Source organism: Rhinolophus hipposideros, assembly GCF_964194185.1.
Source record: "Rhinolophus hipposideros genome assembly, chromosome: 8".
Lineage (NCBI taxonomy): Eukaryota > Metazoa > Chordata > Mammalia > Chiroptera > Rhinolophidae > Rhinolophus > Rhinolophus hipposideros.
This window is the reverse complement of record NC_138054.1, coordinates 25,610,017-25,735,370: the sequence shown is the minus strand read 5'-3', so window position 1 is coordinate 25,735,370 and position 125,354 is coordinate 25,610,017. Positions and strand designations below refer to the sequence as shown.

General features: G+C 36.4%; 1 protein-coding gene and 1 pseudogene across 9 annotated transcripts; one reads left to right on the top strand and one right to left on the bottom strand.

Annotated features, from left to right (window-relative positions):
- Nucleotides 1–62,526: 62,526 nt before the first annotated feature.
- MTF2 (metal response element binding transcription factor 2) lies at nucleotides 62,527–123,934 on the top strand. 8 transcript variants are annotated; one of them, XM_081055984.1, is made up of 17 exons: nucleotides 62,530–62,648; nucleotides 62,750–62,779; nucleotides 97,464–97,480; nucleotides 97,561–97,662; nucleotides 97,778–97,859; nucleotides 101,461–101,556; nucleotides 101,796–101,896; nucleotides 102,288–102,436; nucleotides 104,622–104,717; nucleotides 105,890–105,958; nucleotides 107,291–107,414; nucleotides 114,420–114,487; nucleotides 115,958–116,128; nucleotides 119,420–119,525; nucleotides 119,640–119,692; nucleotides 119,809–119,913; nucleotides 121,526–123,934. In XM_081055984.1, the coding sequence occupies exons 6-17, from the start codon at nucleotides 101,481–101,483 to the stop codon at nucleotides 121,881–121,883; spliced, it is 1,476 nt and encodes a 491-aa protein (XP_080912110.1). In that variant the 5' UTR covers nucleotides 62,530–62,648; nucleotides 62,750–62,779; nucleotides 97,464–97,480; nucleotides 97,561–97,662; nucleotides 97,778–97,859; nucleotides 101,461–101,480; the 3' UTR covers nucleotides 121,884–123,934. The 8 variants fall into 8 exon arrangements, with proteins under 8 accessions (XP_080912109.1, XP_080912107.1, XP_080912110.1 ...); XM_081055985.1 differs by having other exon boundaries at nucleotides 62,604–62,636; XM_081055986.1 differs by lacking the exons at nucleotides 62,530–62,648; nucleotides 62,750–62,779 and adding exons at nucleotides 91,527–91,582; nucleotides 92,130–92,163.
- LOC308500744 (enhancer of rudimentary homolog) lies at nucleotides 103,495–103,809 on the bottom strand (annotated as a pseudogene). The gene has a single exon. The product of its transcript is annotated as an enhancer of rudimentary homolog (transcript).
- Nucleotides 123,935–125,354: the final 1,420 nt, after the last annotated feature.

Here is a 125,354-nt window from a genome sequence, read left to right as displayed (position 1 = left end):
GTCCAGGTACTCTGTTCCGAGGTCTGTCCTTTGGGAAAATTTTTCCCTCTTTACTCTCTTTCAAGACCCTCTCTGAATGTGGCTATCATGCAGTCATCCATTTTTAGCTTATGTGCACTTAATGAACTGTCTATAAATGAACGCTGGGTTTTTTCCTCCACTTTAGCTGGTCATAGGCCATGAGGCCATTCACAAGGCCATGAATACAGGCCACAAAGGGAAACTAATGGAACTGTGATGGGTAATACGATGGTTTGAGCTATTTGTTCATACAGCTTACCGGTGCCCTCTGGCCCTGCTTGCACTTGATCCTGTATATACCATTTTGATCTGGTAAAGGATTGCTAGTAGGACCATCCTACTTTTTGACTTGGTGCAGTTGACAGAACATAGCTTATAATGGAAAATTTTGGACGCATAAGTCATTTGATGTTCCATAGTCAAGAATTCTGCCTCTACCAGAGTAGCTTGCCAAAAACTGTTTTCCAAGTGATATGTAATTCTCTGCTGTAGATGACATGACCTTTCTCCAAAAATCACAGGGGCCAGCCTTGTGATTCTCCCACTGGTGTTCGCCATAGGCCCTTAGTGCATTGTTTGCCATCACTGACACCTCCAACACCATAGGACGTGCTGGATCACATGACCCAAGTGGCAGGGTTGATTGCACCATATTTTGGACCTGCTGGAGAGACCTTTCCTGCTCCAAGCCCCCTCAGAGCTGACAGTCTTCTATGTCACCCCGTATATGGGCAGGAACAATGTTTCTAAGTGTGTAGTATGTTACCTCCAGAACCCAAAGAGACTTCCAGGCTCTGTGCTTCTTTCTTTATGATGTGTTTGAAAGATGCTGCAATTTGTATTCCACATTGGATAGGCTATTCTGACAAGCCTCTGGGTACTGGACTCCTAAAAACCACACTGTAGTGGCTGATCTATGAATCTTCATGGAGTGTTTCCATCCAGCTCTGGACTGCATGTGTCTTACCAATGCATCCATGTACCTCTTTACCTGACCACACGATACCCAATATGAAGTGAGTTGCCCATCTTAACTGGCACCAAATTACAAGTTTGGTGAAGCAAGCATTCCATCACCAAGGGGAAATAGCACGTATAAAATCAGGTTTAAGTAACGAACCCAAGTATGTTGCATGAGCAGGTGTGTCTCACTCACTGTATCTCTATTCCTTTTACACTCACTTTACACCTATATCCTTATGAGAAGTTCCCTATCACCAATTGACAAAGGAAAAAGAAATTCAAGGCTGGATTACAGATGGCTCTCCATGATATGATATTATCAGTCAAAATCGAACAGCTATGGGAGTCCAATTTAGGTGTGTCCTGAAAAAACAGTGAGGAATAGAAATCTCCCAGTGGGCATACCTTTGATCAGTACATGTTATGGTCCATTTGCCAACTGATCTAAAAAATGAACTAAAGAAATGAACTAAAAGGCAAATCTGTATAAATTCAAGGGCAAGGATAAGGGTTTGGTCACATGCTCAGAAACTTGGAAGAAAAAGCAGAACACAAGAGGATTGGTAGCTGGAGGTTTAGGGAAGATGTCTGTGAATGAATATCTTAGAATAATCCCAGAATGTGAGTATATGTGTGTCCTTTGTGAATGCCCATCAAATAACCTTCAGTAGTAGTTATGTTCTGAATAATTCGGTGAACAAAATTACCCATTTTGGGACTCTCAGATTCTTTCCCCAAACACTTCAGTACTTGCACAATAGGATCATGGAAATATTAATTGTGTCAGGGATGGAGATTATTCATGGACTTAATGTGGAGTTCCCTTCAACAAGCTGATCTGGCTACTACCACTGCTCAGGCTTAAGCTGGCCTTGAACCCTCAATTCTGTTCTACACTCAGCAGGAAAACACTGCCACCTGGTGGCTGATTGATTACATTGTCCCCCTTTCTAGTACTACATATTACAGAGGAATAGCAATTTGGTAATTTGTCCTCATCAGGATAGAAATTTATTATGGACAGTCTATCTTTCTTGCCCATCATTATCTTCCAGAAATATTATACGTACTTATTTAATGCCTTATTCATCAGCATGGTATACCATGCAATATTGCTTCTAATTTAAGGCCCTTATTTTACAGCTTAAAAAAAAAAAAAAGTAAGGCTGTGTTTTTGGATTCGCTGGTCTTAACATGTATCCCATCCCCAGAAATTCGAAGCAAAGTAGTGTGATTCAAGGTACTCTGTTCAAAATTAATGACTGAGTAATGTGAATGGGGCCTACTTCTTAAGAAATGGGGTAGCTGGTATGAGGTGGGCAAGCAGGACCTGGACTTTTAGCTGGGCTCAGGGTAGATCTCGCCTGCACTATAAGGATGGAAAAGCCATAGAACCCAGAAAGAAGAGATGCAGAAGGCCATCTGGTTCTTTTCACCAGGGCTTTCAGGGGGCTCATGTTCAGAGTGTCATGGTAGCGTTTAGGGCTGCTCTCAGCAGGGGAGCACATAGGACTATTTTTAAACCTTGACGGGTCCATGGGAAAGAATAACTCAACCTAGAAACCGAGATGCTCATGCAAATGAGACCTTAATTTTTCTGGAGGAATGGAGATGTATTTAGGGGAGAGACGTAAGGAGCAAGGGACTTGACAGTTATAATATCTCCTCAACTGCCTACCGCTGTCCTCCTTTCTTCTAGAATCTATACCTCCACTCCCTCATTCACCGTTAGTATTGCCTAATAAAGAAGTAAGATTACTGGACAAAAAAATCCCCTACAGAATAGGCAGGAAAGTAAGCCTCAGTTGTTACTGACATGACAGTGAAATCTTTCCTGCATTTCCTCTTCAGTACCATGACACAGCAAATATTTTAGTGAGTGGTGCCCAAATCCAGGGCTTGGTTTCAGGCCATTCCTAAGAGCACAGGCTCAAATTGGGCAGGCCGGTGTCTTCTGCCATTATTTGGAACAGGCCAGTTCTGACTCCTTCCTTAGCTCTGTGGTATTCTGGGAGGGTAGACTGGCTGCCTAGAGAATTACACGGGAGTTAAAATCAGTTCAAGTGGAATGAAAGCCTGAGGCAAACCAAAACTGATGACCCTTTATGAGGCAATCATAGATAGATCCAGATTTTGCATAATTTTGTTGCCCCTGCTGCATCAGGAGCTGGATAGACCTGTGCGTTTTTTCATTTGGTCAGCCACGTCTTATGACCCAGGAGTAGGGTCGGGATAGGGGGCTGGGAAGAGCCCTGGGATTGCATGGGAGGGAGGAGGTTCATATTGCCCTCCTTATTCCAAATCCCAGACACTCTGGAAGAATCCAGATGCGTATAGGATACCTGCAAGCTTGGCCTGGTGACTCCTAGGTCCTGTGCCTGGAATAATATCTTTGCAAAGAGACCTAGAGGGATGCCAGGCTGTCAAGGGGCCTCTTTTACAGCATGTACTTCCCGGCTGTCCCCAGGCGCTCACCCTCCAGCAGTTCTGTCCATATATCATGGGGTTATTTCCACAGCTTAAATCACTGCTTGTTTTCCTAAGTCAGGAGTCATTTATAATAGCCACTTATTTTCTTTAATGCCGGTGCCTTAATCATTCTTATTACTTATTACTTTGCCTGGGTTTCTCTTCACTTCCTGGTTTATACTCTATGAAACAGCTTTCTTAACCATATTTAGTCTGGTTTATTATCTATTGTTTTTCTTTTATCGCACTTATTGCTTGAAAGAAAATGATTATTTCTTTAGAGGCACAATACACCAAATTCTTTTTTTCGCCTTTTTAGAATTCTTTTTGCTTTTAAGAAAGAAAATTTTTAATGGATTGATTTCATCAGGCAGTTTTAATTCTGTTTACTATTTATAAGCATAGGAACTGATTAATATTCAGAATTCTTCTTTTGCTATCCAATTCCCTTTCTAAAAATTAGGGCAGGATCATTTGCCAAGCAAAAAAAGAAAAAGAAAACAAAAGACCTACTGCAAAAAAAAAAAAAAAAATCACTACTAAGATTTGACTGAAATATTCCGAGAGTAATGAATAATGCCATTGACACGTGCAGACACCACTGCTTTTCTTGTGATTCTTAATTTTAGGATTGAGACTAGGAGACTCATCTGTTGCCAGAAAATTTAGTTGTTAGATTGCTCATATGCCCAGAGAATCCCACTTCTCTTCTTGGTGGGATATAAACAGAACTTTAGACACCCATAAAAAACCATAGCTTCTTCCCTCACTTTTTTTTCCTACTGGATGGGATGGAAAGAAAAATTAAAAAGTATCTATCTGCCAGATAGATACTATGCTACTTGTTTTGCATATGAAGTCTCAAATAATACTCACAATGACCCATTGCTCATATTTGACAAATAAGAAAATTTAAGCTCAGAGTAGTTAGGTAACTTAACCAAGATTGTACAGCTGGTTAGTTGGCAGTGTGAGATCCAAACTCAGATCTCCCTAAGGCCTGGGCTAGTTGATGAGATCCATTGCTCAGAAAAAGATAAGGCAATAGATTTTATCCACATGCCCACAAATACTAGAGGCCAATGCAAAGCAAGGAATTATTAATTATAAACCATGCCAACAGAAGTTAGGGTGATGTAGATTTCAGACGTCACATTAGAACGTAAGAGTGTGGAGATGGGTTTGTAACAGGCTAGAAAGGAGTGTGTGGGCAGAGAATGAGGATAAACCTAGAGGACATTATGAAGTGAATAAGCCAAACAGAGAAAGACAAGTACTGTATTATCTCACTTTTATGTGGAATCTGAAAAAAAAGAAAGACAGAAAGTTGAACTCATAGAAGCAGAGAGTAGAACGCAGAACAGTGGTTACCAGGGGCTGGGGCAGGGGTGGGAATGGGAAGATGCTGGTCAAAGGACATAAATTTAATAGTTATACAGCACAAATAAGTCTGGAGATCTAATGTACAGTCATGATGACTGTACTTAATAATATCTCACTGAACACTGGAAATATGCTAGGAGCATATATTCCAGGAGTACTCATTATACAAAAATATGGTAACTATGTGTATGTGAGGAGATGGTAAATTAACTAGTTTGACTGTAGTAATCATTTTACTATGTATATCAAATAATCATGTTGTACACCTTAAATACATACATTTTTATTAAAAATTTTAAAAATTATTTGCTTTGAAACTTTTCAAAATTAACTGTTAAAAGAAAAATATGTTATATTTAATGAGTTATAAATTTAAAATTTCTAAATGCATAAAAAGAATGGCACTAACATATTAGCACTAAAATGAATACATCAAATCTGTGCTTCTCAGGAATTTGACAACCATGGAGCCCATTTCTCTATTTCTTCCTCTACTTCTTCATTCTCCTGTCTTTCTCTAGCATCTCTTACATTTAAGTGACTATATGAGTAGTTTAGAACTGGATTATTTAAATTCATTTTTATTTTTGTTAAATACAATTTTCTGTTCCCTAGTCTTAATTTTTAAAACTAAAGGAAAATTAAGCTTCCTTTAGTTTCTAAGGCTTTTAATTGGCACTTTTTGTTGTTGTTGAACGTTGATAGTCAAAGTATTCAGAAACCACGCTTTCCCAAGTTCTTTGTATAATCTTCCCTTCCCCCTCCCCTTGCTGTTGTTCTCTTCCTTCTCCAGGGGAGAACTGTTACAGGTAGGACTGTGGTGGCAGAGACAGAGCTGCAGGAGGAAGAGTGAGGGAGAGAAAGGATAGCTTTCTACTTTCTTTGTATGCGTCTCACAACCTTCTATTGACCATTCTAAATTACTAATCTCAGGCTGAAGTTCTACCCCAAGACAATATTTGATATTCAATTTTCTAAGTGGAGAAAAAAATACGCTTCATTTCTCTTAACTTGGAGATAAATATTCTACTTAAGAAAACAGATCGACATTTATACTGACTTGAAAATGCTGTGACATTTTCGGAATTTGCTGGGCTCAAATAGCTTTCTGGAGCTCGGAAACCAAAGAACCTGCCAGATGACATTTTTACTTAACGGAGAGAAGAGGTATAGAAGAGATGTGAATTTGGATTCACAGCTTAATGTCTGGCTTAGAAGTTAAACCTCTCTGGCTGAGAATGTGCTTTCTTGCTCCTGTTTTTGGTATAATGCCAAGGGAACTGTCAGACCACAAATAATCATTGTTAACTTGCAGTAGAAACCAGAGCCATTAAGACAAATATTAAGAACCTGTTTCAGAATCATAACATTTTAGAGGGCAAAGAAATAAGACACCTGGCTAACCTTTTTTACAAAGTCACAGATGGAAAATGTGCTGACCAGCTGAATTTTAAGCAAGAATGATGACTTTTCCATGATTTGTCATGGATTTTAAAACGACAATGTGCTTAGAAAAACAAATTTACTGTAACTTGGGCAATAGGAAAAACAAAGACAGAAAGCTGGAGTATCTCAGATTCAGGATGCAGCAAAATAATTTTGTTATCTGGCCTGGATTCCCTGGTTCTGATGCGTTTAAGCTCCAACGAGTTGCTCAGGTTTCAGAAAACAACCCACACTTGGGCGGAATGCAAACTGAATTACTTTGAACTTCACTATAAAGCTCTTTACTGCTCAAACTGTATTTTAGAAGATCTTGGTAAAAGACTGGCAAAAGCTGCAGATTCCCAAAGGTTATTTTAATCAGAATGTACAACTAAATATCCTGAGTAATAGATAAGGATGAGTGGAGGGACTTCCTCCAACAGTTGAGAACATTTTACTTCTTCCATTTTTGTTTCCCAGTTAAAATCTTTGAAATCCTATTTCCATGCAGGCTGAGAGGTGAGAATTTGAATTGTTAATTTGATTGGCTGAGTTCCAGCACAGAACTGTTTGTCCCTCCAGGTCTACTCTCCATGCTTTAACTTACTCAATATCCAGAAGCTGACCTGAATAGACCACAGAGTTTCCGAGCCCTCTGGCTTCTGGTAGGGGTTGACCAATAGGGAACCCAGGTAGTAGACTGAAGAAAGTGAGTTAGGGTGACTTTCTACTCCCTTGGCTTCCTCCCTTGACCAAGGATTATAGGTCAAGGTGAACCGCCAGATGACTTCCTCCTTCTAGGTTCTGGTAACTACTATCTCCCCTTATTACATCTAACTGGGGCGTAGGTATAGCCTTTGTGATTCCCCTACACCTTGCCCACATCTTTATAAGCAACCCTTTGTAAATAAGCTCACTTAGAAGTGTTCTAAGTAAGCCATCTGTTTCCTGCTAATCATTCTGTAAGCCTTGTCACAGTCCTCTAAGTACATTCTAAGGTACTAATAGGATAAGAAGCTGGGGACTAACTAGGTGCTCCTTGGAATCTAATACAATGTCCCAACCCTTTGCTGAACCCCATCTACCAATGTCTATTGTGCAGTGCCCAATCTCTTGGCCTCTCCCACACTCCTGCTCCCCCAACCTGCCAATCTCCATGTCATCTACCTCCTTCTATGCCCATTGCCACCTCCGTGGTGCATATCACCACCTCACACGGTCTTTCAGCAGCCCACCCATTAGTCCTCTCTACTCCCTCTTGCTCCCTCTTATTCACTTCCAATATTGAATCAAATACTTTTTCTAAACTATGAATCTGATCATTAGATGATGGTCACATAAAGGATGCTTAATAAATAGATGTTAAATGAGGGAATGAGTGACATTCCCTAAGGCTTACTATCCCTCTACGGCTTCCTAGTGCTTTTAGGCTAAAACTCAACTGTCTTACAAGGCGTATATAGCTGAGAAGACCCCACAAGATCTGACTCCCATCTCACGTAAAGGCTCTTCTTTCCCATCTCACATAATGGCTCTTCTTTCTCTGCTCCTGTCACTCTGGCCTCTGTTTAGTTCCTAGAGTGAGCTGTGCTCTTCTTGGCCTCAAAGCCTTCCCACCTGCATGACCTGTGCTAGAAATATTTCTTCTCCTCTCCCACTTCACTCATCCTTCCAGTCCCAGCTTGAATGTCATTCGTTCAAAGAAGCTTTACCTGACAGCTCTCATGCCCCCAGATCACACCAAGCTGCTTTATTCATCTCTTTTATAGCATGAAGCCCAATTACAATTAATTATTGGTGTAAACAGTCAATGTCTGGGTCATCTAAATATCTCTCTATCTTGTCTGCTATCACCATGGTCTTGGCCAGCAGCATTGCTTGCCTAGGTGGTTGAAATAACCACCCGACTGGTTTCCAGACTTCCACTCTAGCCACCTCTCCATGTTCATTCTCCATGTGGCTGCCAGGATGATCTTTTAAAAACATAAATGGGCCATGTCGCTTCCACCATACTGAGAATAAAATCCTAGCTCTGTACCCCCGCCTGTTGCACCCGCCTCATCTGCTGTCTGATCTCTCTCTCCATCTTCATCTCCAAGGACACTCTGCTTCACACATTCTGGCCTCCCTTCTGTTCCTCCAGCCCTAGTGTTTTCTCCTTCTTTCTTATTTTAAGTTTTCTTTCTGAAATTTCTAATGCAATTGAATAGTTTATGGGGAGTTCATGGGCTACCATACAGACACTCTTGGTTTTGTTTCCCCAATACCCAATCTCCTATTCTTTGGGTGATTGCGGAGCCTCTTCCACTCCAGTCCTAATACTGCCTCCCCACTACCCTAGCAGGCATGGGACCCAAATCTGATGAATTCAGTCTCCCATTTGCTGGTGCTTAATTATGTATATTGTTAGACGCTGTCACCTGGAGAGAAAATAGACCAAGTCTTAAATTAATCAATATGTAAGTAAGGATTTCTTAAACATATCAAATGCATTTATTTATTTAACAAACATTTATTGAGCCCTTTTGATGCTGTCTGTCTATTGCGCTAGGAACTAAGGAAATGTACAACAATGAACAAAGCAGACATAAATCCTTGCCCTGGACAATTCTGTAACTCAGACACTATCAGCCATGTGATTGCTAAAATTCTGAGTGCTGAAAAAGGATGCAGAGCATTTACTGGAACCAGCAAAGACTTTTATGATCAAATCAGTTTTACATAGATTTTTGTGGATTCTAAGGCTAATTTACTCTACAAAACATATTAAAAATGCAAGATATTAATAGAAAAAGACATTAAAATTCTGTTCTTTCAAAGAACTGAATCACTTTGCTGCTTAAAGATAATATGTAATCAGTTCTGAATCTAAAATGACTCTGGAAAGTAGAGACCTGCTACAAGGTCAAACATCTCTCCTCTTCACTGAGTTTCAGAACATCAGCACTGTATTAAAAAGAAAATGGTCTAAAACAAACAACAACAAAAAGATAAATCCTAGGCGTAGGAATTCAAAGTGCAAGAATGTGAATTTGGCATTATGGAGAAAAGGGGTTAAGCTATTCCATCAGTTTATTTCAGTAAAAGCCTCTGAGCAATAGTTTAATTCTTCCATTTTTATAATTCATTCTGTTTTTATATTATGTTTTATTCAGTGAGGGTGAGCTGAAAAATAAAAAGAGAATAAATAAATGATAGGCTACATTCCTACCACTCAAAATCATGACTTCCAGTCTTTTTTTATGTTCATACTATTTAAAAAATATTTTTCTCTGTCTCTCAGTCTCTGTCCCTGTCTCTCTCTAATACGCATATTCTTTTTAAAAAGAAGTATACATATTCAAAATATTTTTAATTGGAACGTTAAACTAATGCTAAAGCCCCTTTTGAATATTATCCCTCTTGGTTCCCAGAGGTAACCACTATTTTGAATTTGATGAGTATCATTCGGTGTATACTGGGGGTGCCAAAAAATGTATACACCTGACTTGTGTTCATCTTTTGTGATTGGTATATAGTATTACAATTTTAATACAGTTTTTTTCCTTTCTTAAAATGTGTATACATTTTCCCTCCGTACATAACTAAAAGTGAATCAACCAGAGTATTTCATAACCTGGTCAAAGCTAGGTCAAATCACAAGCCAGGTGAACTAGCATCCATTCTCAGTATTTTTGGGCTTGGAGCTTAGGGGGAAAATTCAGTCCTTATCTACTGGCAAAGCTGTGAGAGCTGAGAATGGGGAGCTGACAGCCCTGCTCAGTGTTATGGAGGCAGCTATGCTGGGAGGATGAAGCCTCATGCTGAGAGAAGCAAAGAGGTGAGAAAGACAGTGATATTGCATCGCCTGGTTTCAGATATCCTTGAATTCCAGCTACATCCCTTCTGCAGGCTGCTAATAAATTCCCGTTTATTTAATCCAGTTGTGGTCAGTTTCTGTTAAGATAAGAAGAATTCCAATGTAAATGTCTTCCCCCACATTGCTCTAACTTCTAAAATGATGCTCTCCCCAACACCTACTTCCTAAATAAATTCCTCACCAAAGTGCTAGGAGAAAGTAATCTGATTTGCTACTGAAAGCAATTCACGTTGAGATATGGACAGTTCAAAAGCTTCTCTGTGTTGATAATGGGGGAAGCTATGTGTGGGGAGGAGGGGGGTAAGAGAAATCATTGTATAAGAAATCATTGAATTTTGCTGTGAACCTAAGATCACTCTAAAAATGAAAATATAGTCTGTTTAAAAAAAAGAAATAAAAGCTTCCCTTGAGGAGGCTTAAGAGAGAAACTTTTTATGTCCATGCAATTCTACTCCTGGATGTATAACTAAGAGAATTGAAAAACTATGTCCACACCAAAACACGTCCTCAAACGTTCATGGCAGCATTATTCAGAATAGTAAAAAAACGGAAACAAGTCAAATGTCCATCTACTGATGAATGGATTAAAAAAAAATTGATATATCCATACACTGGAGTATTATTTGGTCATAAAAAGGAATGAAATACTGATAAAAATTATAACATGGATGGACCTTAAAAACAGAATGCTAACTGAAAGAAACCAGTCATCCAAGACCATATATGGTCTGATTCCATTTCTATGAAATGTCCAAAATAAGCAAAGCCATAGTAACTTGAAGCAGATGAAGGTCTGGCGGAGAGGAAATAGACAGGAGCTGCCAATGGGCTTAAGGGGTCTTTATAAGGCAATGTGAAAATGTTCTGGAATTAGACAGCAGCATTGGTTACACAACCTTGTAAATATACTAAAAAGCCCTTGAATTGTACATTTTTTGACTGGTGGATTTTATGGTATGTGAATTATACCTGAATTTCTTTTAGAAGACGGAGCTGTTTGTTGACTTTCCTGGTAGGATTTAAGGGGAGGTATTTTTCAGCAGGGGTGGCTTCCTTCCAGTACCCTCTTCTGTGTGCTCATGCCCTCATCACACCCGTTAGCAAACCAGAGCCACAAGAATAACATGGTCTAGCCTTCCACACAGGTTCTAATGCTTGCGTCAGACTTAGGATTCTTCAAGCACTTCCTTCAAACGCTAAAATTAAACAGAGCCCATCTTTTTCAATCACAGGGAAAAACTTAATGGATATATTTTTATCAATGTTAAGATTTTTCTCCCATAATTTACCTTAAAATTATGGTGACACTTCTGCTTATCTATAAGTAAGTGCTAGTGTAATGCTTGGCATACCCAGATAAAACTGAGTCTCATTAAGGCAGAATACTGGAAGTGGTAAAGACCTATTTGGCAAACCTCAATTTTGACAGTATAGACAGAGCTGCCATTAGACAGGTGAAGTTTGTCTTCAGAGCCTTCCATCTTCTCTTTCTGCTTTTTTCCCTTATGAGCTCAATGCTTTCACACACACCCTTCATCTTAGGAATCTGAGATCCTTATCAATTGGTGACTCATCCTTGAAAGGAGTTTATTTAATTACCCCAACTTAAAACTTTAGTCCATAAAAATATTCACACAAGTACATAAAGACACACGTATAGGAATGTTCATTGTATCATTTTAATAATAGTTTGCAATCAGAAATAACCTAGATAATTGCTAATGGGAGAAATATTGCACATGAATTAAATAAACAAACAGAAACTCTCTGTGGAGGATTCATATTGCAGAACGAACTCAGGAAGAAGCCCCCTCCTAAACTGAAGTCTAACTGGTTAGTTATGGGAGGGAGTTAGGATTTGGGTAGTGATGGGGAACTACATGGAGGCTGATGAAATACAAGCTGATTCGGCATCCTGAGCTTTTGCTCATGCTTTACCTTTGCCTGGAATACCCCCCACCTCCTCCCACACTCATATCTGACCTTTGAAGGGATTAGGAACAACTTTCAACATCATGTTGCTCAAATGCCACTTCTTGATACACATCTCTTAACCGCTCAGCCAAGGGCTCTGTGGTCTCATTCATTTTTTCTTTTCTTTTCAATTTTTATAGACTTTATTTTTTAGATCAGTTTTAGGTTCACAGAAAAAAATTGAGTGGAAAGTACAAGGAATACCCATAAACTTCCTGCTCCTACGTATCCACAGCCTCCCCCACTGTCATTACCAACATTTCACACCAGAGTGGTACATTTGTTACAAATGATGAATATACATTGATACATCATTACCGCCCAAAGTTCATAACGTACATTAAGATTCCCTCCTGTTATTGTACAGTCTATGGGTTTGGACAAATGTATAATGACCTGTAGCCACCACTAAAGTATCATACAGAGTATTTTCATTACCCTAATATTTCTCTGTGCTCTATCTATGTAACCCTCCCTTCCCCAGAACTGGCAACCATTGATCTTTTTACTCTCTCCATAGTTTTACCTTTTCCAGAATGTCATATAGTTGGAGTTGTACAATATATTGTCTTTTATTTTTCCTCTTTTATTATTATTTTATATTAATTTTAGGTGTACAGCATAATGGTTAGACATATATAATTTAAGAAGTGATCCACCTAACTAATGTAGTCCCCACCTGACACTATACGTAGTTATTACCATATTATTGACTAGATTCCTTGTACTTTACATCCCCACGACTATTTTGCAACTACCGATTTGTACTTCTTAATCCCTTCACCTTTTTCACCCTTCCACCAAACCCCCTCCCATTTATCACCTTGATAAATCTAGTACCCCCCTGACACCATACATAGTTATTACAGTATTAATGACTATTCCTTATGCTACACCCTACATCCCCATGACTACTGTGTAACAACCAACTAGTACTTAATCCATTCCCCCTTTTCACTCATCTCCAGTCCCCCTCCTATTTGGCAACCATCAAAATGTTGTCTTATCTATGAGTTTGTTTCTCTTTTGTTTGTTTATTTTGTTCTCTAGATTCCACATGTAAGTGCAATCACAATACATCTGTCTTTCTCTGTCTGACATACTCCACTCAGCACAATACTGTCCAGGTCCATCCATGTTGTTGCGGATGTCAAGAACCCATTTCCTTCCATAGTTGCAATATATATCCATGTATATCCAATATTCCATCGTATATATGTACCACCTCCTCTTTATCCATTCATCCACCGATGGACACCCAACCTGTCTCCACATCTTGGCTGTTGTAAACAATGCTACATATGTAGCATATGTTGTATACAATGAACATATAGATGCACATGTCCCCTCAAAATAGCTTTTTGGGTTTCTTCAGATAAATACCCAGAAGTGGGATTACTGGGTCCTTCTTTGTCTCTTGTCATAGCCTTTGTTTCAAAGTCTATTTTGGCTGGCATAAACATTGTTACCCCAGCTTTTGTTTGTTTGTTTGTTTCCATTTTCATGAAATATATTTTTCCATCCTTTTACTTTCAGTCTATGTGTGTCTTTCAGTCTGAAGCGAGTCTCTTGTGGGAAGTATATGTACAGGTTTTGTTTTCTTATCATTCAGCCACCCTATGTCTTTTGATTGGAGCATTTAATCCATTTACATTAAAAGTGAAGGTTAATACATATGTGATTATTGCCATTTTATTATTCATATTTTTAATTTTTTTGTGTGTGTGTTAAAGAAGTCCCTCTAAGAGTCCTTGTAATACTTACTGGTTTGGTGGTGATGAACTCCTTTCACTTTTACTTGTCTGGGAAGCTTTTTATCTGTCCTTTGATTGTAAATGATAGCTTTGCTGGATAATGTAATCTTGGTTGTAGGTCCTTGCTTTTCATCATTTTGAATATTTTGTGTCAATCCCTTCCGGCCTGCAAAGTTTCTGTTGAGAAATCAGCTGACAATCTTATGTGTGCTCCTTTGTAAGTAACTAATTGCCTTTCTCTTGCTACTTTCAGGATTCTCTCTTTGTCTTTAACCTTTGACATTCTAATTATAATGTGTCTTGGTGTGGGCCTGTTTGTATTCCTCTTGTTTGGGACTCTGTGCTTTCTGGACTTGTGTGTCTATTTCCTTCACCAGGTTAGGAAAGTTTTCAGTCATAATTTCTTCAAATAGGTTCTTAATTCCTTGTTTTCTCTCTTCTCCTTCAGGTACCCCTATGATGTGAATGTTGATATGCCTGATGTCCTAGAGACCCCTTAAACTACCCTCATTTTTTTTTCGTTCTTTATTTTTTTTTTGCTGTTATGATTGGGTGTTTTCTGCTACTTTGTCTTACAAATTGCTGATTTGATCCTCTGCTTCATCTTCTGGTGATTCGTTCTAGTGCATTCTTCATTTCAGTTATTGTATCCTTCATTTCTGACTCGTTCTGTTTAATGGTTTCTATGTGCTTTTTTATGATTGCTACCTCTTTGTTGAAGTTCTCAATAAGTTCCTTGAGCATTCTTATAACTATTGTTTTGAACTCTGTACCTGCTAGGTTGCTTGCCTCCATTTCATTTTGTTATTTTTCTGGGGGTTTCTCCTGTTCTTTCATTTGGCATGTATTTCTTTGTTTCCTCATTTTACCTGTTTCTCTGTGTTTGTTTCTATGTATTAGGTAGGTAGGGCTGCTATGTCTCCCAGTTTTGCTGGGTGGCCTTCTGTAGTACATGCCCTGGCACAGTGGCACAGTCTCCCTGGTCACCTGCAGCTGATGTTCCAGGAGTGTCCCTTATGTGAGTTGTGTGTGCCTTCCTATTATAATTGAGCCTTGATAACTCTTGGTACATCAGAGGGTGGGATTGAGCCTCAGGTTGACTGGCTGTGGTGTTTGGCCTTGTCCACAGTTTATGGGATGCTGTGTGGGGTCTTTCCACACAGAGTGGGATTCACTCCAGTGTGCTTTGATGTTGGCTGAGATTGCACTTTGGGTGTGCCATTTGTGGAGCTAATTGGGTGGTGCTCTGTTGTGGTCTGAAGCCAATCTCCAAATATGTTGGTTCTGGGACCTCTTGTGAGGGGCTTCAGTGCAGGCCCAGGTCACTCACTGCCTGTGACTGGCCGGGAACTACCTGGTAGGAGCTACAAAGTGATCCCCAGTTGGTTGCTGCCTTTGCAGAACCTGGAGGCATGTGGCAGAGACTACGCTGTGAACCTAGGACAGCTTCCACCAGTATCAGGCCTGAGATATCTCTGCAAAAAGCCAGGATACTCTGAGGCCTGCTGCCACCTGCCAGCTCCCATAAGTTTCAGTTGCTGATAGAGCCCCCAGCAGTCCATGAATTGGGTAAATTGTGTTCTCAGGGAGTCACTAGGGTGGAGCAAACAGAGCTCACCAGACCAATTCAGAATCAGGTTTGGACATGGGTGTTAGGCGAGGGCTCAACACAGGAAAGGTGGCAACCACCTATCGGCTGCACAGGAGAAAGACCTTACACAGGGAAAATGGCCACTGTCCCTCCAGTCCTTGCTCAGAAGCCACACAACTCAGTATCTCCCTGTATGTTTGGATGTCCCCTGAGTCACTGTCTTGCAGCTGGAGCTGAGGGTGAGTGCCTGTGAATGAGTGAATGTATGAATTTGTCCTCTTTAAGAGGATACCTGTGTTTCCCACAGCTTTCTGTCCCACCAGAATGGTCAGAATCTTCACTGTTTTTCACAGCCAGGGATGCCTCTTCCCAGCACTAGTATTCTGGGTTGGGGAACCTAGTGTGGGGCTGGGGTCCCTTGTTCCTCCAGGAGGGAAATTCTGTGTCCGAGATAGCCCTCCAGATTCTCAGCCACCACATGCAGGTGTAGGGCTGGCCGTTTTGCATCTCCGCCCCTTCTATTTGTCTCCATGTGGCTTCTTTATGTCCGTAGTTATAAAACTTCTGTTCAGCTAGACGTCAGGTGGTTCTCCAGGTTGATTGCCCTATAATTTAGTTATAATTTTAATGTGTTCACGTGAGGAGACAAGCACAGTGCTTATCTACTCTGCCATCTTGGATCCTTCTAGTCTCATTTATTTTTGAATCTCGATCATTCAGCAGATTGTCTGGCAAATAGCAGAAGTGCAATAACTATTTTTTTAAAACAAAATAATGTATGACTGAACCTATTGATTCCAACAAAATTGATTATTCAATTCCCTATGTATCCATAACACTTTGTTTATGTCTCTTTTATGGCATATGACTTTCTACCTTGTATTGTAATTTATTTGTGAGAATATATACTTCCCCGCTGAAATGAATGCCTGCTGTGGGCAGGTACCACATAACACCAAGCATAGTGCTTTGCGTATAATAAGCATTCAATTAATATTTAATGCAGTTGGGCAAAAAAGTTTTTTGAAAAACAAAGTAATTATTATGATCTAATTAACATGAGAAACAAATGTATGTATGCTAACATAGATGCAGAAATATAAATAGGATGTTATTTCCACAATATTGTCATCTTAGAGCCAACAGAGATAGTCTGAGGCTAAGTAAACTGACTTATTATGCACATAGTACCTAGCAGCCAGAGTAGCTCAGTCGATTTGCTCTTCCTCCCTCTTTACCTCAGGCTTCCCCTCCAGCTGATGATAAATTTGACTTTCACACTGTAAGGAAAACTGGCACCTGGAAAAAGTCAGAGTGTTACTTCAGTTCAAACAGCAAGTCAACTGGAGACTCAAGAATAGATCTACCCTCTCTGGCATAGATACAGCCACTCTGGCATGAATCTGCTGCATAAGCTCTGGCTTTGGGAATGTGGAGACAATTCCCCACATTTATTATGTGCATGACATACATCAAAGGAGAAGCTGCTTTTCAATTTCATTAGGAGGCGGTTTCTCTATCTGAGTTCTTAGGACCCCAATATGAATAAGGAGATATGTAAAACATATGTATATATATGTTTTACATCCCATACTCTCCTTTATGACTTATGAGCATGTCACAGTCTCAGCCTTAGGTAAAACACAATCATCTTTTTGTTGTGGGAGGAACTTTGAGGTATAAGCTATTTAATATTCCAGGAGCAATTTGCAGGTACTCACGCTTAGTCACAAAGTCTGCTTAATGATGCTGAACATGAAAGTCTGGATCGTCTATTTTCAAGCTGTTATCCAGACTGGCTAAATGATCCATATTAGCTCTGGCCTGAACTCCAAGAGAAGTTGGAGTTTAGGATCAAATCTGTATAGCTGTAGTCAAGTAAACTAGGGTTTCTTCCAGCAGAATTGACATTCCGGGAGAGAGAATTCTTTGTTATGAGGATTGTTCTGTGCATGGTAGGATTTTTAGCAGCTCCCATGGCCTCTACACAATGGATGCCCACAGCACCACCCCTCCCCAAACCAGTTGTGACAGGTGACAACCAAAAATGTGTCCAGATATTGCCAATGTCCCCTGAGGAGCAAAATTGCCTCCAGTTGAGAACCTCTGACATAGACCCTGAGCTACGTGCTATTTATCCTCCAGGCCAGAGATAGATGTTCCCAAACTCCTGTTACCTCCAGGTCCGACAGACGGAGTCACATCTCCTTTCACTGAGCCATAGCTTGGACTCTTTCTCTCTTATTTGTCTGGCATTGCTAGTCTCCTGGTCGCTTGAGCTCCTTGATCTCATTTCCCTCTGACCTTGGGATGACTTCACTGTTTTCCTGTTTCTGCCCCTGAACTTCTGGGCCAACAAAAATAATGTACACTGCAGTATTTGCAACGTGTATTCAATAAACTTTTATTACTATGTATTCTGCTCTGGTGATATGCTAGGCTATACTAGAGATTTTAGAATTTATTGATTAGAATTATCTTCAATTTTAAGTGACAGTGGCTTGAATAGGATAAAAGTTTATTCCACATAAAAGTCCGGAGTGAGGCAGGCCAGAGCTAGTGGGTGAGTTTGTTCCATGAAATTGCTCTGCCAGGCCTGCCCTCTCTCCTAAGATCACTTTATGGTCCAAGACAGCTGCCCACCCCTAGTTATCAGATAAACCCATCAAACGAAGAATAAAACTAAATTAAGGAAGTTTCCTGAAGACTGCTATGTAACACTATGTTTACATATAATTTGTCTGAACTTAGTTACTGGGCCACACCTATCTCACCTATCTGTAAGGCAGGCTGAGGAAATGTGCTCTTTATTCTGAGTGGCCATGTGACCCATTTAAAAACTTGGGGGGTGTAGTACTGTGAATATTGGAGGACAACTGGAAGCCTCTGCTGCATGGAAGATACAAGGACACTTGAAACACACACCTACCCTTAGGCTGCTTCAGTCTAGTAGCAGAATTTGGTTGTATACACAACTACCTCTGGTTTAACTTGACTAAAATAACTTTTGGCCTAAAGGGAACGGTATGACTACAATGCTGATAAAATTATAAGGAGGATAAACCAAATACTAACCAAATGTGGATAAGGACATATGTTTATATTTGTACAATTGTACAAATATAATTCCTTAGATCTTGAAATTTTATTCTACAACGAATTTGAGTTTAGTTTTTGGAAAAGTTTATATCTTAGGAAATGAGTACAGGAAACTTGATTTCCAGTATTTGAAATGTTGGAAATAATAATGATAGGTCACTTGGTTGGTTCCCTTTTCGTCGTCTAATAGTGGGTGTCAACTTAACCACTGTTTTATTTTTAACTATGTGATATATCACTCAGTATACATTCCCTGGCGGATTACATTGGCTGAAATATGAAAAAGATCTGTAGTGTCAATAGGGTTGCCAAATCTTCATCAAAGATGATCTCAAACTGGTAATATGTTTCTCAGTACAAATTGACATGTCATTTTCCAGTGCCAAAAATCATGATGATCAGGGAGAGTTGGAACCAAGGCAGCTCTTACTCTGCCAGTTTCCACGTTTTTATAGCTCTTTGCCCTAGAGAACTCTTTCAGAACAGTGCTGTTCTGATGGCCTCCATGGAGGGTTGGCCCAATCTCAAGGACTTGCCACATATTAAAGAGTCAACGTGAGGAGAAAAGTTTAGTTCTGAGTAGGAAGCAGGCAGTCTAAATGCAGATGAACAGATTTGCGTTGACTTTCTTTAGGAAACTTACATAGAACGAGTCAAGAGAAAGCTGACCTCATTTTGCTACATTCATGAAAGAAAGCTTGGTGTCCTCTAATTCTGATCCCAGTTCCTTTCTGGAATCATTGTTCATTTCTGGAATTGTTTGGATAAAGATAGAATCCTAGCAGTAAAGAGGAAAATGAGGTGCTCTTGAGGCCTGGTTCCTGGATAAGACAGAGGAGGTGGCCGCTCCCATGGGTGCAGCAATTGGTAATGTGATGGCTTTTTTAAACCGTGGGGTCTAGAGAAGAGGAGATGGAATGAGGAAGGGCTGAAGTTGGCAGCTACAGCTAGACATCAAAGGGCAGCTTTCCATTATATGTATAAGGCCACATCGCTTCAGTCACCCACACACAGTTGAAGCAATCACTATTAGTAGTATCAACTTTCAACAGGAAGAATGATGGCGTCCTTCTATATCTTTGAATATACGTGTGTCATACACATACAGTCGAGTTCTGTGAGGGAAAAATATGTGTAAAGTTCATAGCACTGTAGGTGCTCAAAAAGTGAGAGCTTTTGTCAATGTTATTATCCAAGTGAAGGGATACCACAAAGACTCTTCCTCCTGACCTGCAAATCCAGCTCTGAGGCCATGAATGCAGATGAGAAAAATGTTATCTAGACCTGAGGCAGTGTCTCTCACCCTCTTGCAATATTTGTTGGCAGGTTCATTTTCACCAATCATCTTCCTTCTCCCTTCTCACCCTCAAATGCCTACTTTTTCTTCAAGACCCAAGACAAATGCCAGCTTTCCTCTGTACCTACACCTCATCACATTCCCAAATAGTTATCCACTTTCTCCGATGGGTGCCCACAGCACTTTACTTATACATGTAATATAGTTCTTATCATGCTGTGATTTATTTATGTGCCACCAACTCCAGTGACAGTGAACTCTATGATAAGGATGACTTCTTCTTTATCTCTGCATTTTCAATTATTAAAGTATTGCCTGACTGGATAAATTGTACATGTATTCAATGAATATTATTCATAGATAAAAAGAAATGAGCTATCAAGTCAGGAAAAGACATGGAAAAATCTTAAATGTATATTGCTAAACAAAATAAGCCAGTCTGAGATGCTTATACCCTGTATGACTTCAATTATGTGACATTCTAGAGAAGGCAAAACCATAGAGACAATAAAAATAGTGGTTGCCAGGGCTTCAGGGGGAGGGGTGGGGAGGTGAAGTACAAGTGACATTTAGACAGGTAAAACTATTCTGTATAATATCTTAATGGTGGATATGTGACGTTATGCATTTATCAAAACCTATAGAACTATACAACACAAAGAGTGAAACTTAGTGTATGAAAATTAAAATAAAGTCATTTAGAAGATCAGAGAATTCCGGAAAGGACAAGCAGACTGTGACAAGAGAATCTAACTGTATTAAAAATTTATGAGACAACTTCACTGACGGAGGAAAAATGTGCTGATCTTAAGTAAAATTGGAAATCAGTGGAATCTGTAAGACTGAAGGCAAAAGAAATCGCATAAAAGAACTCTAGTTGATAAAGTTGTCTCACTTGGGGTTTTGGCTTACCAATTCCAGTACAGCTATATGTGTGTACTGGCACTGAACGCTTGAGTAAATGAATGGCAGATGGAGGGAACTGAGTGAGAATTTACAGATAAGCAAGGGGAGGAGGCTAGAATGATTCATTTAGTGATGAATTAGCATTGAAGACATCAGTAAGAACTCATGTTTACCTTTATATAGATATGTATGCTTACATATAGAAATATTTATCAATAATGTGTATATATACCAAATAATATGCACCCACATATTTTTTTTATCTGTTAACCCAAAAGTTGTAAAACAAATGACACCCCTAGTACAAAAACACCTGGCACCCAGATCTTGGTTGCTAATGTTCTCCAATAAAAGGAACTAGGGCTTTTTGGAGAAATGGCTGATTATAGGACTACGGCAGGAAATGTATAGGATGAGCCTGGAGCATCTTGTAGTGCCAGAAAGTAAGAATGTGATTTAGGAAAAAAAATCACATTGATAGGAGTATGACAAAGGAAAAAGTGGAATAATTTGAGCAAATAATAATAATAATAATAATGATGATGTAATTTTTAATAATAACCCAAAGTATAAAATAAATATCCATGAGTCAATACTGATATAAACAAATCATTGAATAAATTAATAGAGGAAAAGAGACAAATTTTCATGCAGAAGAATTTAAAATGATTTATATAAATACTCTGCCCTCAAGGAGAGGGAGCATAAATCGCTTCTCCTTAAGTGTGGACCGTAAATAGTGACTTCCCTCCAAAAATTATAGAAAGGGAGGAAATAGAATAACCTTACATGGGAAAAACCTGCCAAAAATTACATCAGCCAGGTGATCAAGGTCAACATCAACAGTCATAAATCATGATGATAGTATATGATGTGATCAAAATGGCACTTTGCCTTTGTGATCTTCCTCCCCCAAATCCCATAACCGTCATCTAATCAAGAGAAAAACATTGAATTCCAATTGAGGGACATTCTACAAAATACTTGATCAGCACTCCTCAAAACTGTCAAGGTCATCAAAACCAAGGAAAGTCTGAAAAACTGTCACAGTCAGGAGGAGCCTAGGAGACGTGAAAACTGAATGTAATGTGGTATCCTGGATGAGATCTTAGAATAGTAAAAGGACATTAGGTAAAAACTAAGGAAATCTGAATAAACTATGAAATTTAGTTAATAATAATGTATCAATATTTACTCATAGATTGTAATCAATGTACAGTGTTAATGTAAGATGGGTAATAATAGGAGAAGCTGGGTGCAGGATACATGGGAATTCTAGGTACTATCTTCTCGATGTTTCCATAAATCTAAAATCATTCTAACCTGACCAAAGAAAATATAAAGATGGCAATTAAACATATGAAAAGATGCTCCACATCATATTTCATCAGAGAATTGCAAATTAAAACAACAATGACATACCACTGCCTACCTATAAGAATGGCCCAAATCCACAACACTGACATCACCAAATGCTGACAAGGACGTGGAGCAACAGGAACTGTCATTGCTGGTGGGAATCAAAATGGTACAGCCACTTTGGAAGAGAGTTCGGAAGTTTTCTTACAAAAATAAACATACTCTTACATGGTTTTGCAATCACAGTCCTTGGTATTTGCCTAAAGGAGTTAAAACATATGTCCACACAAAAACATGCACACAGGCATGTATAGCAGTTTTATTCATAATTCACAAAACTTAGAAGTAACCAAGATGTCCTTCAACAGGTGATGGATTTTTAAAATGTGGTACATTCAGACAATGAAATAATATTCAGGGCTAAAAAGAAATGGACTGTCAAGCCATGAAAAGACATGGAAGAACCTTAAATGCATCTTACTAAGTGAAAGTAGCCAATCTAAAAAGATGCATATTGTATGATTCCAACTTTATGACATTCTGGAAAAGGCAAAACTATGGAAGCAATCAAAAGATGAGTGGTTGCAGGGGTTTGGGGGAGGGTAGAAGTGAATAGGTGGAACATAGAGGATTTGGGGGGCAGCGAAAATACTCTGTAAGATACTGTGGTGATGAATACGACTCATTATACATTTGTCCAAACTCATAGAATGTACAACACCAAGAGTGAACCGTAACACAAACTACGAACTTTGGGTGTGTCAAGAGGTTCATCAGTTGTAACAAATGTTCTATCTGGTAGGGGATATTGACAGTGTAGGAGGCTATGAGGTATATGGGAAATCTCTGTACCTTCTCTTCAGTTTTGCTGTGAACTTAAAATTGCTCTAAAGAAAAGTCTTAATGAAATAAATAGATAAATAGTCTATTTTTAAAAATCTCCTGGCAGATAATTATTTATTATTATAGAACCTGAAGTCCAGAGAAGATAGTTTCCTAAGTTAGCAAAAATATATATTGTCAGTATAACCTAAAGATAAGGATGATATTTATTGTGATTTGTTCTAATTTATTTAGCAAACATTTATACTGTGCTTACTATGAGATAGACATTATTCTAATGTCTTTTCTGTTAATCCTCACAACAATATCATGAAGAGGATGTTATTATTATTCCCATTTTACAGACGGGGAACTGAGATATGGAAGGATAAAGCGACACTTGCCCAGGCTCAAACAACCGGTAAATGGCAAAGCTGGTGTTTGGATTGAGGCAGTCTAGCTCCAGAAATTATGTGGCCTGTATAGTTCAAGGAAAACTTTGAAAAATAGTTTTGAATTCAAGTTTTCTCCGTTGTTTTTGGCTTCAAAAGTTGTTGGAGAGCAGTAAACGCACACAATACTATTATGACTGGCCACGAGGGGGCATCAAAACTCTTACAAACCTGCCAGATGACTAATATTTTAAAAGGCGCAAAGGACCTAGTTTTTATTTGCACTGCTTTTAACCTGTTTCCATTTGCTAGCCCACGGAACTTTGTGAGATGTTTAAGTCTCACAAAGTTTATCTCTTGTCTTTTTTTCTTTATTATCTACAGCCTATAAATTTTCCGTACTGTACAATTTAACACTTCATTGTATGCTGTTTTGTTTTCAAGTTGTTTCATTTATTCGTCTTGTGCCCATAACTAAGATGCAAGCTCCTTGTCAGTAGGGAACACAGCTTATATTTAAAATATATCAAGGTCCGACAATTAAGTTCACGAACTTATTGCCATAATGTTGCTAATCTTTTTTTTTTATATCAGAGTGGTTATTCATCATGAATTTGTACCAACTGGACAAACACTTAACCAAGTTTATTATTTGCAAGTTCTGAAAAGGCTGCGTGAGAAAGTTAGACAACCTGAACTTTTTGCCAACAATTCATGGCTCTTGCATCATGATAATGCACCAGCTCACACGGCACTGTCTGTGAGGGAGTTTTTAGCCAGTAAACAAATAACTATTGGAACACTCTCCCTACTCACCTGATCTGGTCCCCAATGACTTCTTTCTTTACCTGAAGATAAAGGAAATATTGAAAGGAAGACATGTTGATGACATTCAGGACGTCAAGGGTAATACGACAGCTCTGATGGCCATCCCAGAAAAAGAGTTCCAAAATGGCTTTGAAGGGTGGAGGAGGCACTGGCGCCAGTGCACAGCTTCCGGAGGAGGAATCATTCAAAGGTGAGCGCAGTGATATACAGCAATGAGGTGTGTGGCACTTTCTCTAGCATGAGTTCCTGAACTTAATTGTCTGACCTCATACTGTTTTAGAAAATCGTATAGCACCTGGCACACTGTTAGGTACTTTATAAACACTTGCTAATCAGTTTGAGTGCATAAGTACTTTAATTTACATAACATATGCATTCTTGAGGCCAACTTTAAAATTCAGTAGAGGATCTAGACATTTAAGGGAATCCAATAGTGAATCATTTTAAATTAAGTCAAAAATCACGCTGTAAATTAGCCTCATGCAAATCTCTGTTTTTGTAGATGGTTTGGCTTAAAGCAGAAAGCATTTGGGTATCATTGGTTGAACAAATCCATTTCTGTATCTTGTGCAAGGTTCAAACAAGGCTTATTTATATTCTGCCCTTTCTCTTTGCTGCAGTTGATGGCAACAAACTGGGGGGCAAGGGAGGCTGGGTGGTCAAGATGCTGCCCAAGGAGGCAAGGACCTGCCCTCGATCACTCACTATTAGGACAAAGCACTTGAACTTCCTGGGGCTTCCTGGCCTCATCCATAAAACAATGAAGTTGATTGAGATGAGCTCTTTCAAAATAAACATTCAATTTCTTAGGTAAGAGGGTGGGGAGACAGAAAACACCTTCACTGGCTCTCCCGTCAGACTATGACTTACAGCACCTGTATTCATAACTTCAGTTAGATGCCATTGTCACTGGACCAGTTTGTAATGATATAGTCATTGTCCACAAAGTAAAGGGAGGTACCATCCTTGTGATCCAGTTTCAAAAAGGATGTTAAGAGACGGGTAGAAGAGCTGGTAGTGAACTTCATTTTTACTTCTTTCCAAGAAAGCATTCCAAGATGTTATTTTTTTCTAATAAATAATTATAAACATTAAAAAAGTGTAAGATTATTCAGACATTTCATTTTTTCTACCAAGGGACACTCAGGTCTATCATAGGTAAAGAGGTTTGGGGACCATTTGGGAGGGGTTTATGAGCTGTAAAATGAGTGCACTGAGAGCAATTAAGCATTTAAATTAGAGCGATGTGTAAATTTAACAGCTGGTAAGTGTTGTCAATTGCAAGCTACTGACCACCTGCTTGGCATAATCTGCATACAAACTGAAAAAAATAGATTTAATAGTAGACAGTAGAATCTGGATTTGGCAATTTGGAGCATAAATTCAGATTACACATACACCTGGAGTATTGTTAAGATTAATCTAGAAGTACAGCATCTCCTCTAGGAATGCTTGACTGGACAAAGATTCGTTAGGCTATTCAAAATGTGCTTAAATTACTATTTAATTACTCTCACAGTTAATAGCTTGGGATTGTTTCAAGAGAATCTGACCTTGAAGACTGATGTCTATCTCATAGTCATTTTTTGGTGCTAAAAAGACCGGATGTAATGAAGACTTAGAAGCTTCTATTTATACATATAGTATTTATAAAATTTATTAAAACAATGTTTTTCACATGTTCCCAGGATCCTCCCTTAGGACTTGCCAAAGGGAAAAAGAGGGAGTTCTTGAGACACTGGTCTTCCAGCCTTCTATCATTCAGCAACTTCTCGGTTAAATATATGTTTTAAATCCTTTGTAATAAAGCATCAATGATTGTTGAAGGGGAAAAGATCAAGGGTTTACTCTTCTTTTTCACATCAAAATAAACTCATCCTAGATCTGTTGCTCTTTTTTTTAAGGTAGCAGGTTTGGTAATTTCTGATAAACCAGGAGACAGTAATCACATAAAGGAAGCCCACTTTTTGTATTAAGTGGAAAATGGAAAGTTTGAAAAGTTTGAAGGATTTTTTCGGGCTGCTATCATTTGTTTTGATTCCTTTCTTAACATTCTTACATTTGTCTTAGAGTAGATGAGATCCAGAAACATACGCTGAGTTCTTTAGGCATTCATACGCTAATTCAACAAATATATATTGAGTGCTCACTATGTGCCCGGAATAGTTTCAGAAGTTAATGATACAAAGGTGAGTAAGGCTGTTCCTGGCCATTGAGGAACCCCCATGGTCAAGGAGGGAGACAGAAACACAGAAACAACCACAACATAATAATCATAACCTCAGTATTTTGAACATCTATTCAATGTCAGGCACTTCACTAGGTGATCTATGTACATCATTTAATCCAGCCACCAACCCTAAGAAACTGGTATTCATCTTCCCATTTGCAGATGGAGATTGAGGCTTAGCGAGTTACCTTGCCATTCTCTCACTCTCCTTTGTACATTTCATTCTTCTGCTGGACGTTTTCTACCTGCCTGCACCTAATTCCTGTTTGTCCTTCAAAAAGCCTTCCCTGACCCAGGGAATGGTCAGCGCCTTGCCCGGTGCTCCCTGTGCATATCTCTGGCAGTCCACTTGTCTTTCTAAATTTTAATTTACTGTTTGTCTGAATCCTCAACTAAGTTGCATTAGGACTGACTTTCTTTCAGCATGAGCACAGCTTTGTCCTCTTTGGATTCCTGGAACATGGCTCAGTGTGCTTTATGTAATTCATACTCAATAAAAGCTATTTGACTGAATGAAGCGTGGCAGAGTGAGGATTGAACCCTATCTGTATCTGCCTGGCTCCAAAGCCCTGGCCTTTTCACACTGTTCATTTGCTTCCCAATCTCTTGAGATAAGTGCAATTGTAGAAATGTACGCAAAATATGGGAGCACAGAGTAGAGAAAGTCACGGCAGGGTTCACAGAGGCGACATGTACACTGGGTTTTGAAGAACGTGTAGTAATTTATCAAGCAGAGAAAGGAGCAAAAGCATCCCAGCTGGAGAAACAGTTCACACAATGGCATGAGAGAGCAAGGTGCATTTGATTTATGAAGAGTGGTGAGTAATTCCATATTAATAAAGCATAGGCTGGAGGGGGTGAATGATAGTAGATGGAACAGGAAGGCTAGGGTGCACCAGAATGAGAGGGACCTTGTATGTCATTCTAAGTAAAAAATTTTGCCACTGATAGTTTTTAAACAGAGAAGGTCCCACTTGAGAGAGGAGCTAGAGTTAGAATACTTGGGGATAAGACCTAATTTTGTCACTAACTATGTGATTTTCGGGATTCCCGTGTCTTCAGTTTCCTACTTGAAAATTATAACACCCTCCCAAACACCTCACAGAATTGTTACGAGATTCAATTAAGATATGTAACCTACAGTGCTTTGTAAACAGTCAGGTTAACCACTGCAGGCATACTTCATTTTATTGTGCTTCACTTTGTTGCGCTTCACAGATGTTGAGTTTTTCACAAATTGATGGCAGGACCCTCCACCAGCAAAAAGATTACAACCCACTTTATTGCGATACACATTTTGTTGCAGCGGTGTAGAACCAAACCCAAGGTATGCCTGTATAAATGTTAGTTATTATAAACTTAGCACATGAATTACTTTGTTAGAACTACCATGACAAATACTTCAGACTGGGTAGCTTAAATAACAGAAATTTATTTTCTCACAGTTCTAGAAGCTGGAAGTCCCTGATCAAGGTGTTGGCAGGATTGATTTCCTTCTGAAGCCTCTCTCCTTGGCTTGTAGATGGCTGTCTTTTCCCTTGTAGTCTTTTCTCTGTGCATGTCTGTGTTTTAATCTCTGTTTATAAGGACACCAGTCACATTGGATTACAGCTACCCTAATGACCTCATTTTACCTTAATTACTTTTTTAAAGGCCCTATGTTCAAGTGCAGTCACATTCTGAGGTACTAGGGGTTAGGACTTCAACATATGAATTTTGCAGGTGACACAATTCAGCCATAGCAGCATATAAGACAAGCAAAAGGTAATAACTCCAAAATGTCTACTTACGTAATGCCAAATGAAGAATGGAAAACTTACGTTATTTTCAGACCACACCATTCCAACCAGAAATGGAGTCATGGACCTATATCCACACCTTCTTCCCTATGAAATGGGTCCCTAGGTCAGGGGCTATGTTCAGTGGAATTTCATGTCTTTGGATCAAGTTTCCCACAGCCCCCAGAAAATAGTGCTGGCTGTGGCTCTGCAAGCAGGAAAAGCAGACCTACAGCTGGAATTAGTATCTATGCGTTCCAAGGATGAACCACTGGCTCTTCTAGGATGGAAGGGACCCTCCAGCTGATCTTTCTAAGGATTAGTTCCACATGAGGACCCTGGTGTTGCTGTACGTTGCTGACGTTTGTACATCCAGAGGCAGTAATTGCTAGACTAGCCCAGGAAGTCAAAGTCCGTGCTTTTGAGCCAGTATATAACCTCCATTTCTGCCAAGATAGCCAGTTTGTTCATGTACCCATCATCATGCCTGTTCCAGGGTGACAATGGCAATGGCTGGCTAACTGAGACATTTTGTCTAGTTCGTTCAACATTTCTGTGGTAGATACTTTTGGCATGCATTAACACATGACATGAAAGTCTTCACTCTCGGTGCCGACTCTCTATGTCCTCTCACATGTCTATGTTTCTTGTCTCCAGTCTTCCAATCCTTTTCTTTCCATGCCTCTGACCCGATGGTCAGACCATTGGCCACTGCCAAGAGTCCGTATATATTCTTACCTCAGACCATGTCTCCTTCCACACCCAGGGCAGGCAGAGTGAATTACCTGTCTGGTGAATTCTGAAGAAGATGAGCGTGCTCCTTTCCTGTGTCTCTGCCTGCGAGTGTGTGGGTCAGTCTGTCCAGTTCTGCGACTAAACTACCTCCTTCGAGCTAGCGTTTATCAGTAATTAAGGTACTGTTTTGATCTCCAACTGCCGGACTCCTCCATCTTTCTCTTAATTACTTCCAAGCTCTGGAAATGTTACTGATTTTGCAACTGAAACCTGAACATAGAGTATCAAAGCTGGGGCTTTGGCAAACAAACAGGCAATGTGTCCCTACTCCAGAGAAGCAGGCATTTCCCTGGGTTCAGGGAATTACAGAGATATTCGATGTCATGGTGAACACAGAAGCTGAAGCAGCTTGAAAGAACATTACTCCTTGACAGAAATCCGTGAGTGACAACCAAGTCTAGATGACCCAGAGGTAGGTGTGGTCTGGTTGTTTCATCTTCTTAGCCCACTGCAGTTGCTCCTTTTTAGAAGCTGATGCGATGAGAACCAAAACCAGGCTTCTGCAGAAACCCGGATTCTCAGAACTCATAGTTTGTTTGGAATATATCATGGAGAGAATTTTGGAAGAATTAGAGTAAAAATGTTTTTTCTAATTCTTGCTGAAAGCACATATTTTTCTTTATATGCATTTTTGTTGATCGTGACAGAAAGATTCTTTCCATATGTTCAATTCTACACAAATATTAATTGCCTGCTGCATTTGAGATGTTTATTATGAGATGTGTGTGTGTGTGTGTGTTGTGAAAGAAAAAAAATAAGCAATTCTCATGTTTCTTACAAGTATTTCTTTAGTGACTACATGCCAGTATAGGATAAGCAAGTTTTTTTCTTTTCAAAGCAATGTTGAAATACCTTTGCTCAAACTGGTGAATTATTAGGAAGGAAAAGTTCACATATAAGTGTGGGAACTAGAGCACTTAATTTCACCTCAAAAGATAAGTGTCTTGTGTTTTTGTTCTAAGTAAATGGAACAGAATATATTTGATGTTCACTCTCTTAATTCCCACAGTACCAACAGTTGCCCCACACCTGCCATTCTCGTGGCCACACCTGGGGCATCACAAAACTGAAAACCGATGTGTGGGCTCCTAGAAAGCAGAAGTAAGTGTCAGATTCAATCAGAGAGGCAATGGAAACATCATAGGGTGAAGCCTGTGTTTAACCACAAGGTGACAAATTTGATCAAGTGATGCTGAAGACAAAGAGAAGCCATTGAGAGTAGCCAGGAAAGGAAGAGATGCAGAAGGAGAAAAGAGATGGAGATAAGAGATAGGAGAGCAGATATAGATCAATTCAGTGTACTTTGGGTAGGTGGTGTCTTTTGAGTTTTGGACTGCTTTGAGCGAGCCCAATGTCACTATTATTTCTTTCACCTCCTTGCACTGCCCAACATTGGACACCTGTAATGTGGCAGTGAAAAGCCTGGGCTTTGGAGGCAGGAAACCTGGTGTAAGGTCCAACTCCATTATTTGTCGCTGTGTGATCATTAACTGCTCTGACTTTTAGTTTCTTTACGTGTAAAATAGAAGTAATAAGGGATTCTTTCTTGTAGAAAGGTGTGGTGATGAGTACATGAGATAATAGATTATAGAGTTCTTAGCCCAATACCTGGCACTTAGTGAGTCTCAGTAAAAGTTATCAGTATAATTAACCTGGGTCAGTGGATAGTGCTCAGAGCTCTGGAGAGAGCGACAGGTGTGTGGAAGTGTCTGGTTACTCCCCACCTTCACCAAAGCCTTTCTATTTTTATCTATTTTATATATTTGTCTTCTGTGAAGATTTTGAGTGAAGTTATACTTTAAAAAAAACCCTTCCAAACCATGATCTAAATCACTGATATAAATCTTGAATTAGACAAGTCCAAGAACTTGACAAGCACTTTACTAGAAGTAGAAAAGTCCCAGGGCACTTTACTAGAAAATTCCCTCCAGACTGGTAGGGAACCCTTTGGGTACAATGTCCCATCAACCTTGAAGACACTTGTAATGCCATCAGCCTATTACATTTTAACATCTTATCCATAAGGAAACAATGGGAAATTTTTGCCTTGCTCTAATCAAGAAACATTGCAACCATAGCATTTCTTTGCTCTATCCGTCTGGTTGATGAAAAAGAAAAAGAAAAAAAATTATCTCTCCTTGGCTTCGTGTTTCCAATGCAGTTTCCCGGTTCACAGATGATCAATGCTGGCAATGATCATTTATAGGTTCTTAGATTCGCCACATAGTGTTACTTCTTTTAGAAAGAGAATCTTTTAGATAAAGCTTGGGTTAATATCAACCATGACAAAGTTGTACCCTGGATATAGAGCCCAATACTTTGGAAATTCATATAAGTCAAATAAAGGGAATGGTGAGTAGGTATAGGAAAAGCTTTGATTTCTACAATATTATGTCAATGAAATTTAACTGATTTTTTTTTAATCTCTTTTTGGCATTAGTTATATAGTAACATGGTTTTCTTCAAGAAGTAAAACTAGATGCATTATCATTTCTGTAAGGTTAGATTGGTGCGTCTTAAGGATACACTGAGTATTCTTTAATGTAGAAGGTCCCAGGTGGGCTCTCAGATTGTTCTATGCTTGAGCAATGTCATATAAATTGGTCTGGGATTATATTTCCCAGGCCTCCACCTCTTTTTACCAAATGGTAGTATATCATCCATCTGTACAAGGTTAAACTCTACACTTGCATTCAGGCAGTTTTTAAAAGAGCATTATGTTTTGACAGAGAACTTTGACAAAAAGGCCAAAAAAGTGAATTTTATAAACTTAGAAGGGCGGTGGTCTGGAAAAATAAATAAATTCATTACATTTATTTAACAATGATGAAAACAAGGTTTTTCTTTTAAGGTAAAAATATGTTTTTGATGATATATCACAGAGAGAGGTTTAGAAATCTTAGTCTAAAAACTAAGTAAATAAAATCTTTACTTAGAATATATTTGGTCAGAGAATAGGATATATTGATAATCAAACACCACATGTACATTATAAATACGATATTCTGGGAATTAAATCTTCAAAGCACTGAAATATTATGTTATTAAAATAAAATTGAATGTAATGTCAGCATTTTAAAATTTGAATTACTACATGAATCCCAGGGTCATATATGAAACCCCATAATCATTATATAGTACTGGGCTAAAAAGGAAAATGTCAGTTAACAGCTTTTTCTTACTAGCAGAATAATGGATAATAGAATTTACTGCATTCAGTAATGCATCCAGCAGCCCATCACCCCAGCTTAAACTGCTTTTTTTCCAAACTAGCTTCTTACATCTCATTCTACCTTCAGTAAATATTTTTGATTTCCTATTACTGTAATAGTTAACAAAATAACAAGTGTTCTATGCTTTAGCTACATGAACCCTGATGCAAGTATTTTTCTGGTTCAATAGTAAGCAGTATAAATAATTTACTATTTGAACATTTCTCTTAGGCAATCTGTATAAGTGATCTTTATTTAACCCATCAAATTAGCTGTGGATAAAAAGCTATTTAAAATTTGCCATTGAGCATCTGCAGTTATCATTTGCATGCTATCTTTCTGCTTGTTTATTCTGAGAGGGTTGAGAGGCTGATGACCTTTTCCTCAGATCCCTCCTGGTTTATCTGACGCACCTCCAGACAGAAGCATGCCCTCGATGGGTGTCCCAACCAACCACAACTATGCTCCCCTGAGGCTCCAACTGCTCAACGCCTCCCCTGTTGCCTCATTCAACCACAGCCCCGCTTGGTGGTAAAAAAGTTTTGAGCAAACTATTCCCCACTTAGACTTGTGCCTAGGTATCCAAACGATGATGGAATGTATTTTCACTGAACTTTTCTTTAAACTGAATCTAGAATTGTTGAGCAAAATGTAATCCACTCTTTCAGCTTTCAGCTTTTTTAGGTCAGAACAGTAGAAGGGAAAGATGAAAACATTCAATTGACGTCTGAGAATCTGAAGAATAAAACGTAATGTGCTCAAAATCACTCAGTTGGAAAAAAGATTAGAACTTGCAATCTCCTGTCCTCAGATGCTTATTCAAAGGTGTGTCTAAAATCACTTAGAAAAGGAATATTTCAATCAATGTTGGCTTCATGGGCATACAATCTGAGCAGCCACACAGGACCCACCCTCAAAAGTGCCCTACACTTTTGGTTCACTGCTCTGCTGTCTCCATCTTGAAATTCTTAAAAATTTTATCTTTGAATGTATATTTTGTAAGTGAAGTCTGATGGGAAAATGAAGCCTGCACTTCAGCAGAGGAGCTATGCTCTCTCTGTCCTTTTTTTTCTGTCAAATTTGCATGCAACCCTCCAGATTTGCCCCAGAAACATAGGATTCCAGTGTAGATCCAGAATACCTGATAATTCAGTATGATTCAAAGCAAGTACATGGTAAGCATGCAACATCCAAAACTAAGTGGGTCCCTGACAGCCCTGAGAGGCCATGTTTTCCATTAAATAAAATTTTTAAATTTAAACATTCACCATATTGTTTGATCACACCTCGTATGAGCTACAATACATGAATTGTATGATTTTGGTAATTCTACATGGGTTAAATGCTCTTATATTTGCATTTAAAACTGACATTGCACAATAGAAAGATGAACATTAAAATTCATGCTAATAATTTAAAATTTTTCTTTACTTAGAATGACATTAAATATCCAATAAAAACACCATCGCAAGTCCAAAAGGCGACCTCAGAAGAAAGGAAAAAACTTTATATTTCAGTGTCTTTTTTTAAAAAACAGCTTTATTAAGATACAGTTCACATACCATACAATTCACTCATTAGCAGTGTACATTTAGTGGTTTTCAGTATTTTCACGGATAGGTGCAACCATGACCACAGTCAATTTTAGAACACTTTCATCACCTCAAAAAGAAACGCCTCCTCTCACCCCTGCATGTCTCTGTCCCCTGTCCAGTCCTAGGCAACCACTGATCTGCTTTCCATCTCTATAGATTTCCCTATTGTGGATATTTCATATGAATGGAATCATATGATACGTGGTCTTCTTTTTTTTGTGACAGGTTTCTTTTATTTAGCATATTGCTTCCAAAGTTCATTTACGTTTTAGCATGTATCAGTACCTCATAACATTTTATGGCCAAATAGCATTCCATTTATGGCCAAATAATATACCACTTTTGTTCATCCATTTATTTGTTGATTGACATTTGAATTGCTTCCACTTTTTGGCTATTATGAATCATGTTGCCAGAAACATTATCTTTTAGTACTTATTATGGCAATTTTTTCTTGCCTTTTGAGCAAGGAAACCTGTATTTTCATTCTCTCTCCCCCACCCCCTACTTACCCCCACTGGGCTCTGCAAATTATGTTACTAGCTCTGGTTTCAATTTACTTAATTCAAAAAAACTTTTTAGATGTCTACTCTGCCCACGGTATTATAGTTTTTGCCCTTAAGTGGTCTACAGTGTGGTAAGCAAGTATAAATCAGATACATTTCATACTTGGATCATTAATTTCAATGAAATTGAGACATTAAAAAATGTACTTAGCACTAAAACACTTAAATACATCAAGTACAGTTAGACCTAGACAGGGAGTTTTCCTCTAAAGAGTGTGCTCCAACTTCTGGGATCAGCACTGGTCAATTTCTCGAGCAATCTGACTCCCTGAGGGCTGATAACAGAGTGCCTTTTCTTTCAAATAAGCAGAAAACAGTAGACGTGCTGATAAGGACCAGGGAAACCCAGCCTCTGAAGCTGTCAGGTGCCTCTGTCCATTGAAGACAGGGGAGAAAGGATTTAATTTTTGGTAAAAGCCATTATAGTGACTTTATTCAATTTTGTCTTTCTTTTCTGACTACTGTTTGCCACTAAAATAAATCACAGTTGACTGGTAAATAGTCCAAATGAAAAGAAGCCAAAGACATCAGTCTGAATCAAAAATTAGCTCTGTGACTTAAGAGTAAGGACAAGCCTGAAAGCTCTTTTAATACTTCAGAGTTGAAAAGAACGGATAGAAATTGTGGAAAGATGGTCTTCAGGACACTCTTGAATAATGTTCCTGGATTCCCTGCCATTGTAGACGTGGGAAAGGAAAAAAATCTTATGAGAAAGAAACATATAACAAACAATCCACACTGGTGTTCTTAAAAATTCTTTTATAGGTATATGTAGACTAACTCATATGGAAAAGCATAGGCAAAAAAGTGGGCGAAATAATCACTTCCTCAAAGGATTGATATGAGGGTAATAGAAGTATTGCATGTATAGGGCCCAGCACATAGAACATAATCAATAAATGATAAGTATTACATTTATGATGTCTTGGGGATGGCCCAGGAAGATTTCTCTAAGAAACTCTGTAGAACCTAAATTGGATACTATGGGAAGGGGAGATTTTATATAGGCAATGAAAGAGCAAAACTGTTATTATCATCATAAGAAATGATGTGAGCAATATAAAAAATAAAAAAGGCAATTTTATAAACCAATTCTTCTGTACTTCCTCTCTGTACTCCCATAACAATATGTATGTATGATATTTTTTAAGGTCTAATTTCCTCACTCCTTGAAAGCAAGAAATATATCATTGATGGCTGTTGCTATATTCTCAGTACCTGACAATGTCTGGGGCACAGCAGGCACTCAAAGGTGATGCTGAATGAATAGAGAAATAAACAGAGCTCAGGATCAGCTGCAAGATTAATCAGTTGTGGATTTTGTGGGATAACAGCAATTTATCTTTTTCTCTCCTATGAGGTAGATATTTTTATTTGAGCCACAACCAAAGGGTGGTTTTACATCCTTGGCAACATAAAGGCAACAGCTTGCTTCTTTTCTGGCTTAAAACTTTAAAGAGTAAAGTATCTTCAAAAGGAAGTTACAAACTATTAGGAAAATATAACTTTATAACTTCCGCAACTAGTTATTAATAGATTCTAGAGCAGATTTCAGAGAAATTCTTCACAGTGGCACAAGATCCTAAGTTAAAAGCAAGTTCAATCTACCTTCTAACACTTTATCTTTTTTAACACTTTCTATAAGAAAATTAATTTATATGAGAACTGTTGTTATAACACTAAATGACCTTTTGGCTTTCTCTTTCTATAGCTTCACTATATCTCTGAATACAGTCTTGGTGAAAATTATAGCTATATTTTTTATGCAGCTGAAAACTTAAGTTATCTAAAATAATACTTTTAAAAAGTGTTATGGGGGGCGGGTTATCACTTTGTGAAAGTTGTAAATGTCTAACTATTACATTGCTTTGTACACCTGAGACTAATAAAAAAAGGTGTTACGGATAATGGAGCTACAGGCTCCCCTCTGCCTCTTCCTTGTAGTAATCAAAGCAGCAACTTCCTTTTATCTCTTGTTTCCCTATTTTTATTATCCAATCACTTTTTCATGTCAGGACATTGAAACCTCCTCATTATTTGTACAGCTGCATGGTATTCCACTTATGGATGTACCATTGTTTATTTAACCAGTTCTCTATAGATCGGTGGTTTTCAACAAGGAAGTGGGAGACATTTTGTCCCATCCTACCTCCAATCCCAACACCAGAAGACATTTGTCAATGTCTGCAGTCTTTTTAGTTTTGGGGAAAGAATGCTATTGGCATCTGGTGAGTAGAGGGCAGTGAATACTGCTAAACATCCTACAATGCACAGGAACCCAACAACAAAGAATTTATCTGGTCCAAATTGTCAACTACTGCTGAGAGGGAGAGACTCTGCTGTAGATGGACACTTGGGCTATTTTTAATCTTGGCTAGTACAAACAATTCTTCAACAAAAAACTTTGTAAATTTGTCATTTTGTATAAATGCCACAGTGTTTTTAGGATGATTTACCAGAATTGAGATCGCTGGGTCAAAGAACAAATGCAACTGAAATGCCTTCTAAATTCCCTTCAAAGAGTTAGGGTTTGTTTTTTACTCTCAACAGTTTATTTATTTCCATAATCTCAGCGATAGAGTATTCACACTTTTGCTTTTTAGCAAATCTGAAAGGTACAGGATGTTATTTCAGTTAGTTTTAATTTGCAATTATCTTATGATAACATGTTTTTATATGTTTAAGAGCCATTTGAGTTTTGTCTTCTTTTGCTTGAGAGTGAGATTCAGACTTGTCTAAATAGTATTGGATGGGGCTTTCAGAGGAAGGCATTTGGACAACTCCTTCCTCGACAGTATCGTGCAAGAAACCCCTGGGTGGGGGGAATGTAGAGCAGGAGGACTTTGTTCTCTTATCTGGGAGAGTCAAAGCTCCTATTGTAATTGAACTATGAAGATGGGAAAATCACCAAAGATTCATGATTTATGACTCTTCCAGTTGTTGGGTTCTTCCAACTAAGGACCTATTCTCCTTGATAATGGAATTTGTAGAGTTCCACGAGAATGTAAAAATCCATGAAGACAGTAACTCTGGTGTTTTTATTCATTGATGTATCTCCAAAATCTAGAACAGAGCTTGGTACATAGTAAGTGCTCAATAAACAATCGTTGGAGTGAATGGGTAACCTGAAAATTGTATGATAGGGATATGGTAATGGAAATGGACAGAAAAGAACAGGAAAGAAGCTAGAAAAAAAATTCATATTTGTTGACTGGGACTGGGTGTCAAGAGAAAGGAAGGAGTAAATAAGACTTGGTGGATTAGCAAGCTGGTGCGTTTGGGAATCATGGCCCCAGTGACATAAGTAGGGAAGTCAGAAGAGTGTCTGGTTAGAGGAGTTAGTTTGTGGGCATGTTAAGTTAGAGGAAATGACAGGATATGTAAATGGAAACGCTCAAAAGGCAGAGTTGGAGGTGTTGACTTGGAAGACATTAGTTAAGAGAGTTGATATTTTACTAGTGCATGAGATCTTTGAAGGACAGAACATTGAAAGAAATGTTTGCTAGGGGGAAATTAATTTCTAAAACTTTTTTGAGAAATAGGTGAGCTCAACCTATTAATAAAATAAGTCTTTGTTCCACCAGTTATCCTTAATTCCCTATATTTTCAAGTTCTCTCTCTCTGTTGGCACCTCTCTCTCAATCAGTAAATGTGCTCATTACCTACAGTACTAATAATACCCTCTCTTACTTCCCTGGTGACCTGGCTATCTCTTCTTCAAGCCCACAGGTCTCACTTCTCCAAGGTATCAAAAGTTTTTGGAAACCTAAAGGAGGTGGTGGTATTTTTAAACCTTTTATTATGAAAAATTTTAAATACATACGAAAGTAGAGAGAATAAAGAATCTCGCTCACTGAGATGCAATTATGGTCTACTCATGAACAATCTTTGAAATCCATAGCCCCCTGATTGCCCTTATTTCTTAGGAGCAAATCCCAAACTTCGTATGATTTCATCTATAAATACTTCGATGTATATGTCTAAAATACATAGACGTTTTAAAAAACATAACCACAGAGTTATCTCCATGAGTTATCTCCATGATATTATTTAATGTATTCTTCTGTCCTCTCTATTTCCTGTAAATCGGTAGCTTAGATTTGATTAGATTTAGGTTGGGTTTCTTTGTTTTTTTGAAAGACTACTTCATGTATGGTGGCACTTACATCAAAAGATACGCAATGCCTGGTGATCTTTTTGTAATGTTAGCAGCCACTGATAATCAAGGCCTACAATCATTAATTCATTATGGGTTGTAAAATGATGATATTCTAATTCTATCTGTCCTGCATTACTAGCAAGAATGCTTTTGTAATGAGAAATTTTCCCTCACTAATTGTTTTATTTGGTAGCGTTTACATAGGAAAAGCAGGATAAAAGCTTGATTCCCACCCCCCATTGTTTATAGGTTTTCAACAAATTTGTTGGTTCCTTAGAATTCTCTAAATGTGATTAGTTTTTTCCTAATTATTATAAATTCATAGAATTAAAGTTTATATACTTTTTAACTCATTGCAATTGTTTTCTTTATTAATAACGTATTAATACTTAAACTATTCCATCTTTGGCCAGCTGGCTTCTGAATTCTTTTGACATAACCCCAGTGGTCTTTGATTACTTTTTTGCTTTCTGGCATTACAAAACATTCCAAGCTTTTCTTTTATATTTTCTGCCTTAGATGGAATCAGCCATTTCTCCTAGCATCCTTGACTTCTTATATTGGGAAATGTTACATAAAGCCTACAAACTGGGCACTAGAATAGGGTGGCTCATTATTTCTGGTTTGTCATTGTTTATAGACCATTTCAGAGGGCAGAGATAGGAAATACCGATTTAAAGATAAAATACATTATGAGTTCATATTGATTGATATAGGCAATTCAAATTCAGCACTGCAGGGTTTGTCTTCTTTTACATTTATGTTTCCTTTCTCCCATGGCAAAAATGCCAGTTCTCAATGATGCCAATGTAATTGCTTATTTGCTTTAACCCACAATAATCTCAGGATAACAACAACGCCTCCAACAAGAAAGTTTAAGGGCTTTTATTGTTTTGCTTTTGCAAGTCTTTTTCCTTAGAGTATATCCCAGTAGGAATGTACAGTCAAATTACTGTGTTTTAAAGTCACTTGGAATAGTTCCTATCTGTGTGATTATGCCACCAACCGAATATGTGTGTAAGTTTGTTTCCTTCTGCTTTCAATTTTTAGAGATTTAAAACTTTCATTTTGTTTTATAATCACATTAACTATTTACATAATTTTGGAGTCTAAATTAAAAAAAAAAGCAAGGTATAATTAAACACATCTTTTATCCCTGTCTCCTCTGCTCTACTCCTTCTTTTTCCTCACAAATAACCCTTTTTTAAATTGCATGATTATTCCATTTTTTAAAATATATAGGTAAATGTATATATACATTCATTTTTTTCCTATTCCTAATTCGATAAATGGTGGCATACCAAAACACTTTTCTCCCTCTTGCTTTTTTTTATTTACAGAATATCCGGGTGATCACGTGATTCTAATATATAAAGATGTTTCTCATTACTTTCTACAGCTTTATAATTCTGCAGTTTGTTAATGTATCACAACTTATTCAACTATTACCCTATTGATGGATTAGTGGTTCTTTTCCAGTCTTTTGATAATATGAAGAATGTAATTATGAATACCTTCATGCAAACATTTTTTCTTATTTTTGCCAGTGTATGTTTGGGACAGATTCCTAGAAGTGGGATTTCTGAGTCAAATACACATGTAATTTTGCCAGATATTGAAAATTTCCCTGCCATTAACCATTCTAGCATTTTGCATTCCTACAAGGAATATATGAAAGTGTCCATTTCCAAATAGCCTCACCAAAAGAGTGTTGTCAAACTTTTGAATTTTTGCCAATCTTACAGGTGAGAAATCATACCTCACTGTTGTTTTGACTTACATTGTTCTTCTTATTAGTGAGATTGTGTTCAATCTCTTTTCATCTGGTTGAGAGGCATTTGCATTTTTGTGTGAACTCTCTGTCCATATCTCTAATTCAATTTTTGTATGGGATTTTGGTCTTTTATATTTTATTTTATTTTATTAATTATTTATTTATTTAAAAGATTTTGGGGGGGGGAAGAAGAACAGGACTTTATTGGGGGAACAGTGTGTACTTCCAGGACTTTTTTTTTTCCAAGTCAAGTTGTTGTCCTTTCAGTCTTAGTTGTGGAGGGCGCAGCTCAGCTCCAGGTCCAGTTGCTGTTGCTAGTTACAGGGAGCACAGCCCACCATCCCTTCCAGGAGTCAAACCGGCAATCTTGTGGTTGAGAGGATGCACTCCAACCAACTGAGCCATCTGGAAGGCAGCTCAGCTCAAGGTGCCGTGTTCAATCTTAGGTGCAGGGGGCGGAGCCCACCATCCCTTGCGGGACTTCAGGAATTGAACTGGCAACCTTGTGGTTGAGAGCCCACTGGCCCATGTGGGAATCGAACCGGCAGCCTTCGGAGTTAGGAGCAGGGGGCTCTAACCGCCTGAGCCACCCGGCCGGCTCCTGGTCTTTTATATTTTAGAAGCTTTCTGTATACTAGGGATATTAATCCTTTCTCTAAGATAAATCTTACAAAAATTTTCCCAGTGTGGATTTTTTCTTTTTGTTTTCCTTATTCTGTTTTTTAATCTTTTTCCTTGCTTCTGGATAGAAAAGTTTTCTCCGCTCCCAGGTTATAGAGAAGTTTACTAATTTCCTCTTTTTACATTAAAAACTCCAATCTTATTAGAATTTATCCTGGTATGTGGTATAAGAAATCAGTCCAATTGTATCTTTTTCCATATGATTGGTTACTTATTCCATCATTTTTTATTTGAAAATCCACTTTTCACTCACTGATTCAGAGTGCTATCTTTATCAATTACTGAATTTCCTTATAATTTGGATCTATTTCTGGGCTTTCTATCTTATTTCATTTGTCCGTCTCCCTATTTGTGGGCCAATACCTCACTGTTTTAGTTATGGAAGCTTTATATATGCTCTTATATCTAATAGAGCAATCCCTCTTTCTCTTTGCTTTTCTTTCTTAGTTTTTTTTGCTGGTTATTCTTGTTTGTTCTTCCAAATGAATATTATAATCAATGTCTAGTTCTAGTTAAAAAAAAAAGAGCCTACGGTATTTTTATTGGGATTGAATTAAGTTTATTTAATAACTTAGAGAGAGTTGACATTTTTATGATGTCATGTTTTTGTATCCGAAAACATGGTATGTCTTTCTATTTGTTCAAGTCTACTTTTGAATCTTTTAATAGTATTTTATAGTTTATATAAGTTGTGGACATTTCTTGTTCATACCTAGGTATTTTCTTTTTTTTTCTTTGTAAATGGGATCTTCTATTATAACTTCTAAGTGGTTGTTGTTTATATACAAAAAAGCTAGTGATTTCTGTATGCTAATTTTATGACCTGAAATTTTACTAAATTCTTTTATTGTTTGTAGTAATTTTTCCATTGGAGAGTAACATTTTCAAACTTGTCGCACTAACATAAACACATAGTTCTGCTATCAAGAAATAAAAAGAAAATTGTCTTCTGTATGGAAAATTCAATATTCCATACAAATGAGCACTGAACCTCCTTTATTTTTCAGACTACTTCCATTTGGGAGCGAACCAGTTTAGGGTAAGAAGAGAAAGTAGGAGAGGAGGGAAGAGACTAGAGCCATTTATCTGGTTTGAGTCTACTCTGGAAGATTCTAGAAATTTTCACATCTCTGTTATTCCTTGATGTTCCCCATGTGGACCTCAGCTTCCGAACAAAACAGAACAAAACAAAACAAAACAAAACAAAACAAAACAAAAAAACCCCAATGGCAGTTTGGAGGATGAAAGCATTGCCTGGCCTATGTCCATTTTCACAATAGTAACAGATTAAAAAGAAATTTTAAGTTTCCCATGCCCTTGCTCCTGAGGTACAAACTTTCCTTTGCCTGCCTGTGTTTCTAAACTTGTATTCCTCTATTCCTAACACAAACTCTTTGTTCTCGTAAGACTGGCCTACTCACTTTTCACTGTACAACACTTCCTTTAGAAGTGTCCTCCTTGACTGTCATCTATCACCTCACATTTTTATCTTGTTGGAAGTAGAGCCCCCATACACTAACTTCACTCTCCTCTTTTTCTGTGCAAACTTAAGGGCTCTTCCACCTCAGAATTTTGTTCCCTCTTCTATTACTTGTATTTAACTTGTATCACAATTGTTTATTTACATTTTCCTTCACTGAGCTGTGAGGATAAGATTCATAAAGGCTTTTTTATTTCTACATCTCCACCACCTAGCACAGTGCCTGGCATATAATAAGCACTAAATTAACCTTTATTAGAGGAAGAGAGAAGGAAGAGAGATTTTTGTTTGCTCCTGATCACATTCTGCATGTTCCCCAGTCTGTATCTGTTGCTAATCTGAGAGCTAACTGCGCCAGCCGTCCTCTATCAACATCTCTTTGCATTTGAAGTAATTGGTTTTCTACTCAATGTTAGGACATTTTCCATCTCCACCTCAAATATGCTAATTAACTCTAACCGTTAAAAGGTATATATTCTTCTAAATTAATAAATATACTAGGCTATCCCTGTAGTATGTTCAGTTTTATTTGTGTGTGGTAGTGACCAGAAACTCAGGGTGTGATGAAAGTCCTATTCTTCAAAACAAACAAACAAACAAACAAACAAACAAACAAACAAACAAACAAAAAACACCCAACATGTTCTGATATCCATACTTCTCTGGTGTTTTTTATGATTATTTGATGTCTCACATAAGACTGTGGCTCTCTTGGGCCGGCCTGGTGGCTCAGGCGGTTAGAGCTCCATGCTCCTAACTCCGAAGGCTGCTGGTTCGATTCCCACATGGGCCAGTGGGCTCTCAAGATTGAACATGGCACCTTGAACTGAGCTGCCTCCCAGATGGCTCAGTTGGTTGGAGCGCATCCTCTCAACCACAAGGTTGTCAGTTCGATTCCTTGACTTCCGCAAGGGTTGGTGGGCAGCGCCCCCTGCAACTAGATAACGGCAACTGGACCTAGAGCTGAGTTGCGCCCTCCACAACTAAGATTGAAAGGACAACAAGTTGACTTGGAAAAAAGGCCTGGAAGTACACACTGTTCCCCAATAAAGTCCTGTTCCCCTTCCGCAATAAAACCTTAAAAAAAAAAGACTGTGGCTCTCATGCCCAGTGAAGTACTCATATTGCGTTATCCAGATACCCTTCTCATGAAAAATTCTAGAGAAACACTAATGAAATTTTAATCACCAATTTTACCTTTTTGAGAATATTTGAGACTCAATTTCTTTTGAAGGTTTTTAAAAAATTATATTCCCGGCCTTTGTTCATTTTAACAGGCTTTTGTAATTCTCTAAATTTAGCATATTTTAGGTTGGATTCTTCTTGATGACTTAGCAAGAAATACACTTTCAACGCTAAAAGTCTACTAACATTAAATTGTAAAATTTAATTAATACTTCAGGAATGTTTCTTGCAGACAATTAATCCCATCAATGTTTCAACTCAGTTCAGCAAGTATCTTGTGAAAAGTAATATAGTAAGTCAGAGTTTTTCTCAAAGCCTGATTATCACAGATTGAAGTATGTGTTATCTTTTATGTTCCTAGTACATGCTTGGTAACAGAGCAATGCAAAGTTGAGTAATACTTATTTCCTAGCTCCTATTATAAGCCAAGCTTCTTGGTGTGTTTGTTTTTTAAAGCCCCAGTTGTCATTATAAGTAAATGTTGAATTAATGTGAAGGTTGAGTCAGGAGTGGCTTCTCAAAACTAATGACATTTGCTGTAAGCTTTAAAGGATGAATAAGATATAGAAAGATGAGGTGGAGGGCAAGAGCACTCCAGGCAAAGGGAACAGCATGAAAAGAGGCAGAACACTAAGTAAAAACATGGCATACTCATCTGAAGTTCCTAAATTAGTAAGTGGAAGTGGGTAGAAAATGGTAGACATAGAGCCAAGATGGAAACACAGAGAGGGTGGGTATTTATAGTGGATGAGTGGATGAAATAAGTGATAGGTGATAAGTAACAGTTGAAGGCATGGAAGTGGATGAACCAGTTTAGAAAGAGCAGACTAAAAAATTAAAAGGAAAAGGACTGAGGAAGAAGTGTCCTGGTTATTATTTAAGGGCTCAGTAGAGAAAGAGGAATCAGTAAACATGTAGATGGAAAATCCATTAGAAGAGGATTGAGGTTTGAATATTCATATTTTATTTATTTTAAAAATTAATGGAGTTTATTTTTTAGAGCAGTTTAAGGTTTGAGTAGAAGGTACAGAGAGTTCCCATGAATTCCCTCCCCCCACCTTAGTATCTTGCACTGGTGGGGTCCATGTGTTAAAATTGAGGAACCAATATTGATACATTATTATTTACTAAAGTCCAAAGTTTACATTAGGGTTCAATCTTTGGGTTGTACAATTCTATGGGATTTTTATTGTGCTTTTCTATGTCCTTCCTAACTTTAAAGATTCATCTTGATGAGTTTATTCATCTCTTATTGTTCTTTATAGTGATATTTTAAAAATTAGTCATATTTAAAAACATTTTTGAAGTCAATGGATGTTTCGTTGAGAATGGTAATTATAGATCTATCCCCTCTGTCTTCAATTTTGGTTTCATGAACTTATTTGTCATTAGCCTGCAAAATAGGTACTAGAAAATAAAAAATTCACATATATATTTAGTCACACTTCCAGTATTTTTTACTTCCAATTTAAATATGAACCACGGATGTCACATTTCTTTCTTCCTTTTAAAAGAAGTAGTTTATGGGAATATGTACACTAAAATATTAATGGTGTTTAGCTCCAAATGGATTAAGAGTGATTTTTATTTTATATTTTATACTTTTTTATATTTTTCTAGAAATAACATCATTACTTTGTAATTAGAAAAAATATCTGCAGAGACAGGTATTGACTTATACAATTATTTTTCTTTTTGTGAAAATACAGAAGAAAAATCCAGGAAATCTAGGAAAACATAGAGGAAAAAATGTTATATATTACAATGAAAATATGTTATATGTTAAGAAAGGAACCGTTTTATAGAAGTCCTTAGAAATAAAAAGAAAATTAAGGCCAAAGCAAAAGTCATGTCATTGGCTTAAAAGCATTTTATTCCCAAGGATACACAATCTATTAAACAGTGGGACTATTGTCCATGAGAATACCAAATATTTGGAATGGATAGAAGCCTCCAGCTGTAAACTGATGGACTTTTGTGGTCTAAAAGCAGTTGAGAGTTTCTACCTTTAAGAAACCATTTCTCATGTTACAGCTATTGAGATTGTGAAAAATGTATAGAAAGATTAAGTTTCACTCTCTTTATTTGCACGGCTTGTTGAAAGTAGGTTAATACTATGGGAATTCTTATTACATTCACAACTCTGATTATGTACTTATGTTATTTATACATCTAGAGTTTAGCTGATCACTCTTGCCACCATCTGTAAATGGATAATTTTTACCCTAAGAGCTATTGGTTCCGACGTATTGTTTTGACATTAAACACTACAGTTGATTCAAACAGAAGTAAATGCCACAACAGTTGGTGCTCTGAAAGAAAATTCAGCCCAATAATTTTCACATGATTGTGAAATCTAATATACTCATCACCCACACTGAGTCCACTATATAGTCCAAGTGAAAGCTTGGGAAAGTAAGAATGAGATCTGAGTAGGAAATTATCATCATTCACTTGACAAAATATCCTCCGTAAAAGGAACTGAGACTAAATAATTCAATTTAAGAAAGTTAAACAGACTTAGAGTTCCCAGAATTTATCAACTATGGCTGGTGACTGATATTTATGACCTCCCTTTCCATTTCTATTCTGTTTCTTTTTAATCATGATATAGTATAACTTGTTTAAAATTTTTTCAAGAACTGAGGATAAAAAGCAAAACTAAACAATTTAAAAGCAAAACTTCTTGGGACTATAGATGCAACCTGAAAAATATGAGCATAAAATATAGGAAATCTTTATAATGTTTTTAGAAATTTTAATAGCAGCCAAGGTATAATATGTATCAAACAATCAAATTCCAGCCACAAAAGATGGTTTGAAAACTCATTTAAAAAAATTATACCACTTTCCACCAATTTAAAAAAAAGAGAAAAGAGAAAGCATGTGGATTATACAAGAGGATTATTTTTAGACATAACTGATGTTATTTATTCATGTTTTATGTGTTTCTAAATATCATTACAATTGAAGTTTTATGTTGAGTAGTTTAATCAAAACCTATCTAAAGTTGGAGAGAGAAAATATTTTGATAAATTGCTATATTGATTAATTCCCAATCTTAGTTATAATATATACTGACCTGACTCTAATATGATCTGAAACTATTAGGTTGATATTATTGTAATTATCTAATTCTGAATGCTCATACACATAGGGTTGATATGTCTGTAGGTCATCCAGGAAGTTTGACCTGTCCTAACAACAACAACAAAATGAAATAGTGGGAATTTTGAATTGTTAAGGAACCCAGTAAGAGTGGGAAGAGGAATTTATATTCCTTGAATACAATTATATATCAGACATCACGTTAGGCATTTTACCTGGGTTTCCTACTGAATGTTTCCAATAGATGAAGAAAGTAAGACTTAAAGGGGGGAAATGATATGTACATGACACACCTCTTCTTTGTGATGAAAACCCCAACTCATGATAAATTAAAGGAAACTGTTGTTAAGATAGTGAGGTTGGGCAAAAACATGTCGGATAAGTTTCAGAACGAACAAATGCAAAGTGACATTTATTTAAAATATATTTAGAGAATAATGGTAAGTCATTTTTCATTACTCCTTTAAGATAGTAATCCTCAAACTGTTATGGCCAACAAAACAATACAATTAGGCAAAAGTTAAATGGAAAACTAAATTGAAAACACTGTCCTACCCTTGAACAAACTACGATATATCCACATCTAAAATATTCTGCCCTATTCTCTGTATTTCATCTCTAGAAATAAATAATGAAATTAAAAAAAAGGCCCAGAAGAAATTGACTGACTTGTTTAAGGGAAAGAGGCACTTAACGTTTTTTAGACTAAAAATACAGATTCTTCCATCCTCAGATCACTTTTTTGAAATGCTGGTCTAGACTCTGGAGAACGATGGCAAAGAGTAACATGATCACTCAGCTCCTATCCAATCATTCATGTAACAAACATTAGACACTGTACATATACTAGAAGTCAAAGATGACAAGGGTATCGTTTAGATACCTCCTGTCTAGACATCCCTACGATCTTACTCTAACCTAACCTGGAATATAAACACACATCTGTGCCAGGTTCAACTTGTCATCTTGGGCTTGGAATACCAGTTCCTTATTTGTACACTGGTTTTCCTCAACTCCCATCCTACCCCAACCCTGTTCCTAGATCATCCTCCTGTCCCTTAGAAGAAGGCTGGTTATGAAAGTTTATTGTCCCCATTTCTCACTCCAGCTGGCTTGGGTTTTATTGGGAAAAAAGTGTGATCTGTGTCAAACCCTAGGACCAAAAGCTCTGTACCAACTGCAAAATCTTGAAGAAATGAGAGTGACAAAACCTATCATTGTCCCTAGCCTTTGTTTTTTATGTAGAGTAAGATATTTTATTTATTTATTTCATTATTTTTTTTAAAGATTTTATTGGGGAAGGAGAACAGGATTTTATTGAGGAACAGTGTGTACACTTCCAGGACTTTTTTCCAAGTCAAGTTGTTGTTCTTTCAGTCTTAGTTGTGGAGAGCGCAGCTCAGCTCCAGGTCCAGTTGCCGTTGCTAGTTGCTGGGGGCGCAGCCCACCATCCCTTGCAGGACTAGAGGAATTGAACTGGCAACCTTGTGGTTGAGAGCCTACTGGCCCATGTGGGAATTGAACCAGCAACCTTCAGAGTTAGGAGCATGGAGCTCTAACCGCCTGAGCCACCGGGCCGGCCCCTAGGGTAAGATATTTTAATTAGGCCTTAATGCAGACAAGACAGCACGTGAAGACGATAAATCTACAGTGAGATTTCTAAAATATTTGTTTGATAAAATATGGTCAATTTAATGAATATTAACTCAGTTAATGTTAACAAGCCCTTAATGGGAAATACATGGGTTCTTAAATAAGACATTAATCTAGTAACTACATTTGAAGTGGAGATCAGAGCTAGCCAAGCGGTAGCAGAAAACTCCAGAGGGTTGGGCCCCTCCTTCCCAAGGTCAGCTCTGCATTGGGCACTAGAAAAGAATGATAACATAGACACCATGCATTTTTTAAACTCTAGGTTAGATTACCCACTGAGCCAGAGTCCTTGGTATGTCTATCTTTTCATCTCTGTAGTTATAATAACCTATTTTCTGGCCTTGGATTACTTCTCATACATCTGCCCCTACGAGGTACCTGAGCTTTTGCAAAAGGCAGAGGGTTTGTCACAGATTGGGAAGCAGACCCTGAGATGGAAATTAGCATGCAGAAAGTTTATTTTGGTGTCTCTTGAAATCATCACCCATGGGGTAAGGGAAGAAAGGAAGACTGGGCAGAATGAAAATTTGGCTGCGATGTAACCACATGATCTCAGCTGACTCCATGGGAAGCTCTGAAGTTAGGATGACCCTTCAGAGTTGTCTCCAGTTGAAGTAAGGTGGCCTGATGGCTAATGATGTTGAGCATCTTTTGATGTACTTTTTGCCATTTGGCGATACTTCTTTGGAGAAATTTCTATTCAGAGCCTTTGCCCATTTTTAATTAGGTTATTTGTCTTTTTGAGTTGTAAGAGTTCTTTAATATCCTGGATAAAATTCCTTATCAGATATATGAATTTCTCCCATTCTACAGGTGTTCTTTTCACTTTCTTGATAGTATCCTTTGAAGTAAAAATTTTATTTCATTTTGATGTAGTCCAATTTACCAATTTTTTCTTTGCTTGTGCTATTGGTGTCATATCTAAGAAACCATTGTCTAATCCAAGGTCAAAGGCATGTTTTCTTCTAAGAGTTTTATAGTTTTAGCTCTTACATTTAAGTCTTTGGTTAATTCTGAGTAATTTTTTTGCAAGTATGATGTACAAGTAACAATTCAACATGGACGACAGTGTGTACACTGTAACACTTGACTCAAACCCAGAGCAATCCAGTGAGATCCTCTAAAGGCTTAAAGTAAAGAGACAGGTTCTTTATCAGAATTCCTGGTTGTGTGTACTAGCAAGAAAAGCCGGCACACAAACACTGCAGCTCTTAGCAAGTTGCCATATGCCATCCAATATCCTGAATACAGTCTGCAAAAATCTAAGGTCCTCCACGCAGCATAACATCCTCCGGGACAGGAGGACCTACATACACCACCTGCCTATGTCAAAAGAAGGTCTTTTATGCACAAGGGATGATAATGCCTGCTCCCGAATGTTTGCACAGGCAGGTGGTGACAAGTCTGCCCCTAAGGCTCCAGGTATGTAAATCAGTGCATGGAAACCAGGGGAAAGAAATGGAGAAAGTTTTAAAGAGATTAGGTCAGATTTCACATTAAATTGATCAAATTTATTAGCGGTAACCTTTAACTTTTTAAAGTTTTGAAAGCAGAAGAGTTGAAAAGAAGTATTTGAAGATTTAAATTGATGTATGTGCAGGAAGAAGTGTGTTTGACAGTGTCTCGTCCAAACCTCAGATGAAGAAACTACTGATTTCAAGGTTGGGTGGTTGTGTCTAAGTGAGCTTTAGGCTGAAATAAACGGTAAAATTTAAAGCCAACTGAATATCTTAAAGATCTGGGACATGGGTGTGAGTCAGCTGGAAGAATAAAGACAAAAGAATTAGCTATTAAAGCTTAATGAATTAAATTAGTCTACACTGGTCAAATTTAAGTTGCTCTACCACTGTAGTCTGCCTACTTTTACATTGTTTGTACCCTAAGATTTCCTTATAGGGGAACAAAGTAGTTTTACTGTATAATCAACCAATCAAACATGATGTGCTAAGCAGTGATAACTGAAAAGGTTTAAGTCTTAAGTAAAATACAGGAAATTTCCCATATCTTCTTAGTGAAAAATGAATATGTATGAGCAACAACATTCACTGATTTACTCATGCAACAAAAATGTATTAATCATCTACGTGACAGGACATTCTTCTGGGCACTAGGGATATCAAAATGAACAAAACATCTTGACTCTCATGGAGTTTATATTCTAGTGTGGAAAACAGGTAATAAAAATATGTCTTCATGTGGTGATAAGTGCTATGAAGCAAATAAGAGAGCAGAGTGACTGAGAGGTTCTGTTCGATGCAGGACCATCAGAGAAGGTGGCAATTTCTCTGTTAATATTAACAATATTAATTAATACTGTCCAATAGAATTGTCAACATCAAGTACCTTTTTGGTGCCTATCAGAATAACAGCAATATCTGAGTACTTCTAGTGCCAGGCGTTATTTATCTTATTCTTCCAACAGATACGAGGTAGGTACAGCATTATTTTTAATGTACAGTAGATGAAACTGAGCCTTCGAGAGGCTGACTGCTTCAATTATCTATTGCTATGTAACAAAACATCTCAAAATATACTGGCCTAAAACAACAACTTCTTTACTCATAATTCTTCGATTTAGTCAGGGCTTGGTGGAGACAGTTCTTCAGCTCTGCACATCATGTCAGCTGGAGTGGCTGCACTGGAGCTGAAGTACGTACTTCCAAGTGGCCTCACTACCATGGTTGGTAAGTTGGCGCTGACTGTCACCTGGGTACTCAGCTGGAGTGTTGGCAAGGGGCCTCAACTTGCCATGGTTTCTCCAAAGAGCAAGGTTGGGCTTCTCACAGCTTGGTGGTCTCGGGGTACTTAGATGTCCTAAATGGCCACTGGCTTTCCCCAGAGCACAGACATAGGAGCTGCCAGGGCTTTTTGATACCTGGGCTCAGAAGTCCCGGAATGTGGCTTTTGCCACATTATATTAGTTAAAACTCACACAGCCGGCTCAGATTCAAGTGGAGAGACTCTATCAGGGCACGTAGACCAGCGGGCATGGTTCATAGGGAACCACCGCGTAATTGACTACCACAGTCTACCCTTCAGCCTCTAATAATTTATGTTCATTCTACATGCAAAATTATACTCACATATCCCAACACCTCCAAAAGTCTACTACATTTTTACATTGGCTCAAAATCTAGGATCTACCCGAATCATAAACTCGTGGTATCATCACCTGCTCATAGGCTGAGGCCAGAATCTCTCCTTCGTTCTCCTCCCATTTCAATCCAGCAACCTATATCATTGATTTTACTTCATAAACATCTCCCCAAATCCTAACCCTAACTCTAACCCTCATCAGCCCACTTTTTTCCATTTCTACCTCCTCGAGTCTAAATGATCATAATCTCTATCCGGGCTACTGTAAAAATCCCTATGTGGTCCCCATCATTTTCTCTTGCTCTTCCTCTAATTCAGTGATTTTCAACTAGGGGTGATTTTTGCCCCTCGGGACACTTGTCAATGTCTGGAGGCTTCTGTTGTTTCAAGTCAGTGGATGAGTACTGCATCCAGTGTGGAGATGTCAGGCATGCCGCTTCCCACAACAAAGAATTATTCACCCCAAATGTTGAGGAGTGCTGAGGCGGAGAAACCCTGCAATCTTTTCTCCACCAAATAGCCAGAAAAAATCTTTTTCAAATGCATCATGTTAACACCCTGCTGAAAATCCTTCAAAGTCTTCCTACTGATGTCAGGTAATGGGAACTTCTTTTTATGGCCCATGGATCCTCTATAGCATAGCTCCAACTAGCCCCTCTAGCCTCTGCTTGTGCACTCTCCTGTTTGCTTTCTGTGCTCCAGCTGCACAGTTGTGTACACGTTGCACCTCTCGACAGGACTTCACTTACTCTTGGTCTATAATGCTCTCCCTTTTAACACCCACCACCCTCACCCTAACTCTACCAGAGGAACCAGTGGGTGGGGTTGAGGTGGGAGCAGGCAGCTGGTCAAATCCAGAAGCTCCACGTTGATGGTTCAGAAGTGTTGAGTGAGGCTACTAAATATACCTGTCTGCCATCCACTCTTTATACAGACTCAGTTTTAAAGGCATAATGTGACCTGGGGAGAGGTGCAGCTGAATGGAGCAGTGAGGAGGGAGCCTGGCTCCTCAATGTGACCTGGGGAGAGGTGCAGCTGAATGGAGCAGTGAGGAGGGAGCCCTGAGAGGCCGGGACTAGGCACTGCATGCCTCTGTGGCTCCAGGGCTTCTCATACCTGCTAGGTGTGAACACAGTGATCCCGCCAAAAGTGGGTATTCCCTGCGCTTCAGTCAACACCACATGGTCTTCCAACCATAGGCCTGGCTGCCTTAAGAGGGAGAATGACCTTTAACTTGGCTATTGAGGACTGTACCTTAAGAGAGGAAAGGCGCTCGGCTGGTGGAGGCCGTGGCTACGTGCATCCTGGCCTCCGTGAGCCCAGGCGGCACCTGCTCCATCATGCAGCTGGTGGGGATGCTCCCACTCTCTGAGTCCTGTTTGGGGATGGGGCCCCAATACCGTGACGTGATCGGCAAACAGCCTGCAGCAAGGGTAGAAAGAGGTCTGTAGCCTCACTCTTGGTTATGCTTTGTGACTCACTCTCCGTGGCGGACATTTTCAGTCAAAAATAAAAGGGGGCGAATCTCTGTGAAAAAGCAAGCAAACAAATAAAACCACACACCAAGTTAATGCCTAGTCATCTTTGAGATCAGAGTTCTAATATATCTTCCTTAGGGATGACGTCCCTAACCCTCCAGACTATAAGTTCTCATAGCCTTATGAAGCTTTTATTCACAGCAGTGTGTAGTTAGGCACTTATTTGTGTCACTATTTCATTAGTGTGAACACCCTTACACACTGCACTGTAAATGCCAAGAGGGCCAGTAATCCCAGTTGCTAGTGCAATGAATGGCTGACACACAAGGTGTGCAAGTAGGTTCGCGAACTTGTTGCAATGATGTTGCTAACCTTTTTTGATATCAGAGGGATAATTCATTATGAATTGGTACCAACTGGACAAACAGTTAATGAAGTTTACTGTTTGGAAGTGCTGAAAAGGCTACATGAAAAAGTTAGATGACTTGAACTTTTCACCAATAATTCATGGCTTTTACATCATGACAATGCACCAGTTCACACAGCACTGTCTGTGAGGGAGTTTACAGCCAGTAAACAAATCACTGTATGGGAACACCCTCCCTACTAACCTGATCTGGCCCCCAATGACTTCCTTCTTCATCTGAAGATAAAGAAAATATTGAAAGGAAGACATTTTGATGACATTCAGGACATCAAGGATAATACGACGACAGCTCTGATGGCCATTCCAGAAAAAGAGTTCCAAAATTGCTTTGAAGGGTGGACTAGGCACTGGCATAGCTTCCCAAGGGGAGTCCTTCAAAGGTGAATGTGTGATATTCAGCAGAGGTATGTAGCACTTTTTCTAGGATGAGATCACAACTTAATTGTCAGACCTCATATAACAGACACTCAATAGTATTTTTATTGACAGATTTTAATTTTTAGAAGTTTTAGTTTTGCGGAAAAATTGAGCAGATAGTACAGTTACCATATCATTCCTGTTTCCCTCCTCCACATCTCCCAGTTTCCCCTACTCTGCTTTAGTGTGGTACATTTGTTAGTGTGATACATTTGTTATGATTAATGAACCAATATTGAAACATTATTATTAAATGAAACCCATAGTTTACATTAAGATTCATTCTTTGTGTTGTATGGTTGTGTGAGTTTTAACAAATGTACTATGTCATAATCCACCATTATTGTATCATACAGAATAGTTTCCCCACCTTAAAAATCCCCTGTGCTCATCCTATTTAGTCCTCCCTCTCTCTTCCCTAGGACCTGGCAACTACTGATCTTTTCTTGTCTCTATAGTTTTTCCTTTTCCAGAATGTCATATTGTTGAACTCATGCAGTATGTAGCCATTTCAGACTAGCTTTTTTCACTTCGCAGTATGCATTTAAATTTCCTCCATGTCTTTTCATGGCTTCATAGCTCATTTTTAAATCATTGAAAAATATTCCATTATATGGATGTACCACAGTTTGTCCATTCACCTCCTGAAGGACATATTGGTTCCTTCTAGCGTTGCTACAAGCATATATAACATATATAAATATTCATGTATAATTTTTTGTGTTCACATTAATTTGAGTAAATATCTAAAAGTGTAATTTCTAGATCATATGTTAAGACTATGCTTAGCTTTGCTGGACTCTTTTCCAAAGTGTCTGTACCATTCTCCATCAATGATGAGAGCTCCTGTTGCTCTACACGGTCAGGTGTACCAGCATTTTGTATTGTCAGTATTTTGGATTTTAGCCATTCTAATATATTTGTTTTAATTTTCAATTCCCTAATAACATAGGATATCGAGCATCTTTTCATATGCTTCATTTGCCATCTATATATATTCTTTGGTGAGGTGTCTACTCAAGTCTTTTGCACATTTTTAACCAGGTTGTCTGTTTTCTTATTGTTGAGCCTTAAGAGTTCTTTGTGTATTTTGGATATAAGTCCTTTACCAGATACGTGTTTTGCAAATATTTTCCTTGGCTTTCTTTTCATTCTTTTAATAGTGTCTTTCACACAGCAAAGTTGTTTTTCATAAAGTTCAACTTATCAATTTTCTAATTTACAAAGAATGGCTTTGGTGTTGTATCTAAAAATAAACTGTCAACCAACTCATACAGATTTTCTCCTGTGTTATGTTCTGGAAGTTTATCGTTTTGCATTTTACATTTATGTTTACATTCAATAGTATTTGTTAAATAAATTAATGAAGGCTAATGGTAATAGAAATGAAACAGATGTGTTTGGGTGGGAAGCAAATCACTGGCTCTATAGACTTTAAAGGCATCAGCATTAACTGTTAAAGCCTGTTGGGAACTCATCCAGAGAATTAAGTTGCCAGTTAAGACATAGTTGAGACAGCCAACCGATCAGCAGAGCAGGATTCAGGGTTGACTAAGGGCAAATAGGTCAGAAGAGAGACTGGGATCTGGTTTACTGATCAGAATTTCAGAAAGTCAATCCAGTACCCTGGAGAGCTCCCCAAAGAGCCCACGTTTTGGTAGCTTGGCAGCTTTCAAATGCCTCTAGCTGACAGCATCTAACTTTTCTCATGGGTTACAGGACCAGAAACCTATATCACTGCACTGCATGAGTTTTAAATAACTTTTTAAATTTTATAAGATTAGGAAAATTAAGAAATGGAGAGGAACACAGAAAAGAAAAAAAAACACCACTTAGCCCAGAGATGATGATTAAGTACTTTCATTATTAACTGACGATGGTGAAACAAGACCATAAATACACACTATTTACTTATGCCTATCTTCCTTTGTCAGCAATAGTTCAATTACTCCAGTTTAATGTGTAAATTTTGTGAAATTAACGTCGAATACCTAAGACTATGCAATTAAATATATTCTACTTCTGTTCTAATTGCTATTTGTGCCAAGCCCTTGTCCCTGACATACAGGAGAGAGCACAGGAAGAGCACTAGTGAAGCAAACTGGATTGGAGTACCAAGGCTTGGGTTTTAACACCAGCTCTGTCCTTTCTTGACGTCCAGATGCATTTCTAGCTGCCTACTAGACATACTCATTTTACTACTCTATGGGCACCTTAAATGCAACTTACTGAAAACTTATTTCATAGTTTTATGCTCAAATTGTTCCACATCTTTTTTCTATGTTGGTTAATTTCAACACCAGCCACCTCTAACCTTTTTAAAAATGAATCAGGGAAGAAAGAAACAGGGAAGAAGAAACAAAGAAACACAGTCAACAGCTCTCATTTCACTAAAGCCCCGAACTTCAAAGATTCTTAAATTAATCACTTTCACCTATGTCTTCTAAGGACTGCCAAATTTTGTTGGTATCTCCTTCTGTCTCTGGAGTCTCTTTCCTCCTTGTTCAGGCTTTCACCAACTGGACAGTTACAGTGGCCTCTTTACTTGCAGACCACTATAATTTCCACACCACTATAAGAAAGATATTTCTAAAGGATGGATTTAATTTCCACACCACTATAAGAAAGATATTTCTAAAGGATGGATTTATTTTAAAGTCTCTGATGGTTGTCCTTTTTCTATATAGAATAGTGGTTAAAGAGTGGTCTCCAGAGTCAAACAAAACTGAATTAAAATCTGCACTTCCTGTTGTATGATTGTGGACTACTTTCTTATCTTTTTTGTACCTCAGTTACTCTATTTGTAAAATTGGAATTAATAGTATCTTCTTCATAAGTTTGTTTGAAAGATTCAATAAAATGACATGTAAAGTACTTTTCACAAAGCTTGGCAGAGGGCAAACGTTCAATGAATGTTACTGTTATTATTACTACTACTATTATTGTTATTACTGAAATTCAAACTTCAAAGTATTTTGGCAGCCCAGAACAGCAACCCCTTCTTTGGGGAAACACCTTCTCTCTAACTTCCATTATGTGCACCTTGTGGTAGAAGCTAATAAGACTCCACTTCTTTGGCTACACGGATGGGCATTGATCCAATTTTTGTTGAACATAATATCTCATCTTCTTGCTTATAATATCTGGTCCAGGAGAGGCATGTGACCCAAGCCTACCCCATCAGACTATTTCCCTGGGACTTATTTACTTGGCTAGAACTCTAAGGGTGGGAAGTGGGATTGAGGGAAGGAGGTAGAGGAGAAAAATTCCCTTTTCTTAATTACTAGTTCCTATAGTAAAAGGGAACTTTGCTGAAAGCCATGTTTCTCACTAAATAGAGAAGGCCATACACAGAAGGAGAGAATAAAAACACCAGAGAGGGTGGCCGGATGGCTCAGTCTGTTAGAGGGAAAGCTCTTAACAACAAGGTTGCTGGTTCAATTCCTGCATGGGATGGTGGGCTGTGCCCCCGGCAACTAAAGACTGAAAACAGCAATTGGACTTGGAGCTGAGCTGTGTCCTCAACTAGATTGAAGGACAACAACTTGGAGCAGATGGGCCCTGGAGAAACACACTGTTCCCCAATATTCCCCAACAAACAAATGAGAGAGAGAGAGAGAGAGAGAGAGAGAGAGAGAGAGAGAGAGAGAGAGAGAGAGAGGAGAGAAAGAGAGAAACACCAAGGTAAGAGTTCCTGCCCTTCCAATGTTGCAGTTCAGGTTGCAATCGTGACCTTTGCAATCAAAAAAAGTGTTACTGATACCATTTGTCATATGAGGTCTCTCACAGTAAGACTCAACCATCTTTCTGTGCTTGTTTCTAATCTTCACACCAGGTTCCACTAAATCTGTTTTCATTCCTAGTACATGACACCCTTTCACACCTCTATACATTTGTATTGTATTTTAGTGACTTGTTAATGTCACTGTTTCCAGACTGTAAGTCCTCCAGCCTGCTTTGTGGATATGGCTTACTAACGCTTGTATCTTCTCCTGAGCAATGTATAGCACAGTTTTTCACATATAGAACATATTTAACATTGTTAAATGAATGAATATCCATTTTAAAATTTATTTATATAAGGGCTGCTCTCTGGTGGAGATGTGTTTTCAGGAATAGAGATATACACAAGAGTACTTCTTTATAGAAGTGCGTATAGAGGAGTAACTTCAAGGAGTTTGCAGTTCAATCGGGGATATCAGACATATAATACTTGCTGTGAGGGAAAAATAAAACACTTTTACACATATTATTTCATTTAGTCTGTATGATAAAACTTTAATGTGGATGTGCTTATCCTCCCCATAGAGCCCACCCCATTGAGCCCACAAAGCTCAGGCTGTGAGAGTTGAGGAAACTTGTCCAAGATCACTGGGCTTATAAAGACAAAGGCTGGCCAGCAACTGAGGTTCTCTGTCCTGCAGGGCTCCTGCTTCTATTACACAGCCTCTCATTTCCTGCTACGTCTCTTGTCCACATCTTCGAATGCTCCGTGGACAAATCAGCTGTGTGACGCAGATTTTTTTTTAATTTGGGGAATGTTGGGGAACAGTGTGTTTCTCTCCAGGGCCCATAAGCTCCAAGTCGTTGTCCTTCAATCTAGTTGTGGAGGGTACAGCTCAACTCCAAGTCCAGTCGCCGTTTTCAATCTTAGTTGCAGGGGGCACAGCCCACCATCCTATGGGGGAATTGAACCGGCAACCTTGTTGTTGAGAGCTCGCACTCTAACCAACTGAGCCATCCAGACATGCTCATTGTCTTCATTCTAGTGGAGGGCACAGCTCATGGGCCCATGTGGGAATCGAACCTGCAACCCTGTTGTTCAGAGCTCGCGCTCTAACCAACTAAGCCGTCTGGCAGCCCCCTATCTTTCCCACCATTGGATTATTCATTCTCTTTCTCTCTCTCTCTCATTTCCCCCTCCCACCACCACCAAATGTTGGTGATTTCATCTTCAAAAGCTTGTGTCATGAGCAGGGTATGTGGAGGTGGAAATTGGAACTCAGCTCTTATGACTTAGTTGAATGATTTGTTTTGACTGCACCCACACTTTTCATTTATTCACCTTACATTTCTGACTGCCAAGACAGCACAAACATCACCTGATGGCAGCACATGGAAATTCTTCTGGGGTTGGTGTAGGGAGATGATTTCACAAGCCTGAGAAGGTGCATGGGCTGCGGGATCCCAGCTCTCGGGAAGTTGTGCACATTGTAGGAGGCTGCTGAGTGCACTTTGGAAGTAGGAAGGAAAACTGCTTTATAATGCATGGTCTCTACTGATGAAGCTTAACATTCTGCCAGCTGATGAAGGAAAAATTTATAGGGCCCATAGACACTTTCACAAAGCAAATAAGAAAGGGTAAATTTGGAAACGATAGGCAACAAATTAATAATGGGCACACTATATTTTAAGGTGTAGTTATACAAGAAGTCCAAATTTGCTATATATACTTTTTACAGCAAATAACTGAGTTTAAAAGTAGTGTCCACATTATATATGGATCTTAAGTTTTGGACAAAAAGGAAAGAAGTTTTATTTTTTATTTTATTTTTTTAAATAGAAAGGAGTTTTGGAGGTGGCCAGTTAGCTCAGTTGGTTAGAGCATGGTGCTAATAACACCAAACTTGCTGGTTTGATCCCCGCATGGGCCACTCTGAGCTATGCCCTCTTTTAAAAAAAAAGAAGAAAAAAAAAAAAAAGAAGGAAAGGAATTTTAACAAATCCTTTTGATTATTATGAAAACATTCATTTTTTTGATGTTTCAGATCTAGTTCCCTTCTCAGACCAATGAAAGCAAACTCTATAAATACACAGAATGTCTTTCTTTGAACTCTCTGACTTCTCTGATAATTTGCGTTTCTATCTCTGCACAATGAACATTAAAGGTCTTCTAGTCCTTTTCCACAAGATAGTAATACTAATAATTGGGAGCTTGTAGATTTATACATACAGTATTTTTTAACATCCCCTGTGACTTTTCAATGATAAAATTTGAGAATTACCTAATGTTTTGAATATTCTGCTCAAATTTTTATATTTTTCACTTTTGGTTCTGATCATGGAAGACATTTCAATGCTACTTCTGACTTCTGTTACACAGTAACATATCTAGATTACAGTAGTCAGAGTAGACTAAAATATGCTGGGTAGCAAACAAGTCCAAATTGCAGTGGCTTAACACAACAGAAGCTTATTTCTCCAAGTAAATATCCACATGCAAAAAGATGAATATAGACCCATATCTCACAGTGTACCCCCAAATGAACTCAAAATCATAGACTTAAATGTAAGAGCTAAACCTACAAAACTTCTAGAAGAAAACATAATAGAAAATCTGTGATCTTGGGTGAAGCAAAGAATTCTTAGATGTAAGATCAAAATCATGTGGCATTTAAAAAAATTGGATTTCATCAAAATTAAAAAATTTTGGACTTCAAAAGTATTGGGCTGTTATTTATAAAAGCCAAAGATTGGCAACAATCCAAATACTACGCATCAACTGGTGAATAGATCAACGAAATATGGTCCATTTATACAACAGAGCAATTTAAAGGAAAGAACTATTGACACATGGTACAAAATGGATGAACCTCAAAAATATTGTGCCGGTTGAAAGAAGCCAGACCAAAACACTATATATTATATGAATCCATTTATATGAAATGTCCAGAAAAGGCAAAACTATAGAGATAGCAAATTGTCTGGCGTTGGGAGTAGGAATAGGATTGACTGAAAATGGACATAATGACTATTTTGGAGGTGGTGAAATGATCTGAAACTGGATTGTGGTGATGGCTGCACAACTCTCATCTGGCTTAGTGTCACTTAGGGACCCAAAATGACAGATGTTTTATCTCAACACATGCTTCCATGATCACCACAGTAGGGGGAGGGGAATGTGTGTCTACCTCTTAAAGATTTTCCTACCCCTCCCATTTTATTGGTAAAAAGCAAGTTGCAGGGCCATGCCAACTTTCAAGGATGCAAGAGTGTGTAATTTGTGTCTTTGAGTTACTTTGATTTGCACTTGAGGGACTTATGACATTTGTTTCTTCTTAAAGTCCTAATCCTTTGCATGTTGCTTAGTTAGAAATTTCTAAGACCACAGTAACAGTCATTCTTTGTATATTACTGTGACTTTCTCAGTGCCCTTGATTCCCTGAGCACCTGGTTTCCTTAAATGATTGCAATTTTGCATGCATGTTTACATAGAAAAACAAGCTTTTTTTTCCCCAAAGGCATCATTCACTTTTCTAATGTTTAAGGTATTAGAATACTTTTGAGTGGCTACAGAGGCCAACATCATACCAGTAAATAGAATTATAGGAAGGCAGATTGTACATCTACATAAGGGAGAGTTTTCTAATTACTAGGGTTTCTGAAATTTAAACAACTGCCTCTGAGCTATTGAACCATTGAAGATGCTAAAGTTGAGGCTTGATGATCACTTGAGAGAAACGTGGAGAACAGACCAATGTTCTCCAAAACTGATGTTCTATGATTAGGCTTAGCTGCATAGCAAATATACCTGTTTGTATAACAACTGCATCTATTTGGGGACTGCATCTACTTTTTTTAAGTCAAAACTCAAAACTCTCAACCCAAAGTGTAAAGGGCATTGAAGACGAATTTATGAAAAACTGTTACAAAAGAAATTCAGACAAAGTGAAACTTGACAGGTAGCAGATAGGTCGAGGCTGCAGTAAGCAGACAAGAGTTAGAATTTTATGAGGGCTATTAGGAGAAGCAAAGGAGTAAAAGGGTATGACTAAAATATTAATATTTAATGGTGTGGATAAAAATATTTATTTGCCAAATCCTGAGATCAGAGGCTGAGGAACCCCTTCTGAAATATGAGCAAAGTGAGATTAGGCCACAAGAAATACTTTTTGCAGAGAGAGAGAAAAAGTATGGTATTAATTATCCCTTTGTTGTAATAGGAGACAAAAACATAAAATAATTAAACAAATATTATGACAAAGTTATAAACAAAGGTATCACACGTAGCTACTAACAGGCGCTGGGTTGTATCTACGTATAATTCAGAGAGACAGCATGCACCCTCAGTTTGTCACTTGAGACCCCCGTCGGCAGCAGCATAGTGGCAGGCTTAGGGTCAGGCCAGCCCTAGTATGAGAAAGTTCTCCATTCCTAAACTAAGCCACTTTGCACGCTCTTCTTCTCCGGTTTCATGACAATTAAGAAGGATCTGTAAAGCAGATAAACCTTTCATCGTCAGGGGAAAAGAAAGTCCGAACATCTTCTATAGAAGCAGCTCCTGATTAGAAGGAATTTGGGGCCGGACCATAACCGGCGAACAAATTTCGTTCTGACATCCAAGGTCTCCTGTCCGCGGAAGGAAATTGAAGAGCAGGCCTCAGGGTGAAGACAGAAGAAACGTACTTTATCTAAGGTATTCTCCAAGGAAATCGGCACGGCAAGATGTGGCGAGCAACACCCTATTTCTCCGGAGAAGAAAGTGGAGAGTTAGACACGGCGCTTTCCTTTATAGCAGAAACAGCTGTACCCCGGCCGACGGCCGGGAGCGCAGCGCTCACTATTGTGTTAGCACCGGCGGCGGAAGGACTCAGTGCCGCCGTAACGTTAAAGAGTCCTTCTTTGTTCAGCCCCGGCCCGGGACGCAGGGCGCGGTGTCCTTCCGCGCTCGCCGCAGAGTCCCCGCCCCCTCGCGGCCCTGGAGAGCTGCCATTCGGCCCCGGAGTCGCTCCGCGCTCCCAGAATGCACCGCCAGTCCGCGGGAAACCAAAATGGCGAAGGGCTGTAGCGAAGTGGGCTGTGTTTAAGGCCGGTGTAAGAACGTTCAGTCTTACCCCCAACCCTCGTCCCCTGGACCTCGGTTTGTGCGTGTGTATGTGCGGGGTGTCCGGTGGGGCGGGTGCCCAGTAAGTGCTGGACTCGCAGGGGAAGCGCCCACGGGGACGTGATTGGTTGTTTTTTTCCTGTATGAAGCGGTTGGCACCACTGAAGTGACCGAATGAGGTGAGAGACCTTCGCCTGGGAACCAGGCTCTTCCGGAGGAGCTGGGGGGGTGGGGAGGAAGAAAGGAAGCAAGTATAAAAGGGAAAGATGGAGGCTCGAGGTGGGGGGGGTGGAGGCTGTGGTGTGTGTATGTTGAAAAGAATGGATGGAAAAGAGTAGTCAGTTGGGTGTTGGAGAAAATAGGGACTCAAGGAGGGAGCTGGGCGTTGGGGAAGTCGGCTGGAGGAACAAGATGAAACGTTTAGGCGGGGAAGCTGTGTTTGGAGGGGCAGGAAGGAACCTGGGGGCGGGAGACGGTTGGAGGGGCAGGATGAACCTGGTGATGAAGGAGCCGTTGGGAAATACGGACCGAAGGAGATGTGGGGTGCAAAGTGAAGGGATTGCCTGGGACCTTAGGGGGCGCAAAGGGAAGGAGCAGCTTGGAACGGAAGGTGATGGAATTGTGTGGAATTGGGAGCATGGGGGTAGAGTGGAAGGGCACGATGGAGTACGAGGATAAGGGGAACACTGAGTGGAGCCTGGTAGCAAACCCCGAAAGCTTAAAGGGAAGAAGTGGAAGAGAAAGTGTGAGGTGGGGGAGAGGCACCCTACATTTAGAGCGCACTAAAAATCTGAGTCAGTTGTTCTGTTTAATTACATTAAGTCATATCCCTCGGTTAGAGATTTGTATTCTTGTGTTCATTTTTACAACTGAGTTAATTACGGTTTAAGAAATTTCAACTAATTTGCCAAGATTTCTTAACATATTTTGATTATGCCAGAACTCTTAACTCTGACAGTGTTTTACAATCTGGTGTCCTTGGTTGCTAGAATTTTTCTTTGGAAGCAACTAGAGGGAACAGATGGATTTATGGGGGTGCTTTGACGAGCAGTAAGGGTTTGTGAACAATGGGAAAAGGGATATGGAATGTTAGTCTATATTTTAAGCATTTAACTTTAAAGGTAGAACCCATGGACTAATTCAAATACGAAAACTAAGGTAGGCCTATGTATAACATAAGAAAGCATGTGGAGTCAGTACAGAATTAGAAATATGTAAATAGTGCCTGATTTAATTTGACTCCAGATGCTCCCGTAGTAGTAACTTTCTCCTTTAGATTGATTCCATGTGACCCTCCTGTGTACCTTGCCTGCAGGCTGGTTTCAATTTCCATGTTTTCATTCTCTTGAGAATTCCTTTTTTGGCAGTGGATTGCCAACACAGTGAATTTAAATATATTTAATGTGGATAAAGTAAAATGAACTCAAATTCTAAAGTGACCTTTTCAAAGGTTTGAAAATACTTTAAATGGAGCCATTTTAGGTGCCCAGTAGTTTTGGCAAGGAAAGAGTTCATTTTCAATTTCTTAACATAGAGCATTCTGTTCTTGATATTTGGAATGTTATTCACACTCCAAGCATTCGCAGTGATAGCTTGAGAGGGAATAGTAGGTGAAAATTTTTGTTTCTGTCTTTTTAGGTTCCTAAATGTAAAAATGTATAATTCACATTTTAAATTTGCTCACCTTCAGTTTTTTTAAAGTACTAAAAATATTCTAAAATATTTGAATTAGGAGTGCACCTGTTTCCTGATACTGCATATTCATGTTAATAGGCATTAACAGAAATCTATACCTGTCAAATTGAAAGTGTACACAATTTTTGAACTAGAAGTATAGAAATCATCTGGTTAAACTTTTATTCTAGATAAACACAATATATTTAATCATCCTTTTAATTATGCCTGTTGCTTCAGAGCTCAGTTTTGGAGAGGGATTTTATTCTATGTATTTTGCTATGGGTGCTTTGATGTCGTGGATTATAAATACACCTTTTCATTAGATCTTTGAAAGGATAATTTGCTCTATTTATATTTCATCATAATCTTTACATCTGACATTAGGAAACTGGTGATACTCTATTTTAACACATGGAGAAATTTGCCTCTGAGGAGTTGCCATGGCCAACATCTAGAGTAGCTTGGTGGTTCTGAAAGTAAAATTCAGCCACTTTTTAAGTTAGTAAACTTAAAATGAATTATATTCCTTGGTTAATATTTTCATGCTTCATTTCCTCTGTTTTTCGGGATTTGTTTATTGATACAGTATAACAACCCCAAATTGGAATGTGGAAATTTCCCTTTGGATATTTTTTATGTATTAGGGTAGTGCTGCCCAACGGAACTTTTGTACCAATGGCGGTAATCTATATCTGCTCTACTCAGTATGCAGGCCAATAGCCACATATGGATGTTGAACACTGACCGAGAACTAAATGTATAATTTAATTAAATTAAAACTAAAATTTGAATGGCCATATGTAACTAGTGGCTGCTGTATTGGACAGCATAATATTAAGGGTTATTGCATCCATTTATTAGGAATTGTCACATCACTAACCATGGAAATCCAGGAACCCAAGGGTAAGGAACTGTCTTAGAATTAAGGGAATTTAAATTCTTTTTGTCCATTTTCAAGATGAAGTAGTCTTCATTTTTGCCACATATCATGTCTTCTGTCATCTCTCTGTTTTCATATAACATTGCTGAAGAATATTGAAAGTAGTACCTTCTGTGGGCTTTTTAAGATAGAAGAATGTTTCCTTTGTTGAAAGACAGCAAAAGTGGATGTTAGTTTACTTTATTTTTTTTAAAAAGTTACTTTTTTAAATAATAAAAGTTATTAAGGAAAATCAAATATATACAAAGTGAACAGAAATAGTATAATGAACTTTTTTGTATACATGCCCGTTTCATATATCTCTAACCAATGATATGCGTTACCCTCACGGCTGATAATGTTGAGCATCTTTTCCATGCAGTCATTGACCTTTTGTATACCTTTGGAGAACTGTCTATTCGTGTCCTTTGCCCATGTAAAAAAAATTGTATTTATCTTTTTATTGTTGAGTTGTAGGCAATTCTTTCTTTATATATTTTGGATACAAGTCCCTTATCAGATATGTGATTTGCAGTTCTCCCGTTCTGTGGGTTGTCTTTTCACTTGGTGATGTCCTTTGAAGCACAAAAGGTTTTAATCTTGATGTGGTTCAATTTATCCCCTTTTTTTGGCGTGTGCTTTGATGTCATAGCTAAGAAAATGTTGTCTAATTCCAGCACAGTTTTGACTAATGGATATACCTGTGCATCTCATACCCTTATCATATATGAGATGTATATAGAGTATTTCTCTTTTCCCAGAAAGCTCACGTATAGCCGTTCTCAGCCATTTCCCTTCCCAACTACTGTTTTGATATTTTTCGCTTTAGATTAATTTTGTTTAGAACTTCATATAAATGGAATCCTACAATATGCATATCAGTTAAATATTTTTAAAATTTTGCTTCATAAAGCTAAAACTGAAGGCTTAGCTTGAAAATCCCATTCTGTAAGGGATATTGTAGTAGTGGCTTAAGAATCTTAAATCATGTTATGGTAGTCTTGACCAACACTTCGTGTAATATAAAGTTGTTTTTTAATGGTTTTAGAAGATAGCTTTTGTATTTTGAGTGGGTAAAACTGAGTCAGGACCTAATGAGTATGTGCTTCCAAATGTTGCCTAATATGAGGATTTGAAAATTGGGAACAGGGCAGTGTGAGGGATCCTTGTGATGATGGAAATATTGGTATCTTCACTATATTGAGATAAATATTTTGGTTGTCATGTTATTCTATAGTTTTCAAAGATAGTACCATTTCCGGAAATTGGGTAAAAGTTACACAGAATCTATTAAACATTTCTTAAAACTACATGTGAACCTACAGTTATCTCAAACTAAAACATTTGTTCAATTAAAAAGTAAGTATTAGGAAAACAAAATAGACCAAAGCAGGCATATCCAAGAACAGGTCGAATTTGTTTGATTTCAGTCAGCCAGGTGCCAGAACAAACTAAAGATGAGTTTTTGTCTTTCTCTACCCTTCTATTGAAGTTTATATTGCAGAAAAAGCTCCCACAACTTTTTTGGTCATGGGAGGAATGTAAGACACAGTTGTCTTGTGGAAAGTACTCAATATATACTCAGAAGATTGGGTCAGTGTTTAATCTGCTACCTCAGCAGCAGCTTTAGGTTTTTTTTGTGTGTGTGTGTTTTAAACCTATAAAATGGAGATGTTACCCACCTGTCTTATTGCTGGGAGGACAAAGAAGGAAAATACAGGAGAAAGCACTTTATAAACTTGAGGTGCAATATAATTGTATAGTGAAAATCTTGAAAATCATTTCCCAGAATAGTTATTACATAGAACAAGAGAGCAGTGTATACCTATGATGAAGCCTATCCACGAAAAACTGCCCAGATGATGAGTATGTCGAATAGTGGGTAGTTTATTTTGCCCTATTCATAATTATGATTTCAAACATGTTAATTAAACTACCATGTACCTTGTTGCATATAATACATTTAGAAGTGTTACTTAACCAAATGTACATGTTTTAAAAACCATATTTAGTTAAAGTCTGAAAAATACTAGCCCTTGGTATTTTGGGATGTTTTATAAATTGCTGACCAACCTTACAGAGTTCTAATTGACATTAAATAAGTACCAGAATCACCGCTTGAAATAAAAAATAAAATAAAGTAAAAAAACCAAAGCAAACAAGACCAGTTACTTAGAACTCATACCCTAGAGATTCAAACTCAAGGTTTGGTATGGGTTTTTGTATATTTTTGTGTTTTATAATTTTTCTCACTTTATTTTGTTTTGCAGCCAGAGTTAAGAAGTACTAGATTTTGTTTGAGGGTCAGGATTAGAAACTCACAATTCTTACTAAAACATTACTAAGCTGTACAAAGGACAGACTAATAATAGACATGTTTTTCATACTTGAAATAAAAAAGAAAAATATTTTTGTACTGTTTCCATCACACTCACTTAAAATCTTTAAAATTGGTGTTAATAAAGTACTTGTAGTTAATGGAACTTTGTAGCCTGGGAAACTTGTGGACTGTTAAATGTTTCATGAAATTGCATTTAGTTGTTACAAGATAAAGAATTCTCCTTTCAGCAGAGGCTAGGGATATTATACGCAGGGATTGTTTTCATTAGCTAGGAAGTAAATGACCTTCCATGTACTTTATTTTCTATTTTTTTAATTTTAATTTTTTTCAATTACACTTGACATTCAATATTATGTTAGTTTCAGGAGTACAGCATGGTGGTTAGACATTTATATAACTTACAAAGTGATTCCCTTGATAAGTTTAGCACCCACTTGGCGCCATATATAGTTATTAAATATTATTGACTATATTTCCTATGCTGTACTTTACTTTTCCTTGACTATTTTGTAAGTGCCAATTTGTGCTTATTAATCCCTTCACCTTTTTCACCCAGCCTCCGAACCTTCCTCCATCTGTCAACCATCAGTTTGTTATCTGAGTCTTTTTCTGTTTTGTTTGTTCATTTGATTTGTTTTTTAGATTCCACATATAAGCGAAATCATATGGTATTTGTCTTTCTCTGTCTGACTTATTTCACTTAGTGTAATGTTTTTTAGGTCCATCGATGTTGTCCCAAATGGTAAGATTTCATTCTTTTTATGGCCAAGTAATACTCCATTGTATACAGGTACCACACCTTCTTTATCCAGTTGTTATTGATGGGCACTTTTGAATTAGTGTTTTGAATTTCTTTGGATAAATACCTAGAAGTGGAATTGCTGGGTTATAAGGTAGTTCTATTTTTAATTATTTGAGGAGTTTCCATACTGTTTTCCATAGTGTCTGCACCAATTTGCAATCCCACCCACAGTTTCTCCACATCCTCGCCAACACTTGTTTGTTGATTTGATGGCCATTCTGACAGGTGTGAGTTGGTAGCTCATTGTGGTTTTAATTTGCACTTCTCTCCATGTACTTCCTAAAACTAAAATAAGATTTTAGATTATAATGAAAACAGTGGGCCCTATTTTTCCTTTAGGTTAGGTTGGGGGTAAAGAATCCTTCCCAAAGTCAAAGTTCCTCCTGAGTGTCCTTTTTTCTGTTTTTCTCTAGGTCTTAGAGAGTCTTTTCCACTTTTGGCAGTTGTCTAAATCCATTACTTAGATTTTTCTTTCTCAAAAACAGGCTGAAGAATATGATGTTATTCTCAGTTGTTTTGTTTTAAGAGTTTTATTCCTGCTCATAAGAGAGGAACAAACAAAAGTGGTTATTTGCAAAGATTGAAAATAATTTAGAACATTCTTATAGTATTTGTTAGTGCAGTGATTCTCAAACTTTTTGGTCTCAGGACCAGTATGTACTCTTAATTATTGAATACTCTAAGAACTTTTTATGTAGGTTATTTTTATCAACATTTACTGTGTTAGAAATTAAAACAGGAAGTTTAAAAACAAGAGTACATATGTGTACCTACCATTAGTCTTCAGAGCGAAATCATCACATGTTTATTTAGTCTCTGGAAAATTCCACTCTACACTCGTGGGAGAAGGAGAGTGAAAAAGGCAAATACCTCAGTATTATTTTGAAACTAGCTGTGACCTTGTAGACCTTGTAGGTCCCCAGAGACCATACCTTGAGACCTGCTAATCGAATCTATTTCTGTAGGGAGTTAGGATGGTTTTATGCAATCCAGGGTGTTTAGCATTCCTGGCCTCTTTTTAAGCATATTTTTTGCCTCTTTATAGAAAAAAATGTGAGGCTTTCAGATATGAACTGTCCACTTCCTATCTTCACATCTACCAACTTAACTATAAATGCACCCTTCCTCGTATCAGAAGAAAGGTACCTTCTGTGATACAAGGCTAGTCTTTTTCCCTTATATCAGGGGTGTCCAAACTTTTTTCAACGTTTTTTACCAAGGGCCATATGCGGTAAAATACACAAACAGCTGGGCCACTCTCTCGAGGTGAAGTACGTATTGCCTCACCTGGTTTATTTAAGTAAACTAAATATATTTTTGGAATTTGCTGCGGGCCAATTAACAGTGGATCATGGGCCGCAGTTTGGACCCCCCTGCTCTAGATGTATGTAGTCTTCTCCTTTTTAAGTAGCCATGCTCCTTGAAAAAATGATTTCAACTTCTTCAGCTCTCAAAGTATTAGTAATAAAAATTATTATTTTTCTATACATTCACTCATTTTAGAAAATTTAAATAGTAGAAAAACTTTAAAAGGATTTTATATCCCTCAGACAGCTACCAAAAATGCTTTTGTCTTGTCTCATTGTCTTACTTCTAAGCATGTTTTTTCATTTCATTACACACTGTAAAATTTCCTTAATTGGAATAATGCATGTATTTTGACTAAAAATATCAAAGTACGGAAAGGCGAGCAGTTTAAAGTGAAAAGCTACAATACAGTCTTTGGGCCTTCCTGAGTCCTGCTTTGAGAGGAAATCACTTTAATTTTTAAGTGTTATATTTCTTTGGTTATTACCTCCATCATGCTACATAATACTTTTCCACTACCATTTGATTCATTTCAACTTGAGACATCCTGCTGTATAAAGGCCTTCTTGCTGTAATACAAGATTCAGTTCATTTATGCCATACATCTCATCCCCTTTCCAGTTTTGGGGTTTTCTATTGGTTAGTTCAGTAACTTTAAACTTAAATCTTTTTTCTTGTTCCATCAACTCTAGACTTTATTTCTCCCCTTTGTAAGGTGAGTGTTTAAATTAAAGTCCCTGCCTTTACTTGGTTTCTCTTCCTCCTTCCACCTCTCAATTTTTGTCATCTTTACTGTGCTTTTGTATTTTTAAATTTGATAACATTTAATCTGTTCTTAACCATAATTACCTGTGCTCTTTTATAGGCTGATTGTAAACGTTAAAAAGTGATAAACATCTTTTCTGTTATTTTGACTAAGTAACCCTTCTCTGCAGAACCTTATAGTACTGGGATTGCAGTTCCTTTCTTAAAACATTTTTTCCCCTAAAATTTCTAACTTTTTCATATTTTCTCTGCTTTCTCTTATCTGTCAAGTTTTTCTAGTGTCTTATATGCTGTGTAGTTTGTAAAATCCTTTTTCCTCAAACACCTCTCTATGGGGACCCTCTTTCCTTTCATCTTAATCCAGATTGGTTGCTGTCTAGGTCTTTTTCATGGCTGCCATTCTGGGACTGCCTGTGTTGCTTTTTGGGTTGGAAGCACTGATTCTTGCATCCCATGTTTTTTCTTTCTTGGGTGATACTTTCTTATTTTGCTAGAGCCAAATCCTCAAGTTTCGGCTTAAGATCTTATAATTTAGTTTATGTGGCTTCATTTAAAAAAAATTAGTTTGGTTGATATAGGTTGCTAGTTTGAACATTATTTTTCTTCATAATTTTGTGGTATTGCTCCCTTGTCTTCTACAATCTAGTGTTGCTCTTTAGAGTCTAATTCTAAGTCTGATTCTCATTCCTGTGTAGGTAACTTAATTTTACTCGTTGGGTGCTTATGGGGTCTTCTGTGTTTAGTATTGTGCAATTTCATATGAATTTAGGATTTTTAAAAATCAGTACTTCAAAAGTCTCCTTTTGAAGATTCCTGTCTCCTTTCAGCCTGTCTCCTTTTCTTTCATTACTATTTTACAAATAATTTTTCCTCACATCTGTTAGAATGGCTGTTATCAAAAAGACAAATAACAAATGTTAGTGAGGATGTGGAGAAAAGAGTACCCTTGCACACTGTTGGTGGGCTTGTAAATTGGTGCAGCTACTATGGAAAACAATAAAGAGTTTCCTCAAAAAATTAAAAATAGAACTGCGTATCACCTAGCAATTCCACTTCCTGGATAGTTAACCAAAGAAAGCGAAAACACTCGAAAAGATATATACACTTCTGTTTATTGCAGCGTTATTTATAATAGTCAAGATATGGAAGTGATTCATAAGAAGCCAACTTTTAATAGGGTAGTATTTCTTAAAGTAATATGCCTTGGTGTCCATTGATGGATAAATGGATAAAGAAAATGTATGTGTATGTGTACAGTGGAATATTATTCAGCCATAAAAAAGAACAAATTCTTTCCATTTATGATAACATGGATGAACCTTGAGGGAATTATAATAAGAAATATAATGAGAAAGAAGTCAGAGAAAGACAGATACTATATAATTTCATTTATATGTGGAATCTAAAACAACAGCAAAGACCGAGCTCACAGATAACAGAAAACAGATTGGTGATTGCCAGAGGTTGGAGGCGAGGTGCTGGCAAAATGGGTGAAGTGGGTCAAAAAGGTACAAACTTCCAGTTTAAAATAAATAAGTCACAGGGATGTAATGTATAGCATGGTGACTAATTAATGCTTATTGCATATTTGAAAGTTGCTAAGACCAAATCTTAGAAGTTCTCGTCACACTTTTTTTGTTAGTTGAACACTCATTTTTCTTCCTTCCCTCCCAGTTGCTGGTCATACTAATGATGGTTTAGATGTAGAGGAAGCAACCAATTCTTGAGATGCTGCTCAAAAATGGTGGCATCTCAGTAACATGGGGAAGTAGATTTAAAAATCATTTCTTCCCCACCCTCAACAAAGGGGAGGAGGGAAGGAAAGGACTAATGCTGTAGTGAGTTGCTGTGATTGGGGTTTTCAGGAGCATTGGGCCAAGGTTGAAAAAAAATAAAAGATTGAGAAATACTTGTTTATGAGTTCCAAGCATGACAAATAAAGCCCTTTGTGGTCTGTTGCTAGACAACCTCATCTCTCAGGAATAATGAGAGATAATGAATTAATTGTGATTGGGTTGTTGGGAAGTGGGAATGAGGATTGTCTGAGAAAGGTTAGTTTGAGAAAGCATTTTATATTTTAAAGTGTTTTAGACTTTCTTTTTACTGTTGTGTTTCCTAAACGTAAGTAATTTAGTTGCCAACATTCTTTCTTGCCATATCTGAGTATTGTCTTTATTATTTATTTAACATTTTCTTTATATTAACTTTAACTCATTTAGCTTTCAGGAATAACCATCAATTTAGTATTAAACGTATTTTTAATACACATTAAAATAATTACATAAAATGAAAAATGTCATCTGCCAAGGTACTTGTTACAGCTCTCAGAGAAACACTTATATTTCATCAAATATAGGATGCCATCAATTGCAAGATGTACCATTATTTGATGTATCACCAAGAAAGAAAAAGCCCTGCCAATCAAGCTGGAACACAATGCTTATCATGTAACATTTTCATTTTATGCTGATTAAAAGACAGCTTTTATGCATCATTCTTGTAGCAACACAAAAAGGAAAGTATAAGTGAAGTACATTGGATTAAGGTATTCCTAGAACATTTTCCTGTTGGCTTCTTATGAATCACTTAAAAAAAATAACAGCTTTAATGAGATATTTCATATGCCATTATAATTCACCCTTTTAAAGTATACAATTCTGTGGGTTTAAAAAAAATTATAGTTTGTAATCATCAGCATTATCTAAGTTTAGAACATTTTGTAACCCCTAAAAGCATCCCGGTACTAATAAGTATTCACTTTCCACTCCTCTTCCCCATCTAGTCCTTGACAACCACTAATCCGCTTTCTGTGTTTATATTTTGCCTATCCCGGACATTTCATATAAATGGAATTAAACAGTTTGTGTTGTGGCCTTTGTGTGTAGCTTCTTTCATTTAGCATAATGTTTTCAAGGTACATCCATGTTGTAGCATTTTTCTGTACTTCATTCCTATTTATGGCCAAAATATATTTCATTGTATGGATATCCTGCATTATTAATCAGTTAATGGACAGTTCTTTCCACTTTTTGGCTATTATAAATAATGCTGCTATGAACGTTCGTGTATAGGGTCTGTGTGGACATGTATTTCCATTTCTCTTGGGTACGTAAGATTGGAATTGCTGGGTCAGATGATACCTGTATTTAACATCTTGAGGAGCTGCCAAACTTCCAAAGAGCCGGTACCCTTTACAGTGTCAGCAATGATGAGGATTTCAGTTTCTCCACATCCTTGCCAGTACTTGGGCCTTTTTTATTATAACCATCCTAGTGGGTGTACAGTGGTATCTCATTGTGGTTTTGATTTGCATTACCTCATGGCTGATGATACTGAGCATCTTTTCCATGCAGTCATTGACCTTTTGTATATCTTTGGAGAACTGCCTATTCATGTCCGTTGCCCATGTAAAAAAATTGAATTATTTACATTTTTATTGTTGAGTTGTAAACATTCTTTCTTTATATGTTTTGGATACAAGTCCCTTATCAGATGTATGATTTGCAGTTATTTTCTCCCGTTCTGTGGGTTGTCTTTTCACTTGGTGATGTCCTTTGAAGCACAAAAGTTTTTAATTTTGATGAAGTTCAATTTATCCCTTTTTCTGTTTTTGCTTGTGCTTTGATATCATAGCTAAGAAAAACATTGCCTAATACAATGTCACAAAGATTTACTCCTATGCTTTTAAAAAATTACGTGGGGCCAGATGGGTGGCTCAGTTGATTAGAGTGTGAACTCTGGGTAATAGGGTTGCCTCCGAAACTAGAATGAAGACAACGAGCTGCCACTGAGCTGCCACTGAGTTCCCAGGCGGCTGGATGGCTCGGTTGGAGTGCGTGCCCTGAACCACAAGGTTGCTGGTTCGACTCCTGCAAGGGATGGTGGGCTGCGCCCCCCTGCAACTAAGATTGAATAACTGCAACTGCACTTGGAGCTGATGGGTCCTGGGAAAAACACACTGTTCCCCAATAAAGTCCTGGAAATACACACTGTTTCCCAATAAAGTCCTGTTCTCCCTTCCCCAATAAAATCTTAAAAAAACAAAAATCAAACAAAAAAATGTAGTTTTAGCTCTTACATTTAGTCTGTGATCTGTTCTTAGTTAATTTGTGCATATGGTATGAGGTAGGTGTCCATCTTCATTCTTTTACATGTGAACACCATTTTCCTAGAACCATTTGTTAAAGACTCTTCTTTCTGACTGAATTGTTTTGAAAATCTTTTCAAAGAACAATTGATCATAAATGTAAGGGTTTGATTCTGGATTCTCAGTTTTATTCCATTTATATATGTGTCCTTATGTCTGCATCATAACGTCTTGATTGCTACTGCTTGGTGTTAAATTTCGAAATTGGAAGTGAGTCCTCTGATTTTGTTTTTTTCAATATTTGGATGTTCTGGGTTCCTTGCTTTTCTATATGAATTTTAGGATCAGTCTGTAAATTTCTGCAAAAAAGTCAGCTAAGATTTTGATAGATACAGCATTGAATCTGTAGACTGATTTGGAAAATATTGCCATTTGATGTTAGCAAGCATATGACATCTTGTAGGTCTCATTTAATTTCCTTTTCTGATGTTGTTTTCATTGGATAAGTCTTGTGCCTTTTTGTTGAATTTATTCCTAAGTATTTTGTACTTTTTGGTGCAATTACAAGTGGAATTTTTTCTTAATTTCATTTTCAGAATGTTCATTGCTAGTATATAGAAATATAATTGATTTTTGTATGTGAATCTTGTATTCTGCAGCCTTGCTGAACTGGTTTATTAGTTATAATTGTCCGTGTGTGTGCACATGTGTCTGTGGGGGGGGATTCTGAATCACTTTTTGAGTTTTGTAGCATATTTTCCCTCACAGTACCAATTTTTGTGCCGTCTTGAGTGTTGGTGATAGTATTTCTTAAACTAACCTATATAAGAATTAAAATATACAACTGGTGCTGGGCTCTATAGCTGGTTTATAGTTAACTATAGCAGATCTACTGTAGATTCTTTAGAAAACCAGCTAAACATATCCGATTTACTCTGTACCCTACCTTCTCCCACCACCGTTTGGTTTCTGGAGGGATAAAAGATGCTGTAGTAATTTCTTTTAATGTTTTCTCCCCAGTGGGGAGAAACGGCTGCTGACCCCCATTTTCTGTATTTTGATGCCGATGCTCTTAGGGTATGTGTGTGCATTAGTATTCAGGACGGCTTTGCTACTGCTGCCTGGCCAGTTAGTGATTACCAGGTACTGTGAGTTGTGGCACAGATGTACATTTCAGGAAGTGAAAATGTGAAAATTACGTGTCCTTTAGTTAATGACTTCTCTAGGCACTAGGACCCATTAGAGTTCTTTAAATAAAGGAGTGAGTAAAACAGGTTTTCCTTACTGCAAATTGAAAGTGCATTAAAGAAGCGATGGGGTTGGTGGCAGGAAGATCAATTAGGAGTCTATGGTAATAGCGCAGGCAAGTCAGGTAGTGGTCATAGGAGATCCTTGAGAGGTGATCTGTAAGGAAGAATCAGCAGGATTTGGTGAGTGGAGGGTGAGAGAAGAGGGAAGAATCAAGGATAACACATTTCTAGCTTGAGAGATGATCAGGTGGTAATGGCATTTATTGAGATTCAGAATACTGGAAGAAGGAGAAATTGGAAGAAAATGTCAGTTTTGTTAAGTTAAAGGTGCTGGGGAAGAATCCAGGTTGGATGTTTCATGGACAATTGGAAATAAGGTCTGAGGCTTATGAAATAGAATGGGCTGGAGATAAGAGATTTAAAGATTGTCAACAGATAAAAATTAGGTGAAACGTTAGGACAACATGACTACTTAGGACAAGCACAGCATGTATAACAGGAGGCCCTAGGCAACTCCAACATTTAAAGAGTTGGCAGAGGAGGAAAAATCAGTACAGGAGAGATGGGAGGAGTCACTCATGGGTGATGGGATCTCAGAAACCAAGGGAGGTGAGTTTCAAGAACTCGGTCGTGATCAATCAGTTATTCAAAGATTGGGCACAGGGAACATTGAAGTTAGAGCGTTGTTTGGTATTTGGTCATTTGGAGGTCTTTGCTTTTGTTAACAGTAATCAGGACAGTCAACTTCCCACAGATTAAGTGGAATGTGCTTTTTCAAGTTTATTGGTGAAAACAGAAAATAGAGAAATAATTTATGAGGACTTCCATTTTTGTTTTAAATTTGGTTTTGGTTGTGGCAGATTTGCAACAACGAGAATTGGAGATTTAAAATAAAGGAGATAATAGATAATGTAAAAATTCTTAATGTGAGATCTTAGATTCTCTGCTACTGGAGAGAAGAGCCGTGGTTTTCTTAGAGAAATGAATTACATATGTGCTTTTGTGGATACGTTTAGGGAAAAAGGGGTGGGAGAAAGTTGAGGAATTTCATATCAGTAGCTTCTGTTTTCTGTGATATATAACCCAACCTTGCGAGTGAAGGAGTTGAGTGCCCCAACAGACCTTCCACCAAGTTCCTCTTTCTGAAGGTGTGTACATGGCAGAAATGATTATAATATTTTTTAAAGTTCTTTTCTTTATTCATTATTTTGCACATGTTTAGTTATAGCACCTAAGTTTTTTGAAATATACATAATTATCAGTTTTCTCCTGATTTTTTTAAAAATAAATTTTATTGGGGAATATTGGGGAACACTTGTGTTTCTCCAGGGCCCATCAGCTCCAAGTCGTTGTCCTTCAGTCTAGTTGTGGAGGGCGCAGCTCAACTCCAAGTCCAGTCACTGTTTTCAGTCTTTAGTTGCAGGGGGCGCAGCCCACCATCCCATGCGGGAATTGAACCGGCAACCTGTTGTTAAGAGCTCGTGCTCCAACCAACTGAGCCATCCTGCCGCCCCTCTGGAAGCTCAGCGGCAGCTCATTGTCTTCAGTCTAGTTGTGGAGGGTGCAGCTCACTGGCCCATCTCGGGATTGAACTCGCAACCCTGTTGTTCAGAGCTTGTGCTCTAACCAACTGAGCCAGCCGGCTGCCCCAATTTTCTCCTGATTTTAAGTTCCTTGAGGAGACTAGGTCTTAATCATCTAACTTTCAGCTCTTTGAGGAGTGTCTGGTACATGTACCACTTTACTATTCCTGCTTTTTTTTTTTTTTTTTTTTTAGAATTACAGTTTATAATATTAGGATGCTTTGATCATATAGAAACAAAGCCAATTTTCAATGAGAAGAGAAAGCATCATTTCTTCCTGTCCTCACATTAGTTTAAGGTTTTTTTATGGGTACTTGAATACCTCTATTAACAGTCTGTGCCTTTTTGATAGTAGTGAATTAACATTCATTAATCATGAATTAACATCAACAAATATCTGTTGGTTGCCTATCTTGAACAAAGTACTGTACTTTGGTTCTGTATGCTACTTACTTGTTCATTTACTTGTTCAATAAATATTGAAGACCTATGTGGGTTATAGTCTTAGACGCTAGAGATACGTTGTCGAACAACATTGACATTTTCACTGCCCTTGTGGAAAATGCAGTATTTTGGAGGAGGGATGCATACACACACACACACACACACACACACAAACATACACACGCGCAAAACAAACATGCAGCATCAGCTATGTAATTTTTTGCTAAAACTGTTTAACTTGACTTTAATTATGAGGAAACAATAAGACAAATTCAGTATGTGTAACATGCTGCCAAGATAGCTGATTTCAAAAAATGTCTAGTATTTAACCAAAAAGAGTACTGTTGAGATTGAAGGAGAGAAAAGAGACATGACAAATGCAAACTGCAAACTTTGGATCCTAGGTTTTGAAAAAAGCTTTAAAGAACATTTTTATATCAAACTGGAGAATTTGGACTGTGTATCAGATGATAATATTAAATTTGCTGGGTATGATAATTAATGGTTTTGTGGCTGTATAGGAGAAGGTTGCTTGTTTTAAGGGGATATATCTGATATTGACAGGTGAAAATCATCATGTCTGCAACTTTCTAATGAGCCAGCAAAAAATGTGCGTGGGGGGAGAGGGAAAGAGAAATGTGAAATATAAATCGGTAAATCTAAGTGAAGAGTATACTGATTATTACATTCTTTTGATTTTATTGGGCAATTTTCAAAAAAAAAGAATTGAGGAAAGAAGAAATGTATAGATTATGGTAAGTTCTTTAAAGAACAAGAGTTTTCTGGTAGAGAATATTGTAGAGTACAACTAGAATTACTTAATTTGGTAGGATTACTTAAAAGAGTCAGCTATGCAAAGAATGGAGAAGTGGGGAGGGCAGTTTTGGCAGGACGTACAATATGTATGAATGTCTTGGGTGGGAAAGATCTTTGTTTTTGAAGAATTGAAAGGAGGCCTGTATGGCTAGATCTTGAGACACAAAGATGTAATACTTCTATGGGAGGACAAAACTAACGTGATTTGTAGCAGTTTCAGCCTAATAAATATTTCAATATTCTAGTTGGTGTTTGAACTATTTATAAAGTTCTTTTGTATTTGTGACAACGCTACACACACCCAATAAAGCAAATGGATGAATTAAAAAAGTGTTTTTGTATTTATCTGTATGAGACTCTTAAATGCAGGCAGAGCTTTGAAAAAGTAGAGTTTTTTTATAGGGTCAAAATCGGGCAACCAGCTATTTCTATCTCAGGAAACTCAGCAACCCAGTTGAATCATCTCTAGAAATGCATTTCATCGCTGATAGACTTAAATTAGGCCTATAAAAGTCTTGTGGCTAAATATACTAGGGACAAGAGGCTTTTATAGTGGAAACGAATGACTTGACTTCACCACTTGTTAAATCTGGGATGTAACACAGTATTCCTTGACTTTCTTTAGAACTTTAAGGAAGTGATTTTACTTCTGAGCTACAGATTTATTTGTTAAAGGGAATAGTAAGTAGTCTCCCCTTCCTATTCTATGGCATTGTTATTAGAAGAAAATGAGATGTGCATGTTCTTGAGAAAGTTAAAGACTATAGTAAGGTGAAGGAATTTTTCAAGCCCGTTTAAATCTGCCTGCTCTACTACCCATGATCCAGTTCATACTTTTCTTTGAGGAATTAGAACTTAACTGTAGGGTAGTGTGGGGCTTGCAAGGATACTTCAGTTCTGTAGTTTCTTCTTTCTTGGTCTTAGAACCAAATTCTGCAGGATTTTAATGAAAATTCTGAACTTTCCATTCAGTTCATTTTTGCCTGAATTGTTAGTGAGTTTCATTTATGTATTATAATCAACCTTACCAGTTCTGGACTTGAACATGAATGTGTATACTTAAAGTTAACTATGGTTTTTATGTATATTATTAGCTTTATTGGTTTTGGTGTTTTAAATCTGTAGTTACCTGAGATCTATTGCATATGCAAAATAACTAATCATCTTACAACTAATAAGTCATCAGGGATCTCCAAACTGATATCGTTAGCTGGTATTAAAATGTTATTGTGGAGACATTCTGTTTTCCATTTGCTCAAATAGTTAAGATGACTGGATATTGTGATGAAAAGGCTTAACCAATTGTCATTTAAAAAAGTCTTATATAGTCTTGAAATGTCATGCTATCTAAATTTTTGGTATTTCTTTGCCATTCTGAAAATACTTGATCTGTTATATTTAATGGTGTTATTTACAATTTTTTCAAAGGTTCGATTTTTCATAGTTTATAAAAATGTTCTGTAAAACTGATATTTTATCCTAAATTTTCAGTTATTTAAACATGTTTTCTGTAATTTCATGGAACGAACCAAAGCCAAACTCACTGAAATTACAGACACCTCTGTCATTGCTTGACCTGCTAGGTGGCTAAGCTATTTTTAATTCTAAAGGGCTTAGGCTGAACCTGAGGTGTGGGGGTGGAGAATTTGGTTCTGCTTTTAGTTTCAATCTTAAAGTTAAAGGTAAAATTAAGTACAATTTTAGAAGAGTTTTTGGCTTTTTAATTATACATTTAAATACATGAACAAATACATGTGCAGTAGAATATATGCATTCATAGGATAGTGATATTTGCTTGATAGATGGAGGATTTCTTTACTGGTATGTGTATTGGTAAGTACAGGCTTTCACTAATTTATTCAGGAAATAATTATGAAGTACCTACTTTGTACAGACACTGAAGAGTTTTAGAGATTAGTGATGAGCAGAATATTTTCTTTTAATTGTAATTTGAAATGCAAATTCCATTTGTTTACATGGAGATATTTAGGTAATAAATTTCTAGAAAATTGTTTGATTCTGCTTTTAATATGTTTTACACAGAAGATTCAGAATTAATCATCAGTGTATGAAAGTAAGAGAGTAACTTTGTTAGAATATGAATATTTATGGGTAGGTTGTTTTTTTTCTCTAGTTTCAACAATTTTTCCATCCATGTAACCAGTAGCTTGTATTAATGCTCAAATTTTTCCTATGCCAAAACCTTCTTTGACCTTGAACTAAGCTTTTAGAAAGAGTGAGCTAAACTCAACCTGTTAGTCTTATTTTCTAAACCCCATGTGGTTGGTCTGACATTTGAACCCAGTGGTCATATGTTACTTTGGGATCGTTAACTTCAATAAGCAATTTTTATAACTCATTTTACCTAACTTACTAAGTATATCTGATATACTACTTTCTCCTTTGTTTTGTCTTTTCTTGTTTTTTATGATACTCTTCTTTCTGCGTTGTCTTTATCTTTCTGTACTGACTTCTTTCCTAAGAGGATTCTTTTGCTCATCATTCAAATAAGAATTTTCCAAAGATTCCCAGATTTGACTTGCACAAACCATTAACTATTTTTGGTGGGATGGGGATAGTATGTTGACCTAGGTTTGCCACCTTTTTATTTTGGGAAGTAAGTGTTAAAAACTGCCACTTATCAAAGAAAAGATGTTTAAAATCTAAGAATGTACGAAGGATATGTCCTCAAAATATGGAATGGTCTGTTGATTAAATAAAACTCAATACATTGTCCTTGCTTTTCTTACTTTGTACTGGTCTGTGGACTCAATTACATTTGAGAATGACTGCCTTAAAAACAATAGTTTCTCAAACTGATTCAAGGGGAGGGAGCGGATAGTTCTTGTGGTCTAATGTTAGGGAAAAATTAGAAAGTGTGTTTTAATCTACTAAAGTCTCAAAGGTAGTCGTTTTGTGAAAAAGCTCCCAGTTTAAAACTGCTCCCAGTTTACTTTAGGTATTAGAACCACTTTTTCACATAGCAGCTATTAATATTTTGTAGAACTGTTATTCCAGAAGATACCCTTTGGGAAACACTGCTATGGATTTTGATGTTACCAAGGGTTTGTCTTTACTTTTTTTCCCCTATCTTTTAAAAGTGAATTTTTAATATTTATCAAGGTCAAAATAGTTATAACATTAAGAAAAAACTTTTAGCTAAAAGATGCAGTGTTTTAATCTGTTCCCTCCATCCCTCTTAGAGGCAACTACTTTTAACTCTTAGCTATTTTTTTTCTTTCATATTTCTGAATAAAACATTACTGTGTCTTGATTCATCAACTTGAGACATTTTTTTCTTATAATGTTAGGTGAGGAATTTCTCCCAGGAGGCTCTTCTCTCTTTCTTACAATATACTCATATAAAAATTTCAAATCCTGTTTCCCTTTGTCTGATTATATAAAAATTTACATGTGAACCACATAGAATATGATAATGGCAAAGTAATTGTGAAGGTTAAATGAATTAATATTAAAAAATGAATTAATGCAATATGCAAAATGCTTTGAACAGTGTCGAATATTTGTAAGCTTTTTTTTAGCTGTTATTTCCAGCATTACATTTATTTCTTATATAATTAGGTTTAAAAACTGACTCATTAAAAAATAAAATTTGCTTAGTTTTCTTTGAGCATTGACATCTTCACACTTTCCCGTTTTGTAAAATGTCTTGCATGGTAGTTTTTCACACTGTCAATTTGTCATCTGATTTATCAGTTACATTGGTTTGGTTTTTGTTTTTGTTTTGTTTATTTTTAATAGGGATACTGTCCTGGAACCCTTCTAGAGTACTTTTCCAATTTGGACATGTTGCTGTCTTGATTTACTGCACAGCTGTTGTTTTGGAGGTTGCTTTCACAATTCCCTTTGCGTTTCTGCTGTGTTGACTCCCTTGCATTCCACGTCTGCCTTTTATTTTGTTTGCTCCCTTTTTTTTGGTGTCTTCTAATCAGACCCAAAGGAAGTGTGCTTGGGTGATAAATCTTCATAGCCTTTATATGCCTGAAAATGTACTTATTTTACCCTCAGTCTTGACTGATAATTTGGCTGGTTTTAAAGTAGGTTTTCACTCAACTTATTTTTTGCTCAGAATTTTAAATGGATAGTTCTGTCTTCTAACTTCTGATACTGCTGTAACAATGTCATTATTGTTCTCAGTCCTTTATAAGTTGCCTTTTTCTTTCTTTCTAACCATATCTTTATCCTGATTTCGTTGGCACTGGTCTTTTTTATTCAACTTGCTGGACAGTTGGCCTTTACAAACTGACAACTTCTGTTCTTTAGTTCTGGAATGTTTTCTTCTACTTTTTAAAAAGATTTTCTCCTTTTTTCTGTTTACTCTTTATGTACTTTTACGAGTTACATGTTATATTTTTTAGATTGATTGTGTGCTTTTCTTACCTGTTCTTTATTTATCTTTGATTTGTATTCTATTGATTTTTATTTTGGCTGTAATTTTATTTTATTTTGTTTTAATTTATTGGGGTGACAATTGTTAGTAAAATTACATAGATTTCAGGTGTACAATTCTGTATTACATCATCTATAAATCCCATTGTGTGTTCACCACCCAGAGTCAGTTCTCCTTCCATCACCGTATATTTGATCCCCCTTACCCTCATCTCCCACTCCCCACCCCCTTACCCTCTGGTTACCACTAAACTATTGTCTGTGTCTATGAGTTTTTGTTTCTCATTTGTTTGTCTTGTTCTTTTGTTGTTTTTGGTTTATATACCACATCAGTGAAATCATATGGTTCTGTTTCTTTTTCTGTCTGACTTATTTCACTTAGCATTATACTCAAGATCCATCCATGTTGTCACAAATGTTCCTATATCATCTTTTCTTACAGCCGAATAGTATTCCATTGTGTATATGTACCACAATTTCTTTATCCATTCATCTATCGAAGGACATTTTGGTTGTTTCCATGTCTTGGCCACCGTAAACAAAGCTGCAATGAACATTGGAGCACATGTGTCTTTATGTATAAATGTTTTCAGATTTTTTGGGTAGATACCCAGGAGAGGGATTGCTGGGTCATATGGTAATTCTATTCATAATTTTTTGAGGAACCTCCACACTGCCATCCATAGCGGCTGCACCAGTCTGCATTCCCACCAACAGTGTATGAGGGTTCCTTTTTCTCCACAGCCTCTCCAACACTTGTTACTATGTGTCTTGTTGATGAAAGCCATTCTGACTGGGGTGAGGTGATATCTCATTGTGGTTTTCATTTGCATTTCTCCTATGATTATTGATGTTGAGCATTTTTTCATATGTCTATTTACCATTTGTATGTCCTCTTTGGAGAAATGTCTCTTCAGGTCCTCAACCCTTTTTAATTGGGTTGTTTGTTTTTTTGTTGTTGAGTTTCATGAGTTCCTTGTATATTTTGGATATTAGCCCCTTTTGGAGGCACTGTTTGCAAAAAACTTCTCCCGTTCAGTTGGTTGCCTCTTTATTTTGTCGATGGTTTCTTATGCTGTGCAGAAGCTTTTAAGTTTCATATAATCCCATTCATTTATTTTAGCTTTTACTTCCATTGCCTTTGGAGTCAAATTCATAAAATGCTCTTTGAACCCAAGGTCCATCAGTTTAGTACCTATGTTTTCTTCTATGCAGTTTATTGTGTCAGGTTTTATGCTTAAGTCTTTGATCCATTTTGAATTAATTTTGGTACACGGTGACAGATAGCAGTCTAGTTTCATTCTTTTTTGCACGTGGCTATCCAATTCTGCCAGCACCATTTATTGAAGAGGCTGTCTTTCCTCCATTGCATGTTTTTAGCTTTTTTGTCAAAAATCATCTGTCTATATTTATGTGGTTTTATTTCTGGGTTCTAAATTCTATTCCATTGGTCTATGTGTCTGTTTTTCTGCCAATACCATGCTGTTTTGATTACTGTAGCCCTGTAGTACAAGCTAAAGTCAGGGAGTGTGATACCTCCAGTATTGTTCTTTTTTTTTAAATATTGCTTTGGCTATTCGGGGTCTTTTGTGGTTCCAAACAAATCTGATGATTTTTTGTTCTATTTCTTTAAAAAATGCCATTGGGATTTTGATGGGGATTGCATTAAATCTGTATATGGCTTTGGGTAATATGGCCATTTTAACTATGTTGATTCTTCCAATCCATGAGCACGGAATGTCTTTCCATTTCTTTGTGTCTTCTTCAATTTCTTTCAAAAATGTCTTATAGTTTTCAGCATATAGGTCCTTCACAGCCTTGGTTAAGTTTATTCCTAGGAATTTTATTCTTTTTGCTGCAATTGCAAAAGGAATTGTTTTTTATTTCTTTTTCTGAGATTTAATTGTTAGTATATAGGAATGCAATGGAGTTTTGTACGTTGATTTTGTAGCCGGCAACTTTATTGTATTCATTGATTGTTTCTACTAGCTTTTCAGTGGAGTCTTTAGGGTTTTCTATATATAGCATCATGTCATCTGCAAAGAGTAACGATTTAACTTCTTCATTCCCAATTTGGATGCCTTTTATTTCTTTCTCTTGACTGATTGCTCTTGCAAGGACTTCCAACACTGTGTTGAAAAGCAGAGGTGATAGGGGACAGCCCTGTCGTGTTCCTGAATGTAGAGCAAAGGGCTTCAGTTTTTCACCGTTAATTACTATATTAGCTGAGGGTTTTGTCATATATGGCCTTTAAAATGTTAAGGTATTTTCCTTCTATACCTATTTTATTAAGTGTTTTAATCATAAATGGATGTTGTATCTTGTCAAATGCTTTTTCTGCATCAGTTGATATAATCATATGATTTTTGTCCTTTATTTTGTTTATGTGATGTATCACATTGATGGATTTGCAGATATTGAACCATCCTTGTGCCCCGGGATGTGTAATTTTATTTCTTAGTACTTATTCTCTTGTATAGTATCTTCATGGATGCGACATTTTCTCAGATTTCTGAGGGTATCACAGTTTTTTAAGCAGACCTTTTTAAGGGTAAGACAAACCACAGACATGGGCTGCATAAAATAAATTTATAGGTTAATACATTATTATAAGATTAAAGCCTTTATAACCAACCCAGTCAAGAGATAGAGCATTGCCAGCTAATCCAGAAACCCAAATTTCAACCCTTCTGTCCCCCCAAAGGTAATCCTGACTTTTATGGTGATTACTTTTTTCCTTATAATCTTATACAACTGTACTGTACATCTTAAAGATTACAGTTTAATTTTGCCAATTTTAAAGCATGTTTTAAATCTTTTTCACTTACGGATTTCTGCTTGCATCTTACCTTTTTTTGTGTGTGTATGCAGTTTTTGTGTGGAAGAAAGCAGGTCAAATAGGTCATTTGAATATGGTAGATTTCTTAGCCTGGGTTTTGCTGATTACACCCCCATTGTGCAGTTGAACATTATTTCTCTGCATTTTCTGTAAATTGGTGGCTGGCTAGATCTACAGGCTTATCAGATTCAGCGTTGCTTTTTTGGCAAGGCTACTTCATAGATATGGTGTGTTCTCAAGAAACATACAACGTCTGGTTGTTTCTCTTGTGCTGTTAGGAGCCACCGATGCTCAATGCATAGATCCATTTATTCATTAGGTGTTAAAAAATGATTTTAAACATTCGTTTCTTTTTCATTTATTGTCTTGAGTATAATTATATAAAGAAAACTTACCCTGTTTTCAGTAGGCACTTCACCTATTCCTCTCTCTGCACCTTATATTTCCCTTGATTCAGTTCTTTAAAAGAGTAACTTTCCATCTTCAGATGGAAATGTGCCTTGGCAGTCCAACTGTCTTTCTCTACAGATTTCTACTTATTACTCCATTCTTCGTGCCCCACCTGACCTCTCTGCCTTTTGAGTTCGGCACCACCAGTGCTTCAGTCTTTGGGGGATCTGTGGGACAAATGGATTTGTTTCTTACTGTTTTTCTGCTGTCCACGTACGTTTAATCGCCTCCCTCATTTTATCCTTGTTTATTATTCTTTCATCTGTTTTTTATTTTCAGATATTGTGATTTGGAGTTTTACACGTACTGTAGAATGATTGAAGATTGTGCGTGTTTAAATTCTTTTTGTCCTGGTTTTAGAGTGAGAAGGAGTACAGAAATCTGTGCTATTTTAACACAGTAAAATCTTCTTCATCCCATTTCTCTTCTCATTTCTGTTCAAGCTCCAAATACAATCAACATTTTCGTGGCCTCCAGACCTTTACCTGATTTTCTTTCTGAGGTGTGCATCTTTTCAGTTGCTTCCAGATTTCCTGATTAATCTTCTCCCAGATGTTTGCCAGTTTAATCAGTGTTTTCAAAGGACCAATTTTGGGTGCTCTCTGTTACATATACATTTTCTTGCAATAACTTTTTTTTAAATTTTTACTCTCCATGGGCTTATTTTTCTTTTTTCCCTTCTTCAACATGAGATAGAACTTGATTAACTTGTAGTCTTTCTTCTCCCATCCAGGGTCTGTGCTCCACTTTTTACTAATTGAAAGCTTATTCCCACTTATGAAATAAAAATGACAGCTACAACTTTCCTCAGTTGAATTACTGTGTGACTCCACATCTACAAATGTACTTTTGAAAAATTGGGGCATAATTGACATATAACATAGTATTCGTTTCAGATGTACAGCATCAAATTAATTCTTAATTCTGTTTTAGTAAGTATTTCTTAACATAAGAGAAACGCCATGATTATTAAAAAAAAAAAAAACTTGAGAAATGTAAAGTCTGTGAATTAGGTTGCTCAAAGCCCTACTGCTCAAAGCCCTACTGTAACTTCTTCATGGCCCTAATTCAGGTTTTTCTTTTTCATAGATTATCACAGACTTATTAGTTTCTGTTATTTCTCTCTTTTGCATAACATTTATTTGCTTGTTTGTTTATTCATTCAGCTAGCATTGACAGTCTATTGTGTACTAAGTAAGGGGGTATGTAGCAGTGCACTAGACTGAGAGGCAGGGTGTCTGCTTTGAGCTTTTACACCTTGGGCCTTTTTCATTTGTCCAGTGTTATCCTTGCCATTTTCTCTCTGTTGTCAATTGAGCTTCAAGTCCATATACTGAAATTTTGTTCTTAGAAAAGTGTGTGTTGGCTTGGGATTTTTGTGCCTTTGCATATGTTCCCTCAGCTTATTAAGCTGTCTCTAAAGTTAGTCTGGGAAACCACTGCTCATCCTTCAGGTTAAAAGCTGAGTGTTCATGAAGTCTTGACTGACCCTGCGTCTTGCTCCTGGATAGGTTAGAAATTATTTTCTTTTTGTATTTACTTATAGGAATTTTCTAACATACAGTTTTTATCAGCAGCATGGGTATTTATTTCCCCGCTTAGGCTGTAGTTTCTTCGTGTTATGTATTTATCCATCGGTATTTATTTCTCTTTAACACCCAGCATAGCACCTGGCACATAGCAGACATTCAATAAATACTTGTTGGATGGTGATAGCCATAGTTTAAATAAAATCATCACATTTTTCTTAACTTTTGTTGGACCCTTATTCAAAATGGCTCAGATAATGGACTTTTTGTTTGGCTAAAATGTTGTGGTTAATTAAAAATTATATTTATTTTGAGATACTAGTTTTCAACTGGAAGCAGTTAACAGCTTGGGAGACAAAAGTGTATACTTTAGTTTTTATAGTAAGGCAGCAGTTTTGCACATACACCATTATAAATGGAAATTAGGATTCCAAGTCAGCCAGTCTGTAATTTGTAATATAACTTATTTGCAGTGTTCCAAATACTTATCCACTATAATGGTTTCAAAATTTAACCTTGTGCTCTAATGAATGCATTTCTTCTCAGTGTTGCCCAGATTTGGGAATAAGGTATCTGCTGATTCTGAGCCACTAATAGTCACCCTGACTAGGGGTCCCAGCAAGGTGAGAGAATAACACCTACAGATGGTAATAGTGAGATGTTTCTATCTTGAACTGCTACACACCTATCCGTACGCAGTTGTCTGGCCCCTCAGGTAAAGAATGTGGAGGGGCTTCATACATGGATAAGTTCCCAAAGAAAGACCTTCATATTGGCCTTTGGAGGTCTACAGCCTAAGTGTTGCCTTCCCACCTAATCACTTGAAGGCAGAGCTCACCACTCTCCAAGTCCTGCGTCACATACAAAGAGGCCTCATGCAAATTCTTATAACCTCAATTTCAGATATCAGTGGATAGCTAAGGAACACTACACGGTTGAGGAAAGCCTGGTACATGAAATGAGAGCCCAAGATAAACAGAAGAAATGATCCCTAAAGAAATAGATAACAGAAAAGGTTTACTGAGAGCTGAACTAGTATGATTGCAAGAAAACTTTCCGTCTAGACACATCCTTATGAAATTTGAAGACATCAAGGATAAAGAAGGATAAAGGAAGATCCTAAAAACTTCCTGATGGGAAAAAAATGCAGTAACCTACCAAGGAGGAAAAATAAGTGGCATCAGCTTTTTCAACATCAGTGCCAAGTGCTGATTGTATTATAGGGATATCATCAAACTTCTGAGGGAAAATTATTTTTAATATAAAATTCTATATCCAGGAAACTAGCAGTCAGCTGTGAGGGTAGGATTGAAATAGTTTTACGTACATAAAGGCTCAGAATACTTACGTGCACACTTCCTTTTATTGCACACCACTGTTCCCGCAAAAGAATATGTGACCCAGAGTACAGAGGGGTAAGGGCAGCTTGAAAGATGACAAGGCACGGAGGGTAATCAGTCCAGACTGGTATAGGAACATGGAGAGCGCTAGAAGCAAGAATTACATGTGGAAAAAAGAAAGGTTTGAAATTCTTGACAGATTGAAACAAGGAGGCAATAAAGGGATACATTAATTCTGGGAAAAATAAAAAGTGAATAAGAGAAGATGTTAAATAAGGTTTTGCCATTAATCATATTGCAGTGATTAATATTTACAGTTTTAAGTAAAGTATTGATTTAATGAAAATAGTCCAATAAGATTTGTTAAGAGGATGGAAGTTGGTTGGTGATTAATATTTTTTATAATGTCATATCTAAAATTGATCAGTTAAGGAAGAGAAATAGAGAAATGTAAGCACATTACTTAGAAATATGGCAGTAACTGCCAGAAGAAACAGCTGAAATTGTTAAAACATCAGCTTTTGGAGATGTGAGAAGGGATGGGTTGGAAACTATTGCATTTCATTTTAATCTTCTCTATATTACTTGATTTTATAAAAGTATGCATTATATTTTTATTATTTCTAAAACTAACAATTACAGGAGAGCCAGCCATTAAGCTGCCTGCTTTATGCTTTCTATCCTCTAGGTCTGACCCTGGTTCCCTTTGATGCTCTACTTTCAAGGAAACCTCAACCAAAAAGAAGGCAGCCAGGCTCAGGCTTCATTGTACTATACCTGCCTCAAGAGACAAAAGAGAATTTCTTCCTTGTAGCTTTAATGCAGGGCCAAGCTTCAGTAGATCGCCTCTGCTTCCCTTGTAGCTGCGCCTTACTTTGCCCCTGGTTGGCCTCGTGAATTTGATCATGTTAAAGTCCCCACCAAAAGTGGCACCGTTGTTGAGTTACGTTATATCCTTCACGTGTGATTCCTCCACAAGTGCTACTTTTCCCATGAAAGGGAAGAATTTGTGGGAAAGAGCCTGGGAAAGATGGCAGCTTTTGCTTTTTAAGAAATGAGATCGGTCAGGACCTGAGCTGCTTGGTTTAGGATCGCAGCAGAATAGGTGGTTTTCTTCCCTTTCTCTCAGCACTGCTGGTCTTGTCTTGCTGTTGCATAGTCTTTTGACTTTGCGGATTGGGGGTGAGTCAGAGGACCGGGAGCGCTCCAGTGGGAGGTGGTATTGCGTAGGAGGGCTAAGTTTTCCTTTCTTTACTCCCTTTGCTGCCAAATGGTATTTTGTGGGCTCAAAAGTAGTGGCGGGGGTACATAGACGTGGTTGTGGTGGCTCTCATGGCTGATTGGGGATATCAGAGAAGTTGAGGGAAATTCTCAACAGCACAGGAGAGGGATGAAAATTCCTTCTGGGAGGAGGGTTCTCTGTTGGGGAATTAAATTAACTGCTGGTAATTTATTGACTATTGTGTTCCTTCTACATTCTGGGCACTGTGCTAGGTACTGGTAAAGTAATGGTAAACAAAATGCGAGAGTCTTCTCCCTCCCCCCTTATCTAAAGACAAGTACATAACTGGAACACAGTGTGAGAAGTATAATCAATGGGAGAACTACAGCAAACCAAGAGAGCATATAACCTAAACTTGGCGGATGGACTTGAATCAGGAAAGGAGACTATGAAGGAAAGTCTAAGAAGTTGAGTCTTTCTTACCAAATTCTTGGGCTCTGAAGATAGGGACCTTGACTGTCTTGAAGGAAGTATAATTAACCTGAAAGTGGGTCGAATTTCTTGATATTTCTTCTACCACTTACTGAGAAAGTATATTAAGTATGTCAGATTCTTAACCCATATTTTTTAATATTTGCCCGGTAGTTGTCCTCAGATTGTCTCATACACATGAAATAAACTGCTCGTGGTCTCACCAGGAATATTCAGGTAGTTTCCTCATTAGTTGGGGCAATAAATTGGGAAATGTGGGGAAGAAAAAAGCCACACTATTTGAATTAAGCATCCAGTTCCCAAGTTCTTGAGTCAGGGTTTTATTTTTTGTGGGAGCCGTAAACCGAGAAGGAAGAAGTGGCGTGAACCCACTTAGTTTCAAGGGAGGAGACTGCTTGGTCCAGGCATTCTCTTTCAAGGTGGATGTCAGTAGTATTGTAGTAGCATATCAGAAGTATTGATGAAACAATACTTCTCTAATAATAATAGCTTTATGGATAGAAATAGTCTGTATATGTGTGTTGTCAAACAGGAAAAGCAAATAGCAAGTGGGGACAGTAGTAGTAGTGACTGTCCTGGAAATAGAACGTTCTGTTCCGCTGCTCCTGCTGCTCTGTCACCTGTATTGTGTGCTGGGAGGAGCGCATGTACTGAGTCAGATCTTAGTAACACTGGAAAAGTGTACATCATCCCGAGTCTGTGACCAGGGTATGTCGTTTTCCTGCTTTTATTTTCCAATCATCTTAATATACCTACTTGAACATATTTAATATACGTCCTGCATGTGTGTGTGTCCTTGTATAATATATGGTGTTATATATGAATGTTTTCAGTTTGCGTAATTGATTATTGTGCTGTAAATTTTTTTCTGCTGTTTTCATTGATTCATTTATAAAATCTTTCCATTTTGAATGTATGCTCCACTTTCAAGGTCACAACAGTATATACTACATTGTATAGTTAGATTTCGGGTTTTGCATTTTACTCTTCTGTCTTTAATCCATCAGGAGTTCGTGTGTGTGTGTGTGTGTGTGTGTGTGTGTGTGTGTGTGTGTTGTGAATTAGGGGTACAGTTTCTTCTCCATTTAAGGTGAGCCAGTTTTCTGAATACTATTTAATAAATAACAGACATTCTTTCTGTACATATTTGTGGTATCACTTTCATCATTTTTCAACTTCCCATAAATGAATATGGTTTGGAGATACATATTCTGTTACATTGGTTTTATTATCTATTCCTTTTTCTCTGCAACAGTTTTTCTCTGGAATATGTCACAGTGTGTGGTAGGGTAAGTCTTCTCTTTGTTCTTCCTTTTAAAAGTTGACTTCATTGTTATATGATCTTGCAGTTTTTCTTACTTAATTTTATAAAATATTTCACCTCAAAAAATCCTCCTGGAATTAATTGGAATTGTATTGATCTTATATGCTAAAGATAATCTGCCAAATACATTGAAATGTAACTTGCATCAACTCCATTGGGGTAAGTGAGACTATTTAGATGTTCTTAACATCCTATAAAATGCAAAGGTATGGACTGGAGGTTTAATGGGTGTTGGGAAGAGCAGGAAGCATCTTATATAACCCAACAGCAGAGGTAGGGAATACATCTATGAAAAAAGCTGTTTCTCTAATAATAGAGAGATAGATAGAAGTGTGTGTGTGTGTGTGTGTGTGTGGTGTCAAATAGCAATAAGGTAATACTCCCTGTTTTTGAAGGTGTGGGCCATCAAGTGCTATTCTTATAGTGTCAGAGTGGTAATTGCTATCTTTTGGGGATTAATTTGACAATATCACATTAAAGTGTATACATAAGATGGTTTGGGGGGAGATGGGGTGTTTAATTGAAACAGTATTGGCCATAAGATGATAATTGAAACTGGATGGTGAATACCTGATGGTTCATTATGTTTGTTTTGTCTATTTATGTATGTGTTTGTAATTTTTAACAATAAAAAGGGAAAATGTACATATTCTTTGATACAGTAGTTACTGGTATTTTTATGAATTTATCCTATATAGTAATTGTAACATTTAAAAACGAAATATAAAAGGATGAAACTATATTATTGTTTGTAATAGTAAAACATTGGAAATGTCCTAAATGTTCTGTAGTTGGGTAATAGTTGGAAAGTAGCATAGCAGTTGATGATAAGAATATTTTATGTACTTTTATTTTATACTTACACAGATGGATATTACATTGTCAAAGACATTTTATATGAGAAAAGTTGTAGAACAGTATATAATCTATATTTTGTTAAAACATTTGTATGAATTATATCAATATACGTAGTATATACATAAGAAAAATCAGAAGATTTACAGTTTTATTTTGTGTGAGGAGGTAGCATGGGGAATCTTCACCTTTGACTATTTCTATATTATTTATTTTACCATCTGCATGTTTACTTTTGCAATCAGAAAGGAAATAAATTCTAAAATTAATTTGGCTTCTAATAAAGGTCACATTCTAGAGAAGAGGGAAGTAATCAGTGACATTCATGGGGGAACACAGTCTTACAGGGGAGATGTACCACGTTTATCCTGCTTATGTTTTGAGTTGTGGTATTGCGGGTCGTTTACCCTTTGCTTTGTTTTCTGTAAAGTTTATTTGGGCAGAGAAATTTTAAAAGGGGATAGTTTCACAAATATCTTTATTAATGCAGTTTTATATTTGATTTTTGTTCTTCATGTTAATATGGATAAAGAATTGGCGTGTATTTGCCTTAGAATGTGAATTAGAATCTATTGTTTACTCAGAGCAAAACTGAAATTATTCGTGCAGTTATTTTTAGAAGAAATTTAACTCGTTAAGCATAGAGTTTTCTTGCATTAAACTTGAACTTTATAAATTTCATATAACCTTTCTGCCTTTTATATACCATGCTGTATGCAGAGTATTGAGGGTACATCTGTGCATAAACGTAAGACACATTTCCTGTTTTTGGTGGAGTGTTGGGTTGGGGAAGGGTGGTATGTGTAGCAATGGGCTGAAGACTAAATGCGGGAGATTGTAGGTGTAGAGACAGTTAAGTGTGTAACTTTGCCCCGGAAGTTTGGCTGTGAATGGGAGGAAAGAAGTAGGAACACAAGGAATCGGGAATTTTAGTTCTCTTTTCCCTACAAATTCTTGAAAAATTTTAAGCATAGTTGAAAGATACCAGTAGAAAGATTTATTGAAGGCTGGTTCTGGTCTATAATTGCATAACCTTCGTCAAGTTATTTAATCTGTTGCCTTACCGTTACAGTTTTTTTAATATGTAAAAAGGGATCTGTGAAGTGATCGTCTATAAAAATGTCTCTATTGCTTTGTTCTGAGTTAAATTATCTTTGTTCCCCTGCAGTATTATCACCCACAGTAAATGGCTCTTAATAGGGGCTTAAAAATGATTTGTGAAGGAGTAAATATGCAGAATGCTCGTGTAGTAGAGTTGAGCATGTAGTACGCATTCAGTAACTGTCCCCAGTGGTTTGGCTGTAAATAGAGGGAAAACATAAGGAGTTGGTGGTGGAAGGGGGCATAAGGCGTCGAGGGTAACTTAATAGATTGTGTATCATTGAAACACAACACACCAGAAGTATTAGGAGAAACAGGGCAAAAACACTAGGAGATGTAGAGGTAAGAAAATGTTTGAGATCTTATAATGTAAGGACATGTTGCACAATGGGAGTAATCCAGTGGAGAGTAACATGGAGACAGACCTTGCCATCATGAAAAAAGAGAATTTATTGAAGCAATAGTAGAGCATATGAGACTGTCTGGGAATGTTTGCAATTTTGATTTTTGTACATCTTCGTTCTAGCATTGGAACAGTCTAGGTCCCATTAGTCACCCTGATATTCTATTGAGGTCATTTCTCACCCATAATTATGTTGCTCAGGCTTTGGTTAGTTTCTTCAACTTAAGGGAAAGAAAAATCCCTCAAGTGACCACTGGATTTATAGCTTTTTAGAAAGTTGCTTGCTGATAGTCATTTTTGTACCATGAGTTTGAAGGCATTAAATTGTTTCAGTGTCTGGAGAAAGAAGGTTCTCAGCCTGGTATTGAGCATTTCTGCTGATAAAATTCATTATAGTGATTCATCCTCCATTTTTACTTATCTCTAGCAGTCATCAGACTTTTAAACCTTTTAGCCCCTCTAATCATATATGTAAAGTTGCATTTTCCTCACAGCTGACTATGGCAATAATATATGGCAATGTATGTTCCTTTATTTAGATCATTGGTTCCCAGATTTTTTCAGGGTGTCTGCAAGGTGAAAACTATTTTCATGATAATACTGTTACTTGCCTTTACCACTGTGTTGGCATTTGTACAGATGGTGTGAAAACAATGTTTGGTCAAATTGCTTGTGCCTTAGCCTGAAACAAGGCAGTGGCATCAAACTGTAACTAGTATTCTTTGTTGTTGAGCACTCACAGTAAAAACACACGCATGCACACACACACACAGAAATCTTACTTCACTTAACCTTCTTGACGAAACAGTAAACATTATTTTCACTAAAACTTAACCTCGAGTTTAGGTTTTTAGTATGTGTGATGAAATGAGAAGTATACATAAAGTATGTATTATGTCATTGTTTGAGTTGCTAGCTGAACTGGCAGCTTTTATATGGAACACCATTTTTACTTTGAAACAATGATTAACTTGGATCTATGGCAGATATTTTTTGAAGTGACATACTCACTTCACTTATATTTACTTATTTACCATTTTTGGTTTTCTTTATTTGTTCCCATGGGTTGGAGTTAACCATCTGGTGTCATTTTAATACAATTTAGTTCCCACTACCTCTTTTGTACTGATATTCTCAAATATATTACATTTCTATATGTTAATAGGCCTAACAATACAATTACATACGTATTGTTTTATATACTTACATTAGAGGAAATAAGCATATATACTGTATTTTATAATTAATTACCTTTGTCAGTGTTCTTTGTTTTCTTGTGTGTGTGTATTTGAATTTTCACCTTGGTTTACTTTCAATCTTAAGAACTTCATTTAGTACTTCTTATAAGGTTTTCTGCTAGCAACAAATTCTCTTAGTTTTTGTTTATCTGGGAGTATCTTTATTTCACTTTCATTTTTGAGACAGTTCTACTGGATATAAGTTTCTTGGTTGACAGTTTTCTTTCTTTCAGCGTTTTCAATTATATCATCTCACTGCCTTCTGGCCTTCATTGTTTCCGATGAGAAGTTAATGTTATAGGATTTCCTTGTACGTGATGAATAATTTTCTTGCTGCTTTCAAGATTTTTGTCTTCTTCTTTTAGCGTTTTTAGTATTGTGTGTCTGGGTATAGATATCTTTGAAGTTTCCTAGTTGGAGTTTGTTGATCTTCGATGTATAGATTACTGTTTTTTAGTAAATTTTGGAAATTTGGGGAGATACCAGGTATCATTAAAATGTTTATTTTTCAAACTGAGGCTCTGTATCCTTTAAACATTAACTCCTACGCCGCCCTCCTTTCAGCCCCTGGCAACCATCATTCTACTCTCTGTGTCTCTGAATTTGACTACTCTAGTTTTATCATATAAGTGGAATCATACAATGTTTGTCCTTTTTATCCAGCTTATTTATGTCTTCACATTTCATCCATGTTGTACCTTCTGACATAATTTTCCAGAATTTGTATATTCTTAGGTATTGAAATAGGTATTCCCAGTTCGTAGGTATTGAAGCATTTTTTTCCTTTCCCACTTGTTTTATTTTTGCTTAACTTTTATGCTATTTTTGAATCATTGTTTGTCTAGTTTTACATATTTTTGTTTAATTAGTAAAAAAAATTAAGAAAGCAAAACAAAACAAACACTGCTTTGTTATCTTTAAGAAAGTTGATGGTATTCTATGCTGTTTATGGAATAACTAATATATGTTATAATATTTTTAGAGTGTGTAATTTTGGGGTCATTGTTTAAAAAAGTAAAATGATCTTATATTTCTCATTTGAATATGATTTTGTGAAATTAGTGTTTCTCAATTTTAATTTTAAGCTCCCTCAGTGCATATTTAAGAGACTGTGATACATTACCATCAATAAACAAGTCTTAATTCAGTAGTGATTCTCTGTAGGGAGGTCATGACTACCCTTCCCATGAGTTGAATATACCCAATTACCCCAAAGTCACTGGTTATTTTTAACTACATGTGGCATAATCATTTTTGTTCTTTATCAAGTGCTTATGAAATTGTGCCATGCGACTTTTTAGTTTCATAAACTTTTATGAGTTGTTAGCTAAACCCAGGTATGAGATTCAAGGCATTCTTTGCTTTTGACTATTGACTGCTTACTTCAACTTACTGTTGCTCTTAGTAAGTTAACTTGGAGTGGTTGCTGAGTCTCGACCTCTCCTAAGATAGTTACTGATTGAATATTGAGAACGTCTCTCATTTTGCTTTCAAACTTCTTTGTTTCTGCACAGTATTTGTGATTTTGAGTTATTTGTCATATTTTCCCTCAATTTAAGGTTTTTAATAAATCAACAATTTTAATTAACGTGAAATATATCGTTGGTATAAAATAAGCTCTACAAGTATGTTAATCTTGTATATGTTTATCTTTTATTTCCTAACCAGAGACTCTACAGGGGCAGGTAATTCACTGGTCCACAAGCGGTCTCCTTTACGTCGAAACCAAAAGACCCCAACATCCTTGACCAAGCTGTCTTTACAGGATGGACATAAAGTCAAAAAGCCAGCATGTAAATTTGAAGAGGGTCAGGATGTCCTAGCTAGATGGTCAGATGGCTTGTTTTATCTTGGAACTATCAAAAAGGCAAGTTACCTTAATATGTCTTTTGCTGTTTTTACAGTAAACTTTTCATCTTGAATTTAAATTAACTTCATGTTTTTTATTTAAAAGAAATCACAAGTATTCCTCTGTATTTCAGATAAACATATTGAAACAGAGCTGCTTCATCATATTTGAAGACAGTTCTAAATCCTGGGTTCTCTGGAAGGACATTCAAACAGGCAGGTGCTACTATTTCTCTTGAACATGATTTATATTAAAATTTGATTTTTTTTTTTTTTAGAATGTCGTTTTTGAGTGTTTTCTGTTCAACAGGGTATTAAGATAACTCAGAATCACTTGAGGAGAGGCTGAAAAATCAGCATTCCCTTCATAGTCTTCAGGGAGTTATGATTTATATTAAAGATCATAAAAGAACAAGAATCACTCTGTTAGGGTAGAGGTAGACCAGAAGACAGAAGCGTCACTGAAGCACTCCTGTAAACTAAACTGTTGTTAGGACCTTCTAGGAATTGAGAAGACAATTTTTAGTCACTTTGGGCTTCATCTTAACTACTACTTATATTAGTACAGAGTAATGTAGAGAGTTAGTAGGTTTTGAAAACATACTGTTTGTCAGATGTTTTGGAGAATTAGGACATATTAAACAGGCTTAGAGTACTAGAAATATTTGTTAATATGAATGGTTTGAAATTACTATTTAATTTTTTTTATGTTCATGTGGGAAAATGAGGCTGTATTGGGGTGCATGTAAAAATGAGTACAGATATGCTTTGGTTTGGTTGTAGGTATGTTTCTGTAATGCTTTTCATTTTTGCAAGCTGTAATTGCTGTATGCCCTTTGAATATGCTAAATAAAAATGTTTTTCCAGGTATCTCTTTCATGGAAATTGCTTTATTTATTAAAGGTATAAATACTAAAAATCTTGAATATTTTAACTGCACTCTAAAGCACCACTTTTGGTTTTCCTTTTACTGGGTTAATAGACCTGTACTAAGACTGGTGTTTTATATTTCCTCTTGTAGAAAGGAGATGTAAACTCTCTTTCCCTAAAGGGTGGATATCTCTCTAAAGTATTTAACAATTGGATTTTATATTTGAATTCCAAGTGTAACATTATGATAGGTTCCTGCTGTGTTGTATGTTTTGCATCTGAAATTGATGGGTCAGTGAGAAAAGGGATAGGATATCTTCGACAGTGGTGAGATCGAGCTGGTCTTATTACACTGCATACAGAATTATTCCTTTGCCAGTCTGTAAACATGAGTTTCTCTGTGGTGGGACTGAAACATGTTAGTGCTGCTTTTGTTCCCCTTCTATTAGCTATGTGTTCCTTTCAACCTTTGTACCTTTTCAGGGTTCCTGTGGATTAAATATAGGTCTCTCTGTCTTTTGTCTCCTCCTTTCCCCTGTCCCTCCCTACCTCCCTTTCAGAAAGAAGGGAGAAAACTAATGGTGCATATGGTTAGAAAGTTGTCATTAAAGTGAGGGTCCTGTCCAACTTGTGCCCCACCCTGTTTATCAGTTTAGCGGTCTGGTGGTTCTTTTCTCACTGGCTGCTTTTACCATCCTTAGAATTACAAAGGATTGCTCTTTGGCCATTTAACTCTTTGTAACATCCAGAAAGTAGGACACATGTAACTTGGATCTTGCTATAGAATGAGCACGTGAACCTGAAAACAGCATTATGAAGGATTTACTGTGGAGTGTAGCTTTAGTAGTTTTCTTCCTGTAAGAAACTTGCTAATAATAGATATTATCAAAATAATTTAATAAATTAGAATAATTTCACTCATCTAATAAGGAGTCCTTTGAAAAGTTTACATAAATAAAGAAAAATGTATTGTGTTAGTAATCAAAGAAATGTGCACGGCAGGGAAATAATATGATAAAACCATTACATGAATTTAAAAGGATTTTTAATCTTAACACCTAATACTAGTTATGGTTTCTGTGGACATGATACACTGCTGATGGCAGTATAAATTTATGTTTTGGATATTACTTTGGCAGCTGCATTAAATGCATAAAAACGTTTTATACTCTTTATACAGCAGACTCACTTCTAGCAGTGATTCAAAAGAAGTAATTCAAATGTAGAAAAGCGAGATGAAAAAAATTTACTGTAGCTTTATTATAACAACAACAAAAATTTTGGTATATCGAAGCTGAAATGGCTAAAACTTTATAGTCAGTTGGATTTAGAGTTAGGAAAATGATAGAATGCCACTGAGCTACACAGGAAATTCCTGTAAAGTTTATGTACTTGGATTTCACAAGTAAAGACATTCCTTAGGGTTGTTTCCTGAGGTGAACACTGTTGGATCAGCACCCACTTTTCTGAGGAGCTGCCTTCCTCCACACCAGCCCACATGGTTGCAGTGAGTCAGAGCAGGCACGTACCCCAGTCTGGGGCTGTCGGTCCTTCTCCTGGGAAGTGCAGGTTTGGACTGAGAGATCCCAGGTTTAGTCTGGTTGCTCTCCTGACTGGAGCCGTACATTTAGAAGCTATGGGAGGCCATGTCCAGCCAGCTGTGCAAGGAAGTAAACAAAGCCTGGGAAAGGAAGAGGCTGGAGAGGAGAAGAGACCAAAACAAACAAGGAAAAATGCAAAAAAATGAACAAATGAAAAATTTGGTAACCTATGTGTAAGAATAGAGGCGTAACAAAGTTAAGTTTGGTTCTTTCCACTGGATGGAATGTTATGTAGTTACTAGAAGTTATAATTTTGAAAAGTGTGGTGTGAAAAATGCTTTTGAAAGAAGATATATAGTATTAATGAGAGGAAGCATCTCACAGTGGAGAGAATATGGATTCGGTCATATCTAGGTTTTAATCCTATAGTCTTGATACTTTCTGACGAGCATCCTTGGGTTAGTTACTTTATCTTTCTGAACCTCATTTCTTCTCTTTAAATAGGATATTTATCTAATAAGCTGTAGGATTAAATAAAATAATGTATGTCAGGAGCCTAACAATGCTTTGTCCATAGCACAAAATTGTAAATTTTTATTGTTACTATGTGAATAAAGCCTATGTATGAGTATTTTAACTGCATATCGAAATCGATGACAAGTGATAAAATAATTGTGTTAGAGTGATAAAATCATATTCCAAATTTTGTATAATAAAATTGTTTTAAGGATAAAAATGTTTTAGAACAAAAATGTTTAAGGAAGAAATAATTTACCATATTTAATGAAGAATAATTTATTCAGGTAAAAAATATAACTGTGGAACCCCCAATTCTTGTTGCAGTGGGATTTTGTTGGGGTACATTGTTGGGCATATTTCCAGATTTCAGAAGCTAGAGATTAAATAATTGGTGTTCAGCCTGTTTCATAAATTAGTAAATAAAAAGAAATGTTCCAAATCCAGAGAGAAAGAGGTCATTGATATATCTTTCTTGCCCTTTTTCTTTAGTCTCATGATGAGTATAGGCAGTGTAGGGTGATTGAACATATGTACATGGGTGCATTTGTGTTGTGGAGAGTAGTTCTGGTGTTCACAAAACGTCCCATCCTCTCTCTTCCCCACCCAGGAGAGTGGGAAAATTAACAGTGAATGAGAAGCCATACTGCCTGAGAGCAGTTTAAATTATGCCCTTGGCAGAAAGTAGGCATCTTACATTAAAGGTGGGAAGAACACAGGGAGCAGAGAGATAGCATTTTGTATAGAGTACTTTGCCTTGAGAAGAAATCATTATGGTCTAGTGAACAGACATCACCAATATGGGCTTCACTGAGTCAAAAAGTAGTTTTGTTATGTGCAACACTTCTTTATTATGGCTGTCTTTTTAGTGTATATTTGAACTATTTCAGGAGCCACTGGAAGTGGGGAAATGGTCTGTACAATATGTCAAGAAGAGTATTCAGAAGCTCCGAATGAAATGGTTATATGTGATAAGTGTGGCCAAGGTAAACATCGATTTCTTTTAATTTTGTGGAAAAGTTTTGTTGCATACATAATCCCCCTGTTGAACATTAATGATTAAAATTACTTTATATTGGTAATTTGAAGCTGTTAACGATAAATTTATCCACCAGCTGTAATTATATTAATGTAGGAAAAGAGAATACTAAAATGCCTTCTTGAAATTGTGTTGCAGTATTTATTAATAAAATAGAATTTGCTTTATGCTTTTTTTGATATTAAGGATATCATCAGTTGTGTCACACACCTCATATTGATTCCAGTGTGATTGATTCAGATGAAAAATGGCTCTGTCGACAGTGTGTTTTTGCAACAACAACAAAGGTATCTTTTAAGTGTTTTGGGCTAAAGCCCTAAATGGAATTTGTAAGGCACTATCAACATAGTGATTGTATACATTGAAAGTTTATTTGAATGAAATGAGCAATTAATGCTGGGTAGGAAGAGGTGCTGCTTATTGTTTGACTAATGATGCTTAAGTGACTTGCAACTATTCTTGCACTTATTTTCCGATAGTGTTCTTGGAATTGGGGCAATAATTTGAAAGAAAAGACAACAAAATAAATAAAGATTATTATTAGTCAAACAGTTTGTGATATGGTAAGAAATTTAGAATGGAAATTTCTTCAGCAGTTTCAGAAGCATTTTTAAGTTACAGAATTGCATTTAAACTTTATCCTTCACTCTTTTAAATAACTTTTTCCCTCTAATATAGAGGGGTGGTGCGCTTAAGAAAGGACCAAATGCCAAAGCATTGCAAGTCATGAAGCAGACATTACCCTATAGTGTGGCAGACCTTGAATGGGATGCAGGTCATAAAACCAATGTCCAGCAATGTTACTGCTATTGTGGAGGCCCTGGAGAGTAAGTACATGTAGTTATTTAATGCCCTTTAATTAATTTTTATTTGCTTATATTGTCGACTTTATTTTTTTGTGGTGTGGGAGTGATAGTGAATTGCATATTCATGAAAGTATCAGTAAAGGAAATTAGATGCTGTAGTTTTATTCATCTTTATCATTAAATGTTTGCTAAATAAATTAATCAGAGTTCTAACTGAGAATGTTTAGAAATTTACCTTTAACATTTGATCTCTGGTCCTAGTTCTGCTCTATGGAACATCGTATCGCTCTTAGGAGGTAACTCTTAAAATATTTCAATTCAGCAGTCTTATTTCCCACTCACATGACTCACATACCAGTAGTGCTCTCTTTTCCAGGCTAAAGTCTGCCATCAAACATTCTTTATGACATGATTTCTAAACTCTTATTTCTTGCTCACCAGTTTTTGAAAGTTAGTCTTGAAATACGGTGTCAGGATTAGAAAATGGAGCGTTGTCAGGAAGAGTCTGGCAGAATATAATGGGGCTATTAGAGTTCTGGACATTGTGCTTCTGTTGTTGCAAAGAGAGATTGTACCAACCTCTCTCTGGTCAACCTGTCATATTCTTCTGGATCATTTGGATTTGTAGGTGGTCAGCTAATACCTTCATCTTTTTTTTTTTTTTTTTTTTTTAAACTAAAGAACATTTATTTGTTTTTCACCAAGACTTTAACTTCAGGACATAACTAAACTGTGTCACCACCCCCACTCCAACTTGAAGAAGGGCTGTTAGTACAATGAATGTTATAAAGCAGGCATGAATAGTTTTTGAAGGACTGGAACCAACATTATCTGACAAAGAACAACTTCCATCTAAACAATCATAAAAATGTTTAAGTAGAAAAAGAAAAAAAGGGGGGGGAGGGTTGGTGGGGGTTTCAGAATGAACCAGAGCCTCACATTTCATCTAATACATTTATCCTGGGCTAGAGTGTACCAAAATGGAAACAGGATTACTGTAATACAGAACTTCCACTACAGCACACTGTACACACCTGTGTTCCAAACCCACCCACAGCCCCTTAATGCTTCCAACACAACTATTTCCCAGCCTGTTGGGCCTACTGACGAAGGAGCATGTAGATCTTCTCTTTAATCCAGTCTTTGTTATAAGGTTGGTATGTCTGAGTATCAGCTCGGTAAACAAGGCAGCTGAGGTTTGCCAGATCATCAATAAAATCAAACAACTGGCTGATATCATATGTGATAGAGGGGCTGTTGGGATTCATTCTCTTCAGATGTTCTTCATACATTTTACAAACGCCTTTGATGCATTCATTCACAGATTCGTAGTCAGCGTAAGTTCTTCCTTCTGGCCTCTTGGTAGGCTATACCAGCAAAATGGTGTGAGACATCGCGCCAAACTCTTTCGCTAAAGCCGCCACCAACACTGCCCCAGCTTTTTTTTTAATACAAGTTGATAAAAGTCGAGTTGTACATCATGTATTTGTACTACAGTTTAAAAAATATTAGTGGATAACTGTACATTTAACTCTAAATTGTAATTGTTGATTTTTTGTGTCTTTCTTTCTTGTGAGACTCTGCTTCTCTTAAGACGGTGCCTGTCTAGGAGAATACTGGGATATGTTAGGTATTCAATGATGAAAACATGAATAAATGAATAATATAAACGAATGAAATTTTAGTTCTTTATTCTACCTCATCTCTGAACTTAGGAAATTTTTGTGATTTAACATTTTTATAACACTTCTGAGTTTTTGTTCATTTGCATATTTAAGAAACATTCTGTCTAGTTTTAAAAAATCACTTATAAAAAAGATGCAGTGAATAGGCCTGGAGATTGATTTTTCTTCTTTACTCATTTATACCTAGCATTTAGTTTAAAGCATTATCCAAAATAGGTAGAAAACATAGACCGAGCAGAGTGCCTGGAACATAGTATTCATTAGTCTTTGATGAATACATGACTTTAGTATCAGTCTTCTTGCTTTTGTGTATATGTGGCTTAAAATTAATGTGGGGCTCACTTTTTGAGCAAAAGAATTGGAAGAAAACACGTTTGGGTGGTAAATAAGGATATCGATATATCTTAACCTTATACTAACTGAAAAAAGGATATCCTTATTCTGCACAATGCCATGTAAAAAAAAACAACCCTTTACCTCATCAAAAGGTAGTGATTTTAATCTTAACTTTTTTCTTATAGCTGGTATTTAAAGATGCTACAGTGCTGCAAATGTAAGCAGTGGTTTCATGAGGCTTGTGTGCAATGCCTTCAAAAGCCAATGCTATTTGGAGACAGGTAAGAAGGGCATTTGAACTTCACTGATTGATTTTTAATCTTTTTCTATTGTGGTTTTGTTTATAGTTTCAGATTCCTAAAAGTAGTTTTAACATTGACTTGTAAAGGGGTCACCTTAGAGGGAAAATATTGAATAATATACTTAAATTATATAATACCGTGTTTCCCTGAAAATAAGACCTAGCCAGCTCTAATGCATCTCTTACAGCAAAAATTATTATAAGACCCGGTCTTATTTTAATATAATATAAGACCGGGTCTTACAAAATAAAATATATAATATAGTATAGTATAATATAATACAATATAATAATATAATATAATGCTGGGTCTTATATTAATTTTTGCTCCAAGAGATGCATTAGAGCTGATTGTTCAGCAAGGTCTTATTTTCGGGGGAACATAGTAATTTAAAAATACACATAATTTTTGTGCTTTTGAATATTATTCCAGAAAGCTCTTAAGTATTTGATTATTGATTGTTTGCTTTTACTGTCCCACAGTGCTCTAAACTATTCTCATTGGTATCTTCCTTTAAAAAACTTCAAAGGGATCCTATGAAAGAAAATTGGAAAAGGCCACATAACCTTGATACACACAATTTACACCTTAGATCTAAAGGATTTCTAAAAACAGACTTATTTTGCTTTCTGGATTAGGAAATGTGGGATAGCAGAGCTCTAGAAAGAAAAATTAAAGATAGAGCACTAAACTTGGCATCAAAAAACCTGGTTTTAAATCTTGGCTGATACCATTTACTATCTTTCTGAACTTAGGAAGGTCAGTTTGTCTCCTGTGGACTTATTTTACCTGGATTGTTTTCAGCACTGAATGTAACAATGTACATGGAGGTAGCTATTACAATTCCTGGTACACACAAGCCATTAGTAAACTATGCCTATATATGACTCTGTGTGTAAACTCTGAAGGTTTCTAATGGTCAAAAAAAAATTGTCCCTTTCCCCCCAGGTAGAAACTGTTTCATTATTTGTTGTTCCTGGGGGAAAAAATTCTTTAAATCACAGACTGTCATAATTCACATTATACTTTGCTTTGTGTAACAGTCCTTAGGTCAATTATAGGATATGCACTTGCTGAATATTAGCTTTAGTGGTTAAATAATGTATGTATACCCTTGACAACTCAGTATACAACTTTTCCTTTTTTCTTAGGTTTTATACATTTATTTGCTCTGTCTGCAGTTCTGGACCTGAATACCTCAAACGTCTACCATTACAGTGGTAAGTGTGAACGTTTCTGTGAAGGAGCAAAAGAGAGCCATATTCTTAAACCGGCAGGATGAAACTTTGTATACATTTACTTGGCTCAAATAAAAACTTTGGTCTTCTTTATGTCTGGCTTTATTTCTTTTATTTATCCTTAAACATGATGTCATCTTCACCAAAGATTATCTAGTTTCATTGCTAAGGTAATAAAGCCAATCATTTTCTAATGGCATAAAATGTAACTTTTAAATATCTTTTAGATCTTCAAAATTCTCATTCGTGTTTCCAGTTCTTTTGGGCATTCAGAATACCATATAGTATAAGAGAGAAAGTCCTTAGTCCTTAAATGTGCCAATTTCTGCTTCACAGTAATTCTTGGGCATGGGAAGTGTGATGAATGTGGGGGATTTACTGATAAAATGCTTACCTATACAGTAGTTCCCCCATCCACCGGGTGGGTGCCTGAAACCATGGATACTACCAAACCCTGTGGTTTTTCCTGTACATAAATGCACTTTACATCTTCTATTTGGTGAATTGTAGACATTACTATTGAACTTTGGGCCCATTATTTAGCAAAATAAGGGTTACTTGAATACAAACACTGTGGTACTGCGACAGTTGATGTTGATCTGATAACAAAGATGGCTCCTAAGGGACTAATGGGTAGGCAGTGTATCTAGCCTGGGTAGGCAGTACAAAAGGATGAGTCATGTCCTTGGTGGGGCAGAGTGGGACAGCATTCGATTTCATCATGCGTCTCAGAACAGTGCTCAATTTAAAACTTACGAATTGTTTACTTCTGGAATTTTCCATTTAATATTTTCATACTGCGGTTGATTGCAGGTAACTAAAACCATGGAAAACCAAACCAAGGATAAGGGGTGGGGGCGGCTACTGTAGTTAAGTACTTAGAAATTTTTGTTATAAATATTTTACATATTTTAGGAAAAAGTAACACTTGCAAATCAGATAAAGTCTGTTTAAGTATGACCTATGCTCTAGTTTATATGTAGTAATGAAAACAACATTTTTTATTGTAAGTTATTTTATCTTGAAGTCAGATTCTTTTTGAATGCATTTTAAGAAGTTATTCAAATATCTTTTAGTTTATAGTTACTATTCAGGATAACTACATGTTTAGTTCATGTTTTCCAGTTATTTTCATATGTAATGATTCATTATATTGTAAATTTGACTTAAGATATTGACCCTCTGGTCATCTAAATACTTCATATAGTATTTTAAAAATTGCTGGTGTTATAAAAAATTGTGTGATTTCTTAGCAATAACCAAGAACCTTGTTTTTGCATATTTTGATTTTGATTTTTTTTTTTTTTATTCCAGGGTAGATATAGCACACTTATGCCTTTATAACCTAAGTGTTATTCACAAGAAGAAATACTTTGATTCTGAACTTGAGCTTATGACATACATAAATGAAAACTGGGATAGATTACATCCTGGAGAGGTACGTGGTTTTAGAGCTAACTTCATTAGCTGCTTGATGTCTTTTTTGTTTTTGTTAAAGCAACTAAAACACATGTATAAGCCACACATCTAAAGTAGAATTCTAGTTTTAGTTCAGGGAAAAATAACTTTGGCAAGGAAATTAGGACCGGCCCTCTCATCTTCCTGTTTGTTGCCTGTTAACTAGGAAGGAAATGGAGGAAGAGGAAGTGAATTACTTGAATCTTCCATTTTTCTGAAGTGAGAGTCATTGTAGTTAAAGATGGAAGGTTGGGAGAAATCCTTATTATTGGGTATCTTACTTATTGATTTCTACTCTTTTTCTTCTAAGTTTCCTATACACTTAAAGATGTAACTAATGCTTTTCTTTATAAATCTCTTGTTGGTACTCATAAATCTTTGACTTCCACTAATAGTGTTAGAATAATGAGTTAGAGTAGTGAAGCTATCTGGAGTTGGAGATTTTCCCTCTCATTCAGATACCTCATTTTTCTTTTCATTTGGGAGGTTTAACCACTCATGCTGGTTTACAAAGAATCCTTTTTTCAATGCAGTATAAAAGTTAATGCACGTTCATTGAGAAGATTTTGACACCATAGAATAGCACAAAGAAGAAAGTAACTAGAATAATTTTAATTGTTACCTGATTTTAGCATTCATTTGGAATTACTGAAATACAGGTTAACTACTCTTAGGTTAAATAAAATTTGTTTTATAATGTGTGGAATTAGATGTATGAATTTTAGTTACACAGTACATTTTGAGGTAAAAACTGTGTAAACTGATTTGACATTTAGGGAGAATTTCTGCATTTGTAGCTTTTAGACACGTGACAGTTTATAAGGTTCATATCAAATAGGATATCAAGCAATTTTGGTTTATTGTTCTTGGGGTTTTATGGCATATCACAGAACATAAAGCACATTTATTTAACAGCTAGTTGATAGATCTGTTGCATAAAATAAAATAAACATTTGCAGAATATTTAGATTTTAAAATGAAGGATATTTATATGAATGTCTAATCACTGTTGTACACCTGAAACTAATATGTAATATGTCAACTGTAATTGAAAAATTATTAAAAAATAAAATCAGGGATAACATTAAAATCAATTGTGCTAAGATATACCAAATGTTAGAAATTGGAATATAACACACTTGTTAAGTTTTCTGTTAAATGGTACTTTTTCAGGATGAAGTTTGAGTGAAAATGAGTGACTTGCAAATTTGATCAGTTTTAATAAACTGATTAATAATAAAAGAAAAATGTAAGTGTAGGACACTACTAACTGTAGTGTTCTTTATAGTCAACTTAATATGTAATGCTCTAATATATATTTATTTAAAATGTTTTCTTTCTAGCCATGATTCTTTCAGCACGTTATACAGATACATTTGTATTCCTATTAGTACATTTTATGTTTTACATGATTAAATTCTGCAGTAGTTACTTCATGTAGACAGTGGGCGAACACATAAAAACTCAAGTTGTTTTATTTATTTCAAATGCTATCATTTTAAATTAAAATATAAGTAATTTTAATTAAAATTAAATAATACTAAGTAATTAAGTAATACTAAGTAACTAAGTAATACTTAGATTTTAGTTATAGGAAACAATAAAAATCACAAGTAGTTTGTTTTATTAAAGAAATGAGTTCAATTTATGAATTTCAGGTGTCTCAGTTCCAGTTGACCTGATACGTATCAGAAATTTATTTCAGCAATAGATACATGTTTTCATTTTCTGTAGTTTATGAGACAATGTCTTAAAAATAAGAAATTTCAATTTTTTAATTTTTTGCCAATATGGAAAAATGTTTCTCTTTTTGTTTAAAAATTAAGATAAGCATGATTACAATCTAATAAAACTTTACAACAAATTTTACTTTTCTGAGGAGTGTTCCCCCTTTTTTGAGCCATCAAATTATCAGAACAAATGACTTTCAAATCATTTCTCTGCATTAAAAAAAAATATTCATACTTCTTAGATTATTCATGTGTACTCAGCCTAGTTATTTACAGATGGAAGTTCAAGTTTTAATTCTTTGTTAAGTTTCTACATCTTTATATAATACAGACCATAAAATGTATGCCAGTTGGGAATGTTTATTCAGTGACTTTCATCTAATTTATTTATAAATGTTTGTGGTAATAGAAACAAAGAATACAAATAATGGATTTTTCTAGACTATTAAAATAATAAATTTTTGGTTAAGTGAAATTGAGTTGCAAATTGAATTTTGTAACTAATCCAAATTTAGATTAACAAAAATTTCCATTTGTGTTCAAAATTTTAAAAATTAGCATTAATTACTTCCAAAACATGGGAAATATTGTATGCTAAGTATATTATTGGTTAATTGAGTACCTTGGAGTACTTGAGAGTCATTTTGAACATCAATTCTCATACGTACTATAGATTATATGACAAATACCTGCTCTAGAAGTTCCTCCTCAAAAATGAAACAAAACAGAAAAATAGTTGTGATTTTGCTCTCTCAAAAAGTGGAGTTTCCTCCCTTATCCTGTCTAGTTAAAAGAAAAAAAAATTTTGTGATGATTTGAGAAGTTGAGATTTTTATGGCATTTTGTTTAGGAATATAATGGACACCTAGTCGTGGGGGGGCACTTTTTCATATTTACTATTTGTGAGTGGTATTTCTCTGTCGTTTGGGAAACCTAGTAAATAATTAGTTACATTTCTAGTTATTTGGAGCAATCTTATATTGAATCCATAGTATTATTTGTTTAGTGTATTATGCTTTTTGTTTCTTGACTGCTATAAAGGATATGCTGTGACCTCTTAATAACAAAAAGAAGTTTAAAAAGCGTTAAACTTCTTTTGGAGAGCATATCCTATGATACTGAAAGGCAAATTTAACATTTATGTATCATATGTTTTTCGTAGTTAATTATTTTCAGGATTGCTGTGAAAAGAAGCTGAAACTTTTAGACCATATTAGAACATACAGCTTGATGTGTTTCCTTATGTGATTTGTTTTTTACATTTTGAGAGTTAGTGACTTAATGCTTATCATATGTGAGTATAGCTATTTGAGAAACGGTGTTTTGAAATGTTTTCTTTAAGATAATATATATGTATATATATAAAATATTTGAGTCCCCAAATAATGGTTGCTTAAGGTTTTTTACTTAGAGTTGAGATATCACTGTTTACCAGATTGCTTTTGGGAGTTGAAGAGAGACAGTAATACTTTCTGGAATCTGCCTGTTATCATTTGTCTTTGATTTCTAATGTGATTTGAAACCCTAATTCTGTAAGGACAACCCATTTTTCTGTTAACTGGTCTTAACAATGTTTGAGTGCTACTTCATTTTTGAGAGATTTAGGGAAAAAAGCATAGATAAAACTCAAATGAAATACTGTGGCAGAAATGATGTTTTGGCTAGAGAAAACTTAGTATGATAGAGGTGGTAGAGTATTTTTAAGTGAAAATTGTAAGAAACATGGTTAACAGAAATATTTGGGGCTTTGAGTGTTATATATTAGCATACAGTATTAGATTGGCAAACAAATTACTTAAACTGTTTGGCATGCTTAGGCCTATGTGGCATAGAATTCAACATGAGGAATTGACGGGTGTATTTTATTGAAGGGGGAAGAGTTGTAACTATACATAATAGCGTTTATTCTGTATAGAAGTATACAACCCTGACAGTAAATGCATAGTTTGAGATTGGTGTCTGTAGAAGGAGGAACAAAAATGATTATTCTGTTGAATATACGAGGTGTGATCAAACAATACAGTGAATGTTTAAACACCAAAAAAATTATTACAGTGAAAGACGCATTGTCATTAATCCCTCAAAATAGTCCCTCTCTCATCAAACACACTTATTCCATCGTTCTTGCCACTTTCTGAAGCAGTTCTGGAAGTCCTCTTTTATTAGTGTCTTTAGATGCGTTGTCATGGCTGCCTCAATGTCCTGAATCGATTCAAAATATTTTCCTGTCATGGTCATTTTGATTTTGGGGAAGGGCCAGAAGTCGCATGGTGTCAGTTCCGGTGAATGAGGTGGATGAGGACACACCGTATGTTTTTATTTGACAGAAATTGTCATACCAGTGATGTGTGACATGGAGCCTTTCTGTTGTGATAAAACAATATGGTGAATGCTGCTGCCGAGTGTCATCCAATGGAAAGGCAGGATCTTCAATACAGGAAACGGTGCTTCAAACCTTAGTAACAGTGTGTGACAAGTTTTGTTTTGTTCGGTGCAGTCAATTTGGTGTGAACTACGGTTGAGAGAAGGGGTGTATTAAAGTGTGCCATAATCGTCCTCCATCATGACAACGCTCCATGTCACATATCTGTCTGGTATACGGCAATTTCTGTCAAATAAAGACATTATGGTGTGTCCTCATCCACCGTATTCACCGGACCTGGCATCGTGTGACTTCTGGCTCTTCCCCAAAGTCAAAATGATTCAGGACATTGAGGCAGCCATGACAGTGCAACTAAAGACACTCACGAAAGAGGACTTCCAGAACTGCTTCACAAAGTGGCAAGAATGATGGGATAAGTGTGTTCGAAGTGGAGTATTTTGAGGGAGATTGATGGCAATGTGTGTTTTACTGTGATAATTTTTTTAAATTTAAACATTCACCGTAGTTTTTCATCACACCTCTTACGTGTTATGAAACTCCTGGTCAGATGGAAGAGCTAGAAAATAATGTTCTTTTAATACAGCTTATTTGATTTACACTATAATATTTGCACTCTTAGTTTCCAAACTACTGAATAGGATCCTGTATGTGAGTTGAAATGTAGAACTCTATGCAAAATAGTCCCAGAGTTCTGAAGGAACGTACTTACAGATAAAATTTCTGAGAAACCATAGAGTAAGTAGCCAACAGAAAGAAGAGAGTTCCTTGTGATTTTCAAAAAGTAGAAAAGAGTGGATTTGAGAAATTAGAAAGTCATTTTTGTTGTTGATTGTCAGCAAAATTGTAGAGCAGATTTTTCAAATACATGGCTTGTGAAGATTAAAAAGCAGTATGAAAAAAACACTGATTTATTAGAATAAATCATGTTAAATAACCCGGACTCTCTTTTGTTTTGGTTAGCGACACTGGTATGTCAACTGCTATGGGCGTAGTGTAGACATAGTGTAACTCAATTTCTTATAAGATGCTGAATGTGACCTGGCTAAAGCAAAAATTAAATGGATTTGTAACTAATTGAATGATAGTAGCAAAAGCTGTCAATGGCTTTAAATATTCCTGAGGGAGATTCTAATGGAGAGCCACAGGATTCTGTCTTTGTCTCTATCCTCAGTTCAAGAATGATGACAGAATCAAGAGAAAAGATCATCTTGAACACTGAGCTGAAAACAGTATCAGATTAACAACAGTTATAAAGCTCTGCTTTTAGGCTTAAATATACAAACAGTACAGAAGAAGCAGGTATGATAGGGGATACTTGATTTGATAGAAGTTCATCTGATCAGAGTTTAGAGTTGGGATGGGGAGGGGGATGATGAGGAAGAGGATGGAATTAGTTAGCCAAAGCTTCATATGAAATAATTATGTGATATTGCTGCTAAAAACTTTAACCTAATCTTATACTTAGACATAGCTGCTGTCAAATATTTGAAGAACTATCTTATAAAAGAGGGAATAGAAGAGTTCCAGGAAGGAAGGTTTCGTCCACCTATGGAATGGGCTCCCTCAGTAGGTGCTTCAACAGCTTTCATCAATGGTAATAGTTAAGTCAAGGTTGAATGAATGTCAGTACTATAAAAGGGATTGCAGTGTATTGATGGAAGCTTGAATTAAATGGTCATCTAGAATCTCTTTCAAGCTTTAAAGTCTGATTCTTTGACTTTTCCTTTAATAGAAATTCTCTATCATTGGACACTTAACAAATTATAACAGGAGAAAGTGGTATGGAGGAATGAGCACGAAGTTGTCCTATTTTTTAATTATAATTTTCTTTGAGCACCCAACACACATTGGCACAGAATTGTCTCTCAATGAATGGTGAACGAATGGACTTATTGTCACTTTGGTTTAAGTTCTAGCTCTCACTAACCAGCCTTATGAATTTGAGCAGTTCATTTAATCTTTGTTAACTAATTTGTAAAATGAAGAGTTGGAGTAGATGATTGTGTAAGTTTCTTGTACCTCCAACATTATATTTAGCAGATTTGTTTGCTCTTTTTTGCTTGAAGCAGTTCTGAGGTTTGGGAGTTTTAACTGGTAAAGAACGTAATTGGTAGTAATTTTGAAAGTGAGTTGTGATGTGGTTTTTTTTTTTTTTTAAGTTTTTTAGTTTTTGTGACTTTAATAGAGGATGGTCCTTTTATAATTTAGATTTTTATTTTTTATTTTTTGCCATTGGGGCCCAGTCTTTAAATTTTGAGGAAGAGGCAGAAATGAATCTGAAGGAAGCCCTTTTGTAACAAAATAGAATATTTTCTAGAATTTAATATTTAAATTTTAAAATGGTTTGTGATGATAAGAAATTACTGAGCCATTTTGGATTTTGGGTTTGGCTAAAGTCTATAATTGTTAAAAAATAAAATCCCCAAATTTCACGGTAGTTTTTAAAATTACAGAGATTATTGGTTTGTGCTAATATTAGAAGTATTGGGAAATAAAATTGTATGTTTCTCACTACTTTTTATACTCCCTATTCATATCTATTAGAAGCTTTTATGGTTGATATTAAAGTAACTCAAATATATTACTTCCCCAGGTTATAGAATTAAAATAAATTTAATGATAACTGATCAAGTCCTATTTTGTAGTATCTTACAGTTTACAGTGCAGGATTTATATTCACCTTTTTAAAGCCTTGAGAGGTTAAATGACCTTAGATCACACAGCTAGTCAGTGAGGACCTGGAATTAGAACTTAGACTTCTGACTATCAGTCAGTACAATTTTCTTCTGCATCATATTGCCTCTATCTAGCCCCTATATATAACTAATTGATGAAATTATAGTGCGTTAAATTGTTTCTTGATACTTCACAGCTGGCAGACACACCAAAATCTGAAAGATATGAGCATGTTCTGGAGGCATTAAATGATTACAAGACCATGTAAGTTGATTTATTTTATGTGTCCCAATGAGGGAGACATTTATTAAATATAAGGAATAATGACATTGTTTAAGAATTGTGGGATTTGTGCTTAGAACTAGTACATAACAATTTTAAACTTGCTAATGTTCTATTCTCTTTCATTCAGAGTAGAGCATTGATTCTCAGAGCAATCCTATAGGAGTGTGAATTTGGCCTGGTCATTTGCAAATGCTAGTCAGAAATGACTTGTTTTTCTAATGCAAGCTACTGAAAGTGAAATAAAATCTTGTTAGCTGGTGGGGATATGCAGAAGATAAGTGTATATATTGTAGAGAATATGGGTTTCAAAATGTTTGAGATCTTTTATGATTTTAAGATTTGTTATTGCCATCGGTTATAGAAAAGTAGTATATTAGTGGTCTTTAAGTTTTTGATAATTAAGTGATGTTTGATATTTTCTTGTATATGTCTTTTTTTTTTTAACCAGCATATGTATATTTCTTAAAAATACTTTCAAAAAGCAATAGAAATTTTTTTTTAAATGTATATGCTGGCTCCAACCAACTATTGACTTACATTATAAAATTTTGTTGGTAACAAGTTTCTAGTTTTGAACTTGACAGAATTTCCTCATTAAAAAAGTGTTAGTGGCTAGATTTTTAGGCCAGCTCAACAAGCCATAAAGTACCTGACCAGATACTGTATTGGTAAAAATACTTCACGGGACAATGAATTCTGTAATCCAGTTTAGGGTGCCAGAAATACATCTGTTCCTGTTGTGGTAGAAATGGAGGGCTCCCCCTTTTCAATTCTACGTAAAAGTGGAAGAACAGTCCAAGCATTTGGTAGTGCTTCTTGTGTGTAGGCAGGCAGAACTAAGATAGATTGGGGGTGTTTTGGAATAAGGACTCTAAAAACTTGGGGAAAGGGTTAAGGAACAATTTTTCAGATACCCAAACCCATAATAAAGTCACATTTCTCTGCTCCAATTTCAGATTTGACGCAGTAGGTACTTCTTTTATTTTCTGGGCCTCTAGGATTGGTCTCCTACTTTCTTTAGCAATGCTATTATTACCTATTACTTTCTGACCATGGTTTCTCACAGACACACTCTGAAATAGAAGTTTTTTCCTACACCTTTTTTGAGATGTTTTTAACAGATGACATTAAAATATGGAAAAACATCGGGACTAAAAAGATACCACTATATATTCTTCTTTCTTTTAAAGTTAGATGCCATATTTGAAAAAGAAGTGCTCTTTTTCCCTTCCTTCTGATCTTATCCCCCCTCCCTATTGACCCATCATATTGTCTTTGTAATGGCTCTGGGGCAGATAACAATCAAGGAAAGCAAGGGGAAAGTGAGTTTTTGTAGAATTGGGTGGACTTTCATGTATAAAGGCTTTATATTTGAAAGTTATGAGTTAGGGTCTGCTATGTATATGTGTTCAGTTTTTAAATGTTTAGTTAATTTTTTTAAAAATTTAGGTTTATGTCTGGGAAAGAAATAAAGAAGAAGAAGCATTTGTTTGGGTTGCGAATTCGTGTTCCTCCTGTGCCACCAAATGTGGCTTTCAAAGCAGAGAAAGAACCTGAAGGAACATCCCATGAATTTAAAATTAAAGGCAGAAAGGCATCCAAACCTATATCTGATTCAAGGTAAAAGTTGATCTGTGGCTTAGTTTTTCTCTTTAGTTTATTTGTAACTAAAAATGTGTGTTATTTAGTTTCATTAGTATATTTGAAAGTACAAGTGGCAGTTACCCTAATTTGTTTTACTGTTTATAATTTTTTGCTTAGACAAGTTACAAGGAATTAAATGCTAGATGTTTATTTATTTTAGATCTTAGGCTTTCCAGGAATAAGCCCTATTGATTTGGTTAGCAAACAGCTTAAGTACTGGCCTGTTCATTTGTTTGTTCATTTCTCATTCATTCATTCATTCCATTTACCAAGCTAAGTGCTGGGGATATAATAACAAACAAGACAGACTTTCTTTCTGCTCTGATAAGGTTTACACTAGAGTGGAGAAGAAAGGCGATAAACAAGTAAAATAATTATAGATCATGCTAATGCCATTTAGAAAATAGCATGCAGATTTAGACAGTACTGGGATGGAAAGAGATGAAGGGACCTGCTTTAAGATGGAGGCTTAAGGAAGGCAGGTTTAAGCTAAAACTTAAAGAATGAGAATTACCTAACAATTTGAAGAACAAAGGGAAGAATACTGCAGGTAGCAGAAATAACAAGTCTGAGGCTGTGAGGCATGTTTTAGGAACTCCCAGAAGGTTTGTGAGGTATGAATGAGGGTTACAGAGTAGCATCTGGATGTTGGAAAGATTGGGTGGGTCTTGATTATATAGAGTCTTGCAGGTGTCATAAGGACTTTGAGTTGTTTTCTGAGAATAATGGGGGGAACTATTTAAAGATGTAAATACATTGGATTATTCTTTAAAAGTACCTCTTTGGATGCTCTTTGGAGAATGGATAGGTATAGAGAGGTAAGAATAGAAACAAGAGAAAATTAAGAGTCTTGAAGTTGTCTAGGTAAGAGATAGATCATGGTTGCAGTAGTAAGTGGGAGCAGTCAAATGGAGGGAAAGTAAATTCAAAATTTCTATCGAGGCAGAATTTATTGGCTTTGCTAATGAATTTATGAAAGAATGGAAGGAATGAAATTAAACAATACCCAGATTTCTGGGTTGGGGGTTAGGGAGAGAGGTCAGATTGAAGTGTGATCGAATCTGCCCAATTTACATGTCAAAACTGGGCTTTTTCTACAAATGAACGGCATAGGGAGATTCAAAATAGTGATGATAATGATAATATAATAATAATAATAGAAAAGGAAATAATCTTTAAGAATTCTGAATGAGGAGGGAGAAAGTGGAAAGAGTATGTGTTCTCAACTCTAGTTTTACTGTGAAGGGAAGTAGACAAATGTAATAGAAGCTGAAGAGGGGACAGGAGTAATTAAGTGATGGTGTTTTAGTAGATGGAAGATAATTGGAATCTGTTTTTGTGCACTAATAGGAATAATCCAGTACTGAGGAGATTGGTATAGGAGATAGGGGAGGTAATTGAAGATATTGTAAAGTATTTGAAAAGCCAAAAGGGGAGGAATTTAGAGCCTAAATGTGGGAGTGGCCTTTGATAGGAGGACTCACACCCTTCTGTTGAGGTGAGGTGAAAAGGAGAAAATGGGTACAGAGGCTGGTCCAATTGTAAATTTGACATTTGGAAAATGACTAAAGTTATTGCCTGATAGCTTCTATTTTCTCAAAGAAATAACGAGGCAAAAATAGCTGAGAGGGTTGTTCAGAGAGGGAAATTTAAGGAGCAAATAAAAGGTATGAGGTAGTCGTCTTGGAGAGTAAGAAAATGTAATTACAGAGGGTTGACAGTGCTTCATATTCATTTGAGTTTGTAATAAAATAGATATTACTTCAAGGTTTCTTTTCCTGAAGGAAAGAATATTCCTATCACTTTCAGATTTTATTATTAATACTTTGCTAACAGTTGCTCATATGATGAATTAGAAAAAAGGCTTGCTCAAATTTTGTTTCTCATTCCTATCATGATTTTTATAGGACACTCCCATTTGTGGTAGCTTCCAGGTTTTTATTTGTTGCCACCAGGTAATGGTTCAACTTTCTTTATAGGCACTCTTAGTTCTTTCTGGGCCCTATATATGAATTGGTTTTATATATGAATTAATCTGAGAGTACTTTCTTTATTCCAGGGGTCCTTTATAAATTTTATGTTGGATCATTTTTCAAAAAAGAAAATGTATTGCTCCATCCGTCTTATACCCTTGAGACTTTTGATTATAGTTCTGGTTATGCTTTGTTTCTCTAGCTCTCCTACTTTCGCTTTTCCTTGTCCTTCCACCTTTATTCCTCTCCCTTAGTTTAGCATCTGGAGGGGTAGTCTTTCCTAGTTTTCTCCATTCACCTCTTTCCAGCCTGTTACGTTGTATTGTTCCTTTTCCTTGTTTTTAATTGAATTTTTCTGGATAACTTTCTTGTAGCACTTAACTCGTTTTATTAGTTTGCTTGTATACACAGTAATCACCTAACTATATTTTGAACCCTGAGCACAGGGACCATCTTTGTATTTCTGTTATTGAATAGCCCCTTTATATAATAGATGTTTGTTGAATAAATGAAACAGATGTTCTTTATGTTGATATTTGCCCTTTTCTTCCCTTCTATTAATTAGAGATATCCTTGACTATTGCTTTTTTCGTGCTATTGCTTGATATTTGCTTTTATGTCTCAAAAACGGATTTTTAGAGCTTTCTAATTTAGCTCTTGGAATGACTTACTGCCAGATATGAAGGATTCCTTCCTCCGTTATACTTTGACACCCTGGGCTTCATTCTCTTTCTGATTAGCATCATTCAACAATTAATATTTATATACATGTATAAATATTATTTAGATATATACGCCTAAAAGCTACCTCTATGTATAGCTACTGTGCTTTTTACACAGATACTTGCTGGCTCTATGAAGTTCACTACTAATTCCTAATCATTTTTAGTAGTAAATCCTTGAAACATCCTTCAGGTACCCAACCTAAACTAAATCACTGAAGTTTGGGGTACTTTGAACTCTTCAATCGAAATAGTAGTTTGTCTTTTATTTTATTTTTAATTTTTAGGTGGCACTTATTTTTTACAAGTTTATTAAAGAAAACTTTTTTCTTAAACTTTCATTTGTAAACATCTCAAGTCAAATATTTACATTAGAATGTATTATTTATGTACTTGGCTAAACTTACAGATTCAGCTTACATTTAATTTTCATTTTATGTTACCTTTAATATAAAATATAAGTATAACCTAATTATTATATAAGTAGAGATATAATAGTGTATATTGTTCATTGTGAGTTTTTTTTGTTTTCTTTATGCAGAGATTAAATACATAATGGTTTTATGTTTCAGGGAAGTCAGCAATGGCATAGAAAAAAAAGGAAAGAAAAAATCTGTAGGTCGTCCACCTGGCCCATATACAAGAAAAATGATTCAGAAAACTGCTGAGCCATCTTTGGTAAGAGAATATGTTGGTGTATGTTCTCAGAGAGGTAGGATGCTTGAAATTACTGAGAAATCTTTTCAGCTTACTTGAGAACCATGCTTTAAGTATGTATTTTTTATTTTCCAGGATAAGGAATCAATTTCAGAGAATCCTACCTTGGATTTACCTTGTTCTATAGGGTAATAGAAAGTTATTTTCTCCTATGCTAGGAATTTTCTTTGGGGGGTGGGGTGGGATTAGTATTTCTATTGTTATGTAATATAGTCGTTATACCATTTTAATTCTTTTGTCTCAGGAGAACTGAGGGAACCGCACATTCATCCAATACCTCAGATGTGGATTTCACGGGTGCTTCCAGTGCAAAAGAAACTACCTCGTCTAACATTGCCAGGCATTATGGGTAGATATTTGTGTTCTTCTTCTTTATTAATTTTCCTGTAGACTCTTTTTCTTTGTGAAGTGATGATTAATGAAATTTTTAGCAATTGAAAGTGATACAAGTATGTTTTTCACCTTTTGAGACGCAATCCATATATGGATTTCTTAGGTTGCTCATATTCGTTTGAATAATTTTGCTTTTCAGAGCAAGACATTAAAATTTTCAGATGTGTTAGGAAGATTGCTAAGTGCACAGAGAAGAGGTATAGTGGTGTTAATAGACTGTGCTCTTTTCAATGAGACCTTTTTATGCTTTTAATATACAGGTGTGCCTTGCTTTAGGAAGACTTTATTTATTTTTTTATAAGTCTGAATCAGTAACATGAATCCTTGTGTTAGTAGAAGGATATTTAAACTCAGGATTTTTATTAATAGTAGACTTCTCTAATATTTTATTTAGCCTAAGTCTTCAGAAGGACAACTTTGTCCTAGAGTATGATTTATCATTTATGAAAAGTTTCATTTACTTGGGGTCAAGAGTTATCAGCTTCCAAGTTTTATACTTCCCTTTGTTTAATTTTTGTTCACAATTCAAAAACTGCTCTTGTAAATTATATAAAATTCTAAGTGTTTGAAGCTTGAAATGTAACTCATTTTTGAATGGATCTTGAATAATAATGTAAAATATATTTTTTTGGCCTCTTACCAAGCATTGTCTTAAGCTTTTGACATACATTGTTTTATTTAATTTTTAAAGCAGTCTTTTGAGTGTAAGCCCTGTTATTTTCATTTTGCAGATAAGGAAATTGAGACTTAGAAAGTTTTGAGCAACAAGTCCAAAATAACATGTTTAGCAAGTACAATAGAGCTGGAATGGTAACTGGGGCAGTATGATTGTGAAGTCTTTGAATTTGGCTGTTATGTTATATTCTCCCCTTATTATAAGAGTGTAAAATCATTGAATTTCTGAGCTGAAAAAGACCTCAAAAATTATCTAATTCAACCCCTTCACTTAATCTTTTCACTTCGAGAAGACAGATGATGAGAGATTTGAATTTGGCCACTGTCACACAGAGCTAGACCCCTGACTTCTAGTTTATGCCCACTTAGTCCGGTTCATAACATTACTCCGGTAGGCCTAGAACTGATAATAAGAGACCCTTTATTCTAGTTCTACCATCTGTTTAAGTAAATGGAACAGTGTTTGTATATTAGTAGGTGCTAATTAAATATTTGCTGCACTGAATGAATGAATGACTTGTTTTCTTTTTAATGATAAGACTGTTGACAAAACCTGACTTATGAATAGGCCTCTTGGTAAGAATTTACCTCATTGGCCTTGTAATTCAAAAATTTCCTCTTGATTCTTCAAAGCTTAATAGAACATAGTTAAGGAAGAAAAAGCTCTTCAAAGGTCAGCCCCAAGAAAGTGATGGAATCTAACGAAGGTAGCGAGTGATAATCCATTTATATAGCATATATTGTTTTGGTTTAGCTAATTTTTATGTCCGCCAGGGTATATACTTATAACAGAGTATGATTGTGCAGTAAGAAACAAATCAAAGAACATATTGTGTGGGCAGAGGATGCTTTATAAACTTAGTAGACAATTTTGGCCTTTTTTTGTTCCATAGTTTATCTGACTCCAGAAAAAGAACCCGTACAGGAAGATCTTGGCCTGCTGCAATACCACATTTACGGAGGAGAAGGGGTCGTCTTCCAAGAAGAGCACTCCAGACTCAGAACTCAGAAATTGTAAAAGATGATGAAGGCAAAGAGGATTACCAATTCGATGAACTCAACACAGAGATTCTGAATAACTTAGCAGATCAGGAGTTACAACTCAATCATCTGAAAAACTCCATTACCAGTTATTTTGGTGCTGCAGGTAGAATAGCATGTGGTGAAAAATACCGAGTGTTGGCTCGTCGGGTGACACTTGATGGAAAGGTGCAGTATCTTGTGGAATGGGAAGGAGCAACTGCATCCTGACTGTAGGACTGAACATTATGTTCACTGCACTCTCATTTTCTGTAGGTACCGTTCAAAGCCCTAAAGGAGTCTGGCTTTTACTATCTTTCTTAAAAAAAGAAAAAAAAGTCAAAAAAATTCACAAAAGAAGATGATACTAGCCTTAACATGTACCTGTCAATGTTATGGATATTGTCATACAAAGATATCTTTTAAAAATCAGAGACTTAATTTTTTAAATCTTAAGATTTGTAGAGTGTTTCTAGGATAGGATATTAAAAATGATTCAAACCCATGCATGGTGTTAGACAATTTTTCTAATTATTCCATTGAGTCAGTTTTTGTGATTAGTGGTTATCAGAGCAAACAGATCATGTAGATATATAGCACAAGTATTTGAAGAAACATTGTCTGTTTTGTTACCAAAATGTTGGAAAAACTTTATTTCAGTACCTTTTAGATTTCATAAAGTGCAGTGTATATAATGCCTACTAAAAGACTGTAAAATATTGAAATTTTCTTTCAAGCAAAGTGTAAAAAATATATTGAGCCTGTAAATTGCTCTGTGACTAGACTTCATTGTCGTCTTAATATATTCTTTGCATGTGCATATATATACACACAGGTGTATATATATGTGTGTGATTATGTGACCTATGCAATACAAATTATGGGAATGGGCAGCTTTGGAGTATATATCCCATAATTCTTTTTTCAGGAATAGTTGCAGTATTTACACAGCAGCATTTCTTCTCAGGCTTTTATTGGGTGCTGTTGCTTGCTATGTATGAAGAGAAATGTGTCAGACAAGGTTAGTGTGTTCTGAAGAAGGGTGTGAACAACAGTGTTCATGGGCTTTTAGAATGCTTTTCTCTTTCAGTCCTTGTAACTCAGCTGTTCAGTACCTAAAACAAATTCAACAATATGAACATTATCTCCTACTAGAAGTAACGTTTTCAAGTTTTCATGGCACATTATGATTGTAAATGTCTCTCAGTTTTAACAGTAAGTCTATAGGAGTCCTGTGAAGATTCCTGAAATGTCTGTAGTAACTGTTAGTCATGTTGAATAAGTGTAGTATGAACAAAGTATTTTATTGCACAGGGTTAACAAGCAGTATGTTGCCTGCCAAGGCTACTGCTGTTTTATTACAACATTACCTCTTGTTTTTATAAAATGTACCAAGATTTAAATTGATAACTTTATTTTACATGTAAAAAAAACCAATTTCTTTTATCACCAGTGTTAGAGTTGTCTTCTGTTTCTTTTTGTTTTGTTTTGTTTGTTTTCTTTTTTAGCCAAAGAGTAAACAGAAGAATATTCTTATTTTGGTGGCATTCATTTTATTCTTAAAAATGATTGGTGGATTTTAGCCTAAAAATTGGGAATTTGCTGCCAAAATGAAAAATATGTAAAGTGTAGTGATTACAGAGCGCTAAAAATGTGGGTTAGTACTTATTTATTCCATTGATTGATTATTTGACTGTTTATAAAGAAAGTTGCTTTATTTCTTTAAACATCTTCAAAAGATGACCTTTTCTTATCACATTATAGCCAAAAGAAGCAGAGAACTTCGTTGTCCTGCGTCTGGTTCCTGGTTGGCCAGGTATAAATGAGCTTTACAAAAGTGCAAATTAAAAACTGTCACTTCTGTTTACCTCCACCAAAACTTGATTTTCCCCTAGCTATTAATTTAAAGTTGCCTTTCCTGCAGCTGCAATATTTTGAATAACACACAGAGTTTGTGTTGATTTTGAATGTTTGTTTATATCTAGGGGTAATGGAAAATGTAAATCCCGTGTAACCTTACTCACTCCACCTGTATCATATAATTTCATTTTCCCCAAAGTCCTTTAATTCTAACTGAACACCAGCAGTATTTTTAGTAACTCTTTCTTTGGCATATTTGGAAGATGATTTATTAAGCTGAACTGTCTTTAGACGTAATTATTGTGAATGTCTGTTTTATTTTATCATGGTGGTTCACTTGGCTCTGATGTTCAGTTTGTATTTTTGGAATTGCTTTACTTAGAATTAAAACAGACCATCATTAAATGTGTGTATTTTTTAAAGAGCTAATGAGTTTTGCTTCTGTATTTGCTTGAAAATACACACTGGTTCAGTAGATGACTACTTTTATTTAGCCAGGGAACTAAGGATTTTCCAGTTCCATTGTAAATATGTTCACTTGAATCATTTATAAAATTTTGCTTTCATTTTCCTCTTGTCCCCCAAATAATATGAATAATTATTGCGTGTTTATCTTAAATGATCCTTTAAAAAAATTAACTGTTTAGCCACCTTGTACACTTTATACTTGAAAGACAGTATATACCTCCCTCTCTGCCCTGTCCCTGAACTTCAAAAAAAAAAAAATCAGACTTTTCAACTGTTTGCTTCTTACTACATAGAAGGTGTCACTGTTCACATAAAAGGATATTCTATTTTTTGCCTAAAAAGCTTTGCCCCTAGGCTACAGAAAGAAAAGATGTAAAAATAATATATGTATTCATTTCAATTCCATTTTTATTTCAAACAAATACATTTTTACAAATACCCTGATAATAAATGATAAATACAGATTGTTAGGCTCTGACGATCAAACAAGATCAGAACATGAGCTATCAGAGCTCTAATGTAGGAGTGATGAAGTTAGATCTTGCTAGATACATTTTATTACTAAATGTTTAACAGGATTGAATGTTCATGGATATGTGACTTGAGGTATGTGACTTGAGGTACCCCTCTCTCCCCTTTTATTTTGCAGAATATGTCCACCTATGCATGTTTAGTTTCTGTTGCTTGTATATTCAGGTTTCTATTTTCAGTGTTGTGGGTAGTACTAATTCTATTTTTTGGTCTACTTGATTGAGTTTCTACTAGTACTATTAAGTTTTGATTGGAACATGATCTGACTTGCATTGTTACAGCAGACTTTTTTATAATGTGCTTCTCGAGTTGTTTGAATGAAGATGTAATGGCAAAGGAAGATGCCTGTGCAACTTTGGGAAAATACTTTTTAAAATGCTGGGTTTGTATGGAGAGGTTTTCCTCTTTAATTATATTTGAGTATCTCTATGACTATATATTCCCAAGAGGCTTCTTTAGTTTCTTCTATGGCAGTTGATCTGTCATGTCCTTTCCTCAGGAAAACAAAAACTTGACAGTTAAATGTAAAGTGAGAATTTCATCTGATCGTGGATTCTTTTCTAATTAATAGTAGTTAAGAAACCAGATGTCTGACTGATATAAATTTAGATATGGGAGAAGCTGTGAAAGCAAACCGGCTCACTGAATAAAAAGTAAATGGGAGCAAGTACAATATTTGTAATTTTTAAGTTGTAATCTCAAAGTGTCTTGGAGAAATAGCTAGTTCAAAATATTAGCTATTTTTATATTAAAAATTAGAATAAGACTGCAAATATAATAGCTCATTCAGGAAAAATTTCCACTGGATTTAAGCAAGCAAACAAATGAACAAAGTCTTCAAAG

What these genes read in the sequence shown, in the direction of transcription:
- MTF2 (XM_081055980.1), top strand. Translation starts at nt 92,144, where the DNA reads ATGTCACAGTGTGTGGTAGG. An exon ending in ATGTGATAAGTGTGGCCAAG is followed by an intron (nt 101,557 to 101,795) that starts GTAAACATCGAT and finishes TTTGATATTAAG; the next exon opens with GATATCATCAGTTGTGTCAC. An exon ending in AACATTGCCAGGCATTATGG is followed by an intron (nt 119,914 to 121,525) that starts GTAGATATTTGT and finishes TTTGTTCCATAG; the next exon opens with TTTATCTGACTCCAGAAAAA.